This window comes from Trachemys scripta, chromosome 2 (genome assembly GCF_013100865.1).
Source record: "Trachemys scripta elegans isolate TJP31775 chromosome 2, CAS_Tse_1.0, whole genome shotgun sequence".
Classification (NCBI taxonomy): domain Eukaryota; kingdom Metazoa; phylum Chordata; order Testudines; family Emydidae; genus Trachemys; species Trachemys scripta.
The window spans coordinates 235,527,482-235,666,264 of NC_048299.1; the positions used below are offsets into that span (position 1 = coordinate 235,527,482).

Sequence of the window (138,783 nt, forward strand, 5' to 3'; positions counted from 1 at the left end):
CCCACATACATGCTCTAATGAATAGTCATTCTCATGCTTGCTCACTCTGGCCTCCTCCTCATTTCCCCAGCTTCTTTCAGAAACAGTGTAGTTACCTACTGCCAAGAGAGGGTTTGCAGCTGAGAATCTCAAGCAGAGAAAGGTGCCTCCCTGCAGCCCAGACTTGGGCACCAAAATGCCTGAGGTGGGCAGGTTTTAGGACACACCCCTGGCTTTGGTGTAGCCCACTGGCTAACTTAGGCACGAAGCCACTTGTCTTGCTGGTTTTTGAGAGTCTCTCCCCATTCATTGCACAGAGAGCCTAGGTGCCTAACTCAGCCTTTGTGAATCTAGCCATTTGTGCCTACTGTGTGTCTTTTGCTCACTGGCCAATATGCTATGAGCTTTCTGGCTCTTCTTCACTATTCTGTCACAGTCCTCATTCTAACAGTGATTAGCATTACTGAGAAAAATATCTATCCACCACTGTATAGTCTAAACAGCATATGTGTGAGAAGGAAATACACCCTTCCAACTTTGATCTCTTAGCCAGCAATACCCCTTGGTCACTTGCATTGGAATTGTTAGTGTACTTGTCCAAATTAGACTGCTGGCTCCTGGATTAGGGATCTTGTTTTTCATGTGTCTGTACAGGGAGATGTATATTTATGGTGTACTTTAAATAATGAAGAAGAGAGGTAAAATATAGAAGTGATATTCTGCTAATCAATCAATGACAGTGCTAATTTTGGGTCCCCTGAGCAAAGTGCAAGTAAAAGGACTTTTGCAGAGAAGCTATGTAAGGGCTGATATGAACGGAATCCTCCTCTGCTGTCTGATGGTGGTCTGTGAAACATAAGCACACCCGCTCCAGGCTCTATAGCTTCTAGCAGTCTCTGTACCCACTGATGTCATCACCACTAACCCAACAGGGGCTTTGGTCAGTGGATCCTCATAGCTGCAAATCCAGTCTCCTGCCATTCCCCCATACTCAGACTGTGCTGTGCACTGCCATGGAAGATGCCTCTGTTGAGCACTTTTCATGGACATGTAGGGCTGTAAATTCCTTCTGTGAAGCCTCTTCACAGCCTGCCCCATCACTCCCCATGGCAGTCAGTTCTAATACTTCATGGTCCTTGTGCAGCTGCACAAGATAGGAGCAGGATATGTCTTACAGTGCTGAAAGCACGCAGATTAACAATATATTTGCACGTAAGCATCTATCCCCAAAGTACCTTCTAAGGCTGGGTCTATACTACCCGCCTGAATCGGCGGGTAGAAATCGACCTCTCGGGGATCGATTTATCGTGTCCCGTTGGGACGCGACAATCTATCCCCAAATCGACGCTCTTACTCCACCAGCGGAGGTGGGAGTAAGCGCCGTCGACGGGAAGCCGCAGAGGTTGATTTTGCCGCCGTCCCTACAGTGGGGTAAGTCGGCTGCAATACGTCGAATTCAGCTACGCTATTCGCGTAGCTGAATTTGCGTATCTTAAATCAACCCCCCCCCCCCGTAGTGTAGATGTAGCCTAATAAAGATCATGCCTAACATGATCAAGTGAGCTCACCTGAAAAGGAAGTGTGAACATTGTAAGAGATACAAATAGATTGGGAGTTGGGACCATTGTTATGGTTTATGTAGGGATTAGTTTCAGCTTTTGTGTATGTGTATTTTGGTACTCACCTTAATATTTCTGGCACAGCAATTAGGGTTGATGGCTAGGGAAAAATACTGGCTTTCCCTGTAGTCATCTGCACTTTTTTCCAAACTGTTCTGATACCCTTCAGTTTTATCTGTTCCCAGTTGACTGAATATTCACCTTAAACTGTACAATTCAAGGTCAACATGAGACACAAAGCTCTACCTTTGCAGAGAAGAGCCGCCAATCTGCTGGAATTTAAGAGCAGACATGTCCGAAGTTTATAAAAGTAAACAGCTTAGATCAGATTTTCATTCCTGGATTACTCTGAGTCAGACTGTGCCAGAGTGTATAAAAGCAGAGAGCTCAGCTCACATTTTCATTCTTGTATTGAGACTTGGATTTCAGTGTGCGTGCCATGTATGCGAATGCCTGTTGCAAAAATATAGTAGTCAACTAGTTAGAGAAATTATGGGGTGCTATGTGTTGAATTCCTATGTTGTTGTTTTAAAGAACAGAAATTCACCTGTAACGTTTTTTTAACTTCACCTTTGATATAGGGCTCCAGACTCCACAGGAAAGATACACAGCTGAACATTTGTCTCACTGAAATTGCAACACTCAGGGGAAAATATCTATGTAGCAACTTGTGTTGAGCTCAATGCCAAAAACTTTGTTATGTGTACCTAGACTGATAGATTAGATTAGATGGCTGAATCGATTCTGGCCTTTAAATCTATCAATATTTATAAAGCCCCTATTGCCATATTATTTATGGACTTGATCCAAAACTCATGAAATCAAAGGGAATCTTTCTATTGACTTCAATGGGTGTTCTACTGTGCCCTAGGTGTTACATGTGGCAGAATCTGGTCCTTAGTAACTATTGATATCCATAAGATACCGAGGTTTTTATTTCTGATGTATGTTTCTTTCCAGTCTGGTTTTCCTTTTACCTTTGTACTTATTTTTTCAAAAATAACCCTTTTCAAACATTGTGTAATATATAGCAATGAACAGGTATAATTGACTCTCCATGGGCTTTTTAACATTATTGATACCCTAGTATTATCCCAAGCAATCGTTAAAGGGTCAGTTTTTATGAACATTTGCCTAGGTATGTGCCATCACTATAACAGCCTGCCTCAACCACTACATTCTCCAGCTTCATGCTCTCTCTCATCTGTCTGTCTTCTGAGTCATTTATGCTTCTGGCAAGCTTATATTAGTCTCCTATTGTTCTGTCTTCTTCCTTCTTCTTAACTTCCAAAGCACTCTATAGCGTAGGCCCTGCCTACTTTTCCCCTCTTGTTTTCTTCTAAACCGCTTTCCACTCCATGTGGTCCATCCCACCTTCTCCCCTGATTGTTCCCTTTGGGTGACATTTTCAAAAATACTTAAAGGCCAGATATTCAAAGATATTTAGGCACTTTAAAATGCAGATTGGCACTTCATGAGATATTCAAAAGCACCTAAGCAGGTTAGGCACCTAAATCCCATTAATTTCCATAGTTAGGTATTTTTTCAATATCTCACAAGATGCCTACCTGTATCTTTAGGAGCCTAGAAACATTTGATCTATCCCAAAGTGATTTAGGTGCCTGTGACCTGATTTCAAAAGTGACTTAGGAAGCTAGGTCCCATTGACTTTGACTTTCAGTGAGACTTAGGGCATATGCAGCAAATGACTGTTTATGTGGGGAGGCTTGCGTGAGTGCTGGGAGCTCCCTAGAGGCTCTTCCCTCTTCCCCTGAGGCCCTGCTCCACCCCATCCCCACCCTCCATCTGCCTCTTCCCCAGCCCTGTCCTTTCCAGTCCTTTCAGCATTCTCATGACTCTTTGAACCCTCTCCAATTTATCAACATCTTCCTTGAACTGTGGACAACAGTACTGGACACAGTATTCTGGTAGCGGTCGGACCAGTGCCAAATACAGAGTTCATATACCCTCCCTACTCCTATTCAATATTTCCCTGTTTACACATCCAAAGATTGCATTAGTCCTTTTGGCCACAGTTAGGGTTACCATATTTCAGCAAGCAAAAAAGAGGACGGGAGGAGCCCCGCCCTAGCCCCCCTCATCCTGCCCTAGTCCCGCCCCTGCCCCTCCCACTCCCCCCTCCCTCAGAACTCCTAACCCTCCCCCCGCTCCTTGTCCCCTGACTGCCCCCCCTGGGACCCCTGCCCCTAACTGTCCCTCAGGACTCCACCCCCTACCTAAGCCTCCCTTCCTCTTGTCCCCTGACTGCCCCCTCCTAAGACCCCCTCCAACTACCCCCCAGGACCCTACCCCCTACCTGTACCCTGACAGCCCAAACCCTTATCCACACCCCCACCCCCAGAAAGCCCCCCCTGAACTCCCGACCCCCCCGTCTCTTGACTGCCCCCTCCAAAACCTCCCTGCCCCTTCTCCGACCCCATGGCCCCCTTGTTGTTGGCCTTCGCCTAATGTCTCTGTGAACTTGCTCAGGAACGGCCTGAGCCGTTCGTCCCATCCCGGCACGCTGGGCAGCAGTGGGGGAGGAGCTCCAGACTGCCGGAGGCGAATGCAGGGAGGGAGGGAGTGATCTCTGCTGCAGGGGAGGCGGAGGACGTGCTCTCTCTGGCTGTCGGAGCCCCATGTAAGTGGCACCATCAGGCCGGCTGCCCTGTTAGCCGCGCGCGCTCTGCAGGGGGGCGGGAAGTCCGGACATTCACAAATTCCCCCCGGATGCTAACTTTAGCTCAAAAAGCCGGACATGTCCGGGGGAATCCGGACGAATGGTAACCCTAGCCACAGTGTCACACTGAGAGCTCATGTTCAGCTGATTATCCACCGTGACCAGTTTTTAATCCATTTAATGCTTACCATAGTGATTTTTATATTGTTCTAGTTGCTTAATCAAAATGTTGTGCAGTGCCAAATCAAATGACTTACAGAAGTCTATGTACATCACATCAACACTAATTGAAATCAAATTTGTAATCGCATCAAAAATGATATCAAGTTAATTTGACAAGATCTAGTTTCTATAAACCCAGGTTAATTGACATTAATCATATTACCTTCCTTTAATTCTTTATTAATTAAGTCCCTCATTCAGCCATTCCATTATTTTTCCCAGGATCAATTTCATGCTAACAGACCCATAATTAGCCAAGTCATGTTGTTTACCCTTTTTAAATATTGGCACAACACTTGTTTTCCTCTAGTCTTCTGGCACTTCCATTGTGTTCTAAGACTTATGGGAAATCAACATTAACAGTCTAGAGCGCTCCTCAGTCAGCTCTATTAAAGAATGACCTGTCAGCAACCCCCCCCCCCCCCCCCCCGCCATTTAAGTTGGAGAGACTCTGAACTTAGGCATCTCTGCTGATCATAGCTGTAGTAGTATTGCAGGAGGAAACAAGGGTCTCCCCAATAGGCAGATATCAGACCATTTGAGCTTTATAGGTCCAAAATAACACATAAAACTTCACCTTGAAGCCAGTAAGTAACCAGTGCAGATCATGGACTGCAAAATTGCAAACTTGATTATCAAATAGCAAATGCACACCTTTAATCAAGGGGAATGACGTAATCACTGCCATTGCTTCCAGTTGATTCCCATACCTACCAATATAATGTCCTATATGGATTGAGCTTCAACCAGTCAGCCCTCACTCATGCCCCATTTCAGTACTATGCTGGAGAAAAGTTAATTGGTTATTCTTGTAGTGGAGCCTTGAAAATCAACTTCCAACTGGGAGCTCTGGGTCAGGCTGTGTGTTCCCCACATATGTAATTCACCTGCAGGCTGCGTGCAAGTCAACAAATATGATTAGAGTTTTGCGTGCAATTTGGTGTATAACTCCCTACTTAGTGAAGTCAAAATGGAAGGAAGGAAGTTCTTGGAGACTACCTTCATATAGCGTAATGATTTTGCAGCTTAATAGGATTCCTCTTTATAGAAAGTAGCTCCTTTAAAAAGGCTAGGAAAGTGGATATTCACTCCAAATGTTGCCTTGGTGCAGTTAGACTGTTTGTGAAGCCAATGGGACACTATAGAGTTTATGCAGGGATTAAAGCAAACTCATCCCTGGTGGAACTCTAACCCCAGAATTAAATTCAACACAATGTGGGGAAAAAATGTTGCTGAAACTGTGTCTCCTTGAGGTACTATTTCCATCTGGGCCCTCCTACTGTTACAAACTGGCTCTCTCGGAGCCATCTCCACACTGTATATAGCCATTTTTCTCCTGCTACCAGAACCCAGAGAGGAATGGGAGCAGCTGTCAAATATGATAAAACATGAACAGTGGCACCATAAGTTTTATGCTATGGAGAAGTTATTAGCATGGAGCAGCTTCTATATGTCAACCTGCACAGTCAGACAGCTGCAGTGTTATGACAGTGTCTACTCAATGTGACATATCAATACTCTGCATTTTTTCAACCTGGCCAAAGAATTTGACCAATTCACATTGACAGCAGGGGTAGGGGTGGGAAGCAAGATTTTTTTTTCAAGAATAGAAACCTATCAGTTTATGCTTCCCATATATATTTTTAAATCCTTCAGTAATGAAAATGATTTCTACCATGTCACATGCATGCAGAGACAGCAGCAGGAGGAGACAGTAGCTTTGTTAAGAAGTCTGTTTCCTTTCTCAAATTCTCTCCAGAATTTTTCCCACAAGTTCACTATAAGGAACAAATTTAGATTGTCCCTGACTCTAACAGACTGGAATCTGGAAATTGATTGCTTTTAAAAAAAATGAGCACAAAATTTAATAATTAATGGTGAAACGTGAAACATAAACTGAGAACCATGAAATAGACTGTATCAGTTAAAACCAGTCCGAGTCAGCCAAGGGCGGCATCTTAACGACATAACTCATCTAATGAATTATATGGTCTCTGCACTGCCACTGATGCATTTACTGAGATTTTAATTTATTTGTAGTACTGGTTTAAATTGATTGGAATCACTAGAGCACAAAGGAGAAGAGCTGTACTTTTGAAACTTAAATTTAAATATGCCACAGAGATTCCAGCCCAGGCCCCGTTTGCAACGCACTTCACATTCAAATAACTTGAAAAAACAAAAACCGCCACTATGGATATTTTTGTGAACACCTTCTGCGGCAAGGGAGCTGTATAAGACATATGGTTAAGTATAAGTTAGTCTCTCTTCCCACGCACGGCGATGTGCAATGATTTGTGCAACGCCCTGAAGTAACAAGCCATGAAGATAAATCTTGTTCCCAGGCACTAACCAAGCCAGGGGTGCACGCTCAGCCGCCATTCATGCCCAGGGGCACATGGACAATTCCAAGTAAAAAAACGACCACACGAGTGTGCTCAGCGGGGTTCTTTGATGTCTCAGCACAGGGCAGCACGAAGAGTGTCTGGTTAATATGTGGACCGCTGCTGAGCATCAGTTGTACCTGCCGCCCGCTTCCCCAGACCCACCTTCCGAGAGGGAGACGGATCAAACCCCTCGTTCAATTAAAAATACAAACTAACGATCGCGTGGGGCTGCAGCCTGGAACTTGCTCTGCGGGGGCCGAGCCTGCCAGGTGCGAGCCAGACGCGCAGGGCAGCGGGGCAGAGCGAGCTGCCCCGGGCTGGCGAGCAGGGCCCTTGCTGCGCACAGACACGCGCCCGACTGTTCTGATTGCCCGGCTGCTGCCAGAGGGGAGTCCAGGGGATCGCTCTCTCCGCCCCCTGCGCTCCGGCCAGACACACCCGCCCCCTCTGTCCCTCTCCACCCCGACCGGGGGCACGGAGTTGGCGGGAGCCTATAAAAGCCCCTGGCGGAGCCGGCGCCACCGTCCTGCAGGAGCGGACAGAGCAGCCCAGGCACAAAGTGCTGAGACCCCGCGCCGAGAGCATGGCCCAGCAATCCTGTCAGTGGGGCTATGACAGTGACAACGGTGAGTGAGGGGCAAGGCGACCCCACTGCGCCCCGCAGATCCCCTGGGGCGGGAGCCTGCAGCGCTCGCGGCGAGCCCGGTCTCCGCTGTCACAGCATCTGTCCGGCACCGCTTGTCCGGCAGACGCTGTAAGGAGTGAGACTGGGCTGGGCTGGGTGGGGGCTGGCTCCTGGCTCCTGCATCTTCTGCTTCCATTGTAATAAATCTGGGCACAACTTTACAGCCAGATCAGCCCACGTTCCCAGTCCGATCTCCACCCTCACCCGGAACGTGGCTACTGGACAGCTCCGGGAGCGCTGCAATCCAGGCGGCCAACCCCGGCTGTAAGGGGCGGTGCAGTCCGATGGCTAAGCACAATATTCATCTTCTTAAAAGGAGTCACGGCTAATGCTTCAAATGCCTCCGTCTGGAAACCAAAAGGAGGAAAAATATCCGCAGTGAATGGCACAGCTGTGAGGCGATGTATGAATAATGTGTAACATTGATTGTATTTGTATTAAACAGATGTCAACTTTATGCCTAAATGGAAGAGATTTTCATGACATTCCTTTTGCATTTCTTCCTAGGACCTGAGCACTGGCACAAATATTACCCTATTGCCAAAGGAGACCATCAGTCACCTATTGAAATCAATTCCAAAGAGGTCCAGCATGACCCCTCTTTACCGCCTTGGTTTGTTGGTTATGATCCCGGTGCAGCGAAGACCATACTGAACAATGGGAGAACCTGCAGAGTTGTGTTTGATGACACTTTTGATAGATCAGGTTAGTTTTAGTTTTATCTTAAGAAGTTATTCTGAATTAGTTAATGGCTGCAAAGTGCTTGGAAGACAACCTATGCTCTGCTTTATTCATTACTCCGGAAGGATCTCTGTACTGGCCCTGAACAGACCAGCACAGAAGGCCACATTAGGGATGGAACCTGGATAGACCATGATCTGCATTTGAGAGGGTCCAGTTGCCCCAAGTCTCAACACAACTGGGGGAGGGAGACGGTGACTCCTATAGCAGCCCCTAGGTTTAGTCTCAGGTGGTGGTGGGGGTGAGGGAGGGAGGGGCTGCAGCAGACATGGTATCTTGGCCCTGGGCTGGAGGTTGGATTTCACCTCCCCAGCCACACTGCACTCCACCTACATGAAGTCCAAATCCTCAGGCTTTCTGTGAGAGGAGTGAATTTTACCCAAAAGGCTTTAAGGTACACAGCTGGAATGCCTATGTAAAAGCAAAGCATCATTTCTGAAAAGTGTAATCATACTATTTTTTGATAAAACAATTTAGCTATATAGATAAACCCCAAATCCTGCTGTCCTTGCTCAAACAATGACATTAATGAGATTTTTGCCTGTTAGGACTGCAGGATTAGGTCTATAATATTTCTGCTAAATGAGACCTCAGGTACAAAAGTCTGAGAAATTTCAGCTTAAAATGAGCTTCTTTAAAGCAAACATTAACACTGTTATCATTACTCTTATTAACCTGTCCACCCACAAATACTTTACAACTGCATGCAATATGCTGCATATTTATTATGTGGCTCTTAAGGGTTAGAGTGGCCATACATTTTTACTAGATATACCGATGCTGCTTGGCAAGTGCTAGAAGTATTTATAAGCTGTTGATTTAACCACTGAAATTTCATATTGATATTGTTGGCTGCACTTCATAGAAAAAAGTAACTGGCAAGAAGCTGTGAAATTTCTTCCCTACTGCATTAAAAAGGAAATCAGATGAATAATATTGCAACTCTAATTCTTGCAACTCTAGAAATCAAATGATTCTAAACTGGCTTCCATCTTTGCAAAGCATTTAGTGCATAATCCTGAATGCAGACTAGCAATAATTGCCAAGATGCCACAAACAGCTTTTGAAAAGTTATACAATATTTGGACCCAAGGATACAATCTTTGTACTTGTGTGTAAGGTCTGCAGGATTTTGCCATATATTTGTAATATGTGTAGTGCCAAGCTACAGCAAGGAAAAACAAATGTGTACATTTTCTGTAGTGACAGAGCACCCAAAAAACACAACATATGATGTTATTTCTAAACTACACAGTAAACTTCAACTACTATTGCTGAATTGTTAGTAGGGATAGTCATAATTTGTAAGAGGAATTTTGCTAATAGACTCGATGTTCTTAAATATTTAAGTGTGTGTGCATCTTAATTTTGATTTTCTTTCATTTTTTGATGGGTTAATAAAAATAAATCCAAAGTCAAAATATGTACAATCTGAGTTATCCAATAAAATAAAAAAACTAGAAACACACAAAAGACTGGGAATAGTTGCAGGATTTTGATTAGTTCTCTAGCAAAATAAAAAAACAAATCTACTTCCCTAAGATCACATAGCATTTCTTTCTAATATGTTATTTATTTATTTTCATTAGATTAATTTTGTTGGCATTTGCATTAGAATTCTTTTCTTGATAAACCTCATCAAGTTATATCATTAAAGAGATGTAGCTGGAGTATATTGAAAGATCTCCATAACCACTGCTGATCATGTTTGTCTCCTTTTTCCTTTTGCTCCCCATCCGTATGTTGCATCAACTTGTTATTGTCTCTCATCTTATATTTGGATTATAAACTCTTCAGGGCTTTTTATTTATGTATTTGTACAGTGTCTAGTACTGCCAGGCTTGATCCATTAACTATCCTCACTGTTACAATTTACACCTTATTTCCAATCTGAATTTGCTTAGCTTCAACTCCCAGCCATTGGATCATGATATATCTTTCTCTGCTAGATTGAAGAGCCCATTATCAAGTATTTGTTTCCCATGTAGGTACATACAGATCTGTGATCAAGTCATCCCTTAACCTTCTGTTTGTTAATCTTAATACATTTAGCTCCTGGAGTCTATCATTGTAAGGCATGTTTGCTAATCCTTTAATCATTCTCTGAGTACTCTTCTCTGAACCCTCTCCAATTTAATAACATCCTTCTTGAACTGGACATGGTATTCCAGCAGCGGTTATATATATTTTCTTGGAAATAGACCCTGATTCTTCCAAGGTTGGAGCTACCCCAGGAAGGCACCAGTGTCTCTCCTCATGTGCAAATTCTCTGGCCATCTGCATTCCCACCCTCCTGCTGTTGACTTTCTGTAAGCTGCAGGAAAGGAACGTGGTGCTGCACAGTTCAGACACACTTTCCTGCAAGCCTCCCCTGTATTCATGCAGGACCTTCCACTGCCGCATTACAGCCTTTCATAGGCATGTTTCTCTTTGGAAGTAGTCCATGCATAAACCTGATAACTGAATTTTAAAGTAAAAATTGTATATGTAGACATTTCACAAAGAACATTTTATTTATCAACTTTTGATGAATGAATGTTCATTTGTTGGCTTCTGAGATAGAAACAATGAGGACAAATAATAATTAAAAACTCTGTTTTTAACTGGAAAAATCTAGCCTAAGCATGGCTTTTATTTTGGTCTAATCCTACTTAAATTTAGTGTGTTAAACAAAGCTATCTGTAAGTCAAAGAGAACCAAAAACCCAAAGATATTATTTTTAAGTGCAGCAATCTATTCTAGACCCACACCTCACATTACAGGAAGACAGCATTGTCTAGCTGTGAACTAGGAAACTGTGCCAGAAAACTTTCCAGCTCTGCCACTGATTTGCTGTCTGACTTTAGGTAAGTAACTTAGCCTTTGTCTCAGTTTCCCCATAGGTAAAAGTGAAATAGGGGTTCTTCAGATGATCCTTCTCATCTGCTTTCCAATTTTCTGTGGGTGTTCCACTGGGCTATGTCCTTGGTCCTCTTCTCTTCTCCCTCTACATCTTATCCATAGTTAATCTCATCCATAAACACCAATTCAACTACCATCTGTATGCTGATGACTCACAGATCTTCTTCTCTTCTCCTGACCAAACTAAAATCTTGGCCTGTCTCTCTAACATCTCATGGATTCATAGCCATTAGCTCAAACTCAGCATGGCTAAAACAGAGCTACTAATCTTCATTTCCCACCCTCCCTATTACCTCCTTTCTCAATCAGTGTGGACAACATGTCAGTCATTTAGACACATAACCTGAGCTCCATCTTTGATTCAGACATCTGTCTAGGTCCTCATATCCAGGCTAGGTCTAAATCTTGCCAGTTCTTCCTGCATAACATCTCTAACATACAGTCTTTCTTATCCATCCACACAGCTAAAACACTCGTCCAAGCTCTCATCGTCTCATGTCTTGATTACTGCAACATCATGATTTCCTTGTATTCCCCTTTCTGTCTGCATATATCTGTTGTCTCTTGTCATACTTAGACTGAAAGCTCCTTGGGGCAGGGACTGTCTTTTTGTAATGTGTTTGTACAGTGCTTAGCCAGGTCCATGACTAAGGCTCCTGGTAATTACAGGTAAATACTTATTTATCTTTGTATAGCACTTCGAGATTCTTTTATAAAAGGCTTTATATAACTGCAAATTATTTATGATGATTTATTTATGTATTACTGAAGTCAATAAGACTTACAAGAATTACACAGCTAAAGCCCAATACAATGCTTTTCTTATGTATGCCAGTGGATATGGCACATGCCAACTAAAGACAAACAGCAAAGTTAAGCCTTTCACTTTGTGTTTAGCACATCTTTTATCCCTTGATATTCCAGAATGTCTGGTATTTAGCATTAATTTGAGACCAGCAGTGCTTATGCACAAGAGGATTTAAGAATTGTATTAATGTTAACTTTGAACCTCCATGATATTGTTGGAGGTCAGAACTTCAGTGCTTTTCAGACCCTGTCTTCTGGAACTGCAATAGAAGTTTGGGTTATCAGTTTTCTGCCTCCGGAGTCATGGGCTGTATTCTTGCGTTAGGTCAAACATGAAAATGAATTTGGGAGCTTATTTAATACCAGTGTCTGCTCAAAACAGGCCCAGAATTGAAAGACTAGGGTGTTTTGTGTAGTAAGTCAGGATTGATGTGTGCTGGAAAATGGTGTGAGAAGCCCACTCTTTATTCTTCAGCATAGACAGTGCCATTTGTTCCTAAAGAACACCAAATTCACATACAAATAAACCCCTTATTTCTTTTGAGTGTTATCTTCCCTTTTTAACAGTTACTTAGAGAATTCCATTTACAAATGTCAATGATGTAACTATGTATTGAAGACCTTTCAGAAAAGTGCTTACCTGACTTAATTAGCCACAATGACTGTGGGTGTACTCATATCTTCTGTTGAGCAATTGCTTATTTATTTATGGATTTTATAATGTATCATTGACATAATGAGCTGTAACATTTGCTCATGATATTGTGTCTTTGTTTTCTTGCAAAGCAACATTTTCTATCTCAGGGAATAATGCCCCATTATGTTCCCTTGTGGGTTATCACCTGGCCTTGTAGATCAGGCAACAGGTGAGTGTTTTAAAACATGTTTGCAAGGACAAACCCTCCTCATGTCTATAATAAACAGGGCTGACCTTCTGTGCCAAACTGATTTTTGTCACCTGACCCTCAGTGAGACAAGCCACACAGAGGAGTCTCTGCTCACCTTAGTTGCATCCGCCTGCGCAGCATTGACCTTCACTGGCTATGCCTGCCTCACTGACTTCACCGACGACTGAAAAACTGCACTGTTTGATCCAAACTCTACCTCTTGCTAATCAGAAAACAGCTCCATGATGGATAACCATGAGGAGTGCAGGAAATGGAGAGTCTTCACTCTATCAGGCATCTGTCTCTGCACACACAATTACAGGCCCTGCATTGTGACAGAGGCCTCTTTTAAATAGGTGCTAGGAACACTAAATTTCAGGAAGCATCTTGGACTGACTTCTCTTATTCATTGAATATTTATTACTGTGGTGCCCAAAGGCCATATCCAAGATCAGTGCTAGGCAATGTACAAATATTCAGAGTATGAACCAGTCACTGACCAATGGGATGAGAGAGCTTGTTTTCACAAGGGTCCTCTCAGAACCAAAATGCTGCAAGTACTTTCTCCACTGAACCCTCCTGGGCTGTTTCACTCCTAGAGAAATGCACCCAAATGGCTTAGTCCATGTTGCTTGAGCCCAGCAACAGCAAACCTGAGGGAGTCACTTTTTGACTGCTGTAGATCCCTCAATGTGGCTACAATGTTACTTCCTGAAGAATGGACTGTGGGAAATTCCCAGAATCCAGAACTGATACATCAGGCCAAACACTCAGCTAAATGCTTAAAGAGGGTAAGGCACTCTTGAAGTGGACATCTCTGCCAACAAAAACGCTGGATGCCCAAACACCATGAGAAAGCCTGTGAGCTACATTATTAAGCCTTTGCTTGCTATTTTCTGCAATCCCAGCTCAGAGACCATTAAAAGAAGCTGAGAGATATTGTTGGGATTTCAATCTAGACTGTTCGGAGACCCTCAGTTTAGCTGAGGTGTTTGTCCAATTTTAATTTTCCAGAAAAGTGTTTCTCATTAGGACAAAATAAATTCAAAGCTTAGGGACAAAGGAATTATGTGGATTATGTGCACCGAGGTGGAGAGGAACATTGTGGGTTCCAAGCTGTCCTTGCATTGAATATGACATTGCCCAGAGCTAGTACAGAAGATGGGAAAGTGGGAAGTTCTCTTGGAAGAGGAGGCTCCATTATAGCAGGCCAGACTCACTGCTGGGTTAATAGTGCCCATGTAGAGCAAATATTAGAGAACTCATGCAGGGGCGGCTCTAGCTTTTTTGCCACCCCAAGCATGGCAGGCAGGCTGCCTTTGGCAGCATGCCTGTGGGAGGTCCCTGGTCCCGCGGATTTGGAGGCATGCCTGCGGGAGGTCAGCCGGTCCCGCAGCTTCAGCATACCTGCTACCAAATTGCCACCGAATCCATGGGACTGGCGGACCTCCCGCAGGCATGCTGCCGAAGGCTGCCTGACTGCCGCTCTCACAGGGACCGGCAGGGTGCCACCCGCGGCTTGCCACCCCAGGCACACGCTTGGAGCACTGGTGCCTGGAGCCGCTGCTGACTCATGGTAGGAAAAGTCCTGCCCAAACCACTTGTGGTCCCTAATTGGACAATTCAGTGTTCCTAAGGCATAGTAATAGTGAAGTTTAAGAACAGAGGAGACATCTTCAGCTCTTTGGCTGGGATAGCAAACTTCAAGCCAAGCAGGAAGAAGACCAAGAGGATGCAGTATCCAGCCTGAAAAAGAATTTTCAACCTTCACTTATCCGCTCCATCTCAAGGCAAGACTATTCACCAACCAGCGATGTGAGATCTGGGAAAGGTAAGCACAGTTTTCTGACTGACTTACAGGATAAGAGGTTGAAACTGGCAGAGTCCTTTAAATGCAGCCACTCTCCATTCACTTGCAGAGATTCTTTTCAACAGTCAAAGCAGACATTTTCAAAGGCAGGAATGCTAGGGTTTTGTGTTTGAACTTGGAAAAGGTTCAATCTTCTCCTATTAATGCTGTGATAGACACCAGACAGGCTAAAATTATAGTTCAGCTCTAATCCAGTGCAGGGGGACCATTTTATATATAAACTTAGAGCTATTACTCTAGTGTGGTGGGGCGTACTTGCCCTGCTCTGAACAAGAAGGGGTTAACCCCACACTCTGGGCAGAGGAAGCCATGCATCCTTGCCCTGCTGGGCATGCTCCAACTGCTGCTTCAGTATAAAAGGGAGCAGCCCAGCTCGTTGTAGGCTGACCGCCAGAGAGTAAGGACACACCTCACAGGCTCCAGCCCAGGAGCAGATGGAACCCCAAACCGTGGGAGCCAGAGGTGCTGATACCCAGGCAGATGCTCAGATACCTGTGGATGCCCATGGGAAGTTGGAGCTGTCAGGAGCAGTGCAGGGTGAGGAACACAAAGATCTTGAAGACATCCAGACCACAGAATTGGGGAGAACGATAGGAAGTAGCCTGGGGAACTTGACCGTGGACAGTGAACTGGATTTTGAGTCAGCGTGTTTCGGCCGGATCCCATCTGACTCAGTGGCATGCACACTTGCCACTACCAAGGCCCTGGGCCAGGACCTGGTGGAGAGGGAGGGCCCACGTCCCCCTACTCTGGCTGCCAACCCTCTCCCCCCCCAGGTGGTGGTCCACTTCCCCGACTCTGCCCATTAGGCCACATAGCCCTGCTAAGGAGGGCAACCTTATTGACTCTGACCACTAGGCCACACAACTGTGCTGAGAAGGTCATCCATACAGCCCGAGTGAGAGGATGATTGTATTGACTTTGACCAGTAGGCCATACAGCCCGAGCGAGAGGGTGATTGTATTGACTCTTGCCACTAGGCTGCACAACCATGCCAAGGAGGTCAGCCATACTGGCTGTGGCCACTAGGCTATATGGTCCAAGTGAGAGGGTGATTATATTGACTCCAGCCATTAGGCCACACCCTGACAGCAAGGGTGGTCATATTGACTCTGGAACATTAGGTTGCACTACCCCGATGACAAGGGCAACCACATTGACTCTGGCCATTGAGATGTTCTGCTCTGAGGTTTGCTGAAAACTATTTCAATTAGAAGAGACTAGAGAAGACTGTGAGAAACTCCAGAGAGACCTAATAAAGCTAGTAGAATAAAAAGCATGATGGCAGTTGAAATTTACTTGGAAAGAGCAATATGACTAGATGATCATGATGGTTCTTTCTGACTTTAAAGTCTATGAGTCTATTGATTCATATAATTGGGTTCTAAATTAAAACCTAGGCATCATTTTGGACAGCTCAATGAAAACCTCTGTTCAGTATGTAGAGCAGGCAAAATCAGCATGCAAAATATGAGGATGCAATATGAACTGTTTGGAAAGTAATATTGGCGATATTATGATTGGTCTATTACTTAGAACTAGTAGAAACCGGATCAGCATGGATGACCACTATCCATAAAATCTGGACATAAAATTTGGAAACTTTAACTGCTCAACATATTCCAGGGTCAGAGAATGTGCTGGTAAATCTTCTCTTTGGAAGGAAGTGCCGTTGGACCCTGAAACATTCCTCGTCTATGGGAGACACAAAACTTTGAGATTCTGAAGATCCCCATGCAGGAAGGATGCATTCTCCATTCCTTGGACAGGCACAGAACTTCTCCACCTGTTTCCCCCAACTCCAGTACTCCAAAAAGTTAAGGATTCTCCATGATCAGATTCCTGCTGCCAGGGAATCTTTGCATTCTGGAGGATTTCAGGTGCATGCCATCACATTTTTGCTTTCAGGTGGAAAAAGTGCAACCAACATATCCTACAATAGGGATTTTGTTTTGTGGGCAAAATCAAACACAGAAGGTAAAAACACCCTTGTGATATTGTCTCTTTAGCTAGAAATAGTCAAAAGGGACCTTTACTAGCATTGTCAAAATATGCCTCTGTTTTCCCTGAAGTAAATAGGATCAGAGAATTCGGAATGCTGATCACGCAAGCCGAATCAATATAGCTTCAATATAAATATTGTGGGGATGTGATTGTTTTACTAAATCGCTTAGCCTCTATAGACAAATTCTAATGGAATATCAGAAACGCATCTGCAAAACTGGCTTATCTCCTACTGTTGTATTTGTCCATCAGAGGGGTAGAATTGCATTTCCTAAAAATGAAAGAACCATGGAAGAAGAAATAATTGTGAATTTCTTCAGTCTTGGAGAACTACGACCCAAAAAGCTTGTCCTCCTGTTCTGCTTCATCTGATCATGGATGATAGAATTCAGAAGTCTCTGTCCCATCCTGCTTAAAGAAACATATTGGAAAATCTCTGGGGATCGAGTAGACAACTTTTTTTGTTACAGTTGCAGGACTTTGAAAGCCTGTTTGGTCTAATGCAATCAAAGCTAGTCAAGAAAATGGCAGACTTAGCTGTGTCTCCTTTTGGGCCCACTCACAGAAAGAAACATCAGCAGCAGGGGGGATGTGACATCTCCAGAAAATTGTCCATAGCTCACTGGCTTGATGACAGGACCTTTATAAAATGGTCTTCATATGTGAAATGTTAGGCTTGGCAGTTTTGAATCTCAAGTACTAGAAGATGGTACTTTTCCACAAGTGAAAATAATGTGGTATTATTCCATGATGTATAAAAATAACTTGCCTTTGATTTTAACAACAGGTAATTGTGTTTGAGGGGAATAGTAGCACATCGTTTCCCCCTCATCCCCAAATACTATATCAAGGGAGAGGTGTATATGATTCTTTCCCAACCTTTGGTCACATGCATTGTACTTAATCCTTTCATCCTTTCTGACTGAAAGTAAACCTCACCCCTTTCATTTCTCCCTCTTCAAGAAGAGAGCAGCTTCAAAGAATTTGGTACCAGTCCATAAACTGAAACAAAATAAAGATTTTTTTTATTATTATTTTTGAGCCATATCTCCTCTGTGGACTTCATCTTTATTTTTTAGCCATTGGAATTTGGACCAAGTTTTTGGGAAAGATATATCTTATAGATTTCATCAATTTTTACCTGATTAGAATATGGAAGAGAGGTATTTACACCAGAGACTGTCTATAAATAAAGAGTCTATTTATACTCTCATTATGTGATTTTGTGTGTTTGTACCATATTTCTAAACAAACAGAAAAGAAAAAGACTTTCCCCCCATTGAGAGTATAGTCTTTCTGGTTCAAAATCAGTTACGCTTAAGTTAAGCCCTATTTACAGTTGAGAGAAGCAATGAGTTTTTTGGCATGAGGTCTTACAGCCTCACCTGATACAAGGATTAACAATGACTGGTGATCACTCACAAGTGAAAACAACGTAAGGTAGTGGGGCAGAAAAGTGTGTGAACAGTGTTCCTGCACTTTTGATCTCACACACACTGTATATGCAAAGTCACACCACATGGAGGATGCCATTTTATACAGAAATGTGCTGAGATGGGGGGTTGATACTGGTGGGGCAGGATACACTGGTGGAGGTGGAGTACCTGCACTTAAAAAATCAAGGTTGCACTCCATTGACCTTCAAACAGGATAACTGGTTTTATAAATCTGTTTTAGTGGAGAATTGATAACCTTGACAGCTGCTACTGATCCCACTGACAAACTGCCTACAGTATTACATGTCTGAGAGACCACCTGAAAAGAAGATGGCCTCCTTCTGTATCCTTTAGATACTTTCTTTCTAGGACATTTCAGAAAAGAGCTGGGCATGGACTTACTCCTTGTCTTTTCAGATCCAGGGATGTAATTGTCTCTACCTGAACAACAAGGAGTCTGGTGGCACCTTAAAGACTAACCAGACTCCTTGTTGTTTTTGTAGATACAGACTAACACGGCTACCCCCTGATACTTGTCTCTACCTGGTATGTCTTTACCATACGGACCCAATCCTGTGATGTACAGAGCCCTTGTAGAAGCTGTTTGAGCACCTTTAACTTCCATGAAAGTCAATGGGTATTGAGGATGCTCAGAGCCTGCAAGGATCAGACCTAAGCTAATAGTTGGAAAGTATGTAATTCATGATGATATCATAAAATACACGTACCTTGTTCTTTGTGGTCTACAAAGTAAAACCTTCCTATTGCTTGAAATAATGGTGGTAATGTTGCCATGGTTATTATACATACTGAACTTTTTCAGAGAATAAAGTTTGTCTGAATGCTCAGTAACCATTTTTTAGCTCATCTGTTTTTATCTTTTTCTTCTGCTCTTTCCTCAGGAAATAGACCTTTCCCTAGAGATAACAGACTACACTGTAAACATTGCTTGCAACATAGGTTAAAAAGCCATTACTGGACTGGATCATAGGCAGGGCTTGTATGGCACCTCTAGGCCAGCAGCAGTACTACGTGGCTCCTCTAGGCCAGTTTCACAGAGATTCCCATCAAATCCTCATAAAATTGTGAATTCCATAACAGGACATTCACTGGCGAATGGTGAGCCATCCGGAGCACCCATCCTCCCCAAACTATGATACATTCGGCCATGAGGGGAATGGGATATGTGCTACAATTGGCATCCCATTCTGTGGTTTCACCCTGATTCATGGTAATTTCTATAGCTACGAAATCAAATAGTGCTGTCTAGCCCAGTGATAGGTAGATACAGGCCCAATCATGCAAGGTGCTGAGTGCCCTCAACTCCCACTGAAATCAGCTGGAATTGCTGTAGGTGCTCAACACCTTAAAAATTTTGGACTCCTCTGTGGTAAATGTATACACCTCTATTTTGAATCAAAGCTTCTTTGAAAAGGTCTGTACCTAATGTTAATGTGGATTGTCAATTGCAGTGCTGCGAGGTGGACCACTCCCAGGAACCTACAGGCTGCGGCAGTTCCACTTTCATTGGGGTTCGTCTGATGACCATGGCTCTGAGCACATTGTAGATGGAGTGAAATATGCAGCAGAGGTGGGACCTGTTTTTGTATATACTAGCATATTGGGCAACACTAACCGCTTTCCTTTTCAAATATTTATTTGTTTTTATTGATTTTGTATGAAATATGTTATTGCTGTGACTATTCATAAATGTGCCCTGGGGTAAATCATTTCTGCCAACAAACACAACTTTTCATAACAAAAATACACCCCTCCCCCAGGTCCCCTACCAAAACTGTACATTTATATAAATATGCTCCAACCTTAAATTCACCATTTTCAATGAGATCTTTTTGCAGCAAACACAACTTTGGTGGCCGTATTTTATTTTTACTCAAACTTCTGATATCATTTTTTGCTGGTTTTATTGGTCAGTAGGAGTTTTTGGTATACATTTAATTATTTATAAGAATATAGTCCCGGGATTTATTTTTTCAGATGCATTACCAGTGGGAGAAAAAAACTTTATTACAAGGACATGTCAATTAGTTTAAAACTGGTGTGGTGAAGAATATCCTCTAGAGTCTAACTATCTGTTTTTAAAAATCTATCAGTGTATTGTCTAGAATTGTTTTACATAAATATTTGCTGCTATTTTGGCATGAACACACAAACTACTGAGGGCTAAACTCACTGTAGTTAATGGTTGAGTTTGACTCAGTGTGTGTTCGGTGTGGGCTTAAGCTCTGATAGCAATAAATTAATAACAAATTCTGCCTTCTTTCCACATCCTACATGGGAGGAAGTGTAAGTCTCAAACTACCATGGAAACAACATGTTTTTTCTCTGTGAGGAGCCATGCAGCAGCCTGCTAGTGTTCTTTCCAACTCTGAAAGCCCGTACATGTCACATGTACATACTGTGCAGCTCTGCACCAGCTCCCATCAGGAAGAAATGGTGGTAGACAAGATGCATATCATAGATCCCCTGGCCCAAAACTTTGTGTGGGTGCTTTGCGTGATTTTCCTCTTTCCTCCCTTTGTCTAGTAGCATCAGCCATGGTCCAGCTCCACAGGTATCCCAGTTACTACTAGTGGATTGAGTGGGAGCATTCTGTCCCCCCAAACGTTTGTTTTTAGTTCCATCAAGAAAAGCCTTTTTACTTTGCCTTTGTTTGCGGGACTAAGATTTAACCCTTAGGCCTTTACACAGAGGAGAAACAATATATAGAGTGAACAGTGCTTTGCTAGAATACAAGTGGAGCCTGTGGGCCATGTTGCTTTTATCCTCAACAATGATGCGAGTAACAACAGAGGAGTAAATAAAGAGCAATATATTATATGCCACATTCAGGGAGGGTGCTATTTTTTAAAATATCAGTGTACATTAGCTAAATTTAATGAAACTGCTGAATAATCTCATTGTGAATGAAGTCATACCATATTTGTATAATACGAAGATATGTCCAGATTCTGCATATATTCAGATACCACGGTGATGGCCATGTTATTAGAAGCTAAATAAATAGATAGCAGTCCTCTGGAAGAATAAATAAAACATTATGAAAAATTTCCTTAACATTTAGTATTGTAGACAGTAGAGATGAGAAAGAACGACAGGGTCACCTGGTCCATTCACTACGAGTGCAGGGGAGTGGGATGGAAAGTAGAGCAAGAACTGCAGAGCCATGGTTTATAAAGCACAAATAAATTTCAATTTTTTTAAAGAATTTCTTTAACCGGAAAATACAATTGAGATTAAACACATCAGTGGATAACTTCTGCATTGCATATGTGCATGTTACATGCATTTGTAAGCATCTCCTCTATTATATTATTTGATTAATTTCAAGCAAGTTTTATATTATGTTGTGCAGTCTCTCTATTCTAATTTTTATGCTTCATTTAAAACTAAAGTAGTTGACAAGCAATTGTTGCAAAAAACATAAGCTTGTGGAAGAGCAGTAGAAGCAATAGGCCATATTTATACCTATTTTCTTTTGGGGGCCCAATTCTGCATTCCCTGTGCATTCAAAACTCTTTCAGCAGGATGCACAAGGAATGCAGGACTTGCCCTGTGATGGCTTTTTATTGCATAACAGTATTTCTAACATTTACATTTCTTTGGTTCAAGCTTCATCTGGTACACTGGAATCCGAAATATAGTAATTTTGCTGAAGCTTTGAAACAAGCTGATGGCGTGGCTGTTGTGGGCATTTTTCTGAAAGTAAGTTTGGAAATGTTCATTCTTTATACTGTTGCATACTTGTATTCTTATGCTAATTGCAGGAAAAAAAGGTTCCTGGTGTACTTACTTCTCAGCAATATATCTCATTAGAGGATAATATTCAGAATGATGCACACATTGGGATTATGTTGGGCCTGGATCCATAGAAATTTAGTGCACCCATAAAACAGTCTTTTAGCACCACCCCTAACATTCAGTAGTGCGTGTCATACATGTACCTGAATCAGAGTAATTTTATCTGCAGTCTGTACCTGTTGCTACATCTACAACACTGAGACGATGTTTTGATGGGGAGTGAGGGAACCCAGGGTGCATTTTCTCCTCCTCTCTGGGTGCAGTATCAATAGTATGTATCTGCTCAGTACCAATCAGCTGTGCAGTGTTACTCACCGAATGATTTCCATGACAGAGATCTCGCTTAAAGAATCTGCCTTAATCTTACCCTGACAAAAACATGCTAAAAACCAGGGTCACTTCTTCCACTGTTCATGGCAACCTGTCCCACAGCTACCCCCATCAACAGAGCTTTTCATCCGACCTCAGCAATATACGCCATGATTTCTCATTACGTTTATATAGGGATCATGATAAAAACCTTCTCACTGTTCAGGTCCAAAGTTTTATTCATCGATTCTAAGCCCAGAAGGGATCACTGTGATCATGTAGTCTCACTCCCTTTGTAACATAGGCCAGAGAACTTCCCTGAAATAATTCCTGTTTGAACTAGAACATATATTTTAGGGAAAAAATCTAATCATGATTTTAAAATTGCCTGTGATGGAGAATCTGCCACAACCTTTGCTAAGTTGTTTCAATGGTTAATCACCCTCACTATTAAAAATGTATGCCTTATTATTTCTAGTCTGATTTTCTCTAGCTTCAACTTCCAACCATTGAAACTTGTTGTGCCTGTGTCTGCTCGACTGAGGAGCCCATTCTCAAATATTTGTTCCCCGTGTAGGTACTTATAGCCTGTAATCAAGTCACCCCTTCATTTTCTGTTTGTTAAACTAAATAGATTGAGCTCCTTGAATCTATCACTATAAAGCAAGTTTTCCAATCCTTTAATCATTCTTGTGGCTCTTATCTGAACCCTCTTCAATTCATCGACAATCTTCTTGAATTGTGAAAACCAGAACTGGACACAGTATTCTAGCTGCAGTCTCACGACTGCTAAATACAGAGGTAATATAACCTCCCTTTGACTACATGAGATTGCCCTGTTAACGCATTTAAGGATTGCATTAGCCCTTTTGGTCAGAGAGTCACCCTCTTGTTTAGCTGATTATCAACCATACTCCCCAAATATTTTTCAGAGTCTCCACTTCCCAGGATAGAGGTCTGCAAACATGGCCTACATTCTTTGTTTCTAGATGTATGATGTTACATTTGGATATTGTTTGCTTGTGCCCAATTTAGCAAGCCATCCAGATTATGCCTTATCAGTGACCTGTCCTCTTCATTATTTTCCACTCTCCCTGTGTTTGTGCAAGTGGTAAATTTTATCAATGATGATTTTATGTTTTCTTCCAGGTCATTGATACAAATTTTAAATAGTGTGGGGCCAAGAACTAATCCCTGCAAGACCCCACTAGAAATACACCTGCTTGATGATGATTTTCTGTTTACAGTTACATTTTGAGACCTCTCAGTTAGCCAGCTTTTAATCCATTTATTATGTGTTATGTTGATTTTGTATATTTTAGTATCTTAATCAAATTATCATGGGGAACGAAGCCAAATGCCTTGCAGAAGTCTAAATATGTTACATCAACACTATTACTTTTACCGATCAAACTTGTAATATTATCAAAAAAGATATCAAGTTAGTTTTCCATAAACCCATGTTGATGGTCTTAATTATATTAACCTCCTTTAAGTCTTTATTAATCAAGTCCCATATCAGTTGTTCCATTATTTTGCTCGGGATCAATGCCAGGCTAACAGGCCTATAATCACCTGGGTTGTCCTGTTTATCCTTTTTAAATATTGGCACAACATTAGTACAACACTGGCTTCGCCCATTGCAGAAATGGGACCCCACCATGAAGGTTGGATTTGGTCCTGATTCAAACTATCTTCAAATTCCGGAATTAGATCCAGCATTTTGGTTGAGGCACTTCTCTAATACTAATAGACACAAACTCAAAGTCCTTACTGAAGTCTGTCTTTAAACAGGCAAAACTCAGTTGGTATGTCTACATTGCAATATAAACCCAGAGTCTGAACAAATGCTCAATCCTAATCCCCCTACACACAAATTGCACCAACCTAGGGCTCAGACCCAGGATCCCTGGATGGAGGGTCTGATCCTGATTCAAGGTGGGACCCAAGTTCAAGCCCTATTATTTTTCAGTGTAGATGCAGCCCCACTGAACTTGTGCTCTGGGAGTCTGACAAAAGTATTCCACAATTACAATGGCTGACTTTCTTTGTCCTCAGGACAGTCAAGTTTGGTGAACAGTCAAATTTTCCCACACTGCGCCACAAACAAAGGGCAAAAGGGGCCACATTTTGGGAAGGCACTGAAAAGTATGGAATATGTGTGGTTGGATTTGTACTCACATAATGCAGTGTAGACACTGGAGCCCTAGATTGGGACCCAGAGTTCAACAATTCCTATCCTGGGATTACAAATGAGTGTAGATGCTCAAGACCCAGGTTAACAATCCCAGGATCTGCTAACTCGAATTCTACTAACACTAGGCTTACGCCGCAGTGTAGAAATAACTAGTGGGTTGAATAGTAGTTGAGTAGTGAAAATTCCTCAGATATTTTATATCTGTAATGATTTTTCTTTCTCATTTGGTTTTTAGTGTCCATGATGAGAATGAGCATTGGTTACTAGCAGATGTAGTAGTAGCAGGTGCAGTGTGCAGTTCTCCACACATCTCTGGAAATGCACGTTGAGTCTGACCAGCAGGAATGCTCACATATTAGAGAGCTGAGACACTTTTCCATATTTCATTTTGATGCTATCGAAATGTTTTGAGTTTTTCAGTTCAGTCAAAACTATTCAGCAAATGTGACACAAAATCACAAATACTTGTGGGTCACCAAAACTGCATTTTCAGCAAATAAATTATTCACTGAAGATATTTCATCCAGTTCTAGGTGATCCTAGACTGAGTCATGGTGTCTTCTCTGATGCCTTACTTCAATGGATGTTTGGTTTATGTGAAGCCTGCAGAACAAGGCCCAAGAGGAGGTAGTTTAAGAAGGGCAAATGTACATTACTGGTGACATGAACCAGGTTGTAACCCATTCTTTCAGAGATGAGAAGCTACATTAGTATTAGACTGTGCTGTTATCCTCTTCTGAAGTATCAAAAGGCATAATGTAGTATTTCTTTACACTTCTTTACGTGAGATCAGCTCCTTTGCAAAAATATCAGCTTTCCACTTCTATTTTCCCTGCGTACTCAGTTTAGCATGTAGTTTTATTCTTTAATAAAGCCAGGCTACTGCATAAGGGCTAAAGCATGCATTTAGTAGGAAAATCACCACCAAATTGTGTATATATATATGCTAAAGAAACTATACATTTTCTATTTTTTATGAATAAAAATTGTGTGAGATGTGAAACTAATTTACTTCTAATCATCAGAATGTCTTCTTTTGCATCCTACCCTGACCCCACTCAAACCAGTGGGAATTATACTAGCCACTTCAATTGGAGCATGACTGAGCTTTGTAGGTAGTTTTAGCAAACACTACTGTAATGAAAAATCAAGCAATTTATTCTTATATTATTCTGGGTGTTTTTTCCCTCCATCAGGAGTGATGTTTTGTTGTTTTTCAGTACAAAATGGTCAGAGAATGTTAATTGACAGGAATGGGTCAAGTAGTATTTTTCATGCAGTCGTGAGATATGAAGGAAAACAAATTCAGTTGGCATATCTACAGTTCAACTTATGCTTTCTGCATTACAGGTAGGAAAAACTCCCAAACCAGAGATGAAGAGAATTCTTGAAGAAATAGATAATATTAAGACAAAGGTAACAAAATAGTTTTTATTTATTAGGTTAACTCAGTAGCTTCAGTAGCAAGAACCAGGCAACCAGATTTGCTAGTCTGCTGTGGCTGCTTTGCATTGTTCCAGCAACACATAGCAGCCAGAGCTTTCTGGTGACTATGGCCCAGAATATCTTCTCTTCTTTAAGGAGAAATGTATTTAAATAAATTAATGGGGATATCCTTTCTCCTAAAACTGGAAGGGACCTTGAAAGGTCATTGAGTCCAGCCCTCTGCCTTCACTAGCAGGATCAAGTACTGATTTTGCCCCAGATTCCTAAGTGGCCCCCTTAAGGGTTGAACTCACAACCCTGGGTTTAGCAGGCCAATGCTCAAACCACTGAGGTATCCCTCCTTCCTTGTCTCATTTCTCTAAGGTCCCCTGTTGACTTCAATGGGCTCTCGAACAGCCCCTAAATGCACAGTTGCCAGACAGCCCTCACTGATATCAGCACAATGATCACTGAAAATCCTATCCTAAACTGTTTTTCAAATTAATTAATTACCTAAGGGCCTTGTATAGGCAGAACTCCCACAGAAGGGAGCTTAGTTTCCTAAGAATTACAGTATCAGGCCACTTACTTAACACTGGAAGTAACTGCAACCACTAGATGTTTCCTAAAAATATTAGTCTGTGACCAACATTGGGGTCCATTCTAATTCTGTTAAAAGAAAATTCACTCTTCACTGTACCTCCGACATTGACATGTCACCCACGTATTTGAGAGCTCAGTTCTGCAAGTTGCTGAGTGCTTTGGCCCCAATTCAGCAAAGCACTTAAGTCTGTACTTAACTTTAAGTGCATGAGTAGTGCAATTGACTTGAGGGGTGAAGTCCTGAATCCCTCCACTGGTTCCCCCCTCTCCATCACCTCAACTTTAAATTTCTTTCTCTTCTCCTCTAATCCCTACATAATTCTACCTCTTCCTAATTAACCTGAGTCATTTATTACCCTCTCTTTCCCTCTCTGCTCTGCCAAAGACAACAGCCTTAACACTCCATTCATCTCTTTCTCCTATACGCACCTCTATGTGGGTCACCTCACTACTGTAACCAAAAGTTCTTGAGAAAGTTAACAGACGACTGAACTCAGTGAGCTAATATGGTAAAAAGACAGAATTGAAGCTAGCCCCATTACATGGCATCTGAGATTCCCTAACTTTGTCAGATTTTACACCTTGTTTTAGTAACAATGGAAACATAGATGTTCAGTTTTGGATAGTGAAATCTAGTCACTGTGCATACATCAAAGCAATGCAGAAGTGGGGTGTAGCTATTTAAATAGGTCAGGAAAAGCAGAGAAAGATAAGAGCATGGGGTAGGGAATTAAATAAAAATAAATACATGGTACCTTGAATTACATTTGTAACACTTATTTTTTCTTGGCAAAGTATAAATCTCAACAAGGCTACTTATTTATGTATAGGACAAGTTAGTGCAAAAATATTTTGGGCATAAATATTTCATGCACAATTATAATTGCTAGGTAAACATACATTATAGTGATAAGAGTTTGTCAGATATTTCAACCTTTATTTACAGCAGTGGACACTTTGATAAAGTGCATCTTATTTTATTTACATGGAAAATCTCGGACTTGGGCTAGTGGTCATTTCTAGAAAAGTAAATTGTAGGGCAAATGTTTGAAAGGAGGAAAAAGTTAATCTGTTATATCATGCTGGATGGTCCATTAATTATTCCATGGAAACTTGGGTCTCTCTTTAAGAAAGATTTGTGTCTCCACTAGTGTTATTAAAGAGATTTCTCTTTTATTTATTTAAGGGAAAAGAGGCTCCTTTTTCAAACTTTGATCCATCAATTCTTTTCCCTAAATCTCGGGACTATTGGACCTACCATGGCTCCTTCACTACACCTCCTTGTGAAGAGTGCATTACCTGGATTCTTCTGAGGGAGCCTATTGAAGTCAGCCCAGACCAGGTAAACTTCAGCTGGACATTAACCTCCCTATTGTCATGGTTCTTTCACAATTTGAGATTATTTATTTACACGCCATCCTGATGTTACTCTTTCAATACGGAAAACTCCCACTGGAGTCATTGGGAAATTTCATGAATAAAGACTGAGTTAAAACAGAGTGAAAGCTGAATTTCAGGATTGGGCCCTTCTATTAGAAACTACTCAGTTGGCTTCATTAGGAACACCATTGGGACTCTGAAAAGAGCTGCATAAGACTCCATCTTTCCCTGGGCCTGCCACCACATATAGCCCCCAACCCACGAGCTCCACTTCCCAGTCTATATAATTCCAGTGCCAGCAGGTGGCAGTAGAGACTGAAATCCGTAGCTATCTTCTTCATTTGGAAATTGTTGTAACAGGCTGGGGTATGGGGGTGCTCACAGGGGGGAGGCAGGAGGTGACTAGGAACTGAATGAGAGTTTTGGGCTATGTGAAGGGGACTGATTGTAGGCAGGGTACAGTAGATTGAAAGAGAAGAGGGAGTTCTCATCACATCGGCCAAAGAGGAATGGTAGCTCTCCCTTTCCTCTCTGTCTGCTTTCTCCTTACTTTAACCCCTGATTGTAGTAGATGGAGCTGGACGTGACTCACAAGACACATTACTTCACATAGGAACTTGCAAAATCTAAAGCCTGCACTGTTCATACACCAAGCTTATCAAAATGTAAGCAACTAATCTAGATACTTCTGCAGTGTGATAAATCAGTAGAACATTTGATGCATGTAACAAAAGTTATAGTTATGTATGTTTAAACCATTTAAATCAGTGGTTCTCAAACTTTTGTAGTGGTGACCCCTTTCACACAGCAAGCCTCTGAGTGTGACTCCTCTTATAAATTAAAAACACTTTTTAAATATTTAACACTATTATAAATGCTGGAGGTGAAGGAGGGCTTGGGGTGGAGGCTGACAGCTCGTGACCCCCAGTAATAACTTCGCGACCCCCTGAGGGGTCCTGACCCCCAGTTTGAGAACCCCTGATTTAAATTCTAAAGGGTTCTTCAGTTAAAGCTGATTGGAAAAAATGCAATGAAACGTTTTATTGGAATTTGCCATTTTGTTGAAATCTAAACAAATGGCAGAGATGGTTTAATTTTGATGCAGTTTTGACAGAACCCAGGCAGGGTTCCAATGGAATCCTGCCTGTCTCACAGGTTTCAAACCCTGCTTGGTTTTCAGCCAGATTGCCTGCCTGGCTTCTTGGCAGCCTGCCTGGCCACCTGCTGGAGAGCCCAGTTCCTCAGCAGCCTGCCTAGAGGGCTGACTGGGAACTGAGAGCCTGGGATAATGGGAGACCTGGCTTGCAGGCTCACAGCTCCTCAAAAGCCCATGGTCCTCTGCTCCGGGATAGCCCAACAAATAGATCACCTCAGGATCTGTAGCCCTGGGGCAGCATCCCAAAGGGACTGCCCCGAGCCTGTGCTCCATTCCCTTTCTCAGAGAATTTTTAAATGTTTGGTTTTCATTTCCGAACTAAACCAAATTTCAAAATATCTCCATGAAATGCCCACCATTATAACTCCCTCCAACTTCCATCTTTCAGGCAGAAAATTTCCCAGGTCTGATGTCTATTCACGTTGATTTTTTTTCCTTTTGAAAATTTGAGCAAAATCACCAATTATTCTTGAATGAAGACTGAGTAAAAAAATACACTTTTACTGTGGAGTGCAATGCATGAGGCAGGATGAGCGAGACTAATAATAAATAGTCAACCGATGTCTCATACACTACGCACTGAATGAAGCAGGGGTTCCTATGATCATCTAATTGAAAACTGTATCATAATGCGACCTTACATTTGGCATTTCTTAGGGATTCATTTTACAGCTATAATGTTCTTTTAATTTAGTTTTTATTTAATATTTCAAAAGATTTTTCTCTAAAATCCATTTTATTTGAAATACTAATTTCAAAAGAACAGTGACCTTAAAGTGACCTGCCGCACACATTCTAGCTGGTAATGTGTAACAAAGGCGATTGCAAAACTTGCATTAATTTCTATGTAAAAAGTACATATCTGGAAATTTTCTTGCTAAATTCTAGTAGACAGAAGTGGTAACTTCGGGTGACCTTCATTTCTCTGAGCTGAAGGCTTCATACCCAAGATGATGGTCTTTGAGGAGAAATAAATATATTTGTACATTTCTACCCCCACTTCCCCAGCACTTAAATGGTAGAAATCTGACCATGATCCTTTTGGTGATCTCACGTGTAAAGATCAGTTTTCTAATCTAGGATTGTTCCTATACTCAGCAGTCCACAATGTATGAGTGTCCCAAATTTCAAGACTCTAGCTCAATAGGAAAATGAAAATTAGGAGTCTGTGAGTGACATATTACACAGATATGTATTAGATTATACATATGTATAACTTCTCATCCTAGAATCTCAAGGTGCTTTTTTTATATGGTACAAATAAGCCAGTGCAGGCATCTTTGACACTGCATATAGATTCTGGTTGGTATTAGCATATCACACAACAATTTAATTTCCAAATTCTGACCTGATACTTTTGTGGCTAGAACTGAGGGCTGACTTGAACCTTACTCCCAAAGGTTAAAGCTAGCACATGCTCCTGTATGACTATATTTACATAGCTCATTGCTGCATTTACATAGCTCTTTCAAATACAGAGCTGGTCTGGAGTTCACTTCCCTATTTATACCAAAATATAAAGGTATTAGATATTTGAAAGCTTCTCCTTGCATGCAAAATGCAAATTGGCTCTGATCAGCTTTCCTGACTCAACAACTCAAGTCTGGTTAGAGCCTCATTACTGACTCAGCTACTTATATTATGGGGGATCATGTTCGGGTTTATTTGGAACTCCAATGAAGGCATAGCTATTAATGAACAGCTCTGTGTTGCATCAGCAATAAAAATATCACTTCCTCTTCTTCCCCCACTTTAAGGATTGAGCTTAGTGTAAAATTCATTTAGAATATAACAGCTACGTGCTGAATCATTGATCCAACTCCATCTGATGTGTTTCTGATCACTGTTATATTCAGACAGCGCTCTTCTTTCTAAATACTGTCAGTAGCAGGTTTTAGGCAAGACATTAATTGTTCTCCCAGTAGGCAGCAGGTCCTGTGTGTAACTCGATCAGTTCATCCGGAGAACCTGATCATTTCAAAAAGTGGATAATTAGTACTTGTAGCTGGTGCTTTGTTGTTTATTTGGGGTTATGCTGCTTTACGGACAGAATTATTAGTAGTAATATTTGTAGTAATGCCAAGGAGCTCCAGTCATGGACCAAGGCCCCACTGTGCTGGGAGCAGCACAAACACTGACAGTCCCTGCTCCAAAGAGCTGACAGTGTAAGTGACCATCACCTGAGAGAAGTTCGCAGGATCAGACCCTTAACGATCTCTAATCCTAGAAACCTGCTAACATTCAGACTTGCTGACAGTAATTGTTGTAAGTGCTAATTCCTTTGCCAAAGAGGCCAAGTTTGTTTTCCTTCTGTATGGCCGGAACACTGAGGGCCGAATTGTCCAGTGTGTAACTGGTGCACCTGGAAAGAAATGCTCACCCCATACGCATTAGGCTCTGAGCCAGTACCCAATCCACTCTGTTATTATCTTATTTCTACAACACCCTTGGCGTGCATGGAACTTTACAGCAAATGCATATACAAACACCCATTGGTGCACTCCAATGTGCGGGGGATACAGCAGGAGTGGGTTCCTTTGAAAGTAGGGCCCTTTGGGTGCAGAGCCAGAGAACTTTATCAAGTCCTGAAGAGTACTTGGAAAATGCTGCTTGTGGCATCACACAAAGAGAGGTTAACCCTGGATGTTTAATTTTTTCAGCAAAAAAGAAACAAACTGAAGGTCCTGCTTCTAACCCATCCAAAGCATTGCAGGAGGCAGCATCCTACTTAATAATATTACTGTCACTAGTACTGGGTCTTCCTACTATACCACAGCAGGATATAGTCTATGCCTCAGCTTGCTACCGAAGCAAAGGATTTGTTGAAAAATCCAGCCCTAAGGGCTTCTCACAAAGGACCAAATCCTGACACCTCCCCCGCAACCTCTGAGGACTCTATTGCTAGGACCAAATGGTGCAGTTCGTGTGCTGAAAGGGAGGAGACGGATTTGGGGCCCCTGCATAGGTGGTCCATTTCCCTTGCATGTCACAGAACTCTGCAAACCAGTGCTCCCTGCACCTCATCACATTGAGCCTCGGGGCAAGACTGAGCTGGAGAATACAGGCATGGAACTGGATCTATCCACTGTGTCTGTCTGTCTGTCCATCTATCTCCTGTCGATATTTATAGAGTGTTGCTGTAGTATCTAGGCAATGGATCCCCAGGCTATTTTATCCCATAGATGGTAGCACACTGGCCACGAAGGTTACTGTAGCCATTGTGGCTCTGTGGGTTTAGGGGGGAAATTTCTTTTCCCCCAGCCCTAGTGAGAGCCTCAGTGCATAACCCAGTCACTCCAGTTCTGGTTAAAGTACTGTCATCAAAGGTCAGAATTCACCAGTCCAGTTTCAAAGTGAGCTTTTCATTTTGGTGCAGCTACTCACTGTGTATTTTCCTTTTATACTGCACCGGGCAGATTTCTCACAGAATGGGAAACACATGCCTCTGTTCTCTAAAATAGAATTACATTCCTTCATTGGAACAAAAGCTTGTTAAACCACTCGTGCTTTTTCACCAACCTAATAAGACAGCCTTAACATTCTGAACACAGGATACAGTGAGCCATGAGGTCCATGATGGGATTTGTTATTATGTTTCAGATTAAAAATCCAGCTGATGAACTTTTCACTGCCTTTTGAAAATATTAACTAAGTACTCTGCAGGCAAGCTGTCGCCATGATTTCTGTCATCCTTTATACTCTGACCCTGCCTCTCTGATCATGAAAGGTAATTTCCATTGCAGTTCCACAGCACAAGGGGCACACAAGGGCTGCCTATCCCTTGCGCATCACAGAACTCCTCAGTGCAAGGATGTGAAGAGATGGGTCATGAAGAGGCCAGGCATGTTCAGAGGATCCGTTGCTATGGAGATTTACTGTGTAAGGATCCCTAGAGGCTATTCCAGCCATTAGGCTGCAATAGTCTCCATGCAGTTGCTCCTGTGACTTTGTAGGGAGATTCCCCCCCAACACAGAGTGGTTGGCCCAGCTAGTTGGTCTAGGCATTACGTCCTGGATTTGCCCCTTGGTGAATTCCATATTGACATTTTAATTTTGCTTCCTTGCAGATGGCAAAGCTCCGTAGTCTTTCCATCAATGCTGAGACAGAACCCGTTCGCCCCATGGTGGATAACTGGCGCCCTCCTCAGCCTGTGAAGGGAAGGGTGGTGAAAGCCTCTTTCCAATAAAATCTGTACTAAAATTGGGTGTCTTCAAGTGAGGAAATTCCTACATCCCAAAGCCTAGTTAGCTTTGTGCTCTCTACTGCTCTTCCTCTGGAGGCAGATCTTTGTGTCTGATTCTGAAATGCTGAGTAATGAAATGTCATGGATCAATTAATCTAATGTTGAGAGGTCAAAAATTACTTGAGGCAAACTCTAACCTTAACATGAAAATGTGGAATCTGTGTTTGGATCTCAATAACAATTGTGTTAGCTTTAGCAGTAGTATTTTTATGGATATTTCTAAGGAAGAAAAAATGTATAATTACTAATGGCTAGAAAAGGCATTTCCCCACTGTCTTTATGTTCTTCAGCGCTCACCTTTTTCAAGACGATAGAGGTTTCCAACTAACAGAAACAATGTCAGCTGAATTTAAAATGGGCAATATGGGTCAAATTCTATTATCAGTTGTACTAATGTAATCCAGTGGGAACTCCTGTGTGTAACTGAGGGCAGAGTTTTGGCCTTTGTATTCATATAGAACTGTGGAGAGTACAAAGACTCTCTAAATTCCCATAGATGATTAAAGCAAGTTAAGATTTTAATCAACTGAAAGGTTAATATTATTCAGTTTTATTTTGAAATTTGAAATCAAGATGTTAGATCAAACTAAGAGTATAGAATTTGTAGGCCTTCTTGATGGATGAAGGTGGATAGATTCCGTAGAAAGCCCTTTAGCACGCTAAGAGTTATTTCACTTCCATTTTTAATACTATAACATTTTTCTTACGTCTCAAGGTCAAATTTTGCCCTCATGCACATATGTATTTCATCCTGAGGTCACTGACATTTGTGTGCAAGTATCCAAGACCAGAATTTCATTCAATATCTAAAAGCAATTGACTGCTATGTTCTCTTCCTTTACTGTTGGACTTATCTTAAGGTAGCAAAAGCAATGAAACAGGACTGCATGACTGCACTTGAAGTAACAGCACCACTTCTGTCTTAGGACAACCAACACTAATAAATACTCTTAAATAAGAGATGCTGGTTTTGGTTTTATTTCTAATGTTGGGTGACAGGGAAAATAACAGACACAAGTTTAACAGGAAGACTTGTCGATGTCTTCCATAATACATCTATTATGGGTTCACCTGAGCCAGTGGAGCAGCTCACAAACAAACTCCTTGTAATTTTACAGCCGTCAAATTGATATTCAACTCAAGGTGGCCACCTGGGCTTTACATTCCACAAAGTAAACAAAACAGGCTTTGGCTGAACAAGCTGGCTTTTGGAGTTAAGATAGGAAAGATACTTCCTCCAGCTTTAGACAGAATTGCCTTTTGGATGAAGTAGCCAGGCCAGTTTACAGTGCCATCAGGCCTGATTGGCTTTTGTCCTCTCCCAGTCCTTCCAGCTGATGGAGGATCAGTTCTCATTGGTTCCCTCCATGGCTGATGCTGGAAGGCCTCCCTAAGCAGTTCCTGGAGGTCTAACTTCTCTGCCATTATTTTCCCCAAAAGGATACTTTCTCCTTTGGGCAGGGCCTCCAGCAGAGGGTAGCAAAAGCCCAGTACAACCCCTCACAACATTTCTGTATAACTTAGAAATGGATGAAGAATGTAGTACCCAACCCATTTAGCTATTTGCTTGAACTGAAAGATACAGTCATGACACCCGATAGCATCTCAAAGATGTGGTACTTCATCATGGCATCACCAGTTGGCACTTGCCCCCCACTGATGTCATTTGAGGGCCTCTGCTTCCAAGAAAATCCTCATTCCTATTAACATTTACTTCTCATTTGGACATGTACTATCCTTGATCCTACCTAACCATATATTCAGAAGTATTCTGCTTGAACTTTTCTGAACTGATCTGGATCATTTCTAATAATGCCATTGTACATTAATTATAGTTTCCTGCAAGGAAACACAGTTAGGTCACTTTGAAATTTCCTCTTAACCATTACTTCGCCTCTGTACTTTGCAACACACAAACCTGAAAGTTTAAGAATGGAATTAGCAGCTTCATTGCCCTGAGGACATAGAATGATATTCAGTAGTCCTGTGAGGTGGAAGTCAAGTCAGGTAATAGATTCCAATGAGCCTGAAGAAAAGCTGGTTATTTTGTGCTAATTAAGTCTCTTGGAACCAATAGGTCCAGAACTTCCATCATTAGTGCTAATGCAAAATGCCTTTTTCTGTCCTCATACCCCATACCTGCAGGGGTAATAGAATAGTGCAGGATATATTTTCACATTGTTAGCATCTATTTAGATGTACTATTATGCATCTGTGTTGTTGTGCAAGTCAATATAACAAGCAAACATTCAACAATGTTAGGGTGGAACAAGCCAGCATGAGCCAAGAAAGTCTCATAGGAATAACATGAATCTGTCTTTAATTAGTGATATTGTGAAGAAAGGATCATTTTGGGCAGAATAGGTCAACTTGGCAGTGACCTTAATGTCAGGGTCCAAAGAAAGTTGGGGTACCATTAGCAGTTGGCTGAAATGTTCACTCCAGTGCACCATGCATTTTGCTTCTATATTGATTATCTGACCAGAACTGGAGTAGACCATTCTAAGTGAATGACCTTTCTCATCGGCAGTGAGGTTGTGCGAATGTTTATATAAGTAGAGTATGTCATTCCTGGCAGAAGCTTCCTCAGCAGCTCTGCAATGGGCATCTATTGCTATATTATGAGCAACATCCAGCTTATAATTCATGACCATATAATCTCTCAAATGAGCCATGAGACCCTCCTTCCTTTCTTGTATCCCGACCACTTTGACAATTCTAACATTTTGATTCAACTGAATTTGGCTCAGTCATGCATTTCGCTGTGGCTTTCTGAATGCTGTCACATAACTTGTACGCAGTGTTCAATGGATCTCTGAATACACTTAATATTTATTCATTTGCTGAAAGTAACACCCATGACTTAGTAAGATTGTACTTCCTGCCTTTACATGCAGTGGCCTTGTGGGGAAGGGCATCAAAATTGAAACTCTTAACCCCTATCAATAAAAAGGGTTAACCCATCACTGTATAAGGCCAATATATTTTCTGTTGCAAAGGCAGAAATGCCAAATAAACATAGCCTTTCAGTGGTCTATACAAGGACGCCATATACCCAGCTATGCTGATCTTCCATTAAAAGATGGATCTGTGGTGCACAGTGCATTCTCTTGTATTTTGACACTTTTTTAAACAAATGTAAAGGAACAGCTGTACCCTTGTCAAATTCACTTGCATTCCTCTCCATATGCAGAGGCTTACATGTGGGATAAGGAACCAAGACACAGCCTGAAATGATATAGGATTACTTCTTTAAGACAAATAATATATACTATAACCTCAGTGTCGTTTATCAGTAATAAAAGCCAATCAAACACCCAGTTTGTATGTGATGGACTGGTCAAAATTTGGTCCAGTCTGAAAGAACTGAGTAGAATAGTAAAGCAATGAATAGTAAATTTGCCAAAAAATGCATTTTTCAGAGCACTGAAACTGTTCATGAATTCAGGTAACAAAACTGGGAAAAAGATTGGGAAATGTCTTAATGTTTTGTTTTGGTTCAGTATTCAGTTTTGAACTGACATTTTTCAATGAAAAGTCATTTCAGATGGATATTTCTGAAATGAAATGTTGTTTCAAATTAGCATTCTAAATGTTCTGTTTGATCTGCGTGAAAAAATTTTGGGTTTTGCATTTTGGTAAGAAAAGACTGAAAATATTCAGTTTCAGTTCAAATGAAGTAATTTTTTCCCCAGAGTGTTCAGTTCAGCCACCAAACAAACAAACAAAAAATTATTAGTTCAACTCTAGTTTAGATCCCTCCCATTCACGCTCTTCATTTGCACGCCAAACCCTCAGAGCCTCAGCACTGGGATTAAATAGAACTAACATACAGTTGGCCCTATAAAAAAATGAACTGTGGGAAGCCACTTTTATGTGCCATTTGGTTGAATTTCACCCTCAGTGCCTGTGTTTTTCAGCATCCAGGGACATAGCAGAGTTGGTTACTAGTTTTGATATTAGCAATGTCTGATCTTATTGAATTTTGTAGTTCATGGACATGAAAAACTGCATTCAAAGAGTAGTTATCAATGGTTTGCTGTCAGACTGGGAGGATGTAACTTGTGGGGTCCTGCCAGGGTGTACTCTGGGTCTGATGCTACTTAGTATTTTTATTAATGGCTTGGATGACGGAGTAGAGAGTACACTTATAAAATGTGTGGATGACACCGAGATGGGAGGGATTTCAAGGACAGAATTAGAATTCAAAATGATGGTGATAAATTGGAAACTTAGTCTGAAAACATGATAAAATTGATAAAACAGAATTGGTCTGAATTCAGTAAGATGAAATTCAATAAAGACAAGTGCAAGGTACCATGCTTAGGAAGGAAAAAGCAAATGCAGAAATTAAAAAAGAGGGAACAATTGGCTGTGCACCTGTACTGCAGAAAAGGACTTTGGGGTTATGGTGGATCACAAGTTGAAAATGAGTCAAAAATGTAATGCGCTTGCAAAAAAAAGACAAATATCATTCTGGAGTGTATTAAGAGAAGTGTTGTATGTAAGACCTGGACAGTAATTGTCCCAGTATACTTGACACTGGTGAGGCTTCAGCTGGAGTCCCGTGTTTAGCTATGGGTATCTGTAACAGGGTTCACAATCTACCCCTCTTCCTAGGGCCCATTTGCTGCCCCAATAAGGCCCAGAGAGGCTTTAGGTTGTGTAACACCTGGGTCTTTATTTACATAAGGTTCTCCCACCACAAATGTCTATCTATATACAAGCCTTACAGGATTAGTCACCTCCTTTACAGGCAAAGTCAGCCTTCAGCTAGGAGACCTCCAGTTCCCTCCCTGACTGACTCCTTCCTGACTGCCCCCTGCCTTCTGGCCCCCTCCCAGCCTTTATAGCCCTTGGCTTGTCAGGCCAGTAGATGTTGCCAATCCTCAGACTGGCATCAGGCCTTTTCCATCAGCCCCAGTCTGTTTTCCCTGATTGGAGCTGACTGGGCAGGGGCTAATTAGGTGCTTTTGCACTAGCATCCTGCTACAGTATCACATTTTAAGAAAGATGTGAACTGTGATAAGGTGTGTACCCCACAAAGTCTCTGAAAGTGTTAATGTGGTCCTGAGAGTCAATTATGCTACCTGGCTGCACCTGAAGAGTGGGTCAGGCTTAATTAAAGATGAGTCCCAGCTGGGAGAGGAACTGGGCCATTAATTTAAACTGAAGAAGTTTGGAGCAGAAGGGGATTGCAGAGAAGAGAGAAAGTGGCATAGTCACTCTCTTGGACTAAAGACTGAGACGGTCAAGGAGGAAGCTTGGGGGAGAGTAAACCCTGAGTAGTCAAGATTGGCAAACAGATAGGAGAGACACAGAGCATTCACTGGTGTGGAGTATAATCTGGGGGTGTGCCCTGGAAAAGACCCTTGGGAGGCATTTAACTGATGAGTAGAGTAGGAGAAACTAGAGTGAGATGAAAGGTCAAGCCTCAAGAGGGCAGAAGTTTATACTTGTTGGTTTGGGATTTTGTTGGGGGATTACAGAAGAAGGCCCTGAGAGTCCTAGTGCTAAAAGGAGGGTGAACCTAGAGAGGTTGTGGGGGAGAAGGCCTGGGAAAGGAAGAAGACCTGGGATGTGGCAACAAGAAATCTCGTGGAGTAAACCTCAGTTGCCTGTACTGGCATCCCTGGACAGGAGCCCAGTCAAGTGGGAGGGCCTGGGTTCCCCTAACAACCTCTGGTATGAGGTGTGAGGCCCTGAGTAGGGAACAAGGGTGAAAAAGTCCTGAGAGAAGGGAGTGAGGATCCTGGCCCTGAGTTAGGGCTGAAGACATTTTTTATAAGGATTTTGGACTCATTTATTGGCCTTTGTGACCCCAAAAGTGGTGGTATTGAACTGTGACCTGGATGGAGGCTGAGTTACAGGAAAAAAGACAACCACTGGGTCAGAGTAGCAGTCAGCAGGGTGTGTCATATGGAAAAAGAGCCTGCCATGCCACACTAAGCCACAAGGGAGCACCTCAGAGGTGAGTGCACTTTTTTACGTGTACAAATTGGAAAGAGTTCAGAGAAGAACAAAAATGATAAAAGGTTTAGAGAACCTATGATGAAAGGTAAAAAAAATCAGGCATGTTTCGTCCTGAGATAGGAAGACTGAGTGGGGAACCTGATAAGAGTCTTCAAATATGTTAAGGTCTGTTATAAAGATGGTGGTCCCGCAAACATAGGACAAGAGGTAATGGTCTTAATGTGCAGCAAGGAGATTTAGGTTAGATTAAGAAAAAAGTTGCTAACTATAAGGATAGTTAAGCTCTGGAATAGGTTTCCAAGGGAGGTTGTGGATATTCCTGTCATCAGAAATTTTAAGAACAGGTTAGACAAACATCTGTCATATATAGTCTAGATTTACTTGGTCCTGTCTCGGTGTGGGAGGATGACCTGTCAAGGTCCCTTCCAGCCCTACATCTTTATGATTCTTTGTGCCTAAGGACAGGGAGGAAGCTCCCTGCAAATGGGGAGGTGCATGGATAGGAGGGGGAGTGAGGGGAGGTACCTTAGACTCAGTGGGGGATTAGGGTGGACAGGAGGGTCCTGGGGAATTCCTTCCTGCTCCTGGGCCTGTTCCAGCACCTCCAGGTCCAGTCATCTACTCCCTGGCGTAATTGTGGGCCCAAAGGCAGCCACTCCAGCCCCTCTGTGTCCTGTGTGCGCACGTGCACACATACACACTGTGTGTGGGAGTTTGTCGGGGGGTGGAACCAACAAAATTTTTCTATTGTGGGGGTGCTAGCCCTCCTCCCAAAAATGTTCCATCTTGTTCTGCTGCCCCTGCTCAAAGGTGCATTTTATAAACTGGAAGAATAAACAAATCCTCACTAGTTGATAGTTCTAGTCTATTACCAAAACTCAATCTTAGCCAGTTTGTGCCAAAAGAAGTTTGACTGGTACCAGTTGCATACATCTTAAGGAAAGGGATAAACTTTGTTTTGCTGAATTGCAAATGATGTTAATTTACTCTGAGCACAGCAGATGGCATGAATACACTGCCCATTGAATTCAATGGGGCTATTCGTGTGCATAAAGTCACTCATGTGCAGGAACATTTGCATAATTAGGGTAACCAGGAATAAGCTTGCACTTTTCAAGCTGTCTTTTCTATACTTTCATTCTGCTGTTCTGTACCACAGAGTTAAGATTAGATTTCCTTTTTTCCAGTTTTATCCCTAACACTTCTTAAAATGCACTGGTCTATTTTTTTTTTTTTTGGTTATGTTTCTCACATGATGTTGGGTGCATGAACTAATTCTACCACTTCCCATAAAAAAGGATAAGATTCAGACCTTCTTTTGGATATTTGTGCAGATATGTCTTGTAGCCATTGTAGAGCTCATTGTAAGTTATTGCTTTAAGTGCAGTTGAAACTTTAAGGCTTTAACTCCTGCATCCATATTTAATGATGCCCCTATCTTTGCCAGCTGTTAGTATCTGCAACATAAATCAAAGGTGGAAACCTGTAAATCCAGGGGACTGACCATTTGTATCATCACAAACACATTAGATGTGAAAACTGAGATGTGAGCAGGATAGGTTGATTAAAATCACTGACTTTAAGCGCAATTTTAATCGGCAAATAGGAAACCATTGATTGAAATATTCTGTTTTGTTTTGTTTAACCTTTTTAGTTACTTTCTTAAAGAAAAGTGGATTACCATTGAATGGTAACCTTTAAAGCATGTTGATTTGTAACCTTTAAATTTGGTACTTCGTGCTGACCAGGACAATGTGCTATGTAGCAGAGAAACCAAATCTATACACATTTATTTAAGCAATTATATAGCTTTACATATATTTATTTAGATACTTAATTCCTTTTAGTATGTTGGAAAACGGTGAATGATGCATTTCTTATTATATGATTAATATTAATTTGATTTGTGTCAAGCTCTATGTGGATAGAATTTAGAATTCAATTAAAAATCCACAAACAGTATTTTTAATTTTTTAGTTAAATAAAACTACCATAAGTATGCTGGATACAGAAGAAAAATGTTTATAAAACATCTCTTGCAATTAAAAGTAACCAATTTATTAAACAAAAGTATTGTCTGGAGTTAGTGAATTTAACTGTTTCTGGTCACCAGATCCGTCAAGATTTTAGAACTTGTAGATCTCATCCTCTCACATGTAGTTTTAGTTTATTCTTAGATTGGAAGGTGAAAACACACTTCCTGAATTTTTCAACTCACTTATTTTTTTAGATTTTGAATTAATTTGTCATTGAACTGAACTAGCTGAATAAATTGAAATGAGAAAAATTGTCTATGCACTTGCAGAAGAGGCAACTGCCATCAGAAGCTGGCTTTGCACTTCAGCAACCTCTGGTTCCAGAGGCTTAGCTAGTGACTTCCACCAGTTCAGTGATTTGACTTTGTTTAAAGCATCAGAAACATGTACTGCTTAATAATTTTTTTAAATGTTATTTAAATTATTTTAGATTATAATATGTTTAGGCCTTAACAGAGTTGTCATAATCTCAAAATTAATTTTAAATAGGTTTATTTTTAAAACCAAATGTATTTAATTTAAGTTTAAAACTTATTTTAAAAAAATCAAGCGTTATCCATTCTGGACCTGATGCCATGTATAGACAGGAATCAGTGCTTGCACACTAGGGCCTGACACTGCACTTTTTGCCCAACCTACTCCTCACTACTTTTAATGGGGATTGGCATGATCAGGAAATAGGGGATCTGATTCCTCATCTGGTTTGAACTGCTACACAATTGTTACAAAATTCATGGAAACAAAGAAGAAACTAGAAGATGCTCCTGTCTCTCCCTGTCTAGCCTAAATGTTAGATTTCAGAGTGGTAGCTGTGTTAGTCTGTATCAGCAAAAACAATGAGGAGTCCTTGTGGCATCTTAGAGACTAACAAATTTATTTGGGCATTAGCTTTCATGGGCTAAAACCCACTTCTAGGCAGGTATAAATGCAACTCCCATCTTTTCATGTGCTGTGACTTACCAAGTGGGGGTCATAGCTAATGAGCCAATTCAGTTAAGATTGAAGTGGCCTATTCTCAACAGTTCACAAGAAGGGGTGAATACCAAGCCCCCCTTACAGACAGCCCCCCAACCTGAAGCAAATACTCACGAGCAACTATACACCACACAACAAAAACACTAACCCAGGAACCAATCCCTGTAACAGACCCCGTTGCCAACTCTGTCCTCATATCTATTCAAAGGACACCATCATAGGACCTAACCACATCAGCTACACCATCAGGGGCTCGTTCACCTGCACATCTACCAATGTGATACATGCCATCATGTGCCATTAATGCCCTTCAGCCATGTACATTGGCCAAACCGGACAGTCTCTATGCAAAAGAATAAATGGACACAAATCAGACATCAAGAATTATAACATTCAAAAACAAGTAGAACTCTTTACTTTCCCTGGACATTCAATAACAGACTTAAAAGTGGCAATTCTTCAACAAAAAAACTTCAAAAACAGACTCCAAAGAGAAACTGCAGAACCGAAATTAATTTGCAAACTGGACACCATCAAATTAGGCCTGAATAAATACTGGGAGTGGATGGGTCACTGCAAAAACTAATTTCCCTCTGCTGATACTCACACATTTTTCCCAACTGTTTGAAATGGGCCACCTTGATTGCATTCCTCATTAGCACTACAAAAGTGATTTTTCCCTCCCTTGGTATTCACCTGTTCTTGTCAATTGTTGAGAATAGGCCACTTCCACCAAATTGAATAGGCTTGTTAGTACTGACCCCCCTACACTTGGTAAGGCAACTCCCATCTTTTCATGTGCTGTGTATTTATACCTGCTTACAGTATTTTCCACTCCATGCATCTGATGAAGTGGGTTTTAGCCCACGAAAGCTTATGCCCAAATAAATTTGTTAGTCTCTAAGGTGCCACAAGGACTCCTCATTGTTTTTGCTAAATGTTAGAGACACTTAATTGCAAATGACTGAGACACTCTAGGCTGAATTCTCCAATGGTTTGGGAAAATAACTCATAATTATGCTCAGCAGAACTTCCTAATTATAATTTTGATAGATAATATTTTTAAGCAATTATTTATTGTCACTTATGATGGGGTCAGACAATAATTATTTAATGGTAAACATTGAGAATCAAAGTTAAAGCTTTATAACTCTTAAAACACAAATTGTCAACATCATATGTCAAAAATATATGAAGTAAACATCCTTAAATCAAACTAAGTTCTTGAGCAGCATTTTTTTTGCCTATCAGTACATTTCAATTATTATCAATGGAAATAATTCTTTGTCAGTTTGTGTACACAGTGAGATCAATTAAGTTGCTGCTGCTCCCTGTTGGAAGCTGAAGGAAAGTGCTGCAATCAGAGCATTTATTTCCGGAGGAGACATTTAATTTTAAGGACATTGAGGTAAATGGTAATTGGGACAAAATACAACATGGTTTTACAAAAGGTAGATCATCCCAAACCAACCTGATCTCCTTCTTTGAAAAGGTAACAGATTTTTTTAGACAAAGGAAACGCAGTGGATCTAATTTACCTCGATTTCAGTAAGGCATTTGATACGGTTCCACATGGGGAATTATTAGTTACATTGGAAAAGATGGGGATCAATATGAAAATTGAAAAGTGAATAAGGAACTGGTTAAAGGGGAGCTACAACAGGTCATACTGAAAGGTGAACGTCAGGCTGGAGGGAGGTTACTAGTGGAGTTCCTCAGGGATCGGCTTTGGGACCAATCTTATTTAATTTTTTTATTACTGACTTTGGCACAAAAAGTGGGAGTGTGCTAATAACATTTGCGGATGACACAAAGCTGGGAGCTATTGCCAATACAGAGAAGGACTGGGATATCATAAAGGAAGATCTGGATGGCCTTGTAAACTGGACTAATAGTAATAGGATGAAATTGAATAGTGAAAAGTGCAAGGTCATGCATTTTTAGGGATTAACAACAAGAATTTGTTATAAGCTGGGGATGCATCACTTGGAAGTAACAGAGGAGGAGAGACTTCAGAGTATTGGTTGATCACAGGATGGACATGAGCCGCCAATGTGATATGGCCATGAAAAAAGCTAATGCGGTCTTGGGATGCATCAGGTGAGGTATTTCCAGTAGTGATAAGGAGGTTTTAGTACAGTTATACAAGGCACTGGTGAGACCTCATCTGGAATACTGTGTGCAGTTCTGTCTCCCTTGTTTAAGAAGGATGAATTCAAACTGGAACAGGTACAGAGAAGGGCTACTAGGATGATCCAAGGAATGGAAAACCTGTCTTATGAAAGGAGAGTCAAAGAGCTTGGCTTGTTTAACCTAACCAAAAGAAGGCTGAGGGGAGATTGCTCTCTATAAATATATCAGAGGGATAAATACCAGGGAGGAGAGGAATTATTTAAGCTCAGTACCAATGTGGACACAAGAACAAATGGATATAAACTGGCCATCAGGAAGTTTAGACTTGAAATTAGATGACGGTTTCTAACCCTCAAAGGAGTGAAGTTCTGGAACAGCCTTCCAAGGGGAGCAGTAGGGGCAAAAGACACATCTGGCTTCAAGACTAAGCTTGATAAGTTTATGGAGGGGATGGTATGATGGAATAACCTAATTTTGGCAATTAATTGATCTTTGACTATCAGCGGTAAATATACCCAATGGCCTGTGATGGGATGTTAGATGGGGTGGGATCTGAGTTACTAAAGAGAATTCTTTGCTGGGTGTCTGCCTGGTGAGTCTTGCCCACACGCTCAGGGTTTAGCTGATAGCCATATTTGGGGTCGGGAAGGAATTTTCCTCCAGGGCAGATAGGCAGAGGCCCTGGGGGTTTTTCACCTTCCTCTGCAGCATGGAGCAGGGGTCACTTGCTGGAGGATTCTCTGCACCTTGAAGTCTTTAAACCATGATTTGAGAACTTCAGTAGCTCAGACATAGGTTAGGGGTTTATTACAGGACCGGGTGGGTGAGATTCTGTGGCCTGCATGGTGCAGAAGTCAGACTAGATGATCATAATGGTCCCTTCTGACCTTAAAGTCTATGAATCTATAATCCTCTTAGGCTGAGAGTTTTCCAGAGGAGCCACCATTTGAAAGCAATTACTGGGGATTTGGAGGGCAATGATTGTAGAGATATGTTTATGAAAGACTGATTTGGAGACACTCCCACATAAGGGACAGTGCCGTGAGTGTGGGAATTTGCACAGTTGGCGGGTCACTGTGCCTCCCCAAACAGTCAGGTGTGGCCCTGCCCTCTGCTTACCACCACTCCCTGCATGTGGCTCCAGTCCTCCAGCCCCCAGTGCTCCAGCTGGGGCTGCATGCCACCTGCCTTCCCGGCATGCTGGGAGACTGCGTCCGTGCGCTGCCCACCTTCCTAGCACTCTGGGGCTGGGGGGCTGCAGCCACCTGCACTCTGGAGCTGGGGAGGCTGGGGCTATTAAATTTATAAAGTCTTCATCATTTATAAGGTATTGGGACCCGCAGGACAAAAGTAGGATGGGGATCATCTAATTTTTGCATGACAAAGATCGGAGTAATGTCTTCCAGAATATTTTCAATGTGTTGAGACTGTATTTGAGGGTACCCATTGCCAACTGTGAAGCAGAGTAATCTTTCTCTAAGCTTGCCTTACATAGTCTTCAATCTACTATGATAAAAACTAACTTTACTGTTCTTGCTACCATGTCAGTTGAGTGGAATTTACAGCAGACACAGCCATTTGAGGAAACAATAATAGAAATTGTGGCATTTAAAGCTGGCAAGATGTCAGTTTAAACATAAAACATTGAGTCAAATGAAATGCTGCATGTTTATTCAGGCAGTACATAAATTGTTCATTGCCTTCAATTTTCTTTTCATGTTCTTTCCAGTACTATAAATGATTTATTGATTGACATAAGCTGGGTACTTTTTTGCTTTCACTAATACCATGTTCATGAAAAGGGGGCCTCCAAAAACCATTAGCCCTAGATCTCCAATTTCATTAATCTAGACCTGTGAGGGTGCATGGGAGAGTCTGGAAGAGGTGTTGTGCATGCAGGGGGGGAGGAGAGCACCTGGGGGAGGGGCTCGAACAGTCTCTCATCTGTCCATCTCCCAGTAGCCTCCCAAATTTCCCCCTTGCTCCCCCCTCGCTACCCCCACATTCTGTTCCTCTCTGCCCCGAACCCCCCCACCAGTTCCCTCATTACTCCCTTCACCTTCTCACCAGCCTCCCACACTTGCTATTTTCTCAAAAAAAAAAAAAATTCTTTGAGGATAACTGTTTTAAAGCACATTTTTCTGCTCACAATAGTAGAGGGACAAAGTAGTTAGAGGGTTGCAATAAGGGATGATTTTATTAGAAGGAAATATAGCAATGTCTTTACTTAATGATGTTAGTTTCTCCTTGAAAGTTGCTTGCTATTTTTTCCAGTGTTCCATGCCCATAATCCACAAGGGGGAGCCAATTCTTCAATATTCAAATTTTCAATGTCACTTGTAAATAGGGTGACCAGATGTCCCAATTTTATAGGGACAGTCCTGATTTTTGGGTCTTTTTCTTATATAGGCTCCTATTAACCTCCACCCCCTGTCCCGATTTTTCATACTTGTTGTCTGGTCACCCTACTTGTAAATAACAGAGATGGTCTTGAGATGCAAAAATGAGAGATTCAGAGCTGGGAGGGAGGGTTAATTCTAGCCCTTCTTTAGTAAGTAAAGACACGCTAAGGAAACTGGTTTGATAGTTGAAGTTTGTTTCTCTGAATAACGAACAAATGAAACCCAGACTTTGTAAAATGTTTCCTGTTTCTGTTGTCTGCTACATGTTCATTTGTTGATCATCACTACTAAAAGGACTGTTATTTTCCTCCATTGAGTCACTACTTCTAATCTAGCATTTGTCAGATGAGATGTTACAATACACTATAACTTCCTTTTTATCAGAAGACAAGACTATTACCACAAGATCTAGTGCATCATCTTTTCTGCACCACCCACATAGTGGGCTGTGTCTAAATGGCATATTCAACTCCTAGGCATAAGATTTATTTCCTTAAAATGTAACTGTGGTGTAACTGAGAAATGTAGATCCTCCTAGAGACTACTTGTTTGAAATGTGATGATGTATTTCCCTAACTTACATGAGTTATAGTTAAAAATCAATACAAGAGCCTATTGTCAATCAAATACCATAAATGCTTTCCATGGTTCACATTAAAATCGGCACTGGAGAGATTTTGGTCTCTCTCTCCCAATATTCTGTGGTTCAGTTCCCATTTACATTTTTTCCCATGTCAGTTCTGGCAACTGCTCAGAGAGTCAGGCAATCTCAGAGAACCAGGTAAAGATAGCTGCAAGAGTTTAGCAAGAAGAAATAAATCGTTTCTCTGCACACACCTTTCTGCTGCACATGTGCAGCACCAGACAAGGAAATGGCAGCTTGGACTTCTACTCCATTTCTGACCAGTTGAAGTCCTGAACTGAGGAGCTCATTGTGCAAGACGCTGAGCAACCCCTATTCCTATTGACTTCAGTCTGAGCAGAGAATGCTCAAATATAAAGGCACTCAACACCTTGCACCAGGCCCTCTGCTTTTATTAGTCTTAATTCAGGCTGACTCCAATTGACTTCAACACCAGTCCGCTTATATGAGGAGTGGGTGAAAGCTGAGTAAGGACCTCAAGATTTGCCACTGTACGTTCATCCTTTGGGCCCTTTCTCTGACTGTTCATAATGACCTTAGTTCGGTCCTATTCAGTCTTAACCTTCACAGACTGTGTCTCCATCACATCTTCATTCAGATTCATCCTTTGCTGTGTAGCTAGGGTAACTGACCATATTATATCCTGAATTTCAGTTTTCAAAATAAAGTTCTAAATACCGTTATTCATGCTGCATTTGTATTCATTAGAATCTGTAGTGCTGGATACCCTTAGCTGGAAAAAGTATTACCCAGGTGGATGGAATAGGCTAGTCAACTCAGGGTAAACACTTCCTTTAGAGCAATGGCACATAAAAGGTCTTTGAGACCAGTGTTGCCCTACCGAGCTAGAAGAGGAATTTGGGGCTATACAAGGATCCTTTTAGATATCCTGGAAGGGGTTCAAGAAAGAAAGTTGTTTCAATCTACTTGCATATTAATCCTGGTTAAAAGAAACTGCCAGGATAGCTTGGAGTACTCCCGTGTATTATGTTTTAGAGACTTTGTGAATTTTCCTTGGGAAGTGAGGCAAGAAAGCTACCAAACTTGGAAAGTGTTCATCTTCACTGCATGTAGGATGTTGCCAAGGATTGCACCTACTGATAAAGTCACTGGGAATAATCATTTTAGGATCACTCATAAAGGGAGTGGTTGCAGAGGTTTCAACTAAACAGGTGTTGGCACAAAGGTGGTACAGCGAAGCTCGGAGTTCTCCTGACCCTGAAAGAATCTGCATAGTGCAAGAGGGAGCATGCTAGATAAGTCTCTGCAGCACTATACAAACCTGTAGATTTGTTTTCAACAGTTACAACACAGGAAGGAAGTTAGTCATCGTAATGTCCTGTCTGGGATGCAAGTGACGCTTCCAAATGCTTTCTGACATGGTCAATTGTGGTATGGAGCAGAAGCAGAGGGGAGGAGAGGAGAGACAAATCTGAAATTCAGATAGTGAGATCAGGTTCAAACTAATATGATTGTTAAACTACAGATGCTGTATGTTAGGAATTAAGATGTATTGCTGCCATAGTTGTATAATTGTGGTTTGGGGCTGTGTTCACTTATCACCTCATCTCTGCCAACTGCTAGGGAAGGAAGTCATTTCAAAGCTTCCTGCAAATGCAGGATTTTTCTATCATAGCAAGCACATCAATTGGTAGACATCCTTATGGTTGTATGAGTTTGAACTTCTATTTCTGAAATAAACTGCCATCTGTGCTACCACAAAGTGTTGCCTGTTACTCACAGAATTTCCCAGTCAAAAGGTTAGAAGGGGATGTTAATCTCTTGAAAAGACAACTGTGAAACATTGCCTCTTATAAGAAACAAGACGATAATATAGAAGTAGCTCTGTGCACTAGTTGCATGCTGCTACATTATTGGCTAAGACACTGAGAGCTAGTGCACAGGTAAGTCTTTGCATATTTGAAATCCCTTATTCCAGAATTTTGCTGTCACCATGGGGAGAGTATTTATTACATACTAAGCCTATGGATTCTTTGGGGTCTCAGATATTCCTTGACTTCTTGTGCTTAGGGTGATAATCCTCTTTGGAATCTCAAAGTTTACTGGATTTTCTGTCTCAAAACAAGCATAGAAGAACTTAAGTCTTCCACCCTAAGTGCCACTAAATAGTAGCACCAAAGAGACCTGCAATCATTTTTACTAGTCAGGATATGACATTACTTGAAAAAATGTTAATAAAAGAACTAAATCAGTATGAGGCTTTCCAGAGTTTTACACTCCCGTAGAAAGTCACTAAAATGTCTGTCTTGTTCAAGTAATGTGCTAGTTTATACTAGTTTTAAGCAATTGTAGTGAATGATCTTCATAGAGAATCAGATTCAGACAGGAAGACAGTGACACTATAGCAGTGTGTGAAAATATTTGTATATTGTTTGCATGTATTCTTGAAATAGCACTTACAATAGACAAATATTTGTCTATCTGTTGCAATGATAGGATTCAACTACATTGCCAGTGATACATTAGGAGGTGTTTCATTTTAATATTGGTTAATATTATCCCTCCCACTGTCCCAAGAGGATTGTTATTTGTATTTGTAACCCTTCTGCCAGGTGGAGCCAGCAGCAACAAGGTTCAGTATCTAGAGGTTCCTTTTCAACAATACAACACAACCGTCTTGAACCCCCACCCAGTGACCTGGGACAATTACACACCACCCCCTGGGTGCCTTTAAAAGGCAATACTTCCCTTCTCGCAAGCACAAAGCCTGAGTGTAGCAAAAACTTTTAATAAAAGGAGGAAATTAACTCAGCATTAATTTGGGAAAACACCACAACTAGGGTACATAAACACAAACCATGAGCAAAAGTAAGTTGGGCAGTGTCCTTTTCCCCTCAGGGTCCAAGTCCAGCAACCCAAAAGTCCCTTTGACATGCCCATCCCTTCTCTGTACCCCACTCACAGTTGCTGTCCTTGGCCAGTGCAGCCCTAGAGTTCAGAGGTTCATCTGCAGAGTTCACCGCCCACCCTGTGTGGAAGGCAGGGGGTTAAAGAGAACACAGAACACTGCACTGGCACTTGTTTGTTGCCCCAACGGCCGCTTGCAGGGCTCTGCCCTGGCCCTCTGCTGGCCCAGCTTCTCTGCTGGCCACTTGCCACACCACTCTGCCAACCACCCTGCTGGTCGCACATCTCCACCAGCCACCCTGCTAGCCACTTGCCATGCCTCTCCACTAGCTGCCCGCTCACCAAGACATCTTCAGGGCTCCCACACACACACCCAACACTTAATATGGCTCTCAGTGATTTCAGCTGCTAGTGGGGCAGTCTCTTGCAACAGAGACACTGTTCCAAAGTAGACCTAATACTTAGACCCAGGCATCAGTGATTTCAGCTCTGCCACATGTAACAAGACTTTCAATTGAGTCTGAATTAGCTTTTTTATTATACTATGGAGAGAGGATGGGTCAAATAGTGTCTAGGACCATTAAACAGGACCAGTATGCCACCCAGTACAAATACATATCACCACCCTCTCTCTCAACTCAGTGGGCTTTGGAACCTATGTCCCTCCCTAGTGAGTGCTGTTCAGTTGAAGGTGAATCCCTCCATTGGGGTATGCCAGGTACAGTTCTGCTGCCCTCAGTTCACACAACAAGGATAACAACCCTTTATTACTTCTGCCCCAATAACAAGGAGACTGGGGATCCAACATCAGCGACAAGTGATCATTTGGGCAAGAAATCCCATCATGCTGAGCACCTAGGCATGGTGAGTGTGTCCATGCAAACGAGATCAGCTTCTGAAGTTTTTTTTCCCACAGCTCACCACTAGATGTCAGGGGACAGCTCATATAAACTCTGCTTACATATTCAATGTGCGAGTTATAAAGAGGCTTGTGGTCATTCTGAGTCACATATTTAGCAAAACACCTATTTTACTGGCACTCAACATTTTGTGTGAATAAATTTCATGTTAACTTTCTGAGCACCTACATCAGAGATGATTGACAGCTTTAATTTGTATTTGTATTTAATCAGATAGAGCTAGTTGGTGTAACATAGGGATAAAATAGATTTTCAAACTTGGGGTGCCTAAAGTCAGGTTCTCAAGTAAGTAGGCTTGGAAGGATTAGATTTGTATTGGTAAACTTCAATTTTACTGTACATACAAATCAACAAAAAATTTCCAACAATAATCTAAATTTATGGATAGGCAAAGTAAGAAAAATGTTGCTTGAGAATATTAGTCCAAATCCAAAGATTTACACTCTTAAATTAGGCTTGTTACAAATGGGCTAGCGAATGAGTAGTAAAAACAGGTCTGATTTGTTGATTGGCCCAAATTCAGTTGGCAGTGTTCCTTGAAATGCAATAGTTACAGAGTTAAAAAGCACAGCAGAGCTTGAGAAGTAGAGGTGGGGTGAACAACTTTGGGGTCCTGATCCATGATCAGGGTTTCTAGGTGCTACTGTAATACAAATTATAAGTAAGAATAATAACAGTATGTTAGATTAGATTTGAAAGATGCAGTGTTGAGGCAGAGATAGACACAAATGTTGTTCAGATGGCAAATGATGCAGAGGAGAACATTTACTAGCAGGGGTAAAATTGTCTGGAGGCCTGGCAAGTGTCAAGCATCTGGTGTGAGACGCAAACATTTAGCAGCCCGTCACAACTATCCACATCTCAACTGCAAGCACTTGCATTCAGCAGTTGTCGGAAGGTAGCTGCACCAGCTCCTGGTGGCCACCAGAGGCTATCGCGATGCCAGACGTCAGGCAGCCAGGTGGCCTCTGCTTCCCTTGGTGGCTCAAGGACATGGCAGGTGGGAGGAGGGGCAGTGTGAGAGGCTGGTGAGAAGGTGAAAGGAGTAATGAGGGAACTGGTGGTGGTGGGGTTCGAGGCAGAGAGGAACAGAATGTGGGGGTGGCGAGGGGGGAGCAAGGGGGAAATTTGGGAGGCTACTGGGAGATGGACAGATGAGAGACTGTTCGAGCCCCTCCCCCAGGTGCTCTCCTCCCCCCCTGCATGCACAACACCTCTTCCAGACTCTCCCATGCACCCTCACAGGTCTAGATTAATGAGATTGGAGATCTAGGGCTAATGGTTTTTGGAGGCCCCCTTTTCATGAACATGGTATTAGTGAAAGCAAAAAAGTACCCAGCTTATGTCAATCAATAAATCATTTATAGTACTGGAAAGAACATGAAAAGAAAATTGAAGGCAATGAACAATTTATGTACTGCCTGAATAAACATGCAGCATTTCATTGGACTCAATGTTTTATGTTTAAACTGACATCTTGCCAGCTTTAAATGCCACAATTTCTATTATTGTTTCCTCAAATGGCTGCGTCTGCTGTAAATTCCATTCAACTGACATGGTAGCAAGAACAGTAAAGTTAGTTTCTATCATAGTAGATTGAAGACTATGTAAGGCAAGCTTAGAGAAAGATTACTCTGCTTCACAGCTGGCAATGGGTACACTCAAATACAGTCTCAACACATTGAAAATATTCTGGAAGACATTACTCCGATCTTTGTCATGCAAAAATTAGATGATCCCCGTCCTACTTTTGTCCTGCGCGTCCCAATACCTTATAAATGATGAAGACTGATAAATTTCAGCGAACAACTCAGGTTCTAGATCATTTGGGTAAACCTGGAGTAACGCCTCAATGAATATTTTCATCTCCTGTTCGCTTCGTAATTGATCAAGAGACCTAAGGAAGCCAAACTTTGTGGGTAGTTAAACATACCAGTCACTTCTTTATAGTTCCAAACTTCACTTGTTGAGGATAAAATAAAAGCGCTCAACCTAGAATTTCTTTCTTCCCTGAAGTATAGTGTCACTTTTGACACTTGGAAAGCTTTGCTTTACAGTATGTTTGTGATGTTCAGAGTAGGACTTACCAATATCAATTGCCAATTGTTTTGCTCGCACCTGAAAATTGTCAAACTGAGACTGTAAACTTGTGACAAACTCTTGCAAGGAAGTCACCAATTTGATAGAAATGATGCGATCCAGATCTGGCTTTTGAAGCTTTACACTAGTTTTGTCAAACTTTTCTAGTATCAAATTCCATAAGATATTCATAAGTGTAGTTTCCAGTCAGCACGTTTGAACAACAATTATGATCATCTCTGTGTGTGCCAAGAAGAAAAGCTTACACACCTTTTTAAATATATTCAATGTAGAGGATGATGGGGAAAATAGTTCACTTTAAGTATAGATTCCTCTTAAACATATTAGCTAAATAATTTTGGGTAACAAGTCATCATCAACAAAAGTGCACTTTTTCCCCTAAGTCACAATGAACCTAGGAATAGCCATCAGTAAGCACAGCATCTGAGTTTATAGCTAAGCAAATGCTTCTGGCTCTGGAATAAATGGAGTACAGTTGTTGACTTGTTGCCCAACAATGTGTGTAAGATCTATAATTGAAACACTGACTTCATGGCAACTGTAGGAAAAGGTATAGTGGTGCAAATTCAGAAAGAATACTTTCCATACCTAATGTACTTTGCTATAATTTCTGCTGAGTAGCTATAAAAAGGACATGCAGTTAAAGCCTATTATATATGAAATGGAGGATATAGAAAATGCCCAATTAGAAGTGCCCAGATTAAAAATTAGTAGTGAAGACAGCTATTCAAAATCAAAGGCAGAGACTAGCTAAGAAATAAGTACCAGCATATATTTTAGGTTGCTGTAACATAAGATCTGCCTTTATGTACCACCCCAAACACTACCTGTAGAACATTGCACCACAAGAAAACAATGAGATATCGGAGAGCTATTATTATAATAGATCAACTTCATATCCTGAAAAATGGTGTTCTGAAACTAAATACATATGTTACTTCAGTCATGTGTAAAGCAATTTACAGATGTTATCTAACTAGTTTTGACAATGATCCTGTAAAATAAAATATTATTAATTTCCTTATATAGATAAAGGAACTAAGGATAAGGCAGGAGCCTTGCCCTGTCACTAGCTGATTATAGACAACATCAGAACCTTTTGAGGAAGATTGTGGAAACTTTCTCCAGATTCCCCTGGAGGATGTCCAAGATTCTACCCATAAACTTCTGGATATCCTCCAGACTATAGACCCTAACAAGGTAATGCTGCCTATTAATGAAACCATGTTGGAGACTGCTAAGATGGTTTGGCACACCCCAGCTACCTGCACTTCCCACCCAAAAAGCGTGGAGAAAATGTATTTTGCTCCATACAAAGGGGCAGAACACTTGTTTTTTCATCTTAATCTGAATTCTCAAGTGGACCAGATTTTCACAGAACATAACAGGCTGCACCAGCTTAGGTCCATCCTTCAGACAAAGATGCCAAGAGACTAGATCTTTGTCAGAAAGATTTTTTTCATCAGCTATTCTCTTTTCAAATATTGAATTACCATGCATTAATATCCAAGTATGACTTTATTCATTATAGCAAACTATTGGAATTCACTAATAAACTGCCGCAGGAGCTTAGGCCCAGTTCCACACCATCCTTGATGAAGGGAAATTGGTTACCAGATCATACCTTCAAGCATTACTTGATGCATCAGATACAGCTTCCCACTCCAAGGTGACTTCTGTCATCAGGAGACAGACATTATCATTGTAATCCTCAGGAACCCCAAGGAGATCCAGGCAATAGTAGAAGATCTCTCCTTTCACGTAACAATCTATTTAGTGAGAAAACAGTCACTTCATTCCCTGAAGAACTCTTATGCAACTCTCCACTCCTTGGGGATACTCCTGGCACCCTGGAAGAAATATTCCAAACTATCTCTCATCTCAGAAGCCTGTAGAGTGGTGACTTAGGGCACCATTCACACCTTCACTAGGCATTATGCCCTTGTTGAAGCTTCATCTGCAAATGCCTCCTTTATCTGTGGATGAGATCTGTGGTGCAGCATGCTTCCTTGCACTCTCCTCCTCAATGAGTGTTGCTTCACCCAAAGTGAAGTTCTTCCAGGTGTGTCATCCCTATGGGTATCCCATGACCCCATCCTCCTTCCTCCCTACTAAAATCCTGATTTGATTCATGGTTGAGAGGGAACTGGTGAGGCAGTTGTTCACACAATCCCCTATACCGTTTGTTCAGAGCACAAGGAGGCATAGTTCACAGGCACAGACCAATGGACACTGGTACTGAAAAGCCTTCCCAGGGGAGCAGTGAGGCCAATAAATGTAACTGGCTTCAAGACTGAGCTTGATGAGTTTATGGAGGGGATGGGGATGATGAGACTGCCAACAATGGCTTGCAGCCAATCTCTGACTGCTAGCAGCAAATATCTCCAGTGGCCTGTGATGGGACACTAGACAGGGAAGGCTCTGAGTTACTACAGAGAATTCTTTCCTAGATGTCTGGCTGGTGGGTCTTGCTGTATTTGGGGTCAAGAAGGAATTATCCCCCAGGTCAGATTGGCAGAGATCTTGGGGGGTTTCACCTTTCTTGGCAGCATGGAACATGGGTCACTTGCAGGTTTAAATTAGAGTAAATGGTGGCTTCTCTGTAACTTGAGGTCATTAAATCATGACGAAGATGTTAGTAACTCATCCAAATGTTAGGGGTCTATTACAGGAGTGGGTGGGTGAAGTATGGTGGCCTGCAAGGTGCGGGAGGTCAGGCTAGATGATCATGATGGTCCCTTCTGACCTTAAAGTCTATGAGGTGCACATGCACATCGACACTGAATTCCCACAGGGACCACACATCTTGAAGAACTCCAGTTATTAAAGATAAGTAACTGTTTCCATTTACATGTCTAGTGCAGCTATGTCCTAAAATTCATTTAATCCTGCTCTTGGTTACATTTTGGGAAGCCTAGAGTAACTCTACTACCATCAGTACGTGTACATCAGTAAAAAGTCAGTGTAAATGAGAGGAGAATTGGCCCGAAGTATTTACCCCTTATGATTGTAGAGTTAATTTTCCAGATTAAAATTATTACTTAGTATTTATTTGCACCTTGAAGTCTTTAAAACATGATTTGAGGACTTCAATGGCTCAGACACAGGTTTGATAAAGGAGTGGGTGGGTGAGATTCTGTGGCCTGAATTGTGCAGGAGGTCAGACTAGATGATTATAATGGTACCTTCTGACCTTAAAGTCTTTGATTCGTATTATTATAGTCCCTAGGAGCCCCAGTCACGGACCCAGATCCCACTGTGCTAGGTGCTGAACAAACACAGAACAAAAAGATAGATTGTGAGCTTTATCGGGGAGGACCAAGTATAAGACAAGAGACAACAGATGGAGACAGATAGATGGGGACTACAGGGAAACAAGATAATATTGGTCAGTATGATATAGCCAGTGGTATCAACATACCAGTAACTGTTGTCAAGTTTTTTTGTAGGCATCACAACAAAGACGAGTTTTAAGGAGTTTGCAGGTATGTAGTGAACTCCTCCCAACAATGAGGAGCAGCATAGGAAAAAGCACAATGGTGCTGTTTTGAAAATTTAACAAGGGGGCAATGGAGGCTGGCATTATTGGCTGATTGAAGGTGGGAGCTGAAAGCTCAGTAATAATGAAAGGTGGGGATAGGCCATGAAGGGCCTTGAAAGTGAAAATGTGCAGCTTATGTTTAATATAATAGACAAGGAGAAGCCAGTGGAGGGATTTGAAGAGGGGAGACAAGAACCCAGGCGACAGATTAGGAGAATGGTTTTTGCAATAGCATTCTGAATGGATATCAGCGGGGCAAGGTTGCCTTTGTCAAAGTTAGAGAGGACTTTGCAGAAACTGAGACAGGAGATTAAAAGAGCGTAGACAAGAATTTTAGCTGTGTGGATGGATAGGAAATGCCATATGGCAGAGATAGTATACAGAAAGAATCAACAAGTTTAGACATATCCTGGATGTGAGGACCCTGGAAAAATCATGGAGCAGGTCCTCAAGGAATCAATTCTGAAGCACTTAGAGGAGAGAAAAAAGTGATCAGGAACAGTCAGCATGGATTCACCAAGGGCAAGTCATGCCTGATTAACCTAATTGCCTTCTATGAGGAGATAACTGGCTCTGTGGATGAGGGGAAAGCAGTGGATGTGTTATTTCTTGACTTTAGCAAAGCTTTTGATACGGTCTCCCACAGTATTCTTGCCAGCAAGTTAAAGAAGTATGGGCTGGATGAATGGACTGTAAGGTGGATAGAAAGCTGTGTAGATTGTCGGGCTCAATGGGTAGTAATCAACAGCTCCATGTCTAGTTGGCAGTGGGTTCCAAGCGGAGTGCCCCAAGGGTCGGTCCTGGGACCGGTTTTGTTCAATATCTTCATTAATGATCTGGAGGATGGCGTGGACTGCACTCTCAGCAAGTTTGCAGATGACACTAAACTGGGAGGAGGGGTAGATACGCTGGAGGGAAGGGATAGGATACAGAGGGACCTAGACAAATTAGAGGATTGGACCAAAAGAAACCTGATGAGGTTCAACAAGGACAAGTGCAGAGTCCTGCACTTAGGACGGAAGAATCCCATTCACTGTTACAGACTAGGGACCGAGTGGCTAGCAGCAGTTCTGGAGAAAAGGACCTGGGGTTACAGTGGACGAGAAGCTGGATATAAGTCAACAATGTGTCCTTGTTGCCAAGAAGGACAATGGCATTTTGGGCTGTATAAGTAGGGGCATTGCCAGCAGATCAAGGGATGTGATCATTCCCCTCTATTCGACATTGGTGAGGCCTCACCTGGAGTACTGTGTCCAGTTTTGGGTCCCACACTACAAGAAGGATGTGGAAAAATTGGAAAGAGTCCAGCAGAGGACAACAAAAATGATTAGGGGGCTGGAGCACATGACTTATGCGGAGAGGCTGAGGGAACTGGGATTGTTTAGACTGCAGAAGAAAAGAACGAGGGGGGATTTGATAGCTGCTTTCAACTACCTGAAAGGGGGTTCCAAAGAGGATGGATCTAGACTGTTCTCAGTGGTTGCAGATGACAGAACAAGGAGTAATGGTCTCAAGTTGCAGTGGGGAAGGTTTAGGTTGGATATTAGGAAACACTATTTCACTAGGAGGGTGGTGAAGTACTGGAATGGGTTACCTAGGGAGGTGGTGGAATCTCCTTCCTTAGAGGTTTTTAAGGTCAGGCTTGACAAAGCCCTGGCTGGGATGATTTAGTTGGGATTAGGTCCTGCTTTGAGCAGGGGGTTGGACTAGATGACCTCCTGAGGTCCCTTCCAACCCTGATATTCTATGACCTAAAGAGCGGTCTGAGTCAAAGAGGATGCCCAGGTTATAGGTCTGAGTGACTGGCAGGATGGTGGTGTTGTCCACAGTGAGCAAGAAAAGATGTGGCTAGAGGGTTTGGGGGGAAAGATTCAGAGCTCTGTTTTAGCTGTGTTGAGCTTGAGTTGACTGCTAGACATCCATGAGATGTCAGAGACAGGCTGAGATTTTAGTTTGGACAGCAGGAGACAGGTCTGGTGTAGAAAGATGCATATGCAAGTTGTCAGCACAGACATAGTAGTTGAATTTGCATTTGCGGATAAGATTACCCAGAGATAAAATATAGAAGGAAAAGAGAAGGGGACCTAGGACAGAGCCATGTGGAACCCTCAGAGAAAGTTGGAGGGGGGTGAGGAGCCTCTAAAGCAGTTTTTTTTTCAACGACCAGTCTGTGGACTGGTGCTGATCCCTGAGATCTCCCTTACATAGTTTAGGAAGGCAGCAAGCCAGTCCCTGATATCACAAAGCTTGCAAAACAGTGGTCTAAAGGACATGCTGAAAGAGTAATTAGAGATGTATTGGTCTCCTGAATCTGGAGATAGACACTTACAAGCTACATCTTAGGGTCACTTATGCAATATACTTTTTATTTGTTTGTTTTCGGTTTTGCAAAGACAGACATTTTGGTTTATGGTTATTTCCCTAAATCACACTCTGAGAAGAACACTTAGGGTACGTCTATACTTACCTTTGGGTTCGGCGGTAAGCAATCGATCTTCTGGGATCGATTTATCGCATCTTGTCTAGACGTGATAAATTGATCCTGGAAGTGCTCACCGTCGACACTGGTACTCCTGCTCCGCGAGAAGAGTACGCGGAGTCGATGGGGGAGCCTGCCTGTACTACCCGTGGTAAGTACCTTGTAGTTTGAACTAAGATACTTCGACTTCAGCTACATTATTCATGTAGCTGAAGTTGCGTATCTTAGTTCGAACTGGGGGGTTAGTGTGGACCAGCCCTTAGTTGTTTTTGCTTGAAGACCTGATAGCCTGACATTTTCCAATGTTTACCAGTGCTTTATTAATGACACATCCAAATGATGTCTGTTTGCAAGCTAGACATAGTGAGAAAATGTGCTTAATATGAGCATAGGAAATGGTGCCCTAAGTAATAATAATTGTTGTAAAGGCTTTTGAACTACATATGCCTCATTTCTACTTACGCAATGCAAAGATTTCTACTGAATACTATAGAAAGAAAAGTGATCATTATTACAGTGTCCATGTTCTCCAGAATAATAGCACTTTTGTCATTTAGCTTTATTTTCATCCAGTGTTCCAAACTGCTTGATAAGGTTATACAGTTACTTGGTGCTAAGTGCTGAAGGCTGAAATGTCATTGCCTTGGTAATGCTGTTCAGGCTGCTCAGTGTTTCTGTCCTCCAATGTTATCAATACTAGCAGATAATGCAGTTTGCTAATTCAGCAGACCTTGATGTTACTCCTAAAGAAAGACCACAGGCACCGTTCAGTGACAAAGGCACATGGCTAGGTTTATTGTCCTCAAGGCACAGTACTAGAATCCCATAGGAGCTACAGGTACACTAACACATGAGTGCCCAGTGGCAAGGAATGGTTCAGTCAGCAATGGGAGTTTCTGATGTCCCTTGGCCGCACAAAGGAATAAGGGGAGGTACCCTGATATTTATAGACTGAAACACACAACTTATATATCACCTTGTGTTTTTCATAACGTCTATTTGTTATTTCCCCTTGTTCCTGATATCTCAGACACAACATTCTCTATTCATGGTTCTGTCAAACCATCTTATCTTGAACTAGATAGCGTGTATCTGTTCCAGCCTTCTGTAATGTATTTACATAATTATCTAGTGTGTTATTATTTTGCCAAGGCCAGGCTTGTTCTGGTTCATAGACTTTAGTTCAGGCCTCAAGTCTTGCAAGAGGTCCAGTGCTCCAGGATTTCTCTCTCTATTATGCTTGGATATAGTGAGGTGTAATGAATTGAGGTTATAGCTGTACAACTTATGAATTCTGACTGATATTGTGAAGCTGTATTATGAACACTTGCTGTATCATGAGTGCCTATATGTATGTGGATTCACCATTATTGACCAGTCCTGCAGGAGATGTCAACCAGACAGGGACAATGAAAAATACTTAAGGTTAGCAATGACACTTAAACCTCACAAAGTTATGCAAAACAAACAGCTACATCCTTAAAAAACAAACAAACAAACAAACAAACAACAGTTGAGCTTATTCTTCTGAAGAGAATGGGGAAAGTAGGAACAGTGGAAAGTTACCAGGAGAACAAAGGAGGCCAGGTAACCAGGCAGCATTTAAATAAGGAAACCCACAGGAAGAAAAAGCATGAGGCAGGAGGGAGTAAATCACAGAAACTAGGAAAAGGGCTTTGTCATGGGGTACACTTACCGCTAGGGCACTGCCGCCTGGTTGCTCAGGGGATTAGCTCAATGCCCCCTTCTGTTGATCATTCTTGCACCCTCCCATCTCTCTCTCTCTCTCACTCGCTCTCTCTGCAAGTCTTCCCATTCACTGCCCAGATTCTGCCACTTGCCCAGTGGCTGGTAGGGGAATCCAGGCCTGCTCTCTACTCGAGGTTCTAGCTCTGGGATCCTCTCATCAGCAGCCAAGATCAGCAGTGTCCCACCTTGCTGCAATTTCCCCGAGCCTTTTCCTACTCTGCCTTTCTCAGGCTTTCACCCCACCCTTCTGGATAAACCCTTCCTTCAGGGCCTGGATTTCCTGAGGTTTCTATTCTCTCTCTCTAGGTTCCCTTTCTAACACCCAGAAAGTGGCTTTAGGGTCCCTCATTCCAGCCTTCTGTTGACAGCTTCCTGGGTTTATACTAGCCTCATCTGTTCCTTCTCAGCAGGGCTCCATCATAATTCAGGGGGTTACTTAGGCCACCTAATTCCTCTCATCTTTGGCCTATCAGGTTAATTGGCCCCTTCTCAACCTCATTAACCCCTTCTAGGCTAGTGTGGGGTGAACACCCCATCACAGGCTCCAGAAGGGAGAGGTCACCCAGCATGTAGCCCCCTTTCCTAAGCGCAGATGACCCCAAGGATTGTGGACAACCCAAGGGAATCAAATGCCAGCCCACTGAATGCCCTGGAATGGTGAGGAAACTAAGGCAGAAATATGTATGTAGTGTTTATTGTTTTATATGATCTGTAGTGTCCTGTGCTTTACATGACTAAGTATAAAAGATCATAAAGGTATTAGGCTGTCCAAAGTGTTTGTGTTGACTGCTTTACAGCTACTGTGTGCCGCTGAGAGGGTTAAACTGTAAACCAAAAGCTTCAGACCTTTTGGGTGGAGTTCTGGGAAAGGGGACTGGAGTTAAACAACTGGGGTAATCTCAGGGGTCAGAACTGGTCCTGGGACTAAGGGCAGGTAGGCTGAGGAGCCCCCATTTCCAAGAAGGGATAACAGATTGAAAACCAATGCCCAAGAAATGTGCCAGAAAGACCTGTGCTGCAACTGCTGAGGATGTAGAAATGGAACACACCCCAGGGATCCAGAGCACAGAGGCGTGGCTTCCCCTCCCAGCAGTCATAGTGGGTGGCCAGGACAGGGCACTTGCTAGATTATTTCATTTAATTCTTTGTTTTCTCTCTCCTCCTAGTAATTCTTGGTATTTTATGCACAGCTGATGGTGGTGCTATTGAGAAGGCTGTGCAGCCAATTTCCTTAAACTCCTGAAGTTTGGCTTCCAAACTTCAGGTTATCTTTTTGGTACCAGAGACAGCTATTTTCTCAGCTACAGTTTGATACTGGGTGTTATCCTAGCCTCATTAAAGTCAATGGCAAAACTTCCAGAGACTTCAATGGAGCCAAGATTTTACCCTCTGACACTTAGTACTCTCTGGGTGATCTTCCAGCCATTCTCAAGTAGTCTGCCTTTTAAAAAAAGAAGAGTCTGGTTGCACTCTATATCCTGAACGTCAAAACAGGAAGCAGAACTAACGTTCATACTATTCCCTCCTAATTTAGAGTCCCCGCCTTGTATTTACATTATTTCAGTTCAGTTGATGCTTTACCTTCCTTTTGAGGGAACAAATGCCCATTTTACAGGGGAGGAAACCTAGGGGAGCTCTCTGGTTCCCTATGAAATAAACAGTAGAGAATTGAGAGATGAAGGCAGGTGATTCATAATGGGAGCACATGGAAGGGCTAGATGTCCCAAAATGTAATGTTCTTGGAAAGGAGCATAATTTCTCACAACATTAACTCATGATGGCATGTCTCAAAGGTGGCATGTTTATAGGGGATGGCTTTCTCAAAGCGGGAGTTAGAAGCTGTCTGGATAACTCAAAGGAGGAGGATTTCTGGAGATCAGTTAAGGGCAAATCTCTCATGTGTATGCCTGGGGTGTCAGATATTACATGTGGGAGGGGCTGTCTTATGGACTGGAGGAATGTGTGGTGTGGGGGACTCTTCTGGGGTGCTCATTAAGGGACACTCGACTCAGAGAGAGAATGTACACAGAGTGTGTCTCCTAGAAGGAGAGTTTAGGGGATCATCACTGACTTGTCTCTAGAGAGAGTGGGAAGAGCCAGCCACCAGCAGCCTCCCCCTAAATATCTTAGGTAGAGCAGAACCTTGTGGTTTGCATCACTTTACATGTATCTTGTTTGATTTTTGTTGTGATACTGTCTGACTTACTTGGAGTTCATTTGCCTTCCATTTACTAAAGTGTTTGGAAAAGGTAAAGGTTTCTAAACTCCTGTATTAGTAGATATGCTGCAAAGTAAGACTTTTTCCATGTGCATAATGTCACCATTAGTGTGTTTTGATAGAAGCTCTGGCTCCATATCTTATTACCTGAATATGGGTTTTTCGGGCCTTACCTGAATGTTTCTATTGTTCGGTTTGAACTGTTCTCAGATATTAGTATATGAATGTCAGACTGTAATATTCAAGGTCAATATATGACATAAAGTTTTTCTTTAGTAGAAAAGAGATGCCAATCTGCTGGAATTTCAGAAGAGACACGTTAGGAGTTTATTAAAGCAATCGGCTTAAGTCAGATTTTCATTCTTGGATTATTTGGAGTCAGGCTGTGCCAGAGTGCATAAGTAGATAGCTCATCTTGGATTTTCATTCTTGAATTGAGATTTGGATTTCAGCTTGCATATCATTCACACAAATTCCTATGCAAAAACTATAGTAACATACTAGAGATTATGCAGTTCAATGCATCAAATCTGTAAACTGTACTTAAATGGAGAGAACGCTTTTACTGTAGAAGTCTCATATGTATTCATTGATTCAATATATGCATTGATATGGATTTATTTATTATATGTTCATCTTGTCAGGTTTCTACAGGAGAAACTGTTTTATTTTTCCTCTTGGGTACACTCTGCTGTGTAGATATACCCTATGTCCAGCTCCCGTGCATGTGAATCTGTGCTTGTTAGCCTGCCTGAGACTGTCCATATGGTAGAGCTGCACATGACCCATACCTGTGTAGCTGCATCCACAATGACACTATGTTGACATGTTTAGTGCTAGGATTTCTGGGGGCATATCCCAAGGTTCATAGCACCTCACTTACTGCAGCTGCCGTAGGGCTTGGTTCGTGGTGCATTGTAGGAGAATGTGTTTAATTCCCAAGTCCTTGTGTAGCAGGATTCTTAGCCCACAAACACACCTACCAAAGTCTGTTCCAGATAGATCCAAGCCAATTATTCAGCACCAGTGGACGAGCTTTTCTAGCTTGCAGCTGCATTGTTAATGCAGGATATAAACAGCATCTGTGAGGCGGAGCTGTGTGAGGAGCTTGCCCCAACCCTCCAGTCCCAGGACATGCACACGAGAGATGCCAAACCGGTCCAGAAGCAGGTTGCTGTTGCCATGTGGAAGATGGTTACCACAGACTGCTACAGGTCAGTGGCTGACCAGTTTGGTGTTGGCAAGTCAACTATCAGAGTTGTGATAGTAGAGATTTGAGGCATGGTTTACCCCTGGGTGGTGGCCATCTGAAATAATAGCTGGCTTTGGGAGGATGGGCTTCCTAAATTGCACTGGGGCCATTGATGGCATTCCTTTAAATAGTTTGCCCATCACAAAGAGCACATGTGTGTATCAATCACAGAGGGTACTACTATAACATTGTGCAGGTCTAGGTTAATTGCTGAAGCCAGGTCATAAATACTAACATGGGATATAGAGGAAAGGTGCACATTACCAGGATTCTGAGGAGATCTGGCACTTACCTTTTTGGACAAACATTTTCCCTCCAAATGACATGGTTATCAATGGGATATCAGGGCCCACTGCTATTTTAAAGAACCCTCTTTACCCTCTCCTGCCCTGGCTCGTGAAACCATAACATGACCTCAGAGGTCCTAGCAAAAGATGGTTTGATTACATGCTTAGCAGTTGCAGGATGGCAATGGAGTGCATTTGGCACGCTTAAGGCAAGATGATGAAGCCTACAGAACCACTGTATGCCAGTGAGGCTAATGCGGTCCATATTATTGTGTGCCCTGTACAATGTCTGTGAGGCTAATGACAAGTAATTTTGCATGGAGTGGTCTCAAGACACTGCTGGTTTGCAGGCTGGTATAGACAACCAGAAAGTCCGCCTGGTATCACTGGGGCTCAGTCCAGGCAGACAAGGGAAATAAGAGATGCCTCGTGTGATCACAGCCTAGTTTTGAAGAGTGATGTAGGTGAGGGGTGTGATGCTGTATATTCCTGTGGTATACATAGCAGTTTATTTGTTCCTCGCTTCCTGGCCGCTCTGCCAGCCACTGTTCCTCGCTGCCTCCCGCCAGCCAACTGCTTGCCACTTTTGCCGGCCGTTCCTGCCAGCCGCCCATCAGTCACCTCCTGCTGCCACCTGCCTCTCTGCTGTGACCCCTCTAAGCCAGTGATCTTTTTAGCTCTCAGCAAGCTGGGCAGAAACACTTCCCCACCACAAGTGATTTCAGCTCTCATTGAGTACTTAACATAACAAAAGGATCCTAATAAAGCCTATTTAGCTCTATCTTTGAATAGTGGGGAGGAACAGGTTAAACCAGACTGGGAACCCTTAGGCACAGTCCACACCTCCTGGCTGGGATGCCTGTCCCACCCCTCTTACTTTCACAAGTATGACTAAAGGGGAGTAAAACTGTGCTTAACCTGTCCCCAGTGAGGGGGTCACCCTCAGCTGAAAGACCTCGTTAAGCCAGGGGCTTGAATGCCTCTGTGAGGTCTGGCATTCAAGCCCCTGGCTTAACGAGGTCTTTCAGCTGAGTGACCCCCTCACTGGGGACAGGTTAAGCACAGTTTTACTCCCCTTTAGTCATACTTGTGAAAGTAAGAGGGGTGGGACAGGCATCCCAGCCAGGAGGTGTGGACTGTGCCTAAGGGTTCCCAGTCTGGTTTAACCTGTTCCTCCCCACTATTCAAAGATAGAGCTAAATAGGCTTTATTNTTGATGGGCAATCTGAGCATTTGCTCTGTCTGGCTGCCCTGCCAATCGCTGTTCTTCACCACCTGGCCAGCCACTGTTCCTCAGCCAACTGCTTGCCACTCTCCAGAGGGCCACCCATCAGTCACCTCCTGCTGCCACCTGTCTCTCTGCTGTCTTAGTGATTTTTAGATCTCAGCAGACTGGGCAGAAACATTGCTGCACCACAAGTGATTTCAGCTCTTATTGAGTACTTAGGATAACAAAAGGCTCCCAATTAAGCTTACTTATCTCTCTCTTTGAATCATGGGGAGGAACAGGCTCAACCAGATTAGGGACCCTTAGGGAGAGTCCAAATCTCCTGACTTTTGTACATCTGTCCCCACCCCTCTTACTTTCACAGAAGTCTGACATTAGAGCCTCTGGTTAAAGAGGTCCTTTCAACTGAGGGTGAGCCCCTCATTTGGGACAAGTGAAGCACAGGTCTGCTTCCCCTTTATTTATACACTACCTCTACATTCAGTACTAAAGTGATTTGTAACCCAACACCAGCCAAAGCTGATCACTTTGAGCAACACTGTTCTATCTGCTGGATATCTAAGCAGAGTAGATATATTCATGTAAATACAGTTTGCTCCTGAAGTCTCCCCCCCCTCTCAGCTAGCTGTCAGGGGAGAATTCATTCAGACCCTGCTTAAACAAGCAAAAAAAAAAAAAGAGAAAGAACATATTATTTTACAACATAGAAAAAAAGAAAAAGCCACTGGCTGATACTTTTATCCTCTTGGAATGCTTTATTACATTTTTCTTCACCATCCTGTTCAGAAGCTCCTGCTAACATTGCCAACCCACAGACACACCGTGGTAAGAATTATATTTTGAATGAAAAGTAATTAATAAACAGCATTTTGGCCCTGACCAAGAGTGGGGGTGGCACCTCATAAGGGTCCTATTACAAGTACTGATTTTAACATTATTTAAGACTGGGGAAGCCTTGGAGGATGTTAGTCTTTTGGAGTTTTCAGAATGGAAAGAGCAGTTTTTTCTCCAGGCCAGTGGAGGAATTCCCTCTATCTGTGCAAAAGGAGATTTTTCAGCATTTGCAGACTGAACAGCATATCAATGAGTGGAGATGACTAGTGAGCTACAGACGCAGCATTGTAAGTTTGCCCTGTCCAGGAATCTGACCAACTGTCTAGAGCAGGGGTCGGCAATGTTCGGCACGCGGCTCACCAGGGTGAGCACCCTAGCGGGCCGGGCCAGTTTTATTTACCTGCTGATGCAGCAGGTTCAGCCGATCGCGGCCCCCACTGGCCACGGTTCACCGTCCCGGGACAATGGGGGCGGCGAGAAGCGGCGCGGGTGAGCCACGACCAGCCGAAACTGCCGCGTCAGCAGGTAAATAAAACTGGCCCGGCCTGCCAGTGTGCTTACCCTGGTGAGCCACGTGCCGAACGTTGCCGACCCCTGGTCTAGAGTTTCTCCTTCATGAAAAGTTTTAAAGCATCACCACTCAGAAGGGGAAAATTTGAGGGAACATTAACAAGACGCTGAACTAGGATGCAGAGGCTTGCTAGAAGTAGAACAGAGTGCCCCTCCCCCACCCCCCGCCATCACCTTCATCCCCTCCAGATTGGATAACGTGAATAGACAGGGGGCCAGGACACTGCTGTCCCTAAGAAGCTTTTCCATTCTATTACAGGCACTTATAATCCAGACTGCTGCAATGCTAACAGTGACCTAACTCTATACCAGCACACTGGGAGTAGAATATGATGAAAGATGCACTCATGCTTGCTAATCTTATAATTCTGGTTCATTTTTTCTATCAGTAAGAGTACAATTAGTAAAAATTACTTGTTTCTTTAAATCCCCGTCTACGCACACACCTATACCCACACCCACACCCATGGATCCATCTTGGATCCACGTATTGGTGGTGAAGCAATGGTAGGGCTTCTGTCCTCAACAGAAGCTAGATCCAACCGCCTGCATATAATATCCTTCATAACAAAAATTGTTTTGGTTATAGCCTCAAAATCCCTCCCACTTATGTTGCAATTTCCAACATAATAATAAAGATGGCAGATGCCATTCACCAGGCTCTAAATTCTGCTGTGGTACTGCTTCCATTTCTGAATGCTCCAAGTGCCCACCCCAAACAGATATTTGGATCCCCTACCTGATCCAGCCATATGGTTTGGTGTGAGGCCAATTCCAGCACGATGCTCTATTCCAGCTTCTAGTCTTGCAACTCTGGCCCCTCTGCGTTCAGGCTGTCCACTGGAACTGTCCCCATCCCCTCAGCCTCCTGTCTGAAAAATATATTGACCCAGCTCAAGAAATGGTCATGGAGAACTGTGGGCTTTGTTTTGGGGGTAGTGGAGAGTGCCCAGCTGAATTCTTCATAGTACAGTCATATAGTGGGGAGTTGCCAGACTAGCCAGTCCCAACCATTGCCTTGCAGTAGGCAGACTGGAGGTAGGACTGCACTGCACGGTATCCGATTTATCCCCAGCGCCACGAGTCTTTTGAAGATCTTTTCATATAAGTGCAGGTTTATGGTGCTTCTTCCAAAATCAGCCCCTGCAGTTCTCACTAGAGGTTAATCAGAACCCTGGTGTGTTCCTCTAACTAGCTGGCAGAATGCAGGGTGGATATTTTTTGTTTGGCTGAGCTGGGTTTAGCTGTGTTGAAAACGGAGCAGGCCATGTGCAATGAAGGGTTAAATGCTGACCAGCTGTACATAAATCAACAGGTAGTTTGCAGTGCATAGGAGGCCAGTGGGAAGTTAGTACATAGAAGGCAGGAAGATATAGGTTGTGGAAATTGTGGGATAGCAGCGACAGGCTATCCAAACACTCTCAGCTTTAGCTGAATCCTCGCTGCAAAATGGAAGGGCTGGAATGCATGCTGAAGAACCATGCACACTTTATCTTGAACTCTAGCTGAGCACACCAGTCCATTTTCCTCTTGGGCCTAGGCACACATTTTAGTACTTTATGTGTGGGTGATTGGGGAGGTTGGGCTAAAAACCCATGTCAGGACATACAGCAAACTTGCAGTGTAGACATAACCAAAGTTACTGATATTAAATAAACTCTGCCGTGTATTTTTTCATGTTAGTTTGCCTTTCATTGAGTAAATATTAAGTTATGTAGGTGGTAGGCTGGTTACTGAGCCAGAGCGTAACTGTGATGGGATTTTGCAGGTCAGCTGCTGTGTACAATACATCATTATACTGTACACCTACTGAAATACAGAGGGAAGTGAAAAGTATTTCTACTCTTTGTGTGTGGTAGATTCTTATGTTTGTCAAAAAATGTGGCTCAAAAGGCAGATCTGAGTGTTGTAAAGGCTGTAAAACTTGCCCCCTTATACTGCTCTTTCTACTTTGGCAGATCTTCCTATAAAGATCTGGCTGCTAATGGGGTTTCCATCCATGCCTACCATGTTTTCCATATCATTGCATGCATCTCAGTGAAAGGCATATACCAATCTTGCTCTTTAGCTGTGACATGCCACCTAGGCTATGGCATTCCTCAATCAAAGCACAGAGTGACATGCCTTTCTCTCGCTGCCAGGCATGCTACGTGCTACATACCACAAACTGTTGCAGTCCCTCTCATATTTTATATAATCAATTTCCATGCAGTTCTCTTTTCTCACAGGCTATTAAATAAAATGAAGATTTTATATTTATATTTGCAATTATATAGAAAATAATTATGTTTTGATTTATAAGGATATTGGGTGGTCTTCTGCACTGTGGTGTAGCCACTTTGCACCACGTTTCCAGTGCCATCACCAGCCTTATGCTGGAACCTTGCTCACCAGGCTTCAAGTCATGCCCATTGTGTAAGAAAGTTGTTCTCCTCATGGTTGGACACAATATTAATCAGTTTTGTTCAAGGAAGACTCACATTCCCTCAAGAGCCAAGCAGTATAGATTTTGACTAGCAGTTCTACAGCAATGTATTACATAAACAGGCAAGGGGGAGCAAGATCAGACCTCCTTTGTAAAGAGGCCATTTTACTGTGGGAATAGCATATTCTTCACCATATAAACTCAATTGATGTATATCTTCCAAGGGAATCAAACACCCTCGTTGAGCAATTAAGCAGAAGGAATTCAACTTCTCACAAATGATCTCTAAAGGATGCAGTACTAACAGGTATTCAGAACATGTGTCTTTCCAACAGAAAGCTCTCCCACTTCTCCAGACATAATCTCTCAGGATTCCAGGCCATGCTCCATCCAGACCCAGTACCTCTTCAGCATGGAGACTCTCTGGTTAATGTCAATAGATAGTGTTCTGTTGAGGTCCAGAGGATCAATTAAAGGTCACCTACCTAAAATTCTGGCCTTTTAGCCTCCTGTTCAGGGTTCCTCAGTGTTTTTCCCTCTGAACGTCAAAAAGTTTCTTAAGGGGCTATTGCAGATGTTTCCACTGATAAGAGAAATACCACCTTTGTGGAATTTGAACGTAGGCCCTGGTTTTACAGTGTTGCAATGCCTAACTGATTTAGGAGACTAAATTTCATTTTCAAAAGGAGTGCCTAAATCCCATTGACTGTCATCACAAACCAAGTCCAAATCAAACTTGTGGAAAGGTCTATGCAGACAGTAAAGAACCTTATGAAAAAGACTTTTGACAGTTGTGGGTGATTTGTATAAGGTGTTACTGGTTTACCAAAGTATGCCCCTGGAGAATGGCTTTTCTCCTGCTCAGCTGTTAATGGGAAGAAGGATCCTATCTAATTTATCAATTACTGGTAGCTGACACATTGGGTTTATGGAAATCTACTACATGGGTTGAGAATTTAATGTGTGTGTTGTTAGATAGTTGTTAGCTGTTTATATATATGTATGTATATAAGAATTAATTTGTTTTTCTTTAAGAGGGAAGATGTAGAGCTATATTTGTAGAAGATTATAATTCAGAGACACTCCCTCATAAGGGACAGTATTATGAACATAGGAATGTGCCCTGGAGGCAGGGGTTGGGAACATTGTGTGCAGCAACTCACTACAGAAGCTCTCCAGTTTGTTTTATTAAAGTTTTATTCCTTTCTCATTCACTGGTTTGTTATTAATGAACCCCAAGATGGTTACAGATTCCACGACCTACCCTCCATCCCTGCAGCTCAGAAACTCTTCATGGGACTCTAGGCAATGAAGGAACTGAGCAGTGGGTAGTCACTCTGCTGTTTATGACTTTGGAAGGAAATGAGAGGGCCTGAAAGACTCCTGTGCAACCTCTACTGGACTCTGCTGATAAAACTTCCAAATTCCTGTACAGGGGGTGTGAGTGGGATCCACATGCACAGAACTTCTTGAAGAACAGTTACTATAAGGTAAGCAACTGCTTTTTCCCTATGTCATGTCACCTGTATTTTGAATATTTTACTGAATTAAGACTTTTAACTAAAAATTGGGGTGCACATTTATTGACTTGTTAACTTGTTTTCATTTTATCATCAATAAACTGACTATTCTGCAGTAATTATGCAAAGATGGGTTATAAGAAATGAAATATTCCATTTATTCAGCATACACTTTATCTGGCTGTGGTCAGCTGACACTGTTCTTGTTTGTTTTTTTCTTTGTTTTGTTAACCTCACCGACATTCTTTAGACATAATCAGTAACAATGCTGCTGAAATTTGTTAAATTGCTCTATTTGATTACTTCGAGCATTTCCTCTCCTAGTTCCACTTTCCTGCTTCCTGTCCAATTTTGTCATCTTAGCAAATTTGCTCTTTCTAATGAAACAGATGTTTATCTGTTATCAACATCCAACTGTTACAATGCTATCACTCAGTATTGCTGTATAAATTGTTGGGCAAAAGTCAACATGGTTTCTGTAAAGGGAAATCATGTCTTACTAATCTATTAGAGTACTTTGAAGGGGTCAACAAACATGTGGACAAAGGGGATCATGTGGACATAGTGGACTTAGATTCCAGAAAGCCCTTGACAAGGTCCCTCACCAAAGGCTCTTGGGTAAATTAAGTTGTCATGGGATAAGAGGGAAGATCCTTTCATGAACTGAGAACTGGTTAAAAGACAGGGAACAAAGGGTAGGAATAAATGGTAAATTTTCAGAATAGAAAGGGGTAACTAGTGGTGTTCCCCAAGGGTCATTCCTAGGACCAATCCTATTCAACTTACTCATAAATGATCTGGAGAAAGGGGTAAACAGTGAGGTAGCAAAGTTTGGAGACGATACTAAACTGCTCAAGATAGTTAAGACCAAAGCAGACTGTGAAGAACTTCAAAAAGATCTCACAAAACTAAGTGATTGGGCAACAAAATGGCAAAAGAAATTTAATGTGGATAAATGTAAAGTAATGCACATTGGAAAAAGTAACCCTGACTATACATACAATATGACAGGGTCTAATTTAGCTACAACTAATCAGGAAAGAGTCTTGGAGTCATCGTGGAGAGTCCTCTGAAGACGTCCACGCAGTGTGCAGCGACAGTCAAAAAAGCGAACAGGATGTTAGGAATAATTAAAAAAGGGATTAGAGAATAAGACGGAGAATATTTTATTGCCCTTATATAAATCCATGGTATGCCCACATCTGGAAGACTGCATACAGATGTGGTCTCCTCATCTCAAAAAAGATATACTGGCATTAGAAAAGGATCAGAGAAGGGCAATTAAAATGATTAGGGATTTGGAATGGGTCCCATATGAGGAGAAATTAAAGAGACTAAGACTTTTCAGCTTTGAAAAGAGGAGACTAATGGGGGATATGATAGAGGTATATAAAATCATGAGTGGTGTGGAGAAAGTGAATAAGGAAAAGTTATTTACTTGTTCCCATAATATAAGAACTAGGGGCCACCAAATGAAATTAACAGGCAGCAGGTTTAAAATAAATAAAAGGAAGTTCTTCTTCACACAACGCACAGTCAACCTGTGGAACTCCTTGCCTGAGGAGGTTGTGAAGGCTAGGACTATAACAGGGTTTAAAAGAGAACTAGATAAATTCATGGAGGTTAAGTCCATAAATGGCTATTAGCCAGGATGGGTAAGGAATGGTGTCCCTAGCCTCTGTTTGTCAGAGGGTGGAGATGGATGGCAGGAGAGAGATCACTTGATCATTACCTGTTAGGTTCACTCCCTCTGGGGCACCTAGCATTGGCCACTGTCGGAGGACAGGATACTGGGGTGGATGGACCTTTGGTCTGACCCAGTATGGCCATTCTTATGTTCTTATGAATGCAGATATTCTCTTAGGGGACTGAGCATAACTTTCTGATTCAGGCACTGGCCCTAGACTCAGGAGATCTGGGGTGCTAGAACAATTTGTATAGTGGGGGTGCTGAGAGCCATTGAACCAAACTGTAAACCCAGTATTTAATGGAAACCACTTCAAGCCAGGGGTGCAGCAGCACCCCCCACACTCCTAGTTCCAGCACCTATGGGGAATGGTTCCCATTCTAACACAGACTTCCTGTGTAACCATGGGTAAATCATGGAGAGTGGGATTTTTGAAAGCACGGAAATCTCATTAGGCACTTCTGAAAATCCCACCCTTAAACTTTCTGGGATAGACTCCCAAAGACCTCAGGGGTGGCGATGCTCAGCATTGACATGCCTAACTTTTTAGTGCCAATAACAACATCACTGGGATTCACAAAACCGGAGTTAGGCACTTAGGCTCCCTATACAGTGAACTGGAAGAGATAGACATTGATGGTTGAGATGGGCTCAGATATTGCAATATAGTGTGGGGGGAGAGGTTCATATATGCAAATACTTAGAAGTTCTTAAGTCACTGGACAGTGAACCAAACTGAGTTTGTTATGCTCTGATTTTCGCAATTTTATCTTTTCTGAGAATTGCCCTGTTGGATAGTGCATTGAATTAAACATTGGAGAGATTTAACATAATAAATAAATTGCTTCAGCACAGCTGTAAATTGTTAGGTATTTATCTTCTGCTTAAGCTTTCAAGTTTGGTCATTTCTTAAGTTACTCCAGCAGCTATTACTGATTGTTTAATTTCAAGACTTGCAGCAAATGTTTGCCCCAAGAAAAAGTGGAGGTAGACATGTTAGGTCTTGGGTCAACAAATCAGCATTTACAAGTTTCTGGATTGAGAAGGTCTTTTACTGACAACATTTGAAGAAGGGATTTTAGGAATACAACCAAAAACATTTTATGACTATTTGTCAGTCCAATTAAAGGTACTGAATCCTTTACTTTGCCCATGTAATTTCATGATGAAAGGGAAAGGCAACAGACTATTTAAAAAGAAGAGCCATGCAGTGTAAGACAACTTGCTGATTGTGACTGATTCCACTTAATATTTTTACTGATCCAACATTTGTCACTTAGCTGTGAACCTATTTTATTTGTGCAATAGAATCGGGTAAAATTCACTGAAAAGTTAAAATCTCAAAGGTTTTCCTGGGGTTTGTAGGAATTCTTAATGGAATAGCTTGCTCAAATCTTAATTTAAAAAAATGTAATGAAAGAAAACAAATCAATAAAAGAGAATTTTTTCCTTGCAGTAAAAAAAAGTATCTTTTTTTCCATAAATGGCTTTAGTAAGTGTTCTTTTTCTGTATGAAGTAAATTATATGTACCTTTGAGCTTCTGCTAAGCAAGACTGCCAGAGCTGTCTGTTTATAATGATTAAAAAACTGTGAGCTGCTCCAAATGGAATTTGATGATCTCATAAATGTTGCTGTCTCTCAGTACATGAGGAAGAAACTATTTCTGAGAGATTAATGTCTGTGCTAAGATTTACGAATTAAAATTGCAATGGGTCAATTTTATATGGAAGTACTAAAAACAAAAGTGAGATTAAATGATGACATGTAATAAAGGGTAAGATGATATGAGTGATTCCTCTTTGAAACCTCTGTTTTAGTGCTGAGTTTTCTAAATCATTGCCTAATTTTTTCTTAATCTTATTCTGCTAAAGGAACACAGGGGAACTGAGATTCCTTAGAAGACACTCTGACAGTGAGTGGATCTTTCTAGCTCAATGGTGACAGGAGCTGAGGCTTCCTAATGTCCCTAAATCATGTGACATTTTCATAATAGGAATCACCAAAGCAATATGAATTCTCAGCAAACAACCAAACCCCAGTAATGTGAAACGTACAAAGTCATGGTAACAATTCATTTATATCAGAAGGCACCTATCCCTTACTTTTCAATAAAAGATCATATGAGGACCGCAAGATTTTTGCTTGTGCATAATCTGAGTGAGATATTGGGATGAATTTATTCAGCCATACTATCTCATGTTAAAAATCTTTTACAGGCTGCAATCTGACCCTCAAACCTGGCTGAACAATGTTTTTATAGCCTCTTACTCATGGTCTCAGTCAAACATTTGGTGTGGGAAGCTTCTGAGGCCAGAGATGAAAAGGTCTGAGCAACTGTTCTGCTAGGGCTCATTTCTGATCCCCATGAAGAAGAGTGAGTAACTTGGACTATTAAACAGATCTTTGTGCTCTATAAGTTCAACATAACTTACATATGCTCCTTTGTTTGTTTTGGCAGATGTGTGCACAGATCTGAATATGAATAGGGCTTCCGTGTCTGTGCTACTGCCAAATACAATCATTATTAAACCCATACCTCTGAACATACATGGGTTTCTAAGTAAGCATTTTTATATCTACCCTGTATCTTGTTCTGGCTGACAAATCCAGGATGAGCTTCCTGGCTCTTTTCTTACTGGCACTAGCACAGTCCTCAGACTAACAGTAATTAGCATTACATGAGAAAGATACCTGTCCCGAGTCTAAACAGCATATGTGTGAGAGGGAAATACACCCTTCCAACGTTGATTTCCTAGATGACAATATGCCTTGCCCTCTTGCATTGTAATTGTTATTGTACTTGTCCAAATTAGACTGCTGGCTCTTGGGTTAGGGATCTTGTCTTTCATGTGTCTGTAAAGTGGGGTGTTATTTATAATGATGATGATAGGATATTTACATTATGAAGGAGAGAGAGAAAATATAGAAGTGATAGTCTGCTAATTAATCAATAACTTAGTGCTAACTCCTAGTTACCAGAACAAACTCTGAGTTAAGGGATTTATCCAGAGGAGCTATGTAAGAGCTGATAGGAATGGAATCCTCCTCCACTGTCTGGTTGTGGGCTGTGAAACATGAGCACACCCACTAGAGGCCATATGAATTATAGCAATCCCCAGACCCACTGATCATCACCAATAACAACAACACAGAAGTTCTGGCCAGTGGATGTGGATTCCCTCTGAGTAGCTTCTTCGCAGCTTGTCCCTTCACTCCCTATTCAGCAGAACCATGGCAGTTCTCATACTTTTTGGTCACTGTGCACCTACAAAAGATAGGGACGGAGCAGGATTTGGTCCGTAGAACTGAAAGTACATAGATTAAAATATATATTTGCATATAAACATCTATTTCCCACAATCCATTCTAATAAAGAGGTGCCATACCTAGGATGATCAGGCACGCTCACCATGACCAAAGTGAGTATTTTAAGAGAGATCAAAAAAGATGGTGAGTTGGGACATTTATTAAGATTTGTGAAGGGAGATTTTTTTTATTAGTTTCAGCTTTTGCATATGTGTGCTTTGTACTCAGCCTTAGTATTTGGTGCTAATGAGTAGTAAAAAATATTGGTCTTTACTACATCATCTGAAGTTTTTTCCAAACTGTTCAGGTCCCCTGTAGTTTTCTGTCCCCAGATGAGTGAATATTCACCTTACACTGTACAATTCAAGGTCAGCATGAGACTTAAAGCTGTACCCTAGTAGAGAAGAGGCACCAATCTGTTGGAATTTCAGAGCAGACACGTCCAGAGTTTATAAAAGCAAACAGCTTATGTCAGATTTTCATTCTTGGATTATGCTAAATCAGTCTGTGCCAAAGTGAAAATCTGAGCTATCTGCTTTTATACATTCTTGAATTGAGATTGGGATTTCGGAGTGCGTGTCATGTAACGGAATCCCAATGACAAAACTGTAACAGTCATCTAGTTAGATTAGGAGGTTGTCTGTGTTAAATTTCCATGTTGTTGTTTTTAAGGACCAAAATTGGCCTGTAATGTTCTTTGAACTGCTCCTATGATTGCTTGAATTTTGTACCTTAATTCTGCTAAATGAAATACTTTAAATTAAACTTCAAATACCTAACCCAATGTTTTGTATTTGTCTTCCACTCCTCAATTTTTGCTACTCCCTATAGTAGAAAGACAGAGCAGAGGAGAGTGTTTATAGCAAAAGGCTAGGAATGACCAAACAGACTGGAACAATTCTCCTAACCTGTCTATCCCATCAGGAAATTGAGATAATAATAGTACCTACTTTTGTAATGCTCTTTGGAGAGGCAGTTTGGTCCAGTGGTACCGGGGTGGTAAACAAGAGACCTGGATTGTATTCCCAGCTGTATCAATGAATATCTAACTTCGGACAAGTCTTGTGCCTTTGTTTCTCCTCCCATTCTTTGTCAATCTTGTCTTTGAGGAAGGACTGTCTCTTAGTATGTGTGTGTGTCTAGCATAACGGGGTCTGGTTTTATTTGGAGCCTTTAGGTCAGGGGTGACTAAACTGCAGCTCACGAGCCGCGTGCGGCTCTTTTACAGTTAAAGTGCGGTTCATGGAGCTCCCCTTCTCTACCAGATCGGGGAGGGGTAGTTCTGGGTTTCTGCCCTGTGTCAGGGTGGCCGACTAGTGCCTGCTGAGGGGGGGGGGGAAGCACAATTTAAAGGTCCAACCCCCGCAACAGCTTGAGTCACGCTCCCTGTTACCCTCAGCGGTCCCTCCCTGCAGCTCCCAGGCATTAGCTCTGCATGGAGAAGCAGCGGCAAACAGCTGAGAGCTGCAGGGAGGGGCCGCTGCTTTAGCTCCATGGGGAGAGGCAGCAACAAAAGCAGCGGCTCTCCCTGCAGCTCTCAGCTGTTTGCCACTGCCTCTCCCCATTGCTGCAGGTCCCAGCTTGCTAGCTCCAGCAGCTGCTGTGCAAGGAAGAGGCCCAGCCAGCAAACCCTGGCAAAAATCGGGGGTGGGGAGGTGATACATGGCTCTATGTGCCCCACCATGCGTTACCTCTGGTCTGTCCAGTGCGGAGCGGGGGGTCTCAGGGCTTCAGCCCCACAGGATGCACCTGGTGGGACTTGGGGCCTCAGTAGGAGTGGGGCTGAAGCCCTGAACCCCAGCAGGCACACCCCAGCTCTCAAACTTCTGAAGATTGTCATATGCGGCTCGGAGGGCCAGTAAGTTTGCTGCTTTAGGTCCTACAGCAATACACAAAATAAATAATTCTGGAATGAAACATGCCATGTAAATATAAGATGTTGATCTTTTGTTTTATAAAAATAAATAATTATTTAATCAAGTGTATTCTCATACAATAGGGCCCTTAGATGTGATCCATATTGTGTAGCTCATTGAGCTAAGATGAATTGATTTAAATCAAGGCAATTTAAATCAGCCATTTAAAATCAACTTTTCCATTTGTACTTCAGTTGTTTTCTAAAGAAAGGTGCCTTCTCATTGGTTGATATAGCTATTAAAACATGCGTCCAAATTTGAAAGGGAGCAAAATCATAGGCCAGCATCCTTCTCCACCACCTCCTCCTTGCCTTACCCAGAGGCATCAACCCCTCGCAGCAGCATTCTGCAGCCCAGAACCACAACCCTAATCCTGGCCTGGTGTCAAAGGGAGGCCCTGGGGGCCAAATCTGAGTGGCACTATGACTGCTTGCACCAGATTGCCACAGGAGTGGGGATCCGGGCCCATTCCCAAGGGGCAGGAGCTGCCACTATGGGGTGAATGTGGATTCAGCTCACTCTTCTACCCCACTCCAGGGGCCTCCCCACTGCACTAGGTCCATGACCCATCTAGAACCTTCCCACAACCTGCGGTTGGGTCACAACCCACCGTTTGGAAAACACTGTTCTAGGTCACTTAGATGATCTTGAAAAATTTACCTGTTGTCTCTTTCCGTTCTCAGCTCTGTACCTTATTTCTTGCTACACCTTGTGCTTGGGGCAGCTTCCTAATTATTGCATGTCAAGTTCCCTGCCTCTCCCTTGACAAATGGGAAACCTCACCTGTGCTGTGAAACATTCTGGCTGTAAAGACCATCCACCACTTTCTATTTTTTCCCCTTTTGTGTTAGTGTGTTTAGATTGGAAAATCTTTGAGGAAGGGTTCTGATCACTGAGTAGCATCATTCACCTGTTATAAAACATTGTGGACATGCTCTCCATTAGGCATCTTTTTTTGAAAAATATGCATAACTCTTACTAATTCTTAGACATACACATGTATTCGATGGAAAGTATACTTTGCCAAATATGTAACTATATGCAAAATAAAAATCATTATATGCAGGGTTTGCAGTTATGTTCAATGGCTTTCAACACCCCTACAAATTGTTCCAGCACCACTGCCCCTCTGAGTCACCTGCAGGATGATGCAAGCTAACAAGTATGCTTGGAGTTTACATGCAATTTGGTGCATGACTTCCTGCTTATTAACTTAGAATGAGCAAAACAAAACCTGCACTTGAATGTGGATAAAAAACAATATTTTTGAAAAGATTAAGGGTGTTTGGTGTAATAAAATAAATATTATATGCTGTTTGTGTTTAATTGAATTTCAGTTACTATCCTAATGCAACTTGACACTAACCATGAGCAAAAAGTAAATTGTCTAGTAAATAAGCAATATATCATTCCCCTTTTTCTAACATACTAAAATATACAATTAATAAGAATCTAAAAATATTAATCTATATAATTGCTCAAATAAATGTATATAATTATAGTGTGCCTTGCCAGGTAGCAAAAAGATGTACCATATCTAGTGTAAAGGCTCTACATAGTTGTAAATCAACATGTTGTAATGGTTCTATCCACCAATGTGAATGCATCTTTTTTTTAGAAAATAACTGAAGTACAAATGGAAAAGCTGATTAAATTCCACGATTTCAATTGAGACTTTCTACTGATGATGTAAATCAATCCACCCTGGCTGATAGCAAGGGTTTTCTTACTGGGAGCTGTCAGATTTTGCAGTTTAATAAGAATGTCCTAAACAGTAAGTAGCATCTTTAAAAGATCCAGGAATTTGGAAATTCACCACCCTCTGCTGACTTTGTGCTGTCAGGCTCTTTGTGAAGCCAGTAGGAGTGCACCCGCTGAAATTGAGCTGTACATGTGGGAAATTGATGTGATAAGGAACAATGTGAATTTATGATGTACAGTTACATAACTAAAGTCAATGAGCCAAACTATCCCTGACAGAACTCCAAACCCAAAGTTATACTGAACATAAGGTGGAAAAAGGTATTGCTGAATCCATGTCTCCTTGAGGTATTGTGCCAGTCTGACTCACTCCTACTGTTTGCCATGAAATCTGGCTCTCCAGGAGCCATCACCATACTCTATCTAGCTATTTGTCTTAGAATCATAGAAGATGAGGGTTAGAAGAGACCTCAGGAGGTCATCTAGTCTAACCCCTGCTCAAAGCAGGACCAACCCCAATCTTCTGCTACTAGAATCCTGAGAGCAGCTGTCAACTATGTTAAAACAGGAGCAGTGGCACCCTAATTTTTGTGCTAGCAAGAAGAGTTGCTATTTGCTTATGTAACCCACAGACCTTCCAGGTGTGGTGTTCTGTCCCATCTAGTGGCAAGGAGCCCAGGGAGAGAGATTAATGAGACTGCTTTACAGTCTTATCTAACAGGCAGCTGGCTTTTAGTTCATGGGGTAGAGGCTCATGCACTAAGCTCTAGAGGTCTTAGGTTCAATCCCAACCGTCAACAACCCAGGGTCTGTTAGCGTTACACTAACATGCAGCAGCTTCAAGCAACTGCACCTTCAGAGTAAGTTCAACCAACAGAGTCAGCCAGCTGCAGTCAGATGATATCGTCAGCATAATATGATGAATTCAGATGCGGTGCGTTGTTTCAGCCTGGTCAAAGACAATTTATTATTTTATTTTATTTACGAATGGAAACCTGTCAACTTACGCTTCCGAGAACATCAAATTAAAACAAATTCTTTAATGATGAAAAATTTCCTCCATGTTTTCATTTTAGTGCAAAGGCTTTGAGGTGTCTGCACTCTCCTGCTGGTAATTCCCGGCTTTATGCACTCAGAAAGAGGGGCAAAAGGAGGCACTAGCTCTGGTAAAATGTCTGTTTCCCCTCTCAAATTCCCTCCAGCATTTCCCCCCTCAAAGTCACTAGAAGGGACACATTTAGATCCCCCCTAACTAGTCCCATTCTGTGTCCGCATCCTTCTCACCAACAGAAGTTGGTCCAAATAAAAGATATTTCCTCACTAACCTTGTCTTTCCATTCCTATTTGATGAATTTTTAAAGCCTCAAGTTGGAAATTGATTTTAAAAAATTACAACATCCTTTAATAATTAGTGATGACCCATGTAATACTCAGTAATAATAAATAGTGTTTAGGAAGAGCCACGGGATAGAGAGCTAGAACAGGTCTAAGAACTAAGGACAGCACCTTAACGACACAACTCATCTAAAGAATGATGTGGGCTCTGTATTGCCGCAGATGCATTTACTCATTTTATTTGCGGTATGTGTTTAAATTGATTGGAATCACTGAAGTGCAAAGGAGAAGAGTTATTCTTTGAGTTTGAAATATAAGCCACAGCCCAACCCCACTGTCACCTATTTATTTCTGTTTGCAATGCACGTCACATGTATTTGTTTTTAATCCTATTATGCAAACAGGCATTGTTGTGACCACCTTCTACTGCAAAGGAGAGATAAATGGTTAAATATAAATTAATCTCTCTTCCCACACACGGCGATGTGTAATGATTTGTGTAACGCCCCGAAGTAACAAGCTTAACAAGCCATGAAGATAAATCTTGTTCCCAGGCACTAACCAAGCCAGGGGTGCACGCTGAGCCGCCATTCATGCCCAGGGTTATCAGCCCACTCTTTGTGGGGCACATGGACAATTCCAAGTAAAAAAACGACCACACGAGTGTGCTCAGCGGGGTTCTTTGATGTCTCAGCACAGGGCAGCACGAAGAGTGTCTGGTTAATATGTGGACCGCTGCTGAGCATCAGTTGTACCTGCCGCCCGCTTCCCCAGACCCACCTCCCGAGAGGGAGACGGATCAAACCCCTCGTTCAATTAAAAATACAAACTAACGATCGCGTGGGGCTGCAGCCTGGAACTTGCTCTGCGGGGGCCGAGCCTGCCAGGTGCGAGCCAGACGCGCAGGGCAGCGGGGCAGAGCGAGCTGCCCCGGGCTGGCGAGCAGGGCCCTTGCTGCGCACAGACACGCGCCCGACTGTTCTGATTGCCCGGCTGCTGCCAGAGGGGAGTCCAGGGGATCGCTCTCTCCGCCCCCTGCGCTCCGGCCAGACACACCCGCCCCCTCTGTCCCTCTCCACCCCGACCGGGGGCACGGAGTTGGCGGGAGCCTATAAAAGCCCCTGGCGGAGCCGGCGCCACCGTCCTGCAGGAGCGGACAGAGCAGCCCAGGCACAAAGTGCTGAGACCCCGCGCCGAGAGCATGGCCCAGCAATCCTGTCAGTGGGGCTATGACAGTGACAACGGTGAGTGAGGGGCAGGGCGATCCCGCAGCGCCCCGCAGATCCCCTGGGGCGGGAGCCTGCAGCGCTCGCGGCCAGCCCGGTCTCCGCTGTCACAGCATCTGTCCGGCACCGCTTGTCCGGCAGACGCTGTAAGGAGTGAGACTGGGCTGGGCTGGGTGGGGGCTGGCTCCTGGCTCCTGCATCTTCTGCTTCCATTGTAATAAATCTGGGCACAACTTTACAGCCAGATCAGCCCACGTTCCCAGTCCGATCTCCACCCTCACCCGGAACGTGGCTACTGGACAGCTCCGGGAGCGCTGCAACCCAGGCGGCCAACCCCGGCTGTAAGGGGCGGTGCAGTCCGATGGCTAAGCACAATATTCATCTGTAAAACAGTTTCTTAAAAGGAGTCACGGCTAATGCTTCCAATGCCTCCGTCTGGAAACCAAAAGGAGGAAAAATATCCGCAGTGAATGGCACAGCTGTGAGGCGATGTATGAATAATGTGTAACATTGATTGTATTTGTATTAAACAGATGTCAACTTTATGCCTAAGTGGAAGAGATTTTCATGACAATTCTTTTGCATTTCTTCCTAGGACCTGAGCACTGGCACAAATATTACCCTATTGCCAAAGGAGACAATCAGTCACCTATTGAAATCAATCTCAAAGATGTCCATTATGAACCCTCCCTTCTGCCTTGGTTTGTCGGATATGATCCTGTCGGAGCTAGGGCCATAGTGAACAATGGGAGAACCTGCAAAGTTGTGTTTGATGACACTTTCGATAGATCAGGTTAGTCTGGGTTTTACCTGAAGAAATTTTACAAATGAATGTTTGCAAAGTTCTTGGAAAACAACATGTGCTCTATATGCTAATATGTTATATGCACTGGCCCTATACATACCAACACAGATGGCCACATTGGGGGTGGTCCAATATCTGCATTTTTGTGGATCCAGTGCCCCCAATACTCAACACAGCTGGGGCAGGGAGGTTGTGATTGCTATAGCAGCCCCTAGGTATAGTCTCAGGTGAGGATGAGGGGAAAGAGAGGGGCTGCACAGCAGCCACAGAATGTTGCTCTTGGCTGTAGGGTGGATTTTACTTCCCCAGCCACTCTGCACTCCACCTACATGAAGCCCAAATCCTCAGGCTTTCTGTGAGACGTGTGAAATTCACCGGAAAGGCTTTGAGGTCCACAGCTGGAATGCCTATGTAAATGCAAAATATCATTTTTGAAAAGTGTGATCATACTATTTTGACAAAGAAAAATAGCTAATGATAGACCCCAAATCCTGCTGTCTTTGCTCTGGCAAGAGTCCCATTGACGTCAGTGAGTTTTTTTGCCTGAGTAAGGATTGCAAGATTAGGCCTGTAGTATTTCTGCTAAATCATAGAATCATAGAATATTAGGGTTGGAAGGGACCTCAAGAGGTCATCTAGTCCAACCCCCTGCTCAAAGCAGGACCAATTCCCAACTAAATCATCCCAGCCAGGGCTTTGTCAAGCCGGGCTTTAAAAACCTCCAAGGAAAGAGACTCCACCACCTCCCTAGGTAACGCATTCCAGTGCTTCACCGCCCTCCTAGTGAAATAGTGTTTACTAATATCCAACCTGGACCTTCCCCACTGCAACTTGAGACCATTGCTCCTTGTTCTGTCATCTGCCTCCACTGAGAACAGCCGAGCTCCATCCTCTTTGGAACCCCCCTTCAGGTAGTTGAAAGCTGCTATCAAATCCCCCCTCATTCTTCTCTTCTGGAGACTAAACAATCCCAGTTCCCTCAGCCTCTCCTCATAAGTCATGTGCTCCAGACCCCTAGTCATTTTTGTTGCCTTCCGCTGGACTCTTTCCAATTTTTCCACATCCTTCTTGTAGTGTGGGGCTCAAAACTGGATACAGTATTCCAGATGAGGCCTCACCAATGTCGAATAAAGGGGAACAATCACGTTCCTCGATCTGCTGGCAATGCCCCTACTTATACAGCCCCAAATGCCGTTAGCCTTCTTGGCAACAAGAGCACACTGTTGACTCATATCCAGCTTCTCGTCCACTGTGACCCCTAGGTCCTTTTCTGCAGAACTGCTACCTAGCCATTTGGTCCCTAGTCTGTAGCAGTGCATGGGATTCTTCCGTCCTAAGTGCAGGACTCTGCACTTATCCTTGTTGAACCTCATCAGGTTTTTTTTTGGCCCAATCCTCTAATTTGTCTAGGTCCCTCTGTATCCGATCCCTACCCTCTAGTGTATCTACCATGCCTCCTAGTTTAGTGTCATCTGCAAACTTGCTGAGAGTGCAGTCCACACCATTCTCCAGATCATTAATAAAGATATTAAACAAAACCGGCCCCAGGACCGACCCTTGGGGCACTCCGCTTGAAACCAGCTGCCAACTAGACATGGAGCCATTGATCACTACCCGTTGAGCCCGACGATCTAGCCAGCTTTCTATCCACCTTACAGTCCATTCATCCAGCCCATACTTCTTTAACTTGGTGGCAAGAATACTGTGGGAGACCATATCAAAAGCTTTGCTAAAGTCAAGGAATAACACATCCACTGCTTTCCCCTCATCCACAGAGCCAGTTATCTCATCATAGAAGGCAATTAGGTTAGTCAGGCATGACTTGCCCTTGGTGAATCCATGCTGACTTTTCCTGATAACTTTCCTCTCCTCTAAGTGTTTCATAATTGATTCCTTGAGGACCTGCTCCATGATTTTTCCAGGGACTGAGGTGAGGCTGACTGGCCTGTAGTTCCCCGGATCCTCCTTCTTCCCTTTTTTAAAGATGGGCACTACATTAGCCTTTTTCCAGTCATCCGGGACCTCCCCCGATCGCCATGAGTTTTCAAAAATAATGGCTAATGGCTCTGCAATCTCATCCGCCAACTCCTTTAGCACCCTCGGATGCAGCACATCTGGCCCCATGGACTTGTGCACGTCCAGTTTTTCTAAATAGTCCCGAACCACTTCTTTCTCCACAGAGGGCTGGTCACCTTCTCCCCATAGTGTGCTGCCCAGTGCAGCAGTCTGCGAGCTGACCTTGTTCGTGAAGACAGAGGCAAAAAAAGCATTGAGTACATTAGCTTTTTCCACATCCTCGGTCACTAGGTTGCCTCCCTCTTTCAGTAAGGGGCCCTCACTTTCCTTGACTTTCTTCTTGTTGCTAACATATCTGAAGAAACCCTTCTTGTTACTCTTAACATCTCTTGCTAGCTGCAACTCCAAGTGTGATTTGGCATTCCTGATTTCACTCCTGCATGCCTGAGCAATATTTTGATACTCCTCCCTGGTCATTTGTCCAATCTTCCACTTCTTGTAAGCTTCTTTTTTGTGTTTAAGATCAGCTAGGATTTCACTGTTTAGCCAAGCTGGTTGCCTGCCATATTTACTATTCTTTCTACACATCGGGATGGTTTGTTCCTGCAACCGCAATAAGGATTCTTTAAAATACAGCCAGCTCTCCTGGACTCCTTTGCCCTTCATGTTATTCTCCCAGGGGATCCTGCCCATCTGTTCCCTGAGGGAGTCAAAGTCTGCTTTTCTGAAGTCCAGGGTCCGTATTCTGCTGCTCTCCTTTCTTCCTTGTGTCAGGATCCTGAACTCGACCATCTCATGCTCACTGCCTCCCAGATTCCCATCCACTTTTGCTTCCCCTACTAATTCTTCCCTGTTTGTGAGCAGCAGGTCAAGAAAAGCTCTGCCTCTAGTTGTTTCCTCCAGCACTTGCACCAGGAAATTGTCCCCTACACTTTCCAAAAACTTCCTGGATTGTCTGTGCACTACTGTATTGCTCTCCCAGCAGATATCAGGGTGATTAAAGTCTCCCATGAGAACCAGGGCCTGTGATCTAGCAACTTCTGCTAGTTGCCAGAAGAAAGCCTCGTCCACCTCATCCTCCTGGTCTGGTGGTCTATTGCAGACTCCAACCACGACATCACCCTTGTTGCTCACACTTCTCAACTTTATCCAGAGACTCTCAGGTTTTTCTGCAGTTTCATACCGGAGCTCTGAGCAGTCATACACCTCTCTTACATACAACGCAACTCCCCCACCTTTTCTGCCCTCAATGAGTCCTCAAGTACAAAAGGAAAGGGCTGAGAAACTTCAGTTTAAAATGAACTCCTTAAAGCAAACATTAACACTCTAAAAGTATCATCATTCTTATAAACCTGTTTACCCACAAATTCTTTACAACCACATGCAAAGTGCTGCACATATCATATGTGGCTCTTCAGGCTTAGAGCAGCCATACATATTTAAGAGACATGCCAATATCTTTTAACAAGTGCCAGCAGCATTTAGCATCTCTGAACAAATGGAATTTCATACTGATACCGTTGGCTATACTTCATAGAAAAGTTGCTGTCAATAAGCTATGAAGTTGCTTCACTATTGAGTTAAAAAGGAAATCAAGAGAATAGTATTGCAGCTCTAATTCTTACAGCTCTAGAAATCAAAGCTTGCTTTCATCTTTGCAGAGCATTTTAGTGAATATTTCTGAATGCAGACTAGCAACAACAGCCATCATTTCTGTTCACAAAGTACCTTGCCATGTGAACACATCTCAAGAAGCTTTATAATAATAATGAAAATAATATATGGAGATATACCTATCTCCTAGAACTGGAAGGGACCTTGAAAGGTCATTGAGTCCAGCCCCCTGCCTTCACTAGCAGGACCAAGTACTGATTTTTGCCCCAGATCCCTAAGTGGTCCCCTTAAGAATTGAACTCCCCACCCTGGGTTTAGCAGAACAATGCTCAAATCACTAAACTATCCCTCCCCCTCTAAAAAGTGTTGTCAAAAGAGTTTGTTGTCAGAAAAGGCTGTTTTGTTGAAAGAAACCAATTTTTTTCATGAAATAGTATCTGACATATGAAATAATGTAAAAATAATATTAAAATGAAAAACTTCATAAATCAAAATTTTGTGTTGGAATTGTGTAGCTTTGTTTCAAATTTTAATGTTTTGAAATGACAAATTTTCAAAACTGATTTTTTTCTAAGACTACGTCCACACTACAAGATAAGGATGTGATTCCCAGCTTGTGTACACATACTCACACTTGTGTATACATATTCACACTAGCTCTCATCGAGCTAGCACAAGTATAAATACCGGTGTAGCTGTGGTACCATGGGTAGCCGCAGAGTCAAGGCTTAGCCATGCCAAGTAAGTGCTCAGTGGTTTCAGGTGAGTTTGTATTTGTCATGGGTAGGCCGTGCCGCTGCTGCTGCTATCCATGTTACTGTGGCTTCATTGCCATTTATACTCATGCTTGCTCAATGAGAGTTAGAGTTAGCACAAGCATGTGTATGTGAGGAGGGGAATCACACCCCTAACTTGTAAAGATGTAGCCTTGATAACCATTTCATTCAATTTGGAAAGAAAACAACATTTCAAAAGGAAAACAAATGTTAAAATGTTGACATTTCCCGCAAATCTGATTTTTGGCCAGCTCCAGTTTGGACCCTATGCAGCAGTCCTTCTGCCTGAGTGTAAGGTCTGCAGGATTGTGCCATTTATTTGTAATATGTGAAATAACCAAGCTAAAAAAAGGGAAAACAAATGATTGTCCTTTTATATTGTAGAGTGAAAGACTCGCTCTTTTGGCACAAAATATGACCTTATTTTTAAACTGCACTGTAAGCTTCAACTACTATTGCTGTATTGCTAGTAGTGACAATAATAATTAGTATGAGAGAATTTGCTAAAAGACTCAATGCTCTTAAATATTTAAGTGTGTATACATCGTAACTTTTTTATTATTACTTTGATGGGTTCATGAAAACAAATCTATAGTCAAAATGAATATAAAATGAATTATCCAATAAAATAAAAAACAGAAGCACACAACAGACTGGGAATAGTTATGGGATTTTGATTAGTTCTCTAGCAAAGACAAAAACAAATCTCCTTCATGGCAATCACTTAGCATTTCTTCCTAATGTGTTATTTTTTCCTTTATTAGATTCATTTTAGTGGCATTTGCTTTGGAATTCTATCATTGATGAGCTACATCGGGGTCAGCAACCTTTGGCACACAGCTTGCCGGGGTAAGTACCCTGGCGGGCTGGGCCAGTTTGTTTACCTGCCACTTCCGCAGGTTCAGCCGATCGTGGCTCCCACTGGCTGCAGTTCGCTGCTGCAGGCCAATGGGGGCTGCGGGAAGCGGCGCGGGCCGAGGGATGTGCTGGCCGCCACTTCCCACAGCCCCCATTGGCCTGGGCCAGTGAACCGCAGCCAGTGCGAATGGCCGAACCTGCGGATGCGGCAGGTAAACAAACCGGCCCGGCCTGCCAGGGTGCTTACCCTGGCGAGCCGCATGCCGACCCCTGAGCTACACTATTAAAGAAATGTAGCTGCACTATACTAAAGGCCTCCATAATCACTGCTGATTATGCTCACCGAGACTGTCTCATTATTTCCTTGTGGTCTCATCTGTTTCTTGCATCCACCTGTTGTCTCTCATTGCATACTTAGATTGTAAACTCTTCAGGGCGGCTCAATATAGAGTCTAATGTAATCTGATCATGACTACAGCCCCTAGGGCAGGGATCGGCAACCTTTGGCATGCGGCCCATCAGGGAAAGCCCCTGGCGGGCCGGGACGGTTTGTTTACCTGCGGCGTCTGCAGGTTCGGCCGATCTCAGCTCCCACTGGCCGTGGTTCGCCACTTCAGGCCAATGGGGGCTGTGGGAAGCGGTAGCCAGCACATCCCTCAGCCCACGCCGCTTCCCGCAGCCCCCATTGGTCTGGAACGGTGAACCGCGTCCAGTGGGAGCTGCGATCGGCCGAATCTGTGAATGCTGCAGGTAAACAAACCGGCCAGCGGATTTCCTTGATGGGCCACAGGCCACAGGTTGCCGATTCCTGCCCTAGGGACTACTGTCAAGCAAATAAATAATAACCATAAATAATCGTAGGTAAATTATGAAATGCTTATACATAAATAATATATGACATTGATTCCACACTGCTGTCCCAAAGTGCAGAAAAGTTTGCTCTTGTCTAAATTTATTTCAGTCTGGGTGCTCTCATTAAGTGTTTGATTGTGAGAGAAAAAGTGACCAAAAGTGGTGGGTTTTTTTAGAAATCTATTTGCAAAATCTATGTCTGTTTGCTTCTACTATCATGTGTCCCTGAAGTGTTAAACTGTAAACCAGAGTCCCCAAAATGTGGAGCTCTGCAAATGGGAGTGCCTAAGGTATTGGGTGTGTTAGAGGGAGTTAGGACTGGTCCTGGGGGTCTAGGGCAGCTGGATCATGAGGTCCCACTTCTGTGAAGGGGGCAACAGACTGAGAAAATTGTACTCAGAAAATATGCTAGGGAGGCTGGAGCCGGAGTCAGTGTCTGAGGCCTGCTGAGGCCCAGGGAAGTGTAAAGGCACATAAATCCACTGTTGGGATCCAACCACAGCACCTTGCTGAGTGTCCAGCTTGGGGAGCTTGACCAGGGTAGGCTCCTTCTTCTAGCTCTGTCACTCCACCAGATACCTCTGGCATCTCCCCTGATGCTCCATGCACAAATTCTCTGGCCATCTGTACTTCCACCCCTCCTGCTACTGATTTTCTGATGGCTGCAGGACAGGAGGCTGGAGATGCAGTGTTCAGACACACTTTTCTGCAAGTCTCCCCCTTGTCTTCCTGCCAGCTCTTCCACTGCCTCATTACAGCCTTTCATAGAAATGTTTCTCTTTGGAACGTAGCTCATTCATAAAACCTTTACCAACAGAATTTTAATGTGAAGAATTGTATATGCTGGTATTTCATAAAGAATGTTATATTTATCAACTTTCAATGAACATATGTTCATTTTTTGGCTTCTGCAATCATAGAAATAGTGAGGACAAATAACAGTAATAACTCTTTTTAGTTGGGAGAAATCTAACCTGAGCTTGGACTTGTGTTTTGGTCTAATCTTACAAAAAATTATGAGATTGAAGTTGCTTCCTTATTCCCAGTTCCTTATTCATGGTAGCAGCTCCTTGCCTTTTCATAAAGTTTTGAGTGTTAAAACGAAGCCATTTGTAATTTAGAGAGCTCCAAAAACCATTAAAGAATACCCTTTTAAGGTGCTGCTATCTCTTCTAGTCCCACAATTCACATTACAGGGAGTCAGCATTGTCTGGTCATTAGCCGGAAACTCTGCTAGCTGACTTTCCAACTCTGCCGCTGATTTGCTGTGCGAGTTTGGGTAAGTTACTTAGCCTCTGTCCCTCAGTTTCCCCATATGTAAAAGTGAAATGAAGATAGTAATGCTTGTCTACTTTTGAATGGCACTTTGAGATCCTTGGGTGAAAGACTTTATATAACTGCAAATTATTTATGATGATTTATTTAAGTATTACTAAAGTCAATAAGAGTTAGAAGAATTTGCACAGCTAAAACCTAGCATAAGGCTTTGCTTATGTACCCCAATGGATCGCACATATGCCAACTAAAGACAAACAACAAAGCTAAACCTTTTACTCTGTGCTTAGCACATCTTTTAACACTAAGCATTTCAGTATGTCTGATAGCTAGCATTAAATTGAGACCAGCAATGCTTAGGCATAACAGGATTTAAGAATTGTATTGATGTTAACTTTGATCTTCCATGCCCATGCTGTTGTTGGAGATCAAACCTTGAGTGCTGTTCAAACAAGGTCTTCTGGGGCTGCAGTAGTGGAGTGGGTTACATGTTTTCTGCCTCTAGAGACACAGGTTGCATTAGATCACAAAAGACAATGAATTTGGGAGCTAATTTTAAAGCAGTCTCTACTCAGAAGAGGCCCTGAACTGAAAGAGCAGGATGTATTGTGTTGTAAGTCATCATTGATGTGTACTGTAAAACTGTGTGAGAAAACTGTACTTTTTTCCTTTGTATATTAAGTGTACTCATCCTTCAATAATATCAAATTTACATACAAATAAACCCAGTATTTCTTTTGGTGTTGTCTTCCCTTTTTACCAGTTGCTTAGAGTGAAAATTCCATTTAAAAATGTGAATGATGTAACTATGTACTGAAGGTCTTTTGGAAACATGCTTAACTGACTTTATTAGCCATAATGAGGATGAGGGTACTGATAGCTTCTGCTCAGCAAATGTTTATTTATGTATGGTTTTTTTCTAATGCATCGTTGATGTAATGAACTGTAACATTTCTTAACTATATTGTTCCTTTGTTTTATTGTAAAGCAACATTTTCTATCTTGGGGAATAATGCCTCATTATTTTCCCTTGTGGGTTACCACCTGGCTCTGTAGATCTGGCCATAGCTAAGGGTTTTAAGACTTGTTTGCAAGGACAAGAACTCCTCATGCCTATAAACAGGGCTGACCTTCTGTGCCAAACTGATTTTTGTCACCTGGACTCAAACAGATGAGCCACATGGAAGAGTCTCTGCTCCCCTCAGCTGCATCCTCCTGTACAGCATTGACCTTCACTGGCTATGCCAGCCTCACTGAAAACTAAAAAACTGCACTGTTTGGATGCAAATGCAGTCTCTTGCTGGTCATAAAACAGCTCCATGATGGATAACCATGGGGCGCTGCAGGAAATGGAGAGTCCCCACTCCACCAGACCTCTGTCTCTACACACCCAGTAACAGGCCCCACATTGTGACAGAGGCTTCTTTTAAATAGGTGCTGGGATCACTACATTTCAGCAAGTGCTTTAGACTGTCCTCTCCTATTTATGGAACTTGTAGCATAGTGACAAGGGCCCCATCCAAGATCAGTGTACAAACACACATAGTAAGAATCAGTCACTGACCAAGAACCCTCTGGGAACCAAAATGTTGTGAGTACTTCCCTAACACCACTCTCTTGGGTTGTTTCACTACTGGAGAGGTGCATCCCAGTGGGTTAAGCCAAGTTACTTGAGCCCAACAACAGCAATCCTAAGGGAGTCACATCTGAATTCCCTACTGTGGCCACAATGTTTCTCCTTAAGAAATAAACTGTGGGAAATTCCCAGATCCCAAAGCCCACACATAAAGCCAAACACTCAGCTAAATGGCTAAAGAGGGTCAACACCATTTTGAAGGAGCCATCTCTCACCCACCAGAAATGCTGCATACACAAACGTCATTAGAGAGAGCCTCTGAGCTCCTCTAGGAGCCTCTTGTCTGCCCTTTTCTGCAATCCCATGCTTGGACACCATGAAAAGATGCTGAGAGGTGTGACTGGGATTTCAGAGTAGGCTGTCCAGACACTCTCAATGTAGAGGAAGCTTTTGTCCACTTTTAGTTTTCCATAAAAGTGTTTCCAAATAGGATAGAAATAGCTGAGGGAGTAAGACATGATAAACATTATATGCATTGGAACACTGTGGGTTCCCAGGTGTCCTTACTGTGTATGTGAGGTTGCCTAGAGCTAGAACAGAAGAAGGGAATGTGGGACATTCTCTTTGAAGAGGCTACAGAAATGCCTAGCCTGCACACCAGACTCACTGCTGGGTTACCAATGCCAGGGTGGACTCAGTATTGCAGATATCATGGATAGGAAAAGTTTTGCTTAATCTATTTGGGATCCCTAATCCAAACAGTTCAGTCCTCCAGAGGCATAGTTATATTGATGAAGTTAAGGAAGAAAGAGGGCATCTCCAGTGCTGTGGCTTGTATAATTACCCTCAAGCCAAGAAGGAAGGAGAACAAGAGGCTGCAATATCCAGCCTGTAAGAGAATTTTCAACCTTCACTTGTGTGCTGCATCTCAAAGCAGACTACCTCACCAACTGGGCGATGCAGGTTCTGGAATATGTAAGCAGAGTTTTCTTACTGACTTACAAGACAAGACATTCAAACTATCCGAGTCTTTTATGTGCAGCACTCTATATTCACTTGCAGAGATTCTTTTCCAATCCACAGCCAAAGCGGTCATCGGCAAAGGCAGGAATGCTTTAGGTTTTGTGTTCAGACTTGGAAAAGGTTCAATATTATCTTATCAGCCCTGTGATAGGAATCAGACAAGTACACCTTAGCACCAAACCAGTGCAAGGGGCCTCACTTTGTGAATCAATATAGACAGCTTTGTCACCCTAGACTTAGAGGAAAAGATAATAGAAAATCCATCAGGACCAAAAGTACTGCCAAAGGAAAACTCTAATGGGTGGCTGAATAAACTCTATTTTCATGATGCCTATGTCCACTACAGGATATAATCCAATCTTACATGCAAATCCATGCAGCTCTTTATGAGTGCCCACACATTTCTCATGGTCAACCTTTAAATTCAAGGTTTAAAAAGGGGGGTTTCAATGAAAAACAGATTTACACTCAACCATTTTCTTCATTCCTATGCATCCAAACTATGGGGAAATTTTCAGGCATTCCTGGCAACTGTGTATCATTGAAAGGTAATTGTGTTTGTCCTATGGGATGCATTTTTATCCTGGGTACAGGATAAGTTATTCATCTTATCCTAAACACCTCTGCTCAATAAGCAGCATTCAAAAACAGCAAGCAAAATGTTAGACTGCAAAAAGAATGGGATGGAAAATAACACTGGAAATATGATTGTTCTATTCCTTAGAACTAGGAAACCAGGTCAGCATAGATGACCACTGTCCATAACATCTGGAAACTTAAACTGCTCAACATATTCCAGGGACAGACAATTTGGTGGTAAATAGACCCTTTGGGAGGAAGCATCCCCAGACCCTGAAACATTCCTCATCTATGGTAGACTCTAGTGATGGAATTTTGCCAACCAAATTTGCCAATAATTGAGATTCTGTAGGTTCCCAAGCAAAGCTGCAGGAAGATGCATTCTCCATTCCTTGGACAGGACCACATCTTCTCCATCTATTGTAAAGACAGCAGCAAGATAATTCTGCAGTTAAGGATTTCTCATGGACAGATAGCAGTTGTCAAGGAATCTCACAGGATTTAAGGGGATGCTGTTATAGTTATGCTTTCAGGACTTTTGCTTTCAGGTTGGAAGAATGCAGCAGACACATCTTACAATAGAAATTTTGTTCTGTGGGAAAAATCAAACAGAATATAAAAACACCCTTTTGAGATTCTCTTTATCTATAAAATGTCAGAGGGGACCTCTACAGCCATTGTCAAATTATGTATTTGTGTCCTTACCTCTCTTCTTTCTGAGGTAACAGAGGAATTGGACATGCAAATCTCCCTACCCAAATCAATACAATTCATAAAATAAATATTTTGGGGATGTGACTGTTTTATGCAATCCCTTAGCATCTACTGCTAATCTATTCATGGAATATCAGAAACTCACCTGCAAAACTGGCGTATCTCCTAGTGTTGTGTTAGTCCATCAGAGTATTAAAATTGGATTTACTGAAAATGAAGGAACCATGGAAGAAAAAAATACCCCAAAGCATGTGAATTTCTTTTGTCTAGGAGAACTACAACCCAAATAGCTTGTCCTCTTGTTCTGCTTCCTCTGATCATGGATGGTAGAACTCAAAAATCTGCATCCCCACCTGCTTAAAGAAATACATTGAAAAGTCTATGGATAGAAGGGATGGAGTAGACATCTTCTTTGTTACAGCTGCAGGACCCTGAAAGCCAGTTTGATCCAATATAGTCAGAGCCAGGATAAAACCACAAGAAAACTACAGACTTCACTGTGTCTCCTTTTGGGCCCACTCACACAGGGAGCATCAGCAGCAGGAAGGTTGTGACATCTCTACAGTATTGTCCACAGCTCACTGGTTTAATGACAGCACCTTTATAAAACATTACTGGAGACCTTCATATGTGGACAAGTTCAGCTTGGCATCTGTGAATCTCAAGTCCTAGAAAATAATATTTTCCACAAGTGAAAATAATGTGCCATTATTCCATGATGTATACAAACAGATTGCCTTTGATTTTAACAATAGGTAATTCTATGTAAGCGGTATAATGACACATTACGTTCCCTTCATCCCTAAGTACAATTTCAAGGGAGATATGTATGTTTCTTACCCAAACCCTGTTCCCATGTATCATCCCATGTTTTTTTAAAGTGGAAGTGAGCTTCCATCCTTTCATTTCTTGCAGCACAGGAACAGAACAGTTTCAAAGAATTTGGTTCCAGGCCACAAGCTGAAACAAAATAAAGGTCCCTCTTACTAATTTTTAAGCCATGCAGAAGTCTCCACTGTAGACTTGGTCTTTGGATTCTTTATGTTTAGTCCTTGTGATCTGGACTCCCAAATTTTTGTGAAATGTGTATTTGATAGATTTCATCTACCAGATTAAAGGTTACCTTCAGACTTTTTCATTATATTCTAATAAAGCGTATTACACAAAACAAAACAAGAGAAACCTTTCCTACCATTGGACATGTTTCTAAAAGATAGTCTCCATGAATTTTTTTACAGTGTTATACTGTAGGGTCACACTAGATGATCACAGTGGTCCCTTCTGGCCTTGGAATCTATGCATCTATGAATTGAAGTTAAGCCATAGTCTTTTGTCATTATGTCTGGATCAAAATCAGTTAGGCACAAATTAAGCCCTATTTATAGAAGAGAAAAGTGCTTTTTTTTTTTGGCATAATGTCTTACAGCTTCACCTGGTGCCAGACTTAAAATGACTGGTGATAGTCCACAAGTGAAAATACTGTGTCATTATTTCCCCTCAAACAGGATTACTTGCTTTTACAAGTCTGTTTTAATGGACAATTGATGGCCTTGACAGCTGCTACTGATCCTGCTGACAATCTGCTTACATACAGTATTACATTTCTGAGAGAACACATGAAAGGCTTCCTTTAGATGCTTTAGTTCTAGGACATTTCAGAAAGGAGCTGAGCATGGACTTATTCCCTGTCTTTTCAGATCCAGGGATGTAATTGTCCTTACCTAATGTATATGGACCCAATCCTGTGAGGTGCTGGACCCCTTGTAGTATAGTGGACAGGGCCGGCTCTAGGCACCAGCATTCCAAGCGTGTGCTTGGGGCAGCACTTTTCAAGGGGCAGCACTCCGGGTTTTATTTTTTTTGCTTCAGTGGCAGCACTCCATTTTTTTTTTTTTTTGCTGTTGTTATTTTTTTGCTTCGGCAGCGGCACTCCAACCCCTTTTTTATTTATTTATTTATCTTTTGCTTGGGGCAGCAAAAAGCCTGGAGCCGGCACTGATAGTGGGCCATCCTTAGCATGCTTCATCCCCAAACTGCAGTACATGCTGCTGTTAGAGGAAGGGGACCTGTTCGGTAACTGGCATCACATTCTGTGATTTGACCCTGATTCAGGCAGTTTCTACAGCTATGTAATCAAATAAGGCTATGTACCCTAGTTATAGGAAGATATAGGCTCAATTCTGCAAGGTGCTGAGTTCCCTCAACTCCCACTGAAATAATCTGAATTTGCAGGAGGTGCTCAAAACTTTCAAGGTTTGGACTCCTCTCTATTAAATATATGAACCTCTCTTGTGAAGCAAAGTTTCCTGAAAAAGTTCTGAGCCAAATATTGATGTGGGTTATCAATTGCAGTGCTGAGAAGTGGACCACTCCCAGGTATCTACAGACTGCGTCAACTTCACTTTCATTGGGGTTCTTCTAATGACCATGGCTCTGAGCACATTGTGGATGGAATGAAATATGCGGGAGAGGTAGGACACATTTTTTACATACTAGCATATGGTGCAAACTGAAATTTGGAATTATTGTGCAGCTGGGCAACATGAACTGTTTTCACTTTCAAGTATTTATTTGTATTTATTGGATTGTGTATGAAACCTGTTATTTTAATGAATATTCAAAAATGTGAACTAGGGTGAATCATTTCTCCAACAAACACAACTTTTCACAACTAAAATACAAACCCCTGTCCCTTGGAAAAATTGGAATTTTTTGTAAATATGCCCCAGCCTGATATTCACCATTTTCAGTAAGATATTTTGCTGTTTTTGCAGCAAACACAGCTTTTGTGGCAAAGTGTTTTGTTGTTCTCAAACTTGTGAAAATATCATGTTTTGCTAGTTTTACTTGTTTATTATCATTAATACATCTTGGTATTGTCCTAACTATTTGCAAAATTATAGTCCCATAATATATTTTCACAGATGAGGGAAACAGCTTGTTAAAGGGACATTTAAATTATCTGAGGTCCAAAATTGGATGTACCTTAAAACAGATGGAGTATGGTGGAGAATATCCTCCACATTCTAAATATCTGTGCTTTTAAATCTCTCTGTCTATTGTCAAGAATTGTTTTAAACAAATATTTGCTGCTATTTTGGTGTAAAAGCACCAAACTACTATGTGCTGAACTCACTGAAGTTAATGGGTGAATTTGTCCTGGTATGTACCCACTCTGGGCCTAAATTCTCCCTAATACTCAAATACCAATTAATTAATAACAAATTCCAGTTTCTATCCACATCCCACATGGGAGTTCAAGGCCCAAACTACCATGGAAATACCATGGTTTCTCTATATGAGAAGCCATGCTGCAGCCTTTCCCACTCTGAAACCCGCGTACATGCCATGGTGCCGAGTTTTATGGTAGTTCTGAACTGCTTGCCCTAAGGAGAAATGATGACAGACCAGATGCATAGCATAGATTCACTGCCCCAAAACTTGTGGTAGGGGCCATGGATGATTTTTTTCTATCCTCTCTATGCCTACTAGCATCAGCCATGGTCAAACTGCATGGTTCTGCTAGTTCCTAGTAGCAGGCTGAATGGGAGGACTTCTGCTTGGTTCCATCAAGCAAAGGGCTTTTACTTTGCTTTTAGTTTTCAGGACTAAGCTTTGACCTCTAGGTCTTTGTATAGAGGAGAATGAATTTATGGAGTGAATTGTGCTTTACTAGCGTGTAATTGGAGGCCTTAGGCTATGCTGCTTTTATCCTTCATAATAACATGTTGCACCAACAGACAAGTAAACTAAGTAGGGCTGTCAAGCGATTAAAAAATTAACCGCGATTAATCATGTGATTAAAAATTAATCACAATTAATCACACTGTTAAACAATAGTAGAATACTATTTACATAAATATTCTGGATGTTTTCCACATTTTCAAAGATATTGATTTCAATTACAACACAGAATATAAAGTGTACAGTGCTCAGTTTATATTATTTTTATTACAAATATTTGCACTGTAAAAATAAAAGAAATAGTATTTTCAATTCACTTAATACAAGTACTGTAATACAATCTGTTTATCATGAAAATTGAACTTACAAATGTAGAATTATGTACAAAAATAACTTCATTCAAAACAAAACAATGTAAAACTTTACGATGTAAAACTTTAGAGCCTACAAGTCCACTCAGTCCTACTTCTTGTTCAGCCAGTCGCTCAGACAAACAAGTTTGTTTACATTTGCAGGAGATAATGCTGCCCGCTTCTTGTTTACAATATTACCTGAAAGTTCTCATGGCACTGTTGTAGCCAGCATCCCAAAATATTTGCATGCCCGATGAGCTAAAGATTCGTATGTCCCTTCATGCTTCAACCACCATTCCAGAGGAAATGCTTCCATGCTGATGACGCTCATTAAAAAAATAATGCATTAATTAAATTTGTGACTGAATTCCTTGGGGGAGAATTGTATGTCTCCTACTCTGTGTTTTACCCGCATTCTGCCATATATTGCATGTTATAGCAGTCTCAGATGATGACTCAACATGCTGTTCGTTTTAAGAATACTTTCATTGCAGATTTGACAAAACGCAAAGACGGTACTGTGACGGGTTGGATCACAGAAACCCCCTTGGGAGCTGCCACCCGATGTGCAAAGACTACCCCTGCTTCGGTTTTCCCTGCCAGCTCAGGACTCCAGCACCCTGTCTTGCTGAGCCAGACACTCCCGTCTGGCTCCAGCCACAGACCCAGGGTCTGAATCACTTGTCCCAAAGCTGCAAGTTTACCTGAAAACAGCTCGCAGTAGCGTGCTTGTCTTTAGCACTCAGATGCCCAACTCCCAATGGGGTCTAAACCCAGATAAATCCGTTTTACCCTGCATAAAGCTTATGCAGGGCAAACTCATAAATTGTTCGCCCTCTATAACACTGATAGAGAGATATGCACAGTTGTTTGCTCCCCCAGGTATTAATACATACTCTGAGTAAATTACTAAATAAAAAGTGATTTTATTAAATACAGACAGTAGGATTTAAGTGGTTCAAAGTAGTAACAGACAGAACAAAGTAAGTCACCAAGCAAAATAAAATAAAATGCGCAAATCTATGCCTAATCAAACTAAATACAGATAATCTCACCCTCAGAGATGTTTCAGTAAGTTTTTCTCAGACTGGACACCTTCCAGGCCTGGGCACAATTCTTTCCCCTGGTACAGCTCTTGTTGCAGCTCAGGTGGTAGCTAGGGGATTCTTCATGATGGCTTCTCCCTTTCTCTCTTCTCTTCCCCCCTTTATATATCTTTTGCATAAGGCGGGAACTCTTTGTCTCTCTGGGTTTCCACCCCCCCCTCACTGGAAAAGCACCAGGTTAAAGATGGATTCCAGTTCAGGTGACATGATCACATGTCACTGCAAGACTTCATTACTCACTTGCCAGCACACACATATACAGGAAGACTCACAGGTAAATACAGCCATCTGCAGACAATGGGAGTCATCAAGATTCCAAACCATCATTAATGGTCCACACTTTACACAATTACAATAGGCCCTCAGAGTTACATTTTATATTTCTAGTTTTAGATACAAGAGTGGTACATTTATACAAATCAGATGATCACACTCAGTAGATTATAAGCTTTGTAATGATACCTTACAAGAGACCTTTTGCATGAGGCATATCCCAGTTACTTACATTCACTTATTACCGTATTTTCTCTAAAACTATCTCAGTTACATTATATTGACCTATTATCAAGTTTTTATAAAACCATATAGACTGCACAACGTCACAGGTACCAATGTGAGATTTCTAAAGACAGCTATATCACTGGACCCAAGATTTAAGAATCAGAAGTGCCTTCCAAAATCTGATCGGGACAGGTGTGGAGCAGCTTTCAGAAGTCTTAAAAAAGCAACACTCCAATGGAGAAACTACAGAACCCGAACCACCAAAAAAGAAAATCAACCTTCTGCTGGTGACATCTGACTCAGATGATGAAAATGAACATATGTTGGTCTGCAATGCTTTGGATCATTATAAAGCAGAACCCATCATCAGCATGGATGCATGTCCTCTGGAATGGTGGTTGAAGCACGAAGGGACATATGAATCTTGGGATGCTGGCTACAACAGTGCCATGAGAACTTTCAGGTAACATTGTAAACAAGGAGCGGGCAGCATTATCTCATGCAAATGTACACAAACTTGTTTGTCTGAGCGATTGGCTGAACAAGAAATAGGACTGAGTGGACTTGTAGGCTCTAAAGTTTTACATTGTTTTGTTTTTGAGTGTAGTTATGTAACAAAAAAAATCTACATTTGTAAGTTGCACTTTCACGATAAAGAGATTGCACTACAGTACTTGTATGTGGTGAATTGAAAAATACTATTTCTTTTGTTTATCATTTTTACAGTGCAAATATTTGTAAATAAAATAATATAAAGTGAGCACTGTACTCCTCGTATTCTGTGTTGTAATTGAAATCAATATATTTTAAAATGTAGTAAAATATTTAATAAATTTCAATTGGTATTCTATTGTTTAGCAGTGCAATTAAAGCTGTGATTAATTGTGATTCATTTTTTAAATTGCGATTAATTTTTTTTAGTTAATTGCGTGAGTTAACTGCAATTAATCAACAGCCCTAAAATTAAGCAATCTACTATATTCCACTTTCAGGGACAGTGATTCAGTGATTCATAGATTCCAAGGTCAGAAAGGACCATTGTGATTATTTAGTCTGACCTCCCATATAACAGAAGTCATAGAATTTCCAAAAAATAATGCCTGTGTGAACTAGAGCAGAGCTTTCAGAAAAAAATCCAATCTTAATTTTAAAATTGCCAGTGACAGAGAATCCACCATGACCCTTGGTAAATTGAGTGTTTTGTTGGTGTGTTTTTTGTTAATATAAGGGTCACCTTGCTAAATTTAATCAAATTATTGGATTGCAATGATACCATATTTGTTTTCTATAAAAGGGTAAAGCTGGGTGAATTTTTTTTTTTTGGATGAATAATTTCATTTGGCCAAAAATGAAGTTTCAGTTGACCTAAAATTATTCACAAATTTAACACAAATACTTTTGGTCAGTCACAGAATAACAAGAAGAAAATGGGTGGGGAGGAGGTTCTGCTGCTGCTGGGGGTTTACTCCCCTTTATAACCTTTAGCTCAGCGGTTAGGGCACTTTCTTGGGTTGAGGAAGACCTGGGTTCAAATCCCTGCTCTGGAAAGGACCTAAAACAGACCTTCTCAATTCACCTAAAATTCACATTTGGTTTGAATCAAACCAATTTTTAAAAAATATTTTTTTGGAACTGCTACTGAACTGCAAAATCAGTTATTTGTCCAGCTCTCATGAAAATATGTGTTCACATACCACAGTGCTATTAGAAGCTATATAAGTCCTCTGGAAGGATAAATAATTGTTGAAATTTTTCCTGAAAACATAGTATTGCAGAAAGTAGAAGTGGAAAAGGGTCACCTTGTCCATTCCCTACCAGTGCCAGGTTGGGAGTAGAGTGGACAACTACAGAATAATAATTTATAAAGCACACATGAATTAGGATTCTTCTTTTAGAATTTCATTAACCTGAAAATTCAGTTGAGGTTTAACACATCAATGGATAACTCATATATTGTACATGTGCAATTACATGCATGGGTAAGCATCTCCTCTATTACATGATCTGATTAATTTTAAGCAAGTTTTCCAATATTTTGTGAGTCTCCCTATTCTAATTTTTACACTTTATTTAAAACCAAAATAGTTGACAGGTGATTGCTACAAAAGCACAAGCACACGGAAGAGCTGTAGAAGATATAGGACATATTTATACATATTTTCTTTTTATGCAGTGATACATTTGGGGCCCAATCCTGCATTCCCTGTTCACCCCATTGAAAGACGTTTGGGTGCACAGCGAATGCAAGATTGGGCTCTTGGTGGCTTGCTATTGCAGAATAGTATTTATTAATGTTTAATTTTATTTGGTTGCAGCTTCATTTGGTACATTGGTATTCAAAATACAGTAATTACGCTGAAGCTTTGAGAAATTATGATGGTGTGGCTATTTTGGGCATTTTTCTGCAAGTAAGTAGAAGTGCTCATTCTTTCTTTGTACTATTGCATACATTTGTTCTTTGCAGGAGAAAGGTTCCTGCTCTACTTTCCAGTATTGTATCACATTAGATGACATGTTCAGAATGGTGCTTAAGGGTCCCATTATTCCCATCCTGTACCTGTTGCTACATCCACATGTCCCTGGGATTATGTTCTGATGTGAATAGAGGGACTGAGGAAGACGCCATAACCACAGGGTGCACTCCTCCTGCTCGGGGGGTGCAGCGTCAATAGCAGGTGGCTGTCCAATAGCAATCAGCGGTGCACTGTATTACTCACCAACTGATTTCCATGTCCGGGATCTCTCCAAAAGATTGTGCTTTAATCGTCCCCTGAGAAAAACATGCCCAAAACTAGCATGTGTCACTTGCACCAGTTTTACCCTGGTGGGTGTATAGTTTTAGTTTCAAGTGGTTGGTTTTAGCCACTCATTTCTCATCAATGTTAATTAGAGTTAGACCCAAGCTCAAACTCTATATTGAGATCCTGGTCAAAATCTTCTCAGTCTTCAAATCCAAGGTTTTGGTTCAGCCCATTGCAGAAATGGGATCCAGCCAGGAAGATTAGATTTGGTCCAGATTCAAACTTCCTCCTACTTGTGGAATTTGTTCCAAGATTTGGTTTGGGCCCATTTCTAATATTAGTAGACCAAAATCTGAGGTCCTTTCTGAGTTCTTTAGCTCTATTCAGGCAAAACTCAGTGTGTCCAGTAGAAGTTGTGTAGTGAAAGACCCTCAGATGTTGAAATTCTGTAGTCATTTTTTTTTTATATTGGGATTTCTGTTTCCATTATGAGAATGAGGAATGAGAGCATTGGCTAGTAGCAGATGTAATAGGAGCCGGTGCTGTGTGAGCTTCTCCACACATCTCTGAAAATATATGCTGAGCCTTTCTAGTATATTAGAGTGCTGAGACCGATTTGAATATTTACCAGTCAAATTATGTGCTGGTCAGGTGAGAAGAGACCTATTTCTGAAGTTTTCTCTGATGCCAAACTTCAGTGGGTGTTTGGTTTATTTGGGACTCACAATGCCACCCAAGAGAATAAGGACAAATTTGCATTACTGGTGACATGACCCATGTTTTAAGCCATTCTTTCAGTGATGAGAAGTTACATTAGTTTTAGATTGTGCTACCTGGGACCTTCCCATAAACTGTTATCCTCTTCTGATATAGAGAGAGTCATATTATAGTATTTCTTTGCTCTTCTCTTCTCTTCTTTACATGAGATCAGATCCTTTGCAGAGATATCAGCTTTCTGCTCAGATTTTCCCTGGATACTCAGCTTAGCATATAGTTGTATTTTTAATAAAGTCAGGCTACTGCATACGGGCTAAAGCATGCATTTGGTAGGAAAATTACCATCAAATGGTACATATGCATGTAAAGAAACTATACATTTTCTATTTGTTATAAGTAAAAATTGTGTGAGCTGTGAAACTAATTTGCTGCTAATCCTCAGAAATTCTTCTTTTGCATCAAGTTTATATTCAATACTGTGAGCCCACCAGGCCGCCACTTAAGTCAATGGTAGTCATACTAGTCACTTCAACTGGAGCATGATTGAGCCTTGTATGTTGTTTTAGCAAATACTACTATAATGAAAAATCAAGCAATTACGTGATTCTTATATTATTCAGGGTGTTTTCCCCTCTATCAGGTGTAATGTTTTGTTATTGTTCAATACAAGATGATCTGAGAATGATGCTAATTAAACTGACTGATGGGACGGGTCAAGTTCAGTTTTTCATGCAGTCGTGACCTATAATGATGAAGGGAAAAAAGGCAGCTGGCATAACTACTGTTCAACTCTTGCTTCCTGCGTTACAGGTAGGAAAAACTCCCAAACCAGAGATGAAGAGAATTCTTGAAGAAATAAATGGTATTAAAACAAAGGTAACGGAACAGTTTTTATTATATTAGGTTAACTGAGTAGTTGCAGTCGGGAAATTCAGAAGGCCAGATTCACTAGTCTGCTCTGGCTGCTTTGCACTGTTCCAACAACACATAGCAGCCAGAGCATTCTGGCTTGGAATATATTTTTTTCTTTAAGGAGAAATGTAATTCCTCCTCTCACTTCTCTAAGGTCCCCATTGACTTCAAGGGGCTTTGGATCAGTTGCCAGGCAGCTCTCATTGATAATTAGCACCACTATCATTGCACACTCTACCCTAAACTGTTTTTCAAATTCATTAATGATCTAAGGGCCTTATCCCATACTTGTCCCATTATATAGGCAGAACTCCCACAGAAGGGAGCTCAGTTTGCATAAGAATTATAGTATCAGGTCTACGTTTAACACTGGAAGTAAATGCAACCACTGGGTGTTTCCTAAAAATATTAGTCTGTGACCAACATTGGTGGGGTCCATTCTAATTCTACTAAAATAAAATTCACTCTTCACAATATAGCTGACATTGATTATGTTGCTCACCTTTTAAAGAGTTTGCTTGGGTGCTGTGTACTGTGTACCCAATCCAGCAAATCACTTAAACCTGTGGTTAACTTTAAGCACATAAGTAGTACCATTGATTTTCAGGGTTGAGTCCTGAATCTCTCCACCGGCTCCCCACTCTCCATCACTTCAGCTGTAAACTTCTTTGCCTTATCTTCAGTCCCTAAATAACTCCATCTCTCCCTACTTAACCAACTGTGAATCATGTATTACTCTGTCCCTTGCCCTCTTTGCTCTGCCCATAATGTCAGACCCACCATTTCTCTCTTTCTCCCATAAGCATCTTGATGCCTTTTTCATGCCACTATCTACATGTGGAACAGCCTCACCACTGTAACCAAAGGTTCCTGAATACGTGAAGAGATCAAACACTGTCAGATACTATGTTAAAAAGACAACAGTGATACCAGCCCCATTACATGGCAACTGAGACTGACAGATTTTACACCATGTTTTAGTAACAATGGAAACCTAGATGTTCAGTTTTGGATAGTGGAATCCGGTCACGATGCATATATATCACAGAAATCCAAAACTGGACTGTAGCTATTCTGAAAAAGAAACAGTTCAAGAAAAGCAGAGAAAGATAAGAGCATGAGCTAAGGAATTAAAATAAATGCACAGCATCTTGAATTTTATTTGTTATACCTTTTTTTCCTTGGGCAAAGTATAAATCTGAACAAGGCTACATATTTATATAATGATAGGATGGGTTAGTGAAAATATGTCCTGGACATAATATTTCATGCACAGTCACAATTCTTAGGTAACAGTACATTATGGTGACAAGAGTTTCTGAGAAGTTACAATACTTAATTACATCAGTGGACACTTTGATAAAGTGCATCTTATTTTATTTCTTTGGGAAATCTCAGCCTTGGACTAGTGATGATTTCTAGAAAAGTAAGTTACAGGGCAAATGTTTGAAAGGAGGAGGTCAACTTCTTACATGATATTGGATATTTCATTAATTCTTCCATGGAAACTTGACTCTCTTTTTAAGCAAGCTCGGTGTCACCATTAGCGTTATTAAAGATATTTCTGTTTTATTTATTTAAGGGAAAAGAGGCTCCTTTTTCAAACTTTGATCCATCAATTCTTTTTCCTAAATCTTGGGACTATTGGACCTACCATGGCTCCCTCACTGAACCTCCTTGTGATGAGTGTGTTACCTGGATTCTTTTGAGGGAACCTATTATTGTCAGCCCAGATCAGGTAAACTTCAGCTGGACATTAACCTTTGTCATGGTTCTCTCACAGTTTCAGCTTATTTATTTATATGCCATATTCCCACATTACTCTTTCAATAAGAAAAACTCCCCTTGGAGTCAATGGGAAATTGCATGAGTAAAGACTGAGTTAAAATAGAGTAAAAACTGAACTTCAGGATTGGGCCCTTCTGTTAGTAACCTCCTCAGTTGGCTTCAGTAGAAGCATCATTGGGACCCCTAAAAGAGCTGCATGGGATTCCAGACTTCTATGGGTATGTCTACACTTCAGCAGGGAGCGAGTCTCCCAGCTCTGATAGACAGACTTGTGCTAACGGGGCTCACGCCAGCGTGCTAACAATAGCTGTGCAGATACTGTGGCACTGGAGGAGCCTCAGGCTTGGACCCAAGGGTCAAGGGTTAGAGTGGGTCTGAGCTTGGGTGGTTGGCTCAAGCCTCCGCCAGTGCCACACAGCTATGAGTCTGCCTATCCCGGCTGGGAGGCACACTCTGGGCTGCGGTGTAGACATATCCTATGAGACTATCCACCCACCCCAGTTCCTTGTCCGTCTCTCCACATTTGGAAAATTGTTGGTTCCAGCTCCTAACTTCCTAGACTATGTTGCTGGGAAGGGTCAGCTTCACAAATCAGTGAGATTGTAACAGACTGGAGGAGAATAGGAGGGGTCATGGGAAGCAGGAGGTGATCAGAGAGACACTTTTGAATGAAAAGAGACTGAAACAATACACTTTTGTCATGGAGTGCAGTGATTGAGGCTAATAATAAATAGTCAACTATCTCATTCATTACACATTACATGTGCTCATCTAATTAAAAACTGTTTGTAATGCATCCTCAGTTTTGGCATTTCCAAATTTCTGAGGGATTCATTTTGCAGCCACAATGTTCTTTCAATATAGTCTTTTTATTTAATATTTCAAAAGTTTCCTTCCTAAAATCCATAAGAAGCACATTTTAACAGGTTAAATATTTTTTTTTAAATGGTACCCATAAAATAACTTGCCCCACATTCTAGCATGTAACAAAGAAATTAATGCAAATTTTGTAATTCTTTTAAATGCATTTCTGGAAATGTTCATGGCCAAATTTGAATAAACAAAAGCAACAACTTCAAGGAACCTCCATTTCTCCAATCTGAAGGCCTCATGTTAAACATGACAGTCTCATAGCAGAAATAAATATTTTTTGTAAATTTCCACACACCTCAGTACACTCATAAGGGTGCTTAAACTATTGAAATTGGTAAAAATGACCCCAATGACCCCTTTGGTGATCTCAGATGTAAAGGTCAGTTTTATAATCTAGGATTGTTCCTGTGCTAGCAGTCCACAATGAATGAGTCCTAAATTTCAAGACTCAATGGGAACATGTAAAAAGCAACAGAGGGTCCTGTGGCACCTTTGAGACTAACAGAAGTACTGGGAGCATAAGCTTTCGTGGGTAAGAACCTCACTTCTTCAGATGCAAGTCTCAGATAGTGAGTGAGTGACATGTTACAAGTGTACATATTAGATACATGCAGACATATTTTCTTATCCTAGGATCTCAAGGTGTTTTATGACTACAGTACACTTAAGCCAATGCAGGCATCTCTGACGCTTCATATGGATCCTGGCTGGCATCAGTGTATCACACAGCACTTTATTTCCAAATTATTATGTCCTGATACATTTGTGGCTGCTTAGGTTATAAAAGATTGAACAAGTGGAATACAGTGAAATCACCAGAACTCAGGTCTGATTTGAACCTTAGTCCTAAAGATGAAAGCTAACACAAGCTCCTGCATGACTGTGTTTTACTTAGTTCATTCAAATACAGAGGTGGTCTGGAGGTCACTTCCTTATTTTTCCTTGTTTGTACCAAAATATAAAGCTATTAGATATTTGGAAGCTTCTCCTTGCATGTAAAATGCAAATTGGCTCTGGTCAGCTTTCCTGACTTAACAACATGTTTGCTTACTGCCTCATTACCAACTCAGCTGTTTACATCACAGGGGATCATGTACGGGTTTATTTGAAACTCCAGTGTAGGTGTAGCTATTAGTGAACAGCTCTGTGTTGCATCAACAATAAAAATGTCAACTTCCTCTCCTCCCCTACTTTAATGGGTTGATCTTAGTGTGACATTCTTTTAGAATGCAACAGCTATGTGCTGAATCATTCATCCAACTTCATCTGATGTGTTTCTGATCACTGCTATATTCAGACAACGCTCTTCTTTCTAAATACGGTCAGTAACAAGTTTTGGGAATTAATTGTTCTCCAAGCAGCCATCAGGACCTGTGTGTAATCTGCAGGGAAGCACCTTGATCTGCTCATCAGAAGACATTGATCATTTCTACAAAGTGGATAATTACTACTTGTAGATGGTGCTTTGTCATTCTGCTTTACAGACAGAATTATTATTAGTGATGTTATTTGTATAGCAACAGTGCCAAAGAACCACAGTCAAGGACCAGGGCCCCACTGTGCTTGGCACTGTATAAACACACAACAAAACAACAGTTCCTGCCCCGAAGAGTTGCAGTGTAAGGCTATGTCTACATTGCCAGCACTATAGCAGCATAACTATGGCCCAGGACTGATGCCTGCAATAACCCCAAAGTGGAAAGGCAGCCTAAAGTGATGGGAGGGGTTTTCCCATCACTGTAGGAACTCCACCTTCCCAAGCAGCAGTAGTTAGGTCAATGCATTGCATCGGCACCTGGCATTAAGTCAGCACCCTGGAGCACTGTAGCTATGTCTACCTACATTTTAAATATAGACCAGGTTTAAGTAATCTTCACCTGAGAGAGGTTCACAGGCTCAGGCCCTTAAAGATCTCTAATCCTAGAAGCCTGCTAACATTGCAGACTTGCTGCCAATAATTGTTTTAAGTCCTAATCCCTCTGCCACAGAGACAAAGATGGTGTTCCTGTATGGCTGAGATACTGAGGGCAAATTTTCCAGTGTGCAATATGAGCACCTGGAAAGATATGCTCATCCCATATGCGTTAAGCCATGCAAACAGGTAGATATGTGCATCGTTACCCAATCCACATACTATTACTATATTATTTCTATAACACCCTTGGCATGCCTGGCACTTTTCAGCAAATGTATATACTAGCCCCCATAGGTGAACCCCAATGTGGGGTATATGGGTCCAGCAGGAGTGGGTTGCATGGAAATAGGAATCACTGGGTGCAAAAACAGGAAAGAACATTATCAAGTCTTGAGAAGTACCTGGAAAATGTTACTTTTGGCATCACACAAAGAGAAGTTAACCCTGGATTTTTAATTTTTTCACCAAAAAAGAAACAAACTGAAGGCCCAGCTCCTAATCCATCTGAAGCATTGCAGGAGGCAGCATCCTGCTATCTTAATATTGTTGACACTAATACTGAGTCTTCCTACTGTTCCATAGAAGAATACAGTCTTGTGCCTCAGCTCACTACTGAAGCAAAGGTTTTGTTGGAAAATCCAACCCCAAGGGCTTCTCACAAAGGACTAAATCCTGACACCTCCCCCGCAACCTCTGAGGACTCTGTTGCTAGGACCAAATGGTACAGTTCTTGTGCTAAAAGGGAGGGGAGAGGATTTGGGGCCCCTGCATAGGTGGTCCACACCCCTTGCATGTCACAGAACTCTGCAAACCAGTGTTCCCTGCACCTCATCACATTGAGCCTGGGGGCAAGACTGAGCTGGAGAAAGCAGGGATGGAACCAGTGGATCTCTGACTCTGTGGATCTATTTACTGTATCTCTTTGTTCGGCTATCTACTGTAAATATTTATGTAATGACACTGTAGTATCTAAGCAATGGGTCCCCTGGCTATTCTAATCCTCCAAGGGTAGCATGCTGGCCATGAGGGTTACTGCAGCCAATGTAGCTCTGTGGTCTTCTAGGAAGAATTTCTTCAAACCCTGCCCCTGTGGCAGCTCCAGTTTATAGCCCAGTCACTCCGTCGATGTTCTGGTTAAAGCACTGGGATCAAAGGTCAGAATTCTCAAGTCTGATTTGAAACTGAGCTTTTCATTTTGGTGCAATTACTCACGGTGTATTTACCTTTTATACTTAACTGACCAGATTTCTCATGGAACAGAAAACACATCCCTCTGCTCTCTAAAATAGAATTCTTCTTCAAGTGATTGCTCATGTTGATTCCAAGTAGGTGTGTGCGTGCCATGTGCACAATTGTCAGAAGGTTTTCCCCCTACCGGGTCCTGCCTGAAGCTGTGTCTGAGGGAGACCCACAAGAGACCTCGATGAAGTGCCTTGGAGAGGCACACCAGTCGGACAAGTGTAAAATCTGCAGCGGCTTCAAGCCCAGAACAAAAAAGGAACAGGACTTTTGGCTAAAACTCCTCCTGATGGAATCAGCCCTTCACCCCCAGCTGACCCAGGTGGCGTCCGACCCCAAGCCCGACACTTCACTGTGTATCGCACCGGCCTTGGTGCATGAGGCTTTGGCGCCGAGAAAAGATTCAGCTAAAGACTCTCAGCACCATCATTCCCTAGTGCCAAAGACCGCCCCTAATGCAAGCACTAGGCACCTTCCATTCGCTGGTGCCACACAAGAAAAAGAGAGCAGAGAGGGGGCATTCCCCCACTGAAGTAGGGGAGTGAGCAGGCACCAGTGGGGTGCATCCTGCGTCGTGACACCCAGCCTCGGCCCAGCCTATACCGGCACCGTCGACTCCAGTCCTGGTGACTCCCCGATGCAGGAGGTAACATAGACCTCCCATCCACGCTGGATACATTTGAAGCAGCCTGATCGTGATGACAGCACAGTCCCCTCACTCGTGTCACTTATCTGGCTAAGTGAAAGAGATTCTCTATTTGGTCTCTACAGAAGGGCACTCCTCCGTTACAGTCATCGGTTCCCTTCATCCTAGACTATCGACTTCGCCTGCAACAGCAAGGTCTGGTGGTGTCATCAATCAAGGTGCACCTAGCTGCTATTTCAGCTTTCCATCCTGGCTCAGCTGGGCAGTCAGTATTTGCTAACCCCATCGTTGGCCACTTCCTCCAGGGGCTAGACAGACTGTACCCTCAGGTACTGCAGCCAATTCCTCCATGGGATCTTAACCTGGTGCTCTCAAGGCTGATGGACCCCTCCTTTCGAGCCCCTAGCAACGTGCTCACTACTTTACCTTTCTTGGAATGTGGCATTTGTAATGGCTATAACATCAGCCAGGAGGGTGTCGGAGCTCAAAGCCCCAACATCCGAGCCCCCTTACATTGTGTTTTATAAAGATAAGGTGCAGTTGCCGCTGCACCCAACATTCCTCCCGAAGGTAGTTTCGCAATTTCACACAAATCAGGACATCTTTCTTCCAATGTTCTTCCCTAAGCTGCATGCTAATGATAGGGAACACATGCTCCATTCCCTGGATGTCAGATGGGTGTTAGCTTTTTACATTGTGCGGACAAAGCCGTTTAGAAAGTCGACACAGCTCTTCGTCCCCATTGCTGAGTGAATGAAAGGTCTTCCAGTTTCCCAATCTCTTTCCAGGATCTCTTCATGGATCATGGCCTGTATCAAGGCGTGCTACGACCTACCAAAGATACCAGCCTCAGTGCTAACAGCGTACTCCACAAGAGCGCAAGCTTCATCTGCAGCATTCCTGACGCAGGTCCCTATTCAGGACATCTACAGGGCGGCGATGTGGTCATCTATTCACACCTTTACATCACACTACGCCATTACACAGCAGGCTAGAGAAGATGCCGCGTTTAGCAGAGTGGCCCTGCAGTCTGTGACTCTGTGAACTCCGACCCCTCCTCCAGGGGGCTGCTTGGGAGTCACCTATTTGGAATCGACATGAGCAATCACTTGAAGAAGAAAAAACGGTTACCCAGATTTTGTATCTGTTGTTCTTCGAGACGTGTTGCTCATGTCCATTCCAAGACCCACCCACCTTCTCCTCTGTCAGAGTATCCAGCAAGAAGGAACTGAAGAGGTGGTGGGTTGGCAGGGACCTATATACATGGCCATGAAGACGCAATTCCAGGGGGCTCCACAGCCGATCCGATGGGTACTGCTAGGGGAAAAAACCTTCTGACTGTGCATGTGACATGCACACACCTACTTGGAATGGACAGGAGCAACACATCTCGAAGAACAACAGTTAGGAAAGGTAGGTAATCAGTTTTTACATTCCTTCACTAGAAGTTCTAGCAACAAAACCATGCTAAACCACTCTTACTTCCTCTCCAGCCAAATAAGTGGTTTTTATATTCTGATTGATCCTGGGGCTGGAAAACAAGGCTTAGGTTGTGAGGCTTAAGGAGCTGAAATTATTCAGCTTATTGAAGCTGTAAGCATGGTGGACCAGTGCTCTGAGATGGTACAGGGAGTACTTTTTCTAGATGTCTGGCTGGTGTGCCTAGCTCACATGCCCAGGGTCATATGAACACCACATTTGTGACTGGGAAATTTCCCCCAAATCAGATTGGCAGGGACTTTGGGAAATGGGGGGCAAAGTTTGCCTTCTTTTGCAGCATGCAATATGATTTTCCTGATGGGATCATCTGTGCATATCTCACCTAATCAACTCCCTGCCATTGCAGCAGCATTGGTGACATTTTGATCTCTTCTGTTGTCTGCTTGTGGCACACAGTTTAGTCTCTAGAAGACTGAAATGCTTTTGTCTAACTAGAGTCTTTGGGCTTTTATAGTAGGATCTGGATAAAATTTAATAGCCTGTATATATACAGGAAGTCAGACAAGATGTTCTAGTGTTCCCTTCTGGCCTTAAGCTCTATGAAACTATGAATGCAATATACAGTGAGCCTTCTAGTTCATGATGGATTTGTTATTGTGTTTCAGATTCATAATACAGTTGATGCACTTTTCATTGGCCTTTGAAGATATAAAGTAACTATTCTGAAGACCAGGTGTCATCATGGCTCATGTCACTCTATATACTCTTTCCCTTGCCTCCTTGATCATGGAAAGTAATGTCACAGCAAATAAATGTTATTGAAGTTCCACAGTGCAAGGGGCAGGCAAGGGCTGCTACCACTTGCACATAACCAAGCTCCTCAGGTTGAGGGTTTGTGGGGACAGGTCATGAGTAGGCCAGAGAAGAAGCCAGGCAGAGTTGTAGATCTGTGTAACAGTGGATTCTCCTCTGTAAGGATCTCCAGAGTCTATTCCAGTCATTAGGCTGCAATAGACTCCATGCAGTGGCTCCTGTGAGTTTGTAGGAAGATTCCTCTCCAGCCCCCAGTGCTTGGCCCAGCCACAGTAGTTGGTCTAGACATTAGAACCTGGATTTGCCCCAAGTGAATTCCATATTGACATTGTTATTTTGCTTCTTTGCAGATGGCAAAGCTCCGTAGCCTTTCCATCAATGCTGAGACAGAACCTGTTCGCCCCATGGTGGATAACTGGCGCCCTCCTCAGCCTCGGCATTTCAGGATGGTGAGAGCCTCGTTCCAATAACATCTATGCTGAATCTGGGTGAATATGCATGAGGAAATGCCTACATCCCAAAGCCTAGTTAGCTTTGTGCCCTCTACTGCTCTTTCTCTGGATGCAGATCTGCATTTCACAGTCCAAAACTCCGCATAGTGAAATGTGATGGGTCCCCAACTCTAATTTTGAGATGTCAAAAATTACTTGAGGCAAATTCTAATTTTAACATGAAAATATGGAATCTGTGTTTGGATCTCAATAATAACTGTGTTAGCTTTAACAGTAGCATTTACATGGCTATTTCTAAGAAAGAAAAATGGAATTGTTAGTAATGGCTAAAAAAGGCATTTCTCCATTAACCTTATGGTCTTCAGTGCTTGCCTTTTTCCAGACCGAAGAGGTTTCCAATTAACAGAAACAATGAGTCATTTGAATTTAAAATGGACACATGTCAAATTCTGCTGTCAATTGTACTAGCATAATCCAATAGGGAATTCCAGGTGTAATGGAGGGCAGAGTTTTCTCCTTTGTATTCATATAGAAATATGGAAAGTACAAAGACTCATTAAATTTCCAATGATAATTAAGCAAGTTAAGATTTTAATGAACTGAGAAGTTAATATTGTAAAATTTCATTTTGAAAACTGAAATCAAGGTGTCAAATCAAATTAAGAGTATTAAATTGTGGGGGGGGGGAAGAGTTCCTACTTTAATTATTGTAACAACTGACTTATTCTTGTTAGAAGGTCAACATTAATTTTAATGTTAAAGCAACTGAAATGAAATGAATTTCAAAAAATCCCAGGATTTTCTTTAATTTCCTGCAATTGTAGGTCTTATCAGTGGATGAAAGTGAATAGATTCTGTCAAAAACCCTTTAGCATCCTGAGTTATTTAGTCCCCATTTTTTCTACTATACCATTGTCCTTACATGTCTGAAGGCCAAATTCTGCCCTCATAAACCTATGCAATTGATACTGATGTCAATGAGATTTGTGTGCAAGTATCTCTGTTTGACTTATGGTAGCAAGAGCAATAAAAGAATATTGTATGACTGCACTTGAAGCAATAGCATTTCTGCTTTAAGAGAACTAACACTAAAAAACTTTTTTGTAAAAAATGGTGTTTGTGGTTTTATTTCTAATTTTGGGTGACAGCAAAAAGCAACAGACAAAAATACTCTGTATAAATTAGGGATAGATAAGACTGTAGTACCTAACCCTGGCTGTTTGTACTGCAACATACTGGCATGTTTTGTGTGTATGTGTGACTCCAAGGAAATAGCATCTTTAAAATATGGTACTTCATCACAGCATCTGCTAATTGACACTTTCCCCCACTATGATGTCACTTGTGTGTCTCTGCTTCAAGAAATTCCTCATTCCTAATAGCATTTATTTCTTGTTTGATCATGTACTATCCTTGATCCTACCAAAACCCATATATTCAGAAGTATTCTGCTTGAACTTTTCTGAACTGATCTGGCTCATGTCTAATGATGCCATTTCACCCTAAATTGCACATGAACTCTAGTTTCCTACAACAAAATGCATAACAGAACTAGATGAGCTGTTGGGTGACTCTGAATTTTCCTTTTAACCTCAGCTTCACCTCCACACTTTACAGCACACAAGCCTGACTTTTTAAGACTGGAATGGGTGAGGGATAGCTCAGTGGTTTGCGCATTGTCCTACTAAACCCAGTGTTATGAGTTCACCCCTTAAGGAGGCCATTTAGGAATCTAGGGCAAAAATCTGTCTGGGATTGGGCCTGCTTTGAGTAGGGGGTTGGACTAGATGACTTCCTGAGGTCCCTTCCAACCTTAATATTCTATGAGTTCCTATTGCAGTGAAGTGGTGGCCATTGAATATGGTGCTTGGATTGGCATGGAGCAAGGGTGTGGTACCTCTATCAGCCCTGAGGAAAGGCAGTTTGATTTTTTACAGAGTGGGAATTAGCTCAAATGGTAGAGTGCTTGCTTAGCATATGAGAGGTAGCTGATCAATGCCTGCATTCTCCACTAAAATTTTGGGGGGAGGGATAGCTCAGTGAAAAAAAACAAAAATATATGGAGATATACCTATCTCATAGAACTGGAAGGGACCTTAAAAAGGTCATCAAGTCCAGTCCCCTACCTTCACTAGCAGGACCAAGTACTGATTTTGCCCCAGATGGTCCCTTCAAGAATTGAACTCCCAACCCTGGGTTTAACAGGCCAATGCTCAAACCACTGAGCTATCCCTTTCCCCCAAAGAACATTGCTACCAGAAGTGGGGCTTGAACCCATGCACGTCCATGGGATCTTAAGTCCAACACCTTAACCACTTGGCCATTCTGGTAAGTATAAACTATATGGAGATATTCCTATTTCATGGAGCTGGAAGAGACCCTGAAAGGTCATCAAGTCCAGCACCCTGCCTTCACTAGCAGGACCAAGTACTGATTTTGCTCTAGAGCCCTAAGCGGCCCCCATCAAGGATAGAGCTTGCAACCCTGGGTTTAGTAAGCCAATACTTAAACCACTGAGCTATCCCTCCCCACTAAAGTATTAGCCCACTAAACCCAGGGTTGTGAGTTCAGTCCTTGAGGGGGCCATCTAGGGGTCCAGGGCAAAAAAAAAAAAAGTTGAGGATTGGCCCTGCTTTGAGCAGGGGGTTGGACTAGATGACCTCCTAAGGTCCCATCCAACCCTAATATTCTATTATTAATAGCTTCTTTCCCCTGAAGACATAGAATGATAGTCAGTCAGTCAAAACAAGTCCTGTTGAGGTAAAAAAAAAATCAGGTAATAAATTATAAGGAGGCAATAGTAAAGTCACATAACTGATTCTTGTGAGCCTGGAGAAAAGCCAGTTGGGCCAGTTCCAAGTAAGTCCCCAATAGGTGTGGAACTTCCCTCATTAGTGCTAATGCAAAATTCATTTTTCTGTCCTGACACCCTGCATCTGGAGAGGTAATAGATTAATGCAGGATATTTTGTCACATTATTAGCCCAGAATACATCTGTGTATGTGAACAATTCAATATAAAAGCAATCATTTAACAATGTTAGGGTGGGACACAAGCCAAGAAAGTATTTTAAGAATAACATGAGTCTGTTCTTACTTCATTCAAGATATTGGGAAAAAAGCCCAGTTCTATAACTCTGAATTTCCTAGTAGCTTGTACAACAACCTTAATAGTATATTTTAAATGTGTTATTACATTTGATACATATCATTCTTTTCTTTCAGGAAGTAATGCTTACGAAGGTTATAAAATGTGTACTATGCATACAGAGTAGGCATGTTTCCAAGTGTAATGTCCGAGGACCAGATCACTTCTTTCCTTATTAAAGTCAGTAAAAGAGAGAATCTTCCTTGTTATTTATCATAAGTTTGAGTGCAGTGTCTGTCCTCACATCATCGGCTTGATTACAAGGCTGCACCAGTGGCAGAACAGACAGAAATGAGCCCTCTAATACCGTTGTAGTCATGGATCTGGTTCCAAACATGAAACATTTGCCATCACAAATCAAGTCTCTCTGTGCATTTTGTGGTACTGCCAACTCAAAAACCATGAGCCAGACCCCCAAAAATCACAAGAATTGTTTTAAAAGATTATATTGGGGGGAGGGTTGGCTTGTTTTGAAATCCCCCTGCCCATCCCCAGTGAGCGTCAGCAGCAATTTGTGTTGTCCACTCTCCCAAATTTTTGGGGTAAGGTGACTTTGCTGCCCTTTGGTTCAAAGCCTCCCCCCACCAGTTCAGCTTGTCCCTGAACCCCCATCAGTTCATCCCATTCCAGCAAGGCCCCCTCAGTTCAGCCTGTCACCTACCCCTCCAGTTCAGCCCATTCCCCACCTCCCTCAAAAGGTGGCTCCTATCTCCAGTCAAAACTGGCAACTTGTCCCATGCATCAAAAAGTGAGGCTTCAAATCTACAAATGCCCTTCCACCAAACCTTGTTTGGCTTTCTCTTGTAATATGTGTTAACTACTGATGTTAAACAATCTGTTCCACCTTGTATTTAGCTGTGACACTCTCAGTACGTTTCCCAGACCTGAAGACGAGCTCTGTGTAAGCTGGAGAGCTTGTCTCTCTCGCCAGCAAAAGTTGATCCAATAAAAGATATTACCTCACACACCTTGTCTCTCTAATATCCTGGGACCAACGCAGCTACAACAACACTGGATTCTATACATGTACATGTGAGAATTGTTTGACTTAGTACAAGTTTTAAAAGAGCACCCTTTTCGGTGTTGTTCAGCTGTGCAGTTTAATATGATGTGAAAAACACGTATGAAACAGAATCAAATAGGATAGAGCCCAAAGTCTGATGGCTGGTGCCAAAGTGGTTGCACAGGGGGAGAGAGAGAGATTATGAAATTGTGTCCCCAACCGTGTTGTTTTCCCATATTGGCCTATAGATGGCAGCAAAAGTACAAGAACAGGAACTAATGAGCTGCACCTGCCTTCACTGAAGTCAATAGGCAAACTCTCATTGATATAAGTGATGCAGGATCAATCATTAAATTATTCTGGCAGCAGAGAGAACCCTGTATATGAGATAAAATTATAATATAATTCTCTCTGTGCCCCTTGTTTAACAGCAGTGGTGTTTTATTTCAGGCTGGCATTGGGTTTCCATCTCACAAAGGCAGGATAGACATCCACAAAAGGGAGGTGAGGACCTGACTTTAGAAGATCAAATAGTTAACGTGACATTGACAATCGTATTTTCCTTCCATACTCTGCATAGTAGCACATGTCGGTTACTATAATGCATTTTAATGTAAGATACAGTTATTCTTAGCAATGATGCTCGCAAATAGGAAATGTGGACGTTTCATGTAGAAATATATTGTATATTCTACAGTTTGTTTGGTGTTTTTATTATATTACCCAAACAGCACCATCCTGTAAGATGTGCATGATGCCTAACAAAACTCATAGCTCCTGAGTTTGATATCAGTTACCCCAGTGTAAATCAGGAGTGAATCCACTGACCTCAGAAGGTGAAATAGGACTTTTGTCACTGACCTCATTACGTGGGGCCACAATGTCACCCAGAAGCCATAAAATTTGTGTAAGTGAAATTGGAATCAGCTCCATAGTTTAGAGAAATTAAAATCTAAATTGCATTGGCAGAACTGAGCAATGAAATGCTGTGAGATGAGGGATGTGGGGCAGCAGGAGATTTAAATTTGACGTCTCAACCCTGGTCAACAGAGAGTTAACCCATAACTGTATGAGGCCAGTATATTTTATGTTGCAAAGGCTGAAAAGCCCAATAAAATAACCATTCAGAGGTCTATAGAAGGGCTGTGCACAGCCAGCTATGCTGAGCTTACACAGCTTGGTGGATGTATGGTGCACAGTACATTTTGCTGTATTTTGATGCTTTAAAAAATGCAAAGGAATCAGGTCCACCTGTGTCAAATTCATCTGTATTCCTCTAAAGTTGCATAGGCCCAAATGTGGCCTAAGGAATCAAGATGAAGCCTGAAATGGTGTAAGAATCACTTCTTTAAGACACATAATATTTACTATAACCTCGGGGTCCTGACTCATTTATCAGCCCTCAGTAATAAAAGTGAATCAACACCCAATTTGCACGTAATGGATTAACCTAAACTTGGTTTAAACTGAAGGAAGTCCCTGCTAACGAGATGAGAAGTCCATTCACCCCACATTGCTCATTGGGAACCTCTTCACTAATATTCACAATGATCAGAGAGCTTGTCCTCATGTTACCTCAGTGCAGCCAGTGGGAAAATGTTCCACTGCTCGTTTCATTCAATGGTGTCTCTCAGGCAGAAAAAATATGAGTGAAGGTTATATTGCAGCCTAAGGTTATTTGAGTGGCTGTTGGTTTCATGTCATGAGAAAAAAATTGCTGCATGGCTATAAAACTTCAGGGTAGGGGCTATGTACATATTCTCCTTCATTGTATATCTTTGTATAATATGATGATTTATTTGATCAGTTTTGCAGCCCCACTCTCTCTTACCCTCCCCTCATACATACATTCTTTCTGCTTCACTATGATAGGTTGACCTTCCTCTATCATTGATTTTTTCTGTCCTTGTCTAAGCAGGAGCCAAACTCTTCACTGATTTACACCAGTCACTTCTTTGGGTCAGATTCTGATTAGATCATTGTAAATCCAGGGTGACCCAGTTTAATCCAGAGCAACACAATTGATTTGATTGTGCTCTCACTAGTAGTGGATTAATCCATGGATTCAGACCCTGACCGGGGAAGAGGCACATGGATCATGATAATTAGGTCCAAGGATAAATGTTGGGGGTCAATGTTCATCAGAGAGGGGAGCAGATGGTAGCATTGTCAGAGCAATGAGTCAGGAGCGCCAGGAGCATTTTAAGAAGGGGGATGAGGTTCTTTGGTTAGCTGGGGAGACAATTGACTGGATTGGATCCAAGGCCCATCCACCACAGCTCTCACTTACACTGGTATTACACCAGAGTATTTCCATTGGGTTTGAGTCCATCTTCCTTACACTAGTTTTACACCAGTTTAATTCCACTTATTTTTTGTCAGTTATTCCTGATTTACACCGACATAAAGGAGAAAAGAATAAGGTTCAGTATTTAAAAACTATAATTTTAACGGGTTTGTTTGCCTGACTGGGGATGTCTAAACTTGGGCATAATGAAATTGAAAGCATGATTGGCTCTTGGGAAGAGTGAATTTATTTGCTTTTCCTGCCTTATAAAAGAGCAGCTCACTTTAAAGGAGAGAGTTTAGAAGCCAGCAGGTGTTTGTGCCTCATTTCTCCCATTTTAAAAATCCCTTCCCAGCTTCAAAAATGCTTCTAGTAACAAGGATGTAAAACATCTGGGAAGTTATGATGAGAAGCAAAGTCAAGAGTATTAAAAGAAAAAAGCACAAGCTGATGTTAATCAGGTATTTATCAAATCCTAGGAGAGAGCAACTGAGAAATCTTCAATACAAAAAGTTTGTGATTAGAAGGAGAATATTGAGACAAAGGGACTGTAGGGATTATTCACTCCTTGGGGTGGAGGGATTTCTTAAGGGAGGAAGACAATAATTGGCTTCAGGGAGAATTCAGAGAAGTGACTTGATTCCTGCAGGAAGAGCTATGTCTGCTAGATTGTAGCATGAAGAGAGAACACAAGGCAGGAAATCCAGAAAGCCTGGGCTGATAAACTGATGGACCTGGAAATGACAATGGGACCTAGACAGAAACCAACAGGCTGCAGGAAAGTCTTTGTTACTTTGAGGAAACTTGACTTCAAAAAGACTTGATTTAGGATAACTAAAGCATAGGAGCAGGAGACCTAGAGAGAAAGACATGATTTGGGAGAGCATGTGATTTGGAACTGTGAGAGAACTTGAAGCTAGTTTGTGGTTAGTAGGATAAATCCTCAAAAGTGCTGGTCACTCAGAAATGAACAGGATTATAGTTTGGAGCTAGAAATAAGTAAATAGTAAAATCTAATGTGTGAATGTTAATCATCTGTACCTATTTCGTTAATGATTATATCTATCTAATTGACCTAACTGAGTCCAAAGGAATAGAAATGCCACGCTCCCCCCCCATACAAATAGTAATATAAAAGAAGTGTTGACAGATAGACACTCTGTCAACATGGTGATGTTCCAACCTCAGATGTTAAATCTGTCTCTGCTATTAGAAGTATTATAACCAATGTTTTGTTTGTTACAGTGCCAAATCCTGCACACACAATAAAGTTTATTTATAAAAGGATTAACGGTAGAGGATACTTTGTCTTCTTGTGTTTGTCTTTCATTAAGGACTGTTGATCCCTCCTTAATTAGGTTAGTGAAATCATGTTCTACTTGTGCAATATAAACTCTTCTTCATGAATGATGGAGCTTAGATAAAAGACAATTTAGTATTTATGTAAGATTGATGCTTGTGAGGTAATGCACCCCTCTGTTCACACCCTACACACCATTGTAATAATCTTTGTACAAAATATGCCTTGTGAGGTATCATTTGAAAACTAATAATTCACTGATCAGTAATATCATGATGAAATGTGTGTAGCAGCATTATATGAAGTTACAAGTTCCCTTTGAATGATGTTGATAGCACACGTTCAAATCCATGTAGCCCTGATTAGGCAGGATTGGTCAAACAGGTCCTAAACAAAGCAATGTGTGTTTACCTCGATTTACATATAAATTGTAAACAGGGTCCTCAGATAGCAAAGGGGGAGGACAGGTGACAAGGAAAATCTACATTTCAGCAAACAGAGGTGAGAAGAAACCTTGCATCCTCTTTCACCCCCCAGACACCATGTCACCTTATTTACTTCTTGAATGAACTTTAGCTAATCGTGACCCTTGGTAAAATGCATTTCAAAGGGTAACTGAACAATAAAAGTGAGGGGCAAAAACATCCCAAGTTATCTTCCCCTATACATCTCTCTCTTTTCCACCTAAGAAGACAAAAGAAAGCCTATGGACTTTGAGAACAGATCCTGACCTAAAACTTGGTCAGCAATGATATGAGAACCTGTGGTAAATGACTTCACCTTGAACCAAGTCCAGTTTGTTAAGTTTAGAAAGCTTTTTATCTTTATTTCTCTTGTAACCATTTCTGATTTTAGTGCCTTATACTTGTACTCACTTAAAACCTATCTCCTTGTAGTTAAATAAACTTGTTTTATTCTTTAATTAAAACTAACCCAGTGTTGTGAATTGTTTGGGTAACTCCATTTAAAGTAGGAGCCTGCTGTATATTGATCCCCTTAGAGGGGCAACAGACCTGATATATCTGGGCTGCCCAGGAGATGGCTGGACAGTGTAGAACACACATTTGGGGGGGTGGAGGGAATCCAGGACTGGGAGTGTGTTGGGCTCACCCTGCAAGTAGCAACTAAGGCTGGTGGAGGCCAGAATGTGGCAAATGTTTGGTGACAGGTGGCTGGGGTCAGAGCTGCAGGACCGGGACTGTAACTATACACAGATACTCTGGGTGTGACCTGCATGCTGTCTGGCTGCTTGTGAGGAGCCCAGGTTAGGAGCTACAGCAGCAAAGCATTGTGAGACTCTCCAGGTTGCTCGGCATGTGGTAACACAGCCACTCACTGGTCTGGACTGCACCCCGGGATGTCATAATGCTATCACAGAAATAGTAGCATGCTGTATTTAGAACAGGTCTAGCACATAGGCAGTGATGAGGCAAGTGTCCCTGCTGTCTGCTGTCTCAGTCTTGACCAGGTATAAAGCTGAGGTGGTAATTTAGGCTCCATGCACAGTTCAGTGATTGGCTCTCCTGCTAGCTAAGATGCCAGTTGTGCTTAGGTGGACATGTGGTCACCAAGAACTGGACTAAGATCAACTCATCAAATGATAATATATTTCAGTCACTACTCGTCTGAGCTGGATTTTTAACCAGTGCCCTAGAGGGGATAGGGAAAAATATCTCATTACTGGGCTAACTGATCTCACTGCTTTAGCTCCTGCCAAGACACGGCCATCGCCCTGGGGTAGAAAGGGGATTAAATAAGATGCTACCTGGTGTTGTCCTAAAAGAGGAGACAGATGATACTTTAATAGAAGCTTTTGCTAAGGTAAGCAGAGAAGACCATTTTTCAAAGAGTTTGTTAGTAAAAGGCACAACGAAATAGTTAAAGTGACACGGTAATCTAACAGAAAGTTCAAAGTTTTAGTCTTGAATCTCATGTTAGATTTAGATCTACAACTTTACAGTTAGTTTTACATCTAAATTTAAAATGTATACAGCACTATTCAAGTCTTGGAATGAGGCAGTCTCAATGAATCTCAACATGTAGATTCATTATTATTTATTTTTATTTGTTAAACACTGGTAATGTGTTCATTGTTGAACCAAAGTGAACATAATCTCTAGCCAGAGTAGTTTGGGATTTAAATAGTAACCTAGAAAGAAGTAGTTCTGAAGTAAGTTTTGGAATTGCGCAGTGAGCCCTGGATGACATACAACTTATTCCCAAGAATATTGTCAGTTACATTTCCTTGTTATTGTTATTATTATTGTTAATAATTATTATTAATAATAATGATGCTTATTATGGTAGTGTCTAAGGGTCAATTATCAATGTTTGCTAGTTATGGTACAAACATAGGGTAGCAGACAGTCTCTACCCTGAAGAGTTTACAGTCTTAACAGACAAAACAGAGCCAGGGTGGGGGTAAGCAGCATGAACGAAGTGCTAGTGGCAAACATAATGTTAGTGCTGTGATAGTTTATTTATTGTATTTATTTATTGTTGGGTTGGTTGGTCTAGTTAGGCGGGGGTAAGCTAAATGGAAAGAGAAGGGAGACAGGGCGGGGGAAAGAAGGTAACAGAGAGAGGTATAGAAGGAAGCTGAGATGAAAAGACTGTAGTGAACCCACCTTTTTAAGTAGCATATTAATATTATAGTGACTTAGTCTGCACAGAGGACTGCAGCTATCTGACATTCTGAATTCAATATGAGTTCAATTCACATAAGCAGTGCAGGACTCAAGATTGGCTGTGGGAAGCAGTTTGTATCCCGAACAGTCCATTATAGAAAAAAGAACGTAAAGAACAAAGTAATTTTCTGAATGCTCTGATCCAGAATGGGTGGCAGCTGCACATGATTTAGTTGCATTTGTTATCTAGCATTGCAAACAATTTGGTGCACAATGTACAGCTATTGGTACATTTGCAGGACTTTTTGCAATGATCTGTGTTCTCAGATCAGTTACATATATAAATCCTGAGATAATAGTAATCCTTTCAGAATCTTTAAGAGGATTGACGGCTATTAATACTTACTAAATAGCAACTCTTCGAGCTCCACATGTGAGAAATGTCGTAGAACACCATATAATAGATGAAAATAATAGTTGTGTCTGAACAAAAAATCTGGATCAAAAAAGCTCTGGATGATATTGGGGGAATGCCAAAATCTGGCATCTAGATACTACAGTGATGGGTGTATTAGAAGTATGCAGATTAGATCAGGTTATCTTTAGATTCAGACTTAGATTTAGATTAAATTCAATTAGATCAAATCAGATCAACCCAGCCCTAGTGCTATCTATCTATGAAGTGCTAAATCCTCAACCCCACTCTGTTCATATTGCATAGGATACTGTTTTCCAAAGAGTGGGGCATGCCCCCCTGAAGTGAGGATCACAGATGGATTTCTCACTTGTTCTGTAGAGTTCAAGCTTTCATTTTTTAAAAGTTAGTCTCTATCTGTTATTGTTGTGAAGAAAACCTTGAAAACATAGAACAAATGTAACAAATGCTGTGTGATGTCTGCCTGAGTTTGCAGAGAGCCCGAAACAATAGCAAACTATCCCATTCATTTAAATGTGTGATATTGACTTAGGTGCCAATGATGCTATTTTAATAATGTTGATGGCTAGTTGTTTCACTGTTCATCAAAGTATATGAGCAAGTAGAAAGTATATTATGAAGATCTGCAGCAGTTTTCTGCAGTGGAAGAGGATGTGAAGGACTGGGGTAGAAAGGAGTGGAATGGGGCAGTAGGCCTTTAATATCATATGATAAGACTGTAAAGGAGGCAGCACTTGATTGGTTTAATTTTCCTTAAAGGGGATTCATCTTTCAGAAGTATAGGAGAAACTGGCATAGGGAAAAGGCAGAAAGCTGACATAGATAGCTCTAAACCTTGTCTCCTGTTACCCCACCAGCAGCCTCCCAGTGTAGATGACATTCTGGAGATATATTAAGGCACAAATGGGAGTTACTGGAGCAACTTGTGCTCCAGAAATCCTGGGGTGACAGAATGGCCCCTAGGGAGCCATTGCAGATGTCATAGATTAGAGCAACCCCGAGACTGCTCTAATTTATGTCAGGACTTGAACAAGAAATCAGCTGCCCCCAGGGTTAGGGAATCACAAATGTGGCATAAATCACCTTTGTCTCCATCCATCAGGGTCTGCACTGAGAAGTATTAGGCCAGATCTAAAGATCTGGTCCTATAGTTTTCTTAGACTCTAGATAGTGAGGAAAACGTTTGTGGGCTGGATAGCAGTTGTGGAGCTAAACTATTTGAAAGTGTTTGTGTTCTGAGACTTAAAGGGGCATCACCAATTTAGGTTTAAAACTTTGGCTATGTAAATATAAATTGTTAACCAAATCAAACATCAGTAGACAAGCTTCCTTTTAAAAATATCAGTAGACTGAATTTATTTTTTAAACAACACTTCCATGCTGTGCCATCCAAATACTGAAACTGAAACATCCTACTCGGCAGGAGACTGAGAAAGTGACACTGATGAGCCTATTTTCATTGTCCGTGCTTAATGCAGCACAAAAAGGGAAACCAACAGTGTAAAATGGAAAATTAAATTCACTTGGCAAATTAAAAAGTGATAGGCGGGGAGTGGGTAAGGGGGGGGGAATCTAAACAAAAATAGGAAATTAACCTGACGTGCTTAACTCCACCATTCAGGCACACTGATTATTGTTGCCTTCCAGCCCCTTATATGTACTGTATTCTCTTTGGGGCAGGCACCTTGTATTCTTTTCTGTGTATAATGCACCTAATGCAATGTTTACACTAGGCAAATAATAATGATACTATGTTGCCTAGGAATGAGAGCCAGCAAACAGCAAAAATAGGAGAGAGAGTGACAGAGACAGATTAGTCCCTAAAGAGTGACTGAAGATCACTTTATTATCTGTTGTTATGGCCTGTGCCTATATTATTTTTCTTGAAAAGCTGAGGTGGCTAGTCCAATAATTCAGCCTCTTAAAGGATTTGCTGGGAATGAGGAAGCTGTCATGCAGTAGCAATCCAACAGCAAATATAAGAAAACAGACCTCACAATTCCTATAATAATTATATTACTAGGCAGGAGGCTAAACAGACTGATCAATAGGGTTTCTGTGAGAAGGCTGCTTAGATTACTTGCCTGGGGGAACATGAAATGCAGAACAGATTGCATTAGCTGGAGACTGCAATTCTTTTGCCAAGCTATGTAGAGATGTGAGTAGAGCTTTATGAAATGTTTGTAAAAATCACCTGAGTTTGGGCCTCCTTACAGATTCAAAACCCAGCCCAGGTTTAGTAAAAAGTTCATAAACCTTTCACGTGAACCTGGACTAATTTATAGATAGGCCTGATGTGATGCTGTATGATTGAATATGACCATTTACCACTGTTACACAATTACCACTGTTACACAATTGCAACAATTCTTATACAAAGTATATCATGTATGGTAGCAATAGAAAAGTTATGAATTGCTAAGTATGATTATTCTGTTTATATGCATGTATTATCTTTGTATCTGAAGTTATGAATATTGGCTGTGTTCTCGTATCTTACACACGTGTTTTAATCCTGAGTAACACCCTCCCCCTCAATAGAATTTACATTAGGGCCAGAGAGCTATGTATTGATGGCCTATTAAGGACATTCAGATCACAATGGACCATTGAAGAAATTCATCCCGCCCAGTAAGCCTTTCCTGTGGACACCTCAGAAAGAATTTGGGCATAGACTGCCTCTGTGAGTCAGCAAACCATGTAAGGACATGTGATATGCTCATGGGACCCCGGACGCCATCTTGGGCCACTAATTTTCCATGCACCTGGCCTGTGGGCTTTGTCTGAGACAGTAACATTCCATGCACATGACAGAGGCTATAAAAAAGCACCTGAGACATCTCTGATTTTTCTTCATTTCCTGCTTCATTTCTCTGAAGTAGATTTTTAACAAGGAAGCTTTGAACAAGGACTGATGGCCCCCAATCTCTTTGGGTAATTCCAGAGAGACTTTTGCCGGCTAGCAGTTTATTCCATCACTGCTTCAAACCTAATATAAGGACTTTACAATCACTTGTATATCCATGATCTATTAACCATTTATAAATCTCTTCTTCTTTTCTTTTATTAGTAAACCTTTAGTTTTTAGTTACTAAAGGATTGGTATCAGCATGATTATTGGGTAAGATCTAAGTTATATATTGACCTGGCTAAATGGCAGGTCCCTTGGGATTAGACGGACCCTATAACTGATGAAACTGGATTTCAGTAACCGCTCATCAGAAAGTCCAGTGTCAGGGTGGAGAACCAAGGGTTGGAATGCCTTTTTGACTTCTTGTTAACCAATGTGGTGATACAGTTCACTTTTGTTACTGGCTTGGTATAATCTAATGATAGAATAATCACCAGTTTGGGGTGAGTCTTCCCTATTTCTCAGCAGTCTGTCTTGAATTTGGCATCCTCAGCTGTCACCTGCTGAGACCTGGTGACACCGAGTTGTAAAGCTTGGACCCACATCTGTTTCCAATGTTCCCCAAAGTTTATGGTTCAGATCAGGCATTGTGGTCTGAATGAAAATGATATGTTAAGTGTAATTTCCAATGGGTTTGATGCAAAGCCAAATGAAACTTGGCCATTTGGACTGAATTTTGCCTTGAGATTTTGAACTCACAACTCAGAGTGAAACCTAGGTGGGAAACAAACAGTGAGTTAAAGATTTATAGCCTCATGATATGACACTATCAAGGTTTTCACACCCAGTCATTAGTGCTCCTAAGAGTGAAATTCACCCCCTCCACTGCATGAGGTTTTATGCATGGAACACCACAGGAGTAGTTGGGAATAGAAATCAACTCCTAACCTATGGGCAAGTCCTGGAACTGCAATGGCACTATGGAACCATGACACTATGTCAGCCTGTGCTCATTGCAAGCCCCTCTGAACCTGGAGGCTCTGTTCTGCTTTCTAGAACTTATGCTTCTGGTCTTGACTTACTCCAACAGCCTCTTCTATGCCAGTCTATTCAAAGCTGTTACAGACTCCATCTACATGATGGCAAATAAGGGGTGTAGATCCCCCCATGCACCCTCTCCATCTGCACTCCCTCCCCTTACCACCTCATCTCTTGAATTAAATATCTCATATACTGTTGGCCATATATATTGAATTTCACCTTCAATGCCTATATTTTAAGCATTCAGGAAGCAAAGCAGAGTTCACCACTATTCTTCTTATTAGCAATGTCTGATCATATTGAATTTTGTAATTCATGGACATGTGCCTCAAGGTGCATTTTATAAACTGGAAGGATAAACAACCTTACTGCTTTGATACTTCCAGTCTGTTTAGCAAAACTTAATCTTAGCTAGCTAGTGGCAAAACAAGTTTGACTGGTGTTAGTTGTAAATGGTGCTAAGGAAAAGAATAAATGTTGTTTTACTGAAGTGCAGGTGATGTAGTTAATTTACTCCGAGCACAGCAGATGGCATTAATAAACTGTTCTTTGAACTCGATGGGGATATTCACCTGCAGACATTTACTCATGTGGAGGAAACATTTGCTTGATTAGGGTTAATAATAAGGAATATGCTCTCACTTCTCAAGCTGTCTTTTCTAGACTTTCATTCTGCTGTTCTGTACGGTAGCATTCAGATTAGCTCTCCCCATTTTCCCTATTTTTTTTTATTCTGAACACTTTAAAAAAATGTATTGGTCTCTTTTTTGGCTATTGTGTTTCTTGCATGATGTTGGTTGCATGAATTGATTCTACCATGTTATGTTTTTAAGGATAAGATTCAAACCTTCTTTGGATTTTTGTGCAGGTATGTCTTGCAATCATTTTTACCTGTGCTGTTATCATTCCAGAGCTCTTAAATTAAGCAGGATGGGTGGGGTCCATAGTTGGATTGCAAACCTCAAAAGAACATTTAGGCACTGCTTGAAATGTTATTGGTTGGTGAAGACAGCGGTGCTCTATCTTCAGGACCAGTACTGAACCAATGTCCTAGGAAGGGACAGTTTTCAGCTGGAATGTAACTCCTAGGTCCAGATCATTTATGGCATTAAAGATCTTATGATGTTCCTTATAAGAGTATGGGCGTTAACCCCATTTTCCTAATCAAATTTCAACTCAGATATTTACATTCTATCTACCTAAATTTCCCCTGCAATTTTAGCTAGGAAAAGAAACAGGGTTATTATTATTGGTTGCATTCAGTAAATAATGTCCAGGTGATGTCGTTAATTTATTTTTAATGTAAGAGATGACTTAAATAATACTTTGCTTCATTTTTGTCCTAAAAATATCCCAGAGACAGCCAAAACACAGCCAGGATAGAGATGATCCTTACTTATTCCTTTCCCACCTCATTTAGTTTGTCAATGCTTGTAAGTACTCTAGCACTGCACGTTATTAGTAATACTAAAAGGTTTTGTTGTTGTCCTTTTTACAGTCTGGGTCTCCAGCCTGCTCCCACTGAAACCAATGGCAAAAATTCTCTTGACTTTGATAAGAGTAGGAGCAAACACTAAATGCAGAGGGAAAAACACTGGATGTTATCAGATTGGCTTGGGTGGATATACACTCAGAACCAGCCTGACTCAAATGCAGTCATTATGAATACACCCACTAAATGAAAGAATATCTAATTGAACTCCCCAAGTTCCTTCAAAGCTTTGTTTTTAAACTTCTGGATCCTTCTGTCACATCTGGGCATGTGTTAGGACTGAGATTCCCACTTTGAACTTTAGGGTACAAATGTAGGGGCCTGCGTGAAAAACTTTTAAGCTTAACTACCAGCTTAGCTCTGGTTTGGCTGCCACCATTAATGGATTTCCTTCCTGGGAAGCCTTGAAAAACCCTTACCAAATCCCTGGTGAAAACAAATCCAAAACCCCTTGGATCTTAAAACAAGGAGAAATTAACTTATAGTACTGTACACAGGACAGCTATTACCCTTCCCTTTATAGTTATGACACGCCCCCCAAATCACAGATAGTGTTGGATGTTTGGTTCCACACTGGCTGTGATTTCTTCCTGGAGTTTTAGGAGAAAACAGAGTTAATAAGACACATGTACCTTTAGACATACGACTGATTATATAAAAACTAACAATATGTTTTATTTTAAAAACAATTGTTAACCAGTTAACTCTGGGAAACTTTTCCGGGAGAGTGCATTAGCCACTTTGTTAGAAGCTTCCGAAATGTGTTGTATTTTAAAATTAAAATTTTGGAGAGCTAAACTTTACCGAAGAAGTTTTTTGTTATTTTTTTTGGCGGTATGAAGCCACTGTAGCGCAGCATGGTTTGTTTGTAGTTGGAAACGCCGTTTCCAAACATATGGGCGTAGCTTTTTCAGCGCGTACACAATGGCGTAGCATTTCTTTTTGCTGATTGACCAATGGCTTTTTCTTTTAGACAGTTTTTTACTGAGAAACACGACAGGATGGAATTTTTGATTCGGTTTTTTTTGCATTAAAACTGCTTTTACGCCTTGCTTGGACGCATTTGTGGTTACTAGGAACGGTTTGTTAAAGTTTGGGGCCCTTAGCATAGGGTCAGACATGAGTGTTGCCTTAAGCTGGTTAAAGGCCTTTTGACACTTATTAGTTCACTGAAACTGAGATGCACTTCGCTTAGGGGCACTTAGCTTTAACAGAGACATTTCCAATGCCCATTGTTCAGTTTTTTTGGGCAATTTGCAACTTGTGTAGTTTTAGCTTTTTTTGATTTTTATTTTTACTTATTTTGCTTTCTTTTTTGTTCCTACTTTCCTTTTCCGAAATAAGCAAACAGAAAATAACAAACCAGTAACCACTTTGTTTGTTTTTCAGCCACCACACTTAAAACTTACTTAAAATTACTACCAGTATTTTAAAGCAATTAGCTGTGCACAGACCCTGCTCGACTACGCCACTGTGACGGGTTGGATTACAGAAACCCCCTTGGGAGCTGCCACCCGATGTGCAAAGACTACCCCTGCTTCTGTTTTTCCTGCCAGCTTAGGACTCCAGCACCCTGTTTTGCTGAGCCGGACACTTTCGTCTGGCTCCAGACACAGACCCAGGGTCTGAATCTTCTGTCCGAAAGCTGCAAGTTTACCTGAAAACAGCTCGCAGTAGCGTGCTTGTTTTTAGCACTTAGATGCCCAACTCCCAATGGGGTCTAAACCCAGATAAATCCGTTTTACCCTGCATAAAGTTTATGCAGGGCAAACTCATAAATTGTTCGCCCTCTATAACACTGATAGAGAGATATGCACAGTTGTTTGCTCCCCCAGGTATTAATACATACTTTGAGTAAATTACTAAATAAAAAGTGATTTTATTAAATACAGACAGTAGGATTTAAGTGGTTCAAAGTAGTAACAGACAGAACAAAGTAAGTTACCAAGCAAAATAAAATAAAATGCGCAAATTTATGCCTAATTAAACTAAATACAGATAATTTTACCCTTAGAGATGTTTTAGTAAGTTTTTTTTAGACTGGACACCTTTTAGGCCTGGGCACAATTTTTTCCCCTGGTACAGCTCTTGTTGCAGCTTAGGTGGTAGCTAGGGGATTTTTTATGATGGCTCCTCTTTGGCTTTTTCTTCTCTTTCCCTCTGCTCTGTCTCAAGTTTTGTTAATTGAAGCAGTCTCTGATGTTTTTTTTCATTTTCTTCTGCTTCTAGTTTGGCCAGTTCTATTTTGTTAGCTATTTCTTTGGTAGTCATTTTCCTGTTTTCTTGTGCTGGGTAACCCCCTCTGCAGTTGATTGAAACTGGGAAGCTGTTTTCTGAAACTTGCTAACTAGCTACTCCCGAGGATGTAAAAAGAAAAAAAAAAAACAATTCAGCTTGTAAATACCTTTTACCAGTCATTTGCTAATTGAACCCTTCTCTTAACAAAGGACCTGTAAAAAAAACTTAACACCTCTGCCTTCAGGCAAGGAGAGATAAGATATGCATCTATCTACTTCCACCTCGGCTTTCCAAGCAGCTAGAAGGAAAAAAAAATCTTACTGGCTTTTGGGTTTAAAACGATCCCACCGCTGCCACCATGTCAGGACTGAGATCCCCACTTTGAACTTTAGGGTACAAATGTAGGGGCCTGCGTGAAAAACTTTTAAGCTTAACTACCAGCTTAGCTCTGGTTCGGCTGCCACCATTAATGGATTCCCTTCCTGGGAAGCCTTGAAAAACCCTCACCAAATCCCTGGTGAAAACAAATCCAAAACCCCTTGGATCTTAAAACAAGGAGAAATTAACCATTCCCCTCCTTCCTCCCACCAACTCCTGGTGAATCAGTTCCAACCCCCCCCCTGGGATCTACAACAGGGAGAAATTAACCATCCCCCCTCCTTCCTCCCACCAACTCCTGGTGAATCAAGATCCAAAACCCCTTTGGATCTAAAACAAGGAAAAATCAATCAGGTTCTTAAAAAGAAGGTTTTTAATTAAAGAAAAAGGTAAAAATTATCTCTGTAAAATCAGTATGGAAATAACCTTACAGGGTAATCAAACTTAAAGAGCTCAGAGGACTCCCCTCTAGTCTCAGGTTCAAAGTACAGCAAACAAAGATAAACACTCTAGTAAAAGGTACATTTACAAGTTGAGAAAAACAAAGGAAAACTAACACGCCTTGCCTGGCTATTTACTTACAAGTTTGAAATAGGAGAGGCTTGTTTAGAAAGATGTGGAGAACCTGGATTGATGTCTGGTCCCTCTCAGTCCCCGAGAACGAACACACTCCCAAACAAAGAACACAAAACAAAAGCCTTCCCCCCCCCCCCAAGATTTGAAAGTATCTTGTCCCCTTATTGGTCCTTTAGGTTAGATGCCAGCCAGGTTACCTGAGCTTCTTAACCCTTTACAGGGAAAAGGATTTTGGAGTCTCTGGCCAGGAGGGATTTATAGTACTGTACACAGGACAGCTATTACCCTTCCCTTTATAGTTATAACAGCATGAAATATGAGGAAATACTCCTTTGGAGTTGGAGACAGACAGCAAGCAAATAGCTAGACTTTTTTAAAAGCCTGGGTTGTCAGCTTTCTGTCCAGTGGAGAATTTCCCTGACATAGGTTGTATGCCACTCTACCTGCTCCCCTGCACCACAGGATAAAGGAGAGGCTTGGGGCATGGTTAATGGCAGGAGTAAGTATAGCCAGAATGGATCAATCCTGCTGGTATAGTTTAGAACAGCCATTAGGCAGCTCTAACTTGCTCCAGGGTTGGTCCCAGGATCAGAGGAGCAGTAAGGTGACACAGAGCACAGCTGGCCTGGATTATATTGCAAATCAGGTTTCTGCATGCTGGGTTAGATCCACAAGTCTGCCTGGGGATCTGGTCCACAATTCAGAAGCTTGATTTGCACCATTATATGAATTATAGTGTCTTCATTTGTTGTTACCTTTGTTCACCTGGGTTTGTATTTGTGTTTGTCTCATGTAAGGCACTGTTTTTACTCCCAGTGAAGTCAGTGGGAATTTTGAAATTGACTACAATGGGAGTTGGATGGGGTCCTAGTTTGAAAGTACTTCTGTAAACCGCCATGCACAATTATGATACTACTGAAGTATTCAACATTTATAATAAAGCGAAAACTGGACACTCGTGAAACTACAGATATGTAAAGTAAAAGTCATCCCATGCAGAGGACCTGCTACATAGCCTATGCTGCCTGTAAATCTTCAAAATAGGGCTTAAATGAGAAGTAAGGGATGCAGAAGCCTTGTTCTGGCTCTTGGCACAGGAGTGAATTTCACCTGCTGTGGGAGACCAGTTTGCTCCTACTGTAACCATGTGAGGTTGATGAGGCTTTATCTGTATTTGTATTGATGCAATCAAACTCAGCAACACTTACTGGCAAAATCCTTAGGCCCAATATAATCCAAAGAAATGGAGAGAAAAACATGCATAGACAAACACATCTAGTTACATAACTTACCTATAACCTTCATTACAATAGCTGGGGGCTGCCCTACTAAAAAGAACAAATGTATGTTATAATTTTGGTACACTTTTGCCAGCAATGACAAAAATGGAGAAATCTGCTCACACTGATGCTATTTTAATTCCAAAGTTTATTGCACTTTCTATTGGAACCATTAAGGTAGGAGCTGTGAGTAATCACATAGCTACATTCCTTTACTATCTAATCTACTGACTTATATTGCCTCACAGTATTTGAGAACCTACTGCACATTCTACAGATGTAAGTAGGCCTTATGCATGGGTATCTCTCTACTGACTTCAATAGAATTACTGATGAGTGAAATTCACTGGACTCCTCCTGACGGTTCAAATGACAGACTGGACCTCTACATAGAGTGCTTCCGCAGACATACACAGGCTGAAATTGTGGACAAACAACATCACTTGTCCCATAACCTCAGCTGTACAGAACACAATGCCATCCACAGCCTCAGAAACAACTCTGACATTATCATCAAAGGGGCTGACAAAGGAGGTGCTGTAGTCATAATGAACAGGTCGGATTATGAACAGGAGGCTGCCAGGCAACTCTCCAAGACCACATTCTACAGGCCACTATCCTCTGATCCCACTGAGGAGTACCAAAAGAAATGACACCATCTGCTCAAGAAATTCCCAGCTACAGTACGGGAACAAATCTACATGGACACACCCCCAGAACCCCGACCAGGGGTATTCTATCTGCTACCCAAGATCCATAAACCCGGATACCCTGGACGCCCCATCATCTCAGGCATTGGCACTCTTACAGCAGGATTATCTGGCTATTTGGACTCTCTCCTCAGACCCTACGCTACCAGCACTCCCAGCTATCTTCGAGACACCACCGACTTCCTGAGGAAACTACAATGTATTGGTGTTCTTCCTGAAAACATCATCCTGGCCACCATGGATGTAGAAGCACTTTACACCAATATTCCACATGGGGATGGACTACAGGCTGTCAGGAACAGTATCCCTGATCAGGCCACAGCACCCCTGGTGGCTGAGCTTTGTGACTTTGTCCTCACTCACAACCACTTCAGATTTGGGGACAACTTATACCTTCAAGTCAGTGGCACTGCTATGGGTACCCGCATGGCCCCACAGTATGCCAACATTTTTATGGCTGACTTAGAACAACGTTTCCTCAGCTCTCGTCCCCTAGTGCCCCTCCTCTACTTGCACTACACTGATGACATCTTCATCATATGGACCCACGGAAAGGAGGCCCTTGAAGAATTCCACCTGGACTTCAACAATTTCCACCCCACCATCAACCTCAGCCTGGACCAGTCCACACAAGAGATCCACTTCCTGGACACTACAGTGCAAATAAGTGATGGTCACATAAACACCACCCTATACCGGAAACCTACTGACCGCTATACGTACCTACATGCCTCCAGCTTCCATCCAAGACACATCACACGATCCATTGTCTACAGCCAAGTCCTAAGATACAACCGAATTTGCTGCAACCCCTCAGACAGAGACAAACACCTACAAGATCTTTATCAAGCATTCGTAAAACTACAATACGCACCTGGGGAAGTGAGGAAACAGATTGACAGAGCAAGACGGGTACCCAGAAATCACCTACTACAGGACAGGCCCAACAAGGACAATACAGAACACCACTGGCCATCACATACAGCCCCCAGCTAAAACCTCTCCAGCGCATTATCCACAATCTACACCTATCCTGGAAAATGATCCCTCACTCTCACAGACCTTGGGAGGCAGGCCAGTCCTTGCTTACAGACAACCCCTCAACCTGAAGCAAATACTCACCAGCAACTACACACCACACCACAGAAACACCAACCCAGGAACCAATCCCTGTAGCAAACCTTGTTGCCTACTCTGTCCCCATATCTACTCTGGCGACACCATCAGAGGACCCAACCACATCAGCCACACCATCAAGGGCTCATTCACCTGCACATCCACTAATGTTATATATGTCATCATGTGCCAGCAATGCCCCTCTGCCATGTACATTGGCCAAACCGGACAGTCCCACCGCAAAAGAATAAATGGACACAAATCGGACATCAGGAATGGTAACATACGTACCACTTCAATCTCCCTGGTCATTCTATTACAGATTTAAAAGTCACTATCATTGAACAAAAAAACTTCAGAAACAGACTTCAAAGAGAAACAGCAGAACTAAAATTCATTTGCAAATTTAACACCATTAATCTGGTCTTGAATAGGGACTAGGAGTGCTGGCTCATTCCCTTCTCTCCATGTGTCAGTATGTAATGCCTGCATCTGTAACTTTCACTCTATGCATCTGAAGAAGTGAGGTTTTTACCCACTAAAGCTTATGCCCAAATAAATCTGTTAGTCTTTAAGGTGCCACCAGACTCCTTGTTGTTTTTGTAGATACAGACTAACCTGGATACCCCCTGATACTGGACCCACATAGAGCCTAAGAATTCAAGCTTGATGAGGCTGGAGTACAGATCAATTGGGGATATAGAATCCACACCCATGTCCCTCAAAGGCAGAGCCAGTGGGCTATTCATGATCTGGAGTAGACACTGCACGAGGGGGGCACAATCATGCAAGATGATGTAGAGCACTCTGATGCTTTACTTTGTAAGGAATGTAGATCCTGTGTGTGTGTGCACATACGTGATATAAGATAGCAATAACCATCTGATAAATTGCAGAACCAGATGATAAAGGAAATAATAAATCCTAGTCCCCTAGTACTGCTACTGACTGACTCATTTCATTTGCCCTGGTAGGAGTGCCAAGCAGATCCTTGAGGAAGCCTGCCTGCCATGCCCAACATTATAGTGCCTGAGCTGGTACTTGCTCTGGATGTGGAACTCCCTTTGAAATCAATGGAAGCTTTCATGTGAAAAGATGGCAGGATCAGGCTCCAGTTCTTTTTTTCCAACTCTGAGTAGCAAAAGAAGTCATATGAAATATCTAGACATCCTAGTCCTGCCTTGTACAGCAAGACCACAACATAAAGCGAATGCCTTTCTGTTATTTTTTGAATGGCCTGTGCATGCGTGCACATGGCTGTGTGTGTCTGTATATGTGGTGTCTGTGTCTAAATATGTATGTTTGTGTGAGAGAGTGTCAATATTCATGGAGAGAAAAAATACTAGATCCCAAAAAGTGATTACTAAAAAAAAAAGGGCTGTAATGAACAAGTGTGGGATTTCCCAGTGGATTTCTGCCCTGCAAATTTCCAGTTGTATTGCACATAACATACATTACAGCCACTTCCAAATTACCACTATGAGTATTGCTTTGCTTTCCCATTTCTGCTTTGGGGGTCTCTACTTCTACTTAAATGGAATCAGACAAGCATGAAAGAACATGCATACTTTGTTAGTCAGAAATAATCTTTCAAGTATTTTCTGATAATCCTCCAAGAAGCCTAAGAAATGTCTTTATTTCTTCCAAGCAATTTTGTAGCTGGTTCATTTTCCTGTTAGTAACAGTAAATACATTATATGCACACACTCTTCCCCTTTTACACAGAAAGACTTCATGGGACACATTTTATTAGGTTCAATATAAATCATATCATTTCCGTGTTGTTGTTATTCCACAGTGGAATAATGTAATGTTGCTACAACTGAGTAACTCAGGGGTTCTCAGACAAACCCTGCTTCACCTCCAGCATTTATAATAATGCTAAATATAAAAAAGTGTTTTTAATTTATAAGGGGGTTACATTGAGAGGCTTGCTGTGTGAAAGGGGTCACCAATACAAATGTTTGAGAACCACTGGAGTAACTAACGGATTTGGCCCCCTATTGCTAAATCAGATTAAGAACAAAACTAATACTCTTCATTGCATATTGGTTTATAACTTGTTTGATGATGAAAATGGGATAGCAGAGCCCTTCTGATGCAAAACTGACCAAACCAACAGGACATTAAAAATGTTCCTATTGTGTCCTGTCTTGCAAACTCATATGAAAATAGTTACTTTACACACACAAGTAGTATCACAGCCTTCGGGTACAATGGGACCACTCATGTGAAGTTAACTGCTTCATTTCTGTAAGGGTTTGCAGTATTGGGTCCTTCATACCCAGCAATTAACTACTGTGGTGCTTGGCAATGTAGAAAAACCCAAGCCATGTATTATTTTCTACTGCTTT

At 41.8% G+C, this 138,783-nt stretch overlaps 1 protein-coding gene and 1 non-coding gene across 3 annotated transcripts; one reads left to right on the forward strand and one right to left on the reverse strand.

Annotated features, from left to right (window-relative positions):
• The first annotated feature begins 7,356 nt into the window (after positions 1 to 7,356).
• LOC117873629 (carbonic anhydrase 3-like) lies at positions 7,357 to 113,980 on the forward strand. 2 transcript variants are annotated; one of them, XM_034763219.1, is made up of 7 exons: positions 7,357 to 7,513; positions 8,080 to 8,277; positions 19,691 to 19,809; positions 21,852 to 21,944; positions 25,897 to 25,962; positions 27,761 to 27,916; positions 113,846 to 113,980. In XM_034763219.1, exons 1-7 carry the CDS (start codon positions 7,471 to 7,473, stop codon positions 113,963 to 113,965), a joined length of 795 nt encoding a protein of 264 aa, XP_034619110.1. In that variant the 5' UTR covers positions 7,357 to 7,470; the 3' UTR covers positions 113,966 to 113,980. The 2 variants fall into 2 exon arrangements, with proteins under 2 accessions (XP_034619110.1, XP_034619109.1); XM_034763218.1 differs by lacking the exon at positions 113,846 to 113,980 and adding an exon at positions 33,178 to 34,314.
• A 2,220-nt stretch (positions 113,981 to 116,200) lies between these two features.
• On the reverse strand, positions 116,201 to 116,277 carry TRNAL-UAA. Its single transcript has one exon. It is a non-coding gene; the product is annotated as a tRNA-Leu (tRNA).
• Positions 116,278 to 138,783: the final 22,506 nt, after the last annotated feature.

What these genes read in the sequence shown, in the direction of transcription:
- LOC117873629 (XM_034763219.1), top strand. Translation starts at nt 7,471, where the DNA reads ATGGCCCAGCAATCCTGTCAGTGGGGCTATGACAGTGACAACG. An exon ending in GGGCTATGACAGTGACAACG is followed by an intron (nt 7,514 to 8,079) that starts GTGAGTGAGGGG and finishes ATTTCTTCCTAG; the next exon opens with GACCTGAGCACTGGCACAAA. An exon ending in GAGTGAAATATGCAGCAGAG is followed by an intron (nt 19,810 to 21,851) that starts GTGGGACCTGTT and finishes CTTTGGTTCAAG; the next exon opens with CTTCATCTGGTACACTGGAA.